The sequence below is a fragment of the Echeneis naucrates genome, chromosome 9, assembly GCF_900963305.1.
Source record: "Echeneis naucrates chromosome 9, fEcheNa1.1, whole genome shotgun sequence".
Lineage (NCBI taxonomy): Eukaryota > Metazoa > Chordata > Actinopteri > Carangiformes > Echeneidae > Echeneis > Echeneis naucrates.
In genome coordinates, this window is record NC_042519.1 from 21641899 (window position 1) to 21763794 (window position 121896).

Sequence of the window (121896 nt, forward strand, 5' to 3'; positions counted from 1 at the left end):
AGGTGAGCGATTTATCTGAAGGCGGACGTAAACATTATGAGGCTCTCCTACCTCCGGGGTATTGTTAAATATGTTTCCTGCCGACTTTTATCAGATTAAATTATCCTTCACTGTGTGTAAAATGATTGTGTTTTTCTTGTACTTCTCGAAAATCCAACATCAAACAATATCTAGCACGCAGCCAAAAAGCCAGCCTCTGGAACTGAAGCCCCGCTCGCGTCCCTCAGCAGGTACGTCTCATCTGAATGGGACTCGATGGCGCTCTGTGCCAGTCGGCGTCTGTTATTGTGGCAGTGCCGCTTTTAAAGACTTCTTTTTTCAAAAGAGACAGACTTTCTAAATAAACAACAGTTATTTTCAAAACATTTTGTGGAAAAATACAGCGGTGGCCATCATATCAGACCACCCGTCCAAATCTGAAGCAATTCAGCAAAACCGCCGTGTAACAAATGAATACTGATATGAATTGTGTTTTCCGCAGTGCGCTGTGTGTGAGGCGTTTACATGTAGTGCTAGACTTCAAAAATAAGAATCTGAACAAAAGCTTGTTATTTTGGCAGTTTTTTACAGTTAAAAGAAAAACGAAAATAATCGACTGGCTCGTTTGAGAAGCATTTATCAACATCTACTTTAAATTGTGTGTGCAGGTTTTCCTAAGATGCAGGATGTGACACGGCTCAGAGGTCACTCTCATAATGACGACGCTAACAAGCTGATATTGTTCCCCTTCTCACTTTGGTATCTAAGATTAGCATTTTAGCACCAATGCAAAACAAAGTAGATAAGAAAAGGATTACTTTTGGACGCATTTCTTCATGAATGTTGCAGGGAATCACTAATGTCAGTGAGTTTTCTCCCCTGTGGTTGCAGTGAACCGACAGAGGCAGAGGTCAGATGGCTACAAACATCATGATAATAACGAAATCGAAATCGTAAATAATTAAGAAGGAAGGTCGCCATCGAGCGTTGACTGATAATGATGCTTTGTGTTCTCTGTTTATATCCAACTTAGTGCAGATCCTGCATGTTGAGTATAAAAAGTAAACAAAGAAGAGACTTAAGTGTTGGATTTTGTGCTGCTTGGTTGATTTTAAAGCCAAAATTTAAATAAACGTGTGTGAAAAAAGGGAGTTATTAAAATCCGCTCCACAATCCAGCTCACCTCCTCGTTGGGTGCCTCAACCAAGGTGACTAGTAAGATTTGGATTTCATTCAAAAATGAAAACAAACATTTTTCCACATGTATTTGTGTTCCTATACGATAATGTGCAGTTGATCTCGGGATGGTGGAAGCTGAATCAAGATGGCGACAATATCAGAGTCCATCATATACTGTCGTTAGCTTGAACCGGTCAACCACCGGTGGCCTCGCCGGTTCGGCTGACACAACCGTGCACCACCTCAGTCCTTGATGACAGCAGCTGGTCTCACTTCCCAGGTAGAAGTACAGTTAAGTCATTTAATTACTGCATTCATTCACTGTGACGCATACGATCGGATAAAGTTAGTTAGGCGTTGTAGTGTCGTCACTGAATACATCAGCAGACTGCAGATGACTCTTACAATGACCAAAGAAAGGCAGGCAGCTCTCACAGTGAATGAATTACATTTGATTCTATGACCAACAGAGGCTCAGAACCCCCCTAAAGGATTTAAGCTGATTTCCTCAACCTTTTTTTTTTTCTCTTAGCTTCTTATTTCCAAGCAGCGTGTGCTTATTAGACAGTCTGAAAAGCTGAGTCCAGCGTGACTGAAGCATCAGCGTCTGTCTGAAGTAATATAACTGTCGAAACCTGGTCATTAGCTCGAGTAAAGGAAATGTATTCCTTCATTCTATGAGGATCAGCTGTGTTTCTGATGCTACAGTCCTCCTTTTTGTTTCTGTGGCATCATGTCCACACTGCCTGAGAACTGTAAGGCAGGTCGTCTCCTCGTCAGTGCGCCAATGTTCAATAACAGGAAACTAATCAGCTGCAGGAATCCAGTTCACCGTAGACTGACTCACGACAGAACAAGGGACCGATTCAAGGTTGTGTGATTTTCCTTTATCTTAGCAGGAAGCTTCGAGTAGAAGCCCAAATTCCTTCTTACACCAAACTGATCAGTCAGCTCGGAGACCAACAGCTGCTATCGACCCCACGTTGTCGGCTGGTTTTTGCTCCTTTTAAATGATTTTTATTGTTAAAAGTAAATAGAATAGAAGGAACATTTCAAATAACTCGATACTGCAATAAATAGATAAGGGATCGCACCTCCAGTTTAACATATGTGCACACACAATAACAAAGTGCTGCACTGGTGTTGAATCTGCTCAGACTCTAGTTTGAAATCGCTCCCTGGATGTAAACGGAAACATTCGCTCTTGTTTAGCTCACATCTGCATAAAATCAGCCTATCACTTATTTCCAGCTGCATTCAGGGCACTTTAAATCAAATCAGATTTATTTGCATAGCGCCAAATCATAACAAAGTTACATTAAGGCACTTTACATATAGAGCAGGTCTAGACCAAACTCTTTATGAAATTATTTTACTCCTCCGATTGGCACCGATGGACATAAATCACGAGGTGCAAAACTGTGAAGAATGAAAATAATTCTTTAAGAAGCCGTTAAGATCCGTGCAATGGTTTTGTGATTACTCCACTGTGTGTAGATGAAGTAAAAAAGCACACACACACACACACAATTTGACAATCATCACTTTAAAAATACTGTTATACACTGTGAAATATCTCACTGTGCACTATTCAATGGGACGTAGTGAATCTTATCTCCAGATTATAAATTAATTCAGGTAAACTGATTTTTTAATCCATTTATATTTGCACATGACCAATATGTTTGTAACACGGTTGCAGCGTTATTAAAACTTGAGGCAAATTCTGGAAGTGGGCCATTGACCTGTCTCTTCAGGTCGATAGCAGAGAGTCGGCAGGTAGGACTGCTGCAAAGCCCGGGAGAGTTCTGCTGTGCTCATGGTGTGTGTGTGTGTGTGTGTGTTTGTGTGTGTTGTTGTTGTACCTCGGGGCATGAAGGAGCTGTGACAACTGTTCTGTGCAGTGCCTGCCGGGTTCTCCGGGGTCACAGTGAAAAAAACAATCAATAACCCAACCATCATGTGTCACCGGCGAGATGCATGTGCACACATATATGAATGCCCCCCCCCCCCCCCCACACACACACACACACACACACACACACACTATATATATGATGTGATATCTTTCTCTCTGACTGCTCCCCCCTCTTTGTTTCTCCCTTACTCACACACAACACACTACGTCCTCCCCTCACACAGCAATCCTGTTCCTCACTCTTATTGCTGGCTTATTGACACCCCCCCCCCCCCCCCACACACACACACACACACTCCTGCCTGCTCTGTCACAGCAGTGTCTGTATACGATAGCACTTGTTGATAACATTCGTTTTCATTTGGAAATGATGTGCAAGTACTGATATCTCCTTAGCGATATATATTAAGAAAAAAACCCCCCATAAAATAACCTCAGCAAAAAGAGAACGAAGGTAGGGCAGGGAGTGTGTGTGTGTGTGTGTGTGTGTGTGTGTTTTAGATGCATCGAGGATACAGGTGGCGATGCCATAGATACGCAGGTGAAATACAATATTTGTGTCACCGCATCTTGCTCTGTTGTTTGCCTGTGTGCTGTTGGCTGAACCTTAAATCCTTTCTCCGGTCTATATACAGCTGGTACAGGAATATGTGGTATTATGGGGTGGATGGGCGGCTGAGGTGGGTCACTTTGGGGCGATAAAAGGAGAAACTAGGATCAAACCGCCCCGCCCCCCTTATTCCAAGCACCCCAAGCCGATGTGGAAGGCAGTGTTACCTCAAAAATATGAGAGGGATAGCAATCCACAAAAGACCTAAGCTTCTCATTCCTTCCATGACAGAGAGCACTGAGGGAGGTGGGCGGCAGAGAGAGGGGTTTTGTGAATACCTGATGAGTTCATCCGAGGAGGTTCAATCAGGCCTGGGAGAGAAGGATTGAGTGGCGGCGGCGGTGGTGGTGGAGGTGGGGGGCAATGCCGTTTCATCCTGAAAGGATTCCTTCCCCTTACCGCCTCCATTTCTCTCTCTGAATATCTCTTTTTCTCCATCCTTCCTTCACTCCTCCATCTTTACAACCTGGCATTGCTCTCACTCGCTCCTGCCCCACCTCTGAATTCCTCTGTCGCTCCGTCACTCCTCCACTTTACGCAGTCCCAAGAGGCCCACTTTAGCTAAACATGGATTTGAAGATCAGAGGCCAATCTGCTGTGAGGGGTAAAAACAGGGGGGGCTTCTGCTGTCCTTCAAATAGTCACAGTGGCTGAGGATGAATGCATCAACCGGTTATAAATTCAGCCCGTTTTTAAGGGATTACTGCTGATATGAGTCATTGACGGCTCTTAATTGAAAGCCAGCACGACATGAGCAACAGCAGCAAGCGAATTACCAGTTTTGTGCCGCCATAATTAGGTCAGGTGTTAAATGTACCCGCTTCTCAGAGACAAATAAAAAAGCAAACAGTCACTGAGGCGGCCATGACAGATTACATGCTATCGTATGAAACTGTAGCATGTTATTATCCTGTTTATTAATCCACGTGTGAGTGTGAGAGCGGTGATCTGTATGTGTTAGAGCGCTGAGTCATTAGGCGCCTGCGAAGGATGATAAAACTCTTGTCTTGCTTGTAATTCAGTGATATGAGTCATCTGAGTGAGTCCATGTTAACTAAAATAGCTGTTATCTGGCTAATTAAACTCTTATTCTTGTAGCTTCACAGGTAAACAGCAATTTTCTTTCCCTTTTGCTAATTTATCGTGCATTACCCGAACCCTCCGAGCCGGAGCTTATTTGCAGGTTGCCTGGGATTGAGCTCATGGAGAAACATTCGATTAATGTCAATTAAAGAAGCTATCTATGAGTTGTGCTGTCGCTACACAGAAAACATTAATATTACCAGTCTTGCCAAAAGATTCAACCATTGCTGTGTTTACAAAAGGTTATAATAAAAGCCTCGAAAAGTTCAGTGAAGAAGTAACGCCTGCAAGTTAGCCAGTTAAAATGCTAACTTTACTGGACTCAAAGGACTCGGAGAAATACAAGCAAAACCACAGACGGATTAGAATAACTTCCAACTTCCTTTTAAGTTTGTTTCATCTCATGGGATTTTATTAAGATACAAGATACTTAGAGGGAAAATGGCTGATCAGAGTGTGTTAAAGTGGTAAAAATAATGATGGATTTGCCTCTCGGTGCTTCTCAAATGTAAATTGTCAGTTCTTGTTCTTGCATCAGTCGTTGTGGTCACAGGACAGACATTTTTTGCTGTTTCCTGCCATTTAACAATCTAAAAGGTTAATTGAGCCACCAAAAAAATATAATGGACAGATTAATGACTCATGTAAATAATCATTACTCCACGGCCAAAGGTCATGGCAATGTGACCTTGACACTAGTCACATAAATATCAGACCACATCCGTAACACACAGTTGTCCTAAGCGTCCGACACGTGAGTCGGTTGTTTGCAGACCAAAAGCCAAAGACCACCAAAGCGGCGCTTCTGCTACTTCATTAAGGAGATCCGCTTTGACATTCTCAGTGATCCAAGATAACAAAAGGAGCACAAAGCCCTTTTGTTGCAGTTACGTAAGACTGCTCTACTGTAAAAGGTTTGCCGATGGTGAAGGAGCTGCAACCGCCGACGCCACTGTGTCGCGGCGAAGCACATGAGAGGCAACGTGATGCAAACGTTGGCTGATGTAGCTGCGCAGCGTGCATCACATACTGAAAGTTGACAGATCACCTGAGGCTCATTCATAGAAGAAAACGCTGTCTGAGTTGTTTTTTTGTTCTTTTTTTTGTCCAAGAGGATAAGCTGCAATAACTGAATTTAAAAACCAGTAATTTCATGTATCTGTATCGATTTTTAATTAAATAATTTTGGTAAAATGCAGATTGATTCAGAAATGCTTAGCATCAGGGAGGTACTGAATGGACGTTTATTTTACACTTTTGGACTTCACCCTACAAAACCACACTTTTCTGCTCCACCGGCGTTACACTTAAGGACACTTCAACATGAGGAGGAATGACCCACCAACCTTCAGATTAGCACTGAACCAAAGCCGCCGAACGCACAAAGTGCTGCATAATGTGTACAATGACGTCAGTGAGTAGCACAATGATAGTTAGAAAAAGGACGTGCCATGGGGAATAAATCTGTTAATCAAAGATGAGCACTGAAACGGTCCTCGGGGGAGGAGGTCCCATTCTGCAAAGGCCCCAATTCCCCTTCCATATTCACTGTCAGGCCTTGTGTGAACCCATAATGCACTGCAGCTCGCTTTCCTCCTACGCTCACCTCAAATCCACTGAGATAGCAGAAGCCTTTAGCTGGGCAGAAACCAAAGAGGTGTTGGCAAGTTGCAGATGAGGCATGTAGACGAGAACCCGCAAACAGGAGACGCGAGAGCGCGACACCGATAAAGGCGCTGAACCGTCGGAGTAGGTGTTAATTGGATACATCTGTGTGCCGCTTTCCATTTCCATTGCTGTTTTCTTGCTATTACTGCAGCAGGAGGATGTGATGGCTGCGCAGGCCACAGCGGGGCATTGATTATGCATCGTCTGATCCTGGGGGAGACGGGAGTCTGCAGCGAGAGGAGGCTGTGTTTAAGTAAATGCTTTAAAACAGCCCCGACCCATTTCTCGTGAACGCGTCGCTGCACGTTTGCACTTCTCCTCCAACCCTGAGGGATCAGCCTCAGGACAGAGAGGCAAATTTTGGAAAAGAGACATTATGGCTGTGTGTGTGAATTTTTATCAGATCTCCGTCCTTATGTGAGTCTTAGCAGCAACCTAAGATGACATAATACTAAGAGTCGTAACATCTTTCCCAAAGCAACCGTTACTCCCGTTTAGCAGCAGGACTTTCTTCTTGGATAGTTACTGCATTGTCTGCCGGGCTCTAAGCAAAAATAATCAAAGTCATGACAAATCGATACTCCTCCTCCTGGCATGCGGAGGAGGAGCGGGTTCATTTTGCTCTGTTAATCAGTTAGAGTTTGTGTGACAGACAAGGGAACAACCGAAGCCCCATCAGAGGTCCCAGTTGCCACACGTCATCCTTCAGGCTGTCGGAAATGGATGTGCTTCATTTCACCGCCTATAATATCTGCAGGGGTAACCAGCCGATTCCCCGGAGGGCATGTGGTGCTGTATTAAAACTGTCCATCGTCTTGCTGGTCATGTCTCCTGCCTTTTCAGATGACCTACCGGTGGGGGAGCTCTGAGAGCTGGGGGAGTCTGCGGCTCACGCCGAGGAGCTCCGATATGGCTCCCTTGCAGGGCGGCACCGGCTGTTTGAGTCGGTCGTCTGATAAATTTGCTGAAAACTGATGACGAGTCATGGGACTGAAGCATATGCGTGACAGAATGAGATGGAAGAGTTAGTTGCTTTTCTTAAGAGAATTGGTGATTTATTTTTTTTTCCCCCCCCCACCACTCTGAACGGCTTCTGGATTTTATTGAAGTTCATGTTTGAGCATTAATATTACACTGAAGTTGCTGCCTATCAGTGACAGCTGATTTGCTGCAAACAACTGTTCCGAGCAGCCGGGGTCTGCTGGGTAGAAAAAGTTAATCTGCATAGCTCCCAGATGCCCAGCCATTTTTTCTCAAAAGTTTAGTTTGCAGAAAAAAAAAACAAATCCAGTGGTTATGACAGCCATGAGCAGGTCACTCTGCATCACTAATACACGCTTAAAAAACGTCTCATATCCCTGAGTCATAACGCATTAACACGGGTGACGGCACATTATCAGTTTGCATGTTACACGGAAGCAAAATCCGCAAAGGAGGTTATGCAGAGAGGAATTAGAGGGGTGAAAGAGCGCGGTGCAAACGAACGAGGCAGCCTGCCCCCTTCTGCTACCATTTCCAACTTTTAACAGCAGGGGTGCAACCAAAACGTTTGCCCGCTCACCTCTGACGTTGAGGTCGCTCATGCAGAGATGGCAGAGAGGGGCCACGAAAACAGCAGGATTAAAATGTTGCTTTAACCGCTCAACAGTGAGTGTGTGTTTCCAAAAAATGCCTCTGCTTTTATTGTTTATATCCAATACGTTCTTGTGATCTTGAATTAAATCTCGTCTTTGATTTGTTTTTCCTCCTTTTATTTCCACATTGTCCTTTGTCGTTATGTGTTTTTTTTTTTTTTTTTTTACTGTTTCATCAATTTTTTTTTTTTTCTAAAAGAGTAATGGATAACATCTGATACTCATCTATAACTCTCACAGCTGCCCTAAAAATGTCATCGCAGCACCAGCACATCTCCCCGAGGGCCACTATCCTTCCCCACGCTGCACCAGCGAGAGCTTCGCCTATGCTTTGCCTCCTCTCTCATCTCTTCCTTGCATTCCCCGTCCTCTTTCAACTGCTGGGAGCTGAGGCCCTCTAACGCTCTTTCTCTTCCAAGCAAAAAAAAACAGGAAAAAGAAAGAGCAGCAGACATGATCAGACCGGTTTTTAAACAAAGGCTTCAAATGATGTAACTTAGTTTTTGACATGTCAGCTTTGTTGTTGATTGGGATGCCACAGCTCTTTGCATATGTGTGTGTGTGTGTGTGTGTGTGTGTGTGTGTGTGTGTGTGTGTGTGTGTGTGTGTGTGTGTGTGTGTGTGTGAGGAGGATAGAAGTTCTGGATTTCAGCAGCACTAAAGCAACTTTTGGGACAAGCACACAAAGGAGGCATCTGAAGCGATATACAAATGTTGTTACAGCCGACGAGGCCTGCTCTTTGCTGCCCCCTCCCCCCGTTCCCGCCTTTCAGAGTGACCCGATCTTATCAGTCAGGATCGCTGACCTCTTGTCTTCCCAGTTATTGTTTGCTCGCAGCCTCCCTGTTCTCTGCGCCACCGGCTTCGGCTCTGATCACTGACAACTGCAGCACATCACCCTCTGCAGTGGGAGAGGACACCTTGGAGGGGACCATTTCATTTCTCGCCGTGGCGTCAGGATTAATTAACTGGTGGGAGTTCACCCATCATCAGCTTCAGTCCTGTGACACATTTGTACCATTTGAATTCTTTTGAAGTGAACGCGGCACGTTCACTAAGCCTAACTATTGTTCCCAGAATAGGGTTTGTGATGGACATGCCCTAATGAGATACTGCCTCAGTTGTAAGGTTGTGTGGTTTGTTGTTGTTGTTTTTATTTATTTTTTTTTTCCTAAGCTGGTCTCCAGCGTGGACCCAGTAGGATTCCAATTTATCCGGCACAGCTTGATGTCATTGTTCGATCAGCTCTGTGAGGAAATCTCCAGGCCTGAGTGACTTTGTCCTTCATCACATTTTCCAGGGATAAAGTTGCGGCACACCCCGGGTTCCCGATACGCAGCGATTCTGTGAATAAACAAGGGCGGCGCTGTTAATTCCAGTCGCAGACCGTGGCTGGAATGCAGCACGTCGACGGATGGAGGAGAGGCGGCAGAGAGGGAAGAAGTGCAGCTGCAAAAATCACCTCTGTGGCCCTGATTTGTCTTCCAACCCATCTCTGCGGCTCCCTCAGGAGCAGCTTGTGCTGCAGTCTCTACCCCGGTGTTTGCTCTTGCTTTGTTCTCTTCCCCCTTATTCTCCGGCTCGTTCTTTGCCTTCCTTTAGCTCGTTTAGACTTTAACTCATCTCCTCCTCATTCTGCCTTTCCTCACCACACGTCTTAAGTTTCATCTCTGCCTCATTGTGCCTCGTATGATTCACGCCGTGTTGAAAATTTAAGCTTTTGGCTCGTACGTGCTGTTTGATCATGCATATTCCATCGCCTGCAGCGGTCTTTATTGCTTCTCTCTGATCGTTCCCAGTCAGGAAAGACTGCATGTTGTAAAAAAAAAAGAGTGAGAGCTGTTGTTTCAGACAAACAGACTTGCTCAATCATTCAAACGAAAGCTTTCCTAATTAAATTTTATGAAAGAGGCATGAGAAAGTACTGATTTTCAATTACTTCAAATATGAATCATTAGTCATCTAATTTGCTGATATTGGATTAGGCGGCGGCATAATGCTGTAATGAAAAATGAATACCTCCAGAGGTTTCCATTCGAAGGACACTCACATATAGCCGTGTGCTCTTTCTTTCATGGAATCTTGAAGGGAGCGTCTGCTGATCGAAAAGTGAAAAAGATAAACAGGAAGTTCAGCAGGTTTTTTATTTCTCTGTATGGTTTTTTGCTTATTTGAACGAGCGTGCACGTAGTTTGGGAGATTCATAAGGCTGGCTGTTGGTTCCACATTGATGGATCTCCTCCTCCCCTTCGGCCTGAGATGTATAAAGAGCAGATTAAAGTGATCAGTGTGACCCAGATAGATGGACAACAAGTGTCGCAGAGGTTGGCCTTGTATGGCCGCCGATGAAAAATGCAGACGTTATAAAGAGATAGATCAGGCTCGCAGGACTTCTGGCTCCCCGGAGGATTCACAGATAGCTGAGGAGAATCCTTTTGAGATTCTGGCAAATTACAGTTTCGGGTTGCCTCGAGGAATGCGCTGCTCCGAAAAATAAGAAACGCCTTTCTTAGCCCTCATCAAGGATCCATGGATCCATGATTCAGCGGTGATATAATGACTCTCACTGAAAAATGCTTTGACTATGATGCTAACCTGTCTTCGTAGATATTGTTCCAATGAGCTTCGGTGATGAATGGAGTTTAGTGCAAACTTTGCTTTAGCGGAAGTAGCACTGGCAGTCGGGTGTGTTGTGATGTCGCTTTAGTTTACTGTTATGTGAAGTTAACAGACAACCTTTTTGTTTTTCATAACCCAACTCACCAACAAATGAACTTTTTGCTGTCCTTTTTAATAAACCAGTCTGTGTGAGACAAGCCAAATTTCCATTTAGAAATATTTTTGGATCGTTGTTTGTTGTTGTTGTTTTTTTAACTATGATTCTCCATTCACTCTCATTCACTCTTAAGAAGGCACGGAAAACGAAAAAATTGTCCAAGATTTGAAGACCAACATTGCAAACAACTGCATACTCATCCATTTTGAAAGTTGAAGTCTGAGTGAAGCACAAAAGGATTTCTCTCTTTTGTTAGTCCACTCCAGGTTACTGTAGAAACATGATGGACTCAATGAAAGGACACACACTCTTTATTCACACGTGGAGGGCTCGGTCTAAGCAAGCAAATCTCAGTTTCAAGAGATTTTACACTGAGAGAGACACAATAATGAACACCATATTCCATTTTGTGCTGCGTGAGAAAGATTCATTTTTACGAGCCTTTATAATTCTACTCATTGTAGTGATATTCACTCTGCTGTATTTATTGAACAGCTGTGGTTACTAGTTGCATTGCTGATTAAATTAACACTTATAATTTTGATTTTTAATTGACCACATCATTACCCAGTTTTAAAGCTATTTCACAGCAGTCAATAATGTACTTTCACAAAACTGGCTTCCACTGCTGTAAATAAGGTTGGTGGTTAAAGTATGACTGAGTAGAAGTGGAGTTGTTGCATAGTTGTGATATCTAAAAGAAACAAAACAGACCTATTAGCTTAAAACTGTCATGCAGCACTTTTGCCTCCCCCTTCTGGAAATGAACACAATTACACAAACACAAACAAGCGTGTCCTTTTTTCATCTGAGGCAGTAAAACCTCTCTCTGCCGTTCCTCGTCTATGTCGCCACAGTTCGTGCAGACACCGATAATTGCTGGTTGACTTCAAACACACCGCTGGCAGTGTACCAGCGCAGGAACTGAACCGCAGATTTAAAACTTTGGAAGAGTTTTTACCAAGCACTTATCGACTCAATCAGTACTGTGTGTCCGTAATTGGCAAGGGCCTTAAAATATAGAGTTGAGTGGCAATAGCAGTTATTCCTGAGTTCAGCTTCAATGCGTTTTTATGATGAAACTTTTGTATTTTTGCTGAAATCCAGGTTGCATTTTGGCATGGCTATTATTTTCTGAATACTTGAAATCCTAACACCACTGCCCAGCACACCGTCAGATCCTAAAACCAAAACGGCCCCCACAGGAGAGATGACAGCTGATGGGGCGCTGTGCGTTGCACTCTGATCAAGTTAGACTGCAGACTGCAGGAGGCAGTTAATTTTCAGCAAAGCTGCAGGATCATCTGCCTCAGCTGCACATTTATTTGAATAAGCCAACAGCACCGAGCGGCACGCAACGCTCACCGGCAAACACCAGAGATGGAGGTGCGATAATGAAAGTAAAACAGTGGCGGATAATTTGTGTAAATTGAGCCTGATCCAAGCAGAGCCTCCTCTGACCGACGCTCCCTGCTCCCCCAAATCATCAAGACTAATGTAATGTACCAAACAGAGAGGAGCACAACCTGTTTCGAGGATTATTTTGGGTTTTTTGTTGTTGCTGTTTGTGCTTTTTCCTGTAAAATGGGTTAATATCTAACGCCAGTTCTCAGGAGAAAGTGCCAAGGTTTTAGCCGCAGCTCTTCTGGTGACAGAATAGATGCAAACAACAGCACAATGTTCCACTTCTGTCAGAAGCTGTTGGAGCGGAAACTAGTTATTTAAAGCTCCATTAAATGCGTTCTTTGATTATCAGTATTTTTTTTTTTTTTTTTAATTCAAAGTGAAGGCTTAAGGGTTTCATTATAAATTCACCATTGTTTCGAATGGGCGTGCGATGACTGGCACATTCTGCATATGCACACAGAACAGTGTCAGATATGGCTCATATCATACGGTTGCTTAATATTATAGCTTCTTTTGAATCATTTTGCGAATGGGGTTTGTTTGAATTCCTTTAAACAGTCACAATTCTCTTTGCACAGCTTTGTTAGGGATTCTGGGTCCATCATGCACATAGGGAGATAATAATCAGCGTGATAACCTGATTTTTAACCTTGTTAACATGACCAGAAAGTGTGTGTTTCTTTGTTTGTTTGTTTTGTTTTACATAACGTCATGATTGTGTATTTCCACTGTAGAACTGCAGTAAACCAGTCAAGCAGCCGTCAAACACTATTACACATCCAAGGATTCATGTGTCATAAGACTGAGGGAACAAATCAACTTATTGGGAAAATAAACCTGAGGCCTTGTCAGTACTGAAAACAAGAGCCAGCAATCATAAACAAATAAAAGATGCTAACTATGTTAACTGCTGTCATACATCTCCCAGACTGGGACTAACCAACAATTTCCATTTTTAGAGTTTTTATTTTGGCAAAACATGTTCAGCAAGTATTTTTTATTTTCTAATTTATCTTTACATAAGAGAACGGCCAAATAAACATCAAAGATGACAATTTTCTATTTTCAGCGTGTAGGTCTATAGTGAAGATGTTGTTTTCTTGTATGGCAGAGGGGATTCTAAAAACCATAGCAGACGGAGGGGAGCCTGGTGAGTCAGAATACATTCAGCATCATAAATGTCATATTCAAATAAACTAATCAGCAGATGGGTATATGGGTAATAATGGAAGCAATAATACACAAAAATGAGCAAGAAAAAGCTCTTTTTGTGTATTCGGACTCTTTAGAACATTATGATTCATTAATAATGTGAAAATAACATCTAATTATGTGATAACCAGAAGTCCATTCTTTTATTACAACGTGATCTGAGATTCGACTGGCTATTTGAAACAAACCTGAGCAGTTGTCTCCTTTATGTGTTTTTGTAAATTTCATGTTTGAAATGATGAGCCGTGGGTTGGGTTGTTTGGCTTCCTCGATTCTGGTGATAAACGTGGCACAAATCAGCAGTGCCTGCAGTATCTTCTCATTTCTATCCCTCTGACGCTCAAACAGCTTGATGTGACACACGTTTGCACAAACTGCAGTTGCGGAAAACATTTCTGGCACGTTGGAGAAACGATGATACCGAATATCAGCTCATATTTTAAAGTAAGTGGCTTTATTGTCTTTATTGTGTTAAAGCAATTCTGCCACAAGTTCAGACCGGCAAACAACAAAGTTGCTCTAATAATTTGGTTCGGTGGGCTTCCTGCTTACTGTAACACTTGTTGGTTTTTTTGCTCCTTCAGGGTAAGAAAAAAAAAAAGAAGTGATGTTGCCCGTCTGACAGCAATTATCAGATACAGTGGTGATGCATCTGGAAGGTGTACTGAGACAGCACCCAAGGCTGTCAGAGCTGGAGAGTTCCATTCTGATTTAATCTTCTGCGTTTTATCTGTAATAACCTTTTCTTGTTAGATTTTGGAATATTTCGTCTTTCCAAAATGGGGGCGACGGTGTGAGAGTGCGTGTGGTAAAGGAAATCACAGGGGAATGTGAAGGATCCAGTCTGATAATGGGTTGAGGATGAGACCTGGACTCCCCAGAGAGGCTGTCACAACGGCCATTTTATAGTCAAAGCCGCACGCACACACGTTCGCCCTCACTCACTGCTAATATATTGGGAGCTGGAAGGAAGTCATTAAACGGACAATCAGTGTGTCTTAATTACTCAGCGTTGCAGAGAGATATTTGTTCTTGTTCTTGCGGGGCCAAGGGACAATTCTTAAATGTTCAGCTCGTTTCCATTGTGGCCGCCATGTTAAAGACTTGCTCCTCCACTTCCATTCAGTCCAGGAAAGGAAAAAAAAAGAAAACTTAATGAAAAGGCCCAGTTATCCAAAAGCCTGCAGCTTGCTAGTCAAAATACAATCAACAATAGACTCCAACTTTAAATTGTGTCAGGAACCGCTTTAATCACCTCTCACATAATTGCCAACAAGCCCGGCACTATAAACAAGTCGAAGCACTTCTCTGGGCCGGGTTGGAAATCGGCTTGCTGCAACTGCAAGTAAATACTTTTGTTTCACACGATGAAGCTGCTGCGACTTTCACGGCGAACTCCGTATTCTGGGAGAGGAGGAAGAAATAAGTCTCTTTGACTTCACTTGCAATTCAATGATCCAGTTTAACTGAATGCAGCCTGAGGGTGAGCTGCATAATTAGCAGACACGTCTCAAATATTGGGAGGTCTGAAACGTTCCCCGTGTCTCTTTTTTCCCTCACTCACAGCTGCTGACGAGCGAAGCTTCTCTTTACATCGAAACTAAAAAAAAAGGCAAATGTTTAGCCGGCATGAGCAGACATGTCTGCTTAGAGACCGTCTCGGTGTCTGCATCCACACGGTGCTTGTGTCCTGATTAGCAGTGGCAGTTTCTTTGCGCGCCTGAGAAGACAGCTTTGAGGGCTTGTTTAGAATAAATGCTCCTCTCCAGGAGCAGAGGTTAAAAACCCATTCAGATAGACAAATATTCTCCGAGCGAATGCGATCTCAGAAGAAGAGCTTTAGAGCGCCACTTCTCCTCCAGCTCCGAGGACGTGGCAGCCAAGGGTGACCTCACCGACGCCTGGAATAACATCATAAGAGCCAATCAGGCAAATCAGAAGTGTATCATATTAGCATGGCGTATTCATGCACGTATCATTTGTGGTGTGAAGCTAATTATAGGAAAGCAGATATTTTAAGCAACATAAATGCATGGCAGCCTTGAAGCTCTCAGTTCAGCCTCCTGGCTCTGGCTTCGCTGCCTGTTGTGCTCTGAGTGGCGTTGGGCCTCGTCTCGTTGGGCTCTATCTGTCTGCTTGTTTCCTCTGTTTTTAGCTGCTTGAGATTACCATGAGCAAAGAGGCCTGCCCCTGTCTGTTCGCGGCCAAAATCCCGGCACCTCAGCATCTTGGCTCCTCTGGAGATGAATACATGAATGTCCAAAAACCCCGCTCCCAAAATAAAAAGCAGGGAGTCAGCTCTGCTTTCCTGCACATTAGGCAAGGTCAAGGTGTAGTCTCAGGAGACGAGGGGAGTCAGGTGGAAGGATGAATCCCAGAACCTCACGAAACTCAGCAATAAGGATAGAGCTCATATTGACAACAACAACAACAACAAAAAAAGCTGATAAACACCCATCAAGAAGTGGCTGAATTATTTATCACCTCTGCTCTATTGTCAGTTTGTTCCTGCTATTTGGTTTCTGCTGTAAATGAAATCTGTTTGAGCCGTAGATGTAATTCAGACGAATGGCCCGCAATATAAGAAGAGAGGGGGGATTAGGCCTGTCTTTTGTTTGATTGGGACTTTGTGCAACATTACCAAAGCCCCTCAGCAAATGGAATCATCTCCCAATGAGCAATTGGCAAACAGCATAGGCTTTACAAGATTTAATTATGCCTAATTGTGTCTGTTTCAGTGTGGACCCATCAATCAGCCTGAGCTGTGTTCAGTCTCTTATGCATATTTAAACAAATGGAATCTTGATTCTTTGATAATGACAAGAGCATGGGAGGAGAAAGAAAAAGAATTTGTGCTTATATAAGACGCTGCAGCCTCTGTGCTACGTATCAAGGCGGTGCCGGCTTTTTTATGGCGAACACACTGTTGATGGTGTGTTTGATCACTCGCTGCCATCGCTGGAATTGTGCATGATGCAACCGGCAAGAAAGCACATGACGTTCTGGCCTGGAGGCTTAAAGAGCGGCGCACCACCAACAACAAAACGTCGCGGCGTCTGACCTCCACACTGTTACTGGCAAACCTGTCTCTCCGTGCACCTCTGTGCCATCTGCAGCTGCCTGTGAATGACAATGCCCCCCCCCAGGCTGAGCCCTGACCACGGGGTTGTTGCCCCCTCCTTTCACGCCTTCAAGTGTTCCTCGAAAGGGCTTCAGCTGCTTTCATTCAATTCACTTCGCTGGAGAAGCTCTATTGGCATGAATGTCAGGTGGACGATATTGCTAACTAACCCTCCTAACTAACCCTCCCCTGCGTTTACAGCAGGAACACATATGCACGTATGTGACCCTTCAGTGATACTAAATCCTGCAGGATTCTCCACTAATATTTCCATCTCCCCTAGAAATGCACAAAACTTGAAAAAAGATTAAAAAAAAAAACTGGTAATGGAAACTCTTTTTCTGCATTTAAACCTCTACCGACATGACGTCAGGGGTCACATGACCAGTTCACTGCAAATCCGTGCTCCGGAACCAACGAGTCTCACAGGGGAAGATTTTAGAAGAAGTAGAGATGTCGTGAAACTAACCTTTAAGAGAATTACACTTCATTCGCCAAACACGGCTTCAATGGAAACACCAGCAAGCGTCTGCATTTTTAACCAAATTCTACTTGTTGCACTGACTCGATATGCTAATGAGTGAGGGAGTTATGAGCAAGGCGCTTACTTCCTTGTATGCATGAGAAGTATTGGGATTTTGATGTTATCCTCTTCTCATCGGTTTAAATGTTAGATATTTCTTCCTAACTTTTGTTTTCAGTCAGCGCTGAATTTCTCAGTGGGACGGTACGACGGTTTCTTATGGTTTGTTTTTGCCCCCTGCGAGCACGTCTCACTTTATTACACCCTCCATAAACCAACAAACAATTAGAGACATGCAGGCGGCTCAGCTCCCCATCAACCCCGTGTAATTGTACCCAACAAAGTGTTTTTGAAGACGAAATGAATTGTGGGTTTGTTTGTTTCTTTTATTTTTGCTTTTATTTCGGGGCCTCGAAGTGAAATGTGCCTTCCCGCAGCATTGGGGGAGCCTCGATCTCCTGAATATTAAAAATCATCTCATGTCAGCCTGTATCACGGCTGTGGTGGCGGCATACGAAATGTTCCGCTTCTACTACAACGGCTCCGGACCTCGGAGCAGCTCGCTCATTCTGATGACGGCGCCGAAGCATCCTGTCACATTTCAGGTTAGAAAAAGAGGCGGCTGAGTATTTTCTGAGACAACCTATGCAGCCACTTGTTTCATGTTTCATATGTTGGGGGGGGGGGGGTCGGGTGGTCTGCTGCAGAAACTGATGGCCATTGTGATATTTCAAAAGGTTACACTGCATCTTGCTCAGCGATTGTTTTCCACAGATTTATATTTGTTTAAAGGGGGGGTTGTGGTTGTCAGTGATAACAAATGCACTGACAAATCACTGGGCAGCGTGCCATTTGGAATTCATTTAGCAAGACAAGGAAGAGATAAAGGCGCCACCCCGACTGTCTGCGAGCGACACTCCTTAAATCAGGGAGCTGCGTGGATGAATTACACTGCTGTGGAAGTCTCTCTTCTGAAGGACAAAAGCAGTCTGTCTGTTTACAAGCAGCTGGCCTGCAGCATAGGTCAGCGCTCGCTCCTCCTCTCGCTGTCCTTTCGGGAATGTTATACACGGCCGAGCTAGAAAGACATGATACCAATTCCGCGTGTCACCGCCGTTTGTCCGTCTTCTCGCTTATTACAGATCAGATCAGGAAGTCCAGTCAAGACACAGCTGGAGCTACATTTCTTTTACGTTACATGACATTTTACATTATTTGCTTTTACATTTCAGTGCAGCATTTATATGAAACAAATGCGTCGTGTCAGCGTTTTAAACTCTCTATGGCTCTATCCTAAATCCGTTTGAGGAATCCTATTAAAGGATGAGACATATTCAAATGTATTTATTTGCAGTTGTGAGCCTGTTTTTTTCTGAAGAAATAACACAGAGAGAGATAAAAGACAAAAGATTGCTCTTTTTTCCATTTATATATAAAGGAGAAAATAAATGGCTCTTTTTGACACTCGGCTCAATGTTTTGTTTTTTCAGAAATCACGTTGTAACTTTGATCTTCCAGTGAACAGCAAACGTGTTTCATAACATGAATAATACAAGCTATTGTGTGCAACTCACGTCAGGTTCATTGCACACAGATACAGCTCGGCCTTGTCTGCCCACTGGGCAATTTTGAGCGTGATCGGGAAAACCCTCGCGTAGCTGCAGAAAAACATCCTCTTTGCCAGCTTTGTCCGAGCCAAATGATCTGTAATGAATGAAGTGATTTCAATCAGGGCTGTTGAATCATGAGTAAAAATTGTGTTTGACGCTCTGGTTGAAATTGACCGGACAAGATTTGATTAAAGTTATCTCGACCTGCAGGACTTGGCGGCAATCCGTCAAAATGTGACAGAGTTTTCAACCTGAGTGGCTCCGAGTCCCCGAGAGTCCGGTTGAGTTTCAGACAGTAGCTCACTTCGATGACACACCTCTCAGGGGAAACGATCGTATGTGAATCGTCTTGGTTTTCTCTTGATTGCTGCTGATTGTTGTTTTGTTGATTGGTCAAGTGTTTTCCCAAGTCTAAATTTGAAGCACTGACTCAGAGGTCTTTCTGAACAGTTTATCGAGATCCCGCAGTGTTATAGACAAAAAAAAAAAAAAAAAAAAATTAAAACTGTAACGTAAACATCAGACCATCTGCACCAGATTGACGCAGAACATATTAATGCCATTTTTGGTGCAAATAAATAAACTAATCAGCATTTAAATCAATAAACACAGTGAGTAAATAAAAGCTACGCTCACTACATCAGTTTGCTGTGTTGTAGGACTTTTCTGCTCTTTTACATTATTGCCGCCGTACATCATACTTTGTGGTGAGAATAAAAAGCTCATATTACAGCCAACATATCACATGACAGGAGGATGTTTGTCTTGCCCTATTCAGTCCCGCAGCAAGTGAAATGTAGTCAGACGTATTTACTACTGTAACGCTGAGGAGTGGAACTCCAGATGAAATATGTAGATTGTCATTCTCGGTGGTATTCAGTTCCATAGGCAGACGATCTGAGAAGCAGTGAACGAGCTAACACAGACGTGACTGATCCATATTTCTCTCCACTGTGTGTCTATATTATGTATGCGGAGTCCAATATTTAACCATGCCAAGAAAAAAAGCTGAAACGTGCTGAGATATGCAAAAACTGCTGTGCAGCTTGTAATATTTTCAGAATGATTTATTTAAACAGAGGAGAGACACGATGGGGCAGAAACTTCGCTTTTCTTTTATGCAAAAGAAGCGTATGGCAGCGTAGGGGAGCTTTTTTTTTCGAATCTTTCATCATTTCCCCACCACTTCTGTCGTCAGTGGACTGAGCACGCTGTAATGTATTATTCAAAGTCACCTTAGCTTTAGAGAAGCTGATTCAGTTTGACAGAGTTGTGCTATCGGTAATGCCGTTTTGTCAATACATCTCTAAAGTCGACGACAACCGATTCTGATTTTGTCTGAAGTTTTTTTTTGTTTTTTTTTTGTTTTTTGGGTGCTGCTGATAATTGCTGGCACGTTTCCACACGTGAAGTGTTCAGTTTGCTCAGAAGCAGCCTCGTTATTTATGTCAGATGAGGAAAAAAAATCTTTAATTTTATCCAATAAAAGGATCGATTGAGGTCAGGGTGTACTTGACATAGACAGCCAACTTGAGAAAATATTATTTGGCAGTAAGCTCTTAAAAGATAAGACTGGCATTATTATGCACTTTTTATTCACGCCTCACAAAATGCGTGAAAAGCCCAATGAGGTCTCTCAATGCCTTTTGACTTGTCTATTTTGTCTGCGCCCCAAATCCTGAGTTCTGCTACAGAAGGGCATCAAATATGTAGTTCAATTTTTGGAGGAAGGAAAGTAATTTCCTAAAATAACTGGTCGGTGGAGTTTTCACCACTTTCTACAGAGCAGGTGGTATTTGTGGGGGGGGGGGTCATCACCTGTGAATTAACACACATGACTCTCAGCGCCTGAATGAAATCTATGTGTTTTTGGTCTCAGCGTTTGCTCTCACAGTCAATACCTATGAGTGAGAAATTTGTTCTGGGCTTTGTTATTTGTAATTTCTAAGTGTCCTTGTCACCAGTTTTATCCTTCATCGACTGAAGAAATCATGTGCTCTCCCAGACAAACAAAAGCAAAGCCTATTAAAAAAAGGGGAACTAGAAATTTAGAAAATATGATGTGACACATACATGAGCTATGGGAACGTTTTCTATTCACGGCAGCAGCAAAGTCCCCGTGTGAATATGAATATCATTAGAATTAGGTCAGTTTATATCAACAGCTCTTTGAAGGTCACTCTGAGTATAGGACAGGGAGAGTGCCCGCCTTTATTTCCTCAAATGACTGGCAGACACAGGACAATGCTTCATTGCGCTCAGAAGACTTTACTCGGGGCCCAAGCATGTGGCCTTGATTTAGGTGAATGATCGCGTCCCATTTATATTCAAGTAATCAGCCTTCCCTCACAGAGACACATGCACACACACAGACTGTCTCCACATTTTCTCACACGTTCCTCTGCTCGCTCAGCCAGCAGTGCTCATTACGCAGCCGAGACGAGCGAGAGAAAGGGAAGCCGAGTCGGAGAGGGACCACAGACACGGGGAGAGAGCTGCCCCCCCCACCACGCTGTTCGCCGCGTCACGTCAGCAGTCGAGGGGGGGGGGTCAGTGATCCTGGCTCTGCTCTGCCAAGGAGGACTGACCTCAGGACCACCACCACCACCTTCCCACTAAATCCCCATGAAGGGTGGACTGGGAGGAATAATGAAGAAGAAGTATGGAAGATATCGGGAGGCGTCGTCAGCTTTATGGAAATTTTGAACAAATTTGTATGAATCTGTTTTGTTTTGTTTTGTTTTTTTTCTTTTGTTAGATTAACGCTGGACTCCTGGTGATTTTTAACACCTTTGGCAGGAAACCAAACAAGCATCAGCAGCTAACAATGTCGGCGGGCTGCAGGGTGTCTGCAGTTATGGTCCCAAAAAAACTGAAAACAGTCAACATGTTGTCCAACAGGTGCGTTAGCTTTTGTACACAGGCCTGCGTTTGAGCGACTTTTGGACATCAAGTGCACACAAATACAACAAAATGAATGCTGACTGTTTATTAGCATCACTATTGCATCCATGATGCAGCATTAGCATCGTGCTCTCTTTTTTCAGATATGCAATGTGGAAAGAGGCTGTTAAAGGAGTTTAGTGTGTGACTGAAAGGTCATGTGTTTGTTTTGCTCAAGTTGAATGAGTGTAAACTGGAGCGCTCGTGGCAGCGTGTCTGTTAGAGTAGGAAACGCGTAGCGTCTTTGTTATGACTGTTTTGGTAAGTGACAGTATTTTAAGATCATGTCCGCTCATTTCCCTTTTTCTGAGAAAGTTTTACGTCACTTCATGTAGTTTTTGTTGTGAGGGTTGTTGCTTGATTTATTCCAGATTTTTTTTACAGTATTAAATGTTAACTTTAGATTAGGTAACTTTAAAAGAAGATGGAATTGTCCTTAGGAACAAACTTGAGTTTGTTACTGAAGCGCTGGAACGTTGGTCCTCGCTCCGTCACCATCAGTTTATCTGTTTATCTATTTCTCATGTAGAATAACGTTTCTAATTCCATTCTACAAGTCCAATATCGTCTCAGCATTGAAACCAAAACAGCATCCAAACGATGCAGCAGCTGTGTTACTGTGGCCATTTAATAATCATTGGAGCCAGGTGAGAAAATATTCTTGTTTTTCGCCGCTGCACACAAACACGTAACAAAAAACAAAGGAGAGCTCAGATTACAGCACGCTTCGATGCATCACAACGGTGCAATTGTTGTTAGTGTTAGTGCTACAGTCACGTGCTTCACGTACGCCTGATGTAGTTTTAGTTTCTGAGCAGGCGGCATTGTAACAAGAGGAAGGAGAGCAGGCAGGAGAGTCGGTGCTGCAGAATCAATTAAAAGTCGCTCACTACACATTGGTAGAATTTGATAGCAGTAGGAACAGGACCCATTTTATTTTCTGTGTGTGTGTCTCCTCCTCTGACAAAGCTCGCTTCACTTCCTGCAGCTGTCTGTCACGATGCGCACTTCACTCACATACAGGGAGCTGTCAGAGTGAAGGATTGTACTAACAGCTTCATTGACGATTGCTTTGTTTACCGTGCTGATAACAGACGTTATTTTGTGTGTGTGAATACAGCCGGGGATCATCAAGAAAATGTATTATGCAACATAAAATGAGACATTGAGATGATGATTCTTCTGCTCGTAGCTACGCTGATATAACTTACATCATGTCAGATAGGATGATGGCTGCAATGTGTGAGACAAACCATCTCCATCAATTATACAGGTACGTGGGGGGGGGGTGGTTGGGATGGGTTGACAGAAGAAGAGCTTCAAGTCGCCTCGGGGTCTTAACTAACCATCAATCTGCTTGTCCGCACTGACAAAGCAACACAAACACAACGGCCCATACCTGAAAAGAGAAACAGCGGCGTTAATAATAAATGACTGGCATCCTAAATGAACAATGACTCAATGCGACGAATTGCTTTTTCCTGCAGAAAGTGCGACTCCGGCTCTGGTAAAACCGACATGATGTGAGAAAAGGAAGGAGAAGAAGAGGAGCATGTTGTTGCTTGAGCTGGCTTTACCCAATACGGAGACGGTGAGGTCGTGTGTTGTTGCTAAAGTAGATTAAAATCAGCAGATAGTGGTTTCAATGAGCGGACATGATTGCGTTACCTGAGTCGTTGATTTTGATTGTCGTTGCTTCGGGTGGTCGTCATCAGTCAGCAAGTATAGCAAATGAAAGTTAACGCGTGGATCGATCACATGTTGCACATCCAACGGTCCGCTTCACCCTAACCCATCATGCTGGGAGGCGACGCACCAAAAAAATGTACAGAAGAGACGTATATGTTTCGGCCCCTGCAGCCTTCCAGCTGCGACCCCCCGCAGAGGACAGATGGGAGAAAATGACACCTCCTGTCAACACTGCAGCTCATGTCACAGCGTCAGCAAAGGATGTCAATAACACAATACCACAGTCTGAGGGCACACTGATGAGCCGAGCAGAAATTGAGAAAATATCCTTTTTCTTTTCTCACTTCTAACAACCTGCAGCTCTGTTACTTTGCACAACCTGACAACAAAGCCTTCCCTAACACTAACCACCGACACACACGCATTCAGGAGCCTTCTTAAATGGAAATAAGACTCATTTTGGGAATTCACGTGTGTGTTATTCTTTCGGCCCTGGAAAGTTCATGTGGGGTTTTGGAAAAACTTTCCTCCAAAGCTTCACAACCAGAGTGCTGAAACTCTAATCTGCATCGTCACATCGATGTACAGCCAGAAGCTGCTCCATTAACTATGATAACAGGGAGGAATGAACTCTTTTCTCTTGTTTCTGTCTGCGGCAGACAGCACTCACTGTTCGCTAATACGGGCTGAACTCTCCTCGAGCAAAAAGATGACATATTTCAAACCTCCATGCAGCGGTTCTCCTCTTTGTATTTCCAACACCTCCAAGGCTTTAACGCTTTCACAACAGAATTTTGTTATTTTTAAGCACGAGGCTTAGATTTCTGAGGAGGGAAAAGAAAACTAAATAAAAATAAAAATTCGAGGTCATGCTTGGTCTTTTTGAGGGTTTTTTTGTTTTTTGTTTTTTGTTTTTTTAAATGAGCGTGATTCAAAGGAAACTTTCCTACCCAGTGAGCTTCACCAGCAGCTTCCACAAGAAAATCTCATCTTTACTGAAATTTTCTGTCCCAACGACTCCTTGGAGAGAATGACTCAGCAGTGCTGCAGCCTTTTCCTCAAATCTCTCCCCATATCTCTGGGCGAACATCAGTCCTACGGCAGTCGGCATTAGTCAAAATCAGCTATTCATTTACCAGGGAGAATTTTCCATTTTAATATTAATTGCATCGGGAGCCAAAATCCTTCTGTCTTCAAACAGAGCGACCAGTTTAAACATGCTTTTTGTGTCTGGTTTCATTCTTTCCTCTCTCTAGCTCTGCCTCTTTTTCCATCCTTCAGCTTTATCTCCTCATTCCCCTAAATCTTTCTCTCATGGCTTATTTTCGCTGTTTCCTCCTGCTCAAACCAGCTATTTCTTTCACCCCCCCACCCCCCCCCGCAGACTCCTTGTCTCTCTTTCTTCCCTTATCTTCCTCTGTGTCGACCACGATTCCTTTACCTCTGCCTCTCCAGTCTCCCTCTTGTAGTTTTAAACAAAAATCCTTGCTCCCATCTTATCTCCAGCCTCCATGTAGTGACGCCAACCATGACTGAAAAACAGCGAGGACTTGCATGTCCTTGGCTGGTTGCCACCTTCTCTCCCTTTCTCCCTCCCCGATGGCGTCGACAGGGTCATGTATCTGCCTGCCAGTGAACAGAGAGGGAGGCTGGGTGACGGGCGAAAGGGTCCACTTTACTTTGCCTTGAGTTGGCAGATTAGTGCCTTGGACACCTTATCTCTGCAGGAGGTGGTACACACGGCCATCACTACGGACGTGTCTGCACGCAGCGCGGGACGATTTAGAAAGAGACAAGTCGCTTTTTAAGTGAACCAAGGACGGATTACCAAAAAGGAAAAAAATAAATATTTTAAGTTTTGAATTCTTTAAAATGGTATTAAAACTTTATATGAAAAATGCTCAGAGCAACTCAGTACTACCGCAAAAAAAGGTTTAAATCCAAAAGTAAGAGAATAGCCACGGCTCTGCGGTGCGTTGAGATAAATACTAATGGAAGTGAGCGTACTAATATTTAGTCAAATACAGCTGAAATGTTTGATCATAAAACCAAAGGATTTGACACAAATCTTTGACCTAATGATGAAAAGCCAATGGGAATTCATGCCCATCATGGCAAACCAAGAGAAAGAAATCAGGAGCTCCTCAACCTCCAAAGGATTCGTCTTCAGAGAAAAGCACAAAATGTCACAGAGAAATATTTCGACCCGTCTTTGGATTATTACATTAATACACAACTGGCAGGCTGGTGGAAGCAATTTGTCCCACGTTCCCACGTTTTACATTTTCATTGAAAGCTATATTTGTGATTTGACATCTCTTTGCTCCAATCGGTCAGTCAACGCAGAAATAAGATGAATGTTATTATCCTGTATAACTATAATGAAGGAAAGCTGCCACGTGCCTGTTCAGCGGTGGAATGGCTGTTTAACGTTCTGCGGTTAATAACGTTAAAAGAACAATAAAAACGGTTGCCTGAGAGTTAAAAAAGTTAAAATTATAAGGCCCAGTTTCTGAATATCATTCGGATGCATTTCTGTGGTCGAGCATTTTACTTTTTTTTTTTTTTTTTTTTTTTTTTTTTATAACACCTCTAATTCATGCATCATTCAGACCTCAAACGCGAATCTCCCTTTCTACGCTGCAGGACCTTTAAATGCCCTCACAAATTTAGACTACAGAACTAGATGTGGTGCACTTGAATGAGTCTCAGAGCAGAAACTCATTAGGATTGACATACTTCTTATTTCAGGATTTTCCTCCAAATCAGCCGGTTAGACGTAACTGTAAGCTTTTAAGAAATTCACCTTAAAAATAAGATTAAACCCTGAGGACTAAAAGCTAACACAAAGCCTCTTAGCTCTGACGACAGCTCCTAAGGTAGGAAACTTGTTAATAGCAGGGTGGAGGATTCTTACGGAGCTTTACATTTTTAAAGCAAATTTCCTTCAGCAGAGAAGAAATGAGAAGTGCCATTTTACCGAGTCACTAACAGTCTTATCTTGTCGTCGTTATTTCAGCCCCAGAATCACCCGATCCGTGCAAAATGCAAGCCAGCAAACCCATATTAACAGATACATGTTGTGTGTTTTCATCGTTGCTAGTGTGCTTTTTATTTAACAACCCCATATGTAGTCCTTTCACCACGGGCGAGAGCCATGTTCACTACATGCCTGATTTATATTTAATCGCTCTAAATATTTGATAAAGATGGATTTTCATTTGTGAGACAGTCACAAAACCACAATTCAATATAGTCTAAATTGAGTTATAATGGAGCCCTGTGAGCAATCGTGAATGACTGAAGGAGACATGCTGTGATTTCTTGATCAACCAACAACAGAGACTGAAAGAGAACAAAATACCTCCTCACTTGGATAAAGGTTTTTGTCTCTGCCTCACTCAGAGGCTCTGTTAGATCTTCCTAAATCGCTCCTGTGCTGAGACACCTTTCCAGACAATGTTTCAAGCCCACTGCAGGTATATCTGTAGTGTTTGTGGGAACATATTCATAATAGGTAGAAACATTTCTCATGTTGTGTGTCATGAATCAACATGCGTGCCCTGAAGATGCAGGGTTAGCTGTGATGATCGATAAATGTGTTTACCATGGAGTGACTCATGAATTTAACATGGATATAAAGTCTCTTTCCAAAGTCAATATGTCGTCATGAATAATTCTTTGCATGAGAAATCTCCCTCACAAACCAAAAAATGGAGAGAGAAAACTGAATCATTATCACAGTGGACTCCGGGAACATTCTGGATTATATACTGACAGATATGGTTTTCGAGAATCACGCCTGTCGGTTATTGGTGAAATAATGCAGTCTGCAGACGCTGCCTATCAGTGCTGAGACGCAAGGCAAACAAATGTGTCTGACTCTGCAGCACTGGGTGCTGCAACACACGGCCAGTACCTTTTCCTGTGTGTTTGTATCCGAACATAATTATGACACCCACGCAGTGACATTATTGCAACCCAGCTTTCTATTCTACCCAAACATTGTGTGTCACACCATAATAAATAATAAACAAAACTGGGAGAAAAAAGAGGAGAAAGAGAGAGAGACACTGAAAAGCCAAACCATATTTGCACTGGAAATGATGAATAATTGAATCTGGGAGGCATACACACAAATGCAGACACAGACGTGCTCGCATGTACACACGTGCTCCGCAGACACACAGATGGGGAAAGTGGTCCGCTGGGTCTCCAGTGCCATCTAGAGTTGGTTTGCATAAATGTGCATTAAACAAAATGCTAATATTAGGATTGGGATTTTAGAAGTTTTTGGATTTACGGTGGCTCAAAACGACAGAAAAATTGGATTGCGGGTTTGAACGCTTTTACAAAGTTTGTGTTTTTTTGCTGGCCGCTGTTCAAAGTCAGGCTATTGCCATTAAGCAACGAGCGCTCACATGAAAGCTGAGTGCGGTTACCAGCCGCCTCTGTGCCTCCAAAGCAATGAGGCTGCAGCTTTTCGTGACCCTGAAAAGAAAAAGGCAGATGGAGAAAACGAAATGGTTAAATAGGTCTTCTGCAGCAGATGTGATAAAAGGGAGTGCTCAAGCTCAACAGCGCCGACAGGTAAAGGCTGAGGGGCCACCATGTTGTGGCCCCTCAGCCTGGCAGCCGTGTGTCCTCCCATATTGCTCGCAGCAATAATGAGTAGATCTGTCATTCTTCCGGCTGGCCGCTCCTCACAAAGGACAAAGCCATGCATGAAGGTTTATCAGCTTGTCAACCAGCAGTGTGATTATCCCTCCGTGCATTGGTGGTGCTCCATGGATCAACCTTTTCTGCATTTGGAGGATTTTAACAGCCTCCACTACAGCATCAGCTGACACTGAATGTGCTGGGGTTCTCTGCACTGTCACTGCTGAAGCTGTTTTCCTTCTCCAGTATTTATTTGTCTAATCAAAAAGGATATTGCCTGGCAGTTATATACTCAATTTTCTTGCATGTACTACTTTAATGCTGCACATTTTCCAATATTACTTCTGAGGAATTTCCAAAATATTCACTGCCCAGAAGTGCAATATAATGTTGAGACTTCATTCTTAAATGTATCTGCATATGTGCTAAATTTGAGGTTCTCCATTTTAAGGGGAAACATGCTTTTAAATCCTCTGTATTTACTCATTGGTTTCAGTTTGAATACAAACACGTTAGCGTAGCAGATTTAACTACCCGACAGTTGAGAAATGTGCATCGTCTTTACCTTAACCATGTGAAACATGAACATGCTGTTTGCTTTTGAAATTCTTCTGCAGTGACAGCGACTCAGCACGTAAACTGGGCTAACATTAGCATCAGCTAACGCCTTAATGACGCCACATCTTTTCCTCTGCTGAAGGTAGCATGCTGACCAGCTTCCCCCAGCCCCCAGTAGGAGCATCTTAAAACCTCCACCTGTAGGCTCGTCTCATTTTGAAGCCTCAAGTTGGGACGTTGCCATCGTGGTAAAGCTAGACTAAAGCATATTTGGAGCAGGAGGTGGAGCTGACAAGTCGCTGCTGTCAATCAATGGGAAGCCACGCCCCAATCCCCGCCCTGCTTCATGGTCTATTTTTTGCTAAACAGAAACTCAGTTTAAAAAAAATGCACATGCCGTCGGACTGAAGAAAACTCAATACTGAGACCATAAACTTGTTGGAGAAGCATTCACTAAAGGTAAAGTGAGTCAAGTAAAATCGAGGTAATAAATCAAGCGAGAAGCAGGGCCAGTTTCACATGGACTGCTACTGCACTCGCAGTTTCCTCCAGTTATTAGTCACTGGAAATAATGTAGGTTGAAGGCACTTCTGCATTGGCCCCTCATCGAACACCGACTTTTTTTATACGGCGTATGATCGTATGTGCAATAATGACTGAAACTTGCAAAGCTCCCCACCGCCTTCTCCTGCAGGGAAACACTTAAAAAAACAAACCTTTAAATGACTCTTGACTGAATAAAATATATCCCTGAATGCAGTTTTTTTTTTTTTTTTTGTTTCTTCGTGCAGTGGGGTCATTTACATTATGGTACATACAGTTCTGCTCACACAGTTTGAACTATTTCAAAAAAAGGTGCACATATGGAGCACACGCAGGCGTCTGAGTCTCAGCACCTTTGAAAAGCACCCATCCTATCTGACAGCCCCCCCCCCCCCCCCCCCCCCCCCCCCCCAAAGGGCCCTGGCACAGGAACACACAACATAAGCAGCTGTTGTTCTTTCCACCACTATAGATGATAATGTCGTGTATCCCATCGGCAGCACTTCAGATGCCACCGGCACAACCTGTGCTCTCGACGTGGCACCACTCCAGCAACTTTCCAAGCTCTTGCTACATAGTGCCTCTGCCTGCAATCCCAGGCAGGGTCATTTTTTTCCCCCTCGCAGGAGAGCGACTGCTCCGGGGAACAGTAGAAGAAGGTACAGCAGGGTGATTTAAGTCCGTCACTGATGCTGTGCTCTGGACGTCCTCTTCTATCTCTCCATGCTTTTTCTTGCACATTAGACGTGAAACTGTGAGGGAAGAGCCAATACTGAGAGGCAAAGTGGTGGGAAAGGAAACTTTTAATTGGCTACACGGAGCACAGCTGTGTTCCGTTGCCCCCCCACCACCATCCTCCCGAATTCCATTTATAAGAAGTCCAGCAGCACTGGAATAGGTAACACTCAGCAAATACTGGTGGCCGGATTTATAGTAGAACGGTCACCTTCCAGAGTCATCCATTCAATTTCCTGTATCAGCTGTTAAAGGGGGGGGGCGGACCAGTTATTCAAATTAAAAGCTATCATATTAATGAAAATGACAGCAGCTCTCTGAATGTTTGAAAGAGGCTGCGTCTGACCCAGAAATATCTGCACAGGCAGCAATTCAGTGTTACACTAACTTTGATATGTTTTATTCATTCTCCATGTCTCCAGAGAAAGGAGGGGGGGTGGCAGTGTTGGGAACCAGACCATGTTTCCAATCAGCGTCAGTGTTGACTCATTTCACTAATCATTATTCAAATGAGACTGATGTGCTTCCTCACCCCCCTGCCTGGTTTGACTGTAAACTGGAGCTGACAGTCTCTGAGAGGGATTGCAGTGTCGTACCTAACAATGGGCTCATGAATGCCGAAGTAGTATTTTTTTTCTCTGCCTGCACTGATTCTATTCACTGTCATAAAAGAAAAGAAATCCACTTGTAACGGGACCTTTTAGATCATTTGCATGCGGGTTCGGCCCAGTAATGGAGTGAAATATGACACAGCAATTTAATTACTGTCTCACCTCACAGCATTAATATTGATTCAGGCTTTCTCTCCCATCAGATTCCCTTCCACTATCCTCTTCCACTCCTTCCTTTGTTTCCTCCTTCCTCATCCCTTCGCTCTCCTGTGACAGACACACACACAGATGTTGCTTCCTCCTATTTTTTTTCTCCCTCTCACTCCATCCACCTCTCATCTTACTTCGCCAGCATCCCAGTTTGTCTGTTCCTTATTATGCAGGCATCGAGTGATGCTCGTCATGTTGTCAGGGCAAAGAGCACGAGGTTCAGCTGTGGGTGCCCCCTCTGCAGCCGTGTGATGATAGCGGCGCTCTGTATGCATGCCTGCACTCACAGCTTTAACAGCCCCTGAAATTACTCACAATTTCCATAGCAATAGGCTTTATAGTAGGAACACAGATCCCCGAGGGGACAGCAGCCACGCCTGTACGGCGCAGGACAGTGCAGAGGAGAGGTGGGAGGGGTAATTTCCTCCTCGGCATCTCCCATGTGGACTTCTATAAACTCTTTGGCCCCATCATTTCTTGCGTGTGTGAAGGGTCGGCCTCGAGGTAAAGCTCAGCTCTCAGTGGGACGGATACCGGCCCAGAGGTGCGGCCCTGACTCTGAATTTGTTAGCTGTGTTGTGGATGTCTGCCCGTGGCAGGAGAAAGAAGTCCAAATGTCTGGTTAAGTCAAACATAAAGGAGGCTTTAATGAATAAAACACATTGAGCTATAGATGCCCCTTTTAAGCATTTAAATGGAGAAGATCAGAGAGCGATGCTCACCCCCCCCCACAAAGCTTTTCTAAGTCAAAAGGAAAAAAACATGAGCATCCATAAAAGCCCAGGCCATTTTGTAAACAAGCGATCTTCCTCACAAGGACTAAGTGTTTCTCATGTTTTCACAGAGCTCTTAACAGGCTGAATGCCTAACAGGGGCGTCTAAACAAGACATGGAGAATTGAATCCTTGTTGGAGGGTTCATCCATGAAAAAGCGAAGCATCAACAGCCTCCTAACAGCTCTCGTTGTCTCACTCGTTGCGAATGGATCCAAAATTTTTCACAGGTCGCACTGAAGACGTGAACTTTTTAATGAGTCCAGCTCAAAATACAGCAGGACTTCAGACATTTAAGAAAATGGACCAGTCAAAGCGTTTTGTGTGTCGTACCTGCCTCGCATGCACACGCACACACACACACACACACACACACACAACAGCGTATGCGGGCTATTAGGGCGCCTGCCTTTTAGAAGCCTGCACTTTCAACCCACTCGCTCTCTTTCTCGCAGGGTCAGGCAGACATCCATTTCCTAATGGCTCACTCATGTGAATCATCGCAGTGCAGCTTAAAGAAATGGTGACAAAGCTTCCCAGGATGACGCATCATTAACACCATGTAGCAGGGGCCAAAGGGAAGGCGGAGGCCTGACCCGCCGGTGGAATAATCCACCAAACAGTGAAGCTCAGGTCGGGTGTTCAGGCAGCCACACCGGCTATAAACACCAACACCAAAGGGCAGGCAGGCTGATGGAACTAAAGCTTGTGGGAATGTGAAAGTGTCAGGAATGTCAGAAGTGGAGAGAAAAGGGTGGAAGGGAAGCAGATGTTTCGTGGCTGTGATTAATCATCTCAATATGCAGAGCTCTGCAATGACTATGCGACAACTGCAGACTCCGGTTTTTGTCTTCGTGACAGCATCCAAGGTCTCACGTTGAAAAACGACTGCAGCTGATTTTTTAATTAGTCTCCTCAGATCTGCAATTAATGTACAAGGAAACAGAGATCAGAACTTTTAGGAGGCCAATCTGATCGAACCCAGCGGTCCTTTCAATCGCAGACACTACCCGTTACAAAAATGCGTGATGTTCAGATTTTCCGATGGACAGAAAAGATTTCTAGCTCACAACAAAACAGACCAACTCATTAGAGACCCCAACTATCCCTTTAAGGGGGCAATAAGTATGGTTTTACTGCCCCATAGCACAAAACGACCATAATATATCTACAGAGGGTTGATAGGGTTATGCTTTAAAAACTCATTTTCTACCTCGCACTCTGTTTGAGAGCAAAAAGTTGAAACTCCCAAAAGTCTACTAGGCCAGCGTTTTAAGACACAAACATCCTAAGGTTTATTTTTCTCAAGGCGAAACTGTCAATGACAAAGAATGATTTATATTAGACATTGACACACTCTTTTTTTTTTTTTTTTTTTTTTTGGAGATATGTTAAAGCGTCACGTGATGTTTCTGTGGGATGTCACTTAGTTGTTTCTCTCTTTTCCAGCTGACTGCACCTGGAGGCAGATATCGGTCGACGATGTGGTTCCTATTACTCGTCTCCAGCGGGGCATTTCAGTCTTCGAGCAGGGAGCTGCACCTTTAAGTTCTTAAGCATCTTTTGGGGACAGATGACATTCACATTTCCTCCGTCGGATTCGACCCTTTGGATAAAACCCCCGTGGCATCAAGTCGAACTGGACCTTGGTTGTCATGGTCACAATAATAATAAGCATGTTGACTGTTGCACACCACCCTTCATCACTATGGTTACTGTGATGAACCAGTCGAGGTTGGTTCAGTGTTTCTGCCCAAAAACTACTCAGAAAAGTACCTCCTCCATTTGCTTCTGCTTCTGTCACACGGGAATCAAACGTTGCTGTCCTGTGTCATATTCTTGTTGTTCGTCGATCAGTCGGTCTGACCAAACCTCCTCCTGGAGTGGACTTAGTCTCTCTAAGCCATGAGCGGCACCTTTAAGTTCTTCAGCTCCTTTTGGTCTCAGATGAAGTCCATGTTAAGAACACAGAACACAAATGGAGGCGTTGACATTTTTTTTAACGCTCTGATTAACTGGACTTTGGTTGCCATGGTCACAATGATAAGCAGGCGGTCCGGACTGTACCTACTTACCTTCATCACCATGGTTACTAAATAATGTTGAGGTTTCAGGTTTCATGTTTGAAGCAAAATTACCAGCCACGATTTCTGCTGTCATGGTCTCAAAATTTTAACTTTTACTGCCCATTTAACACCACATCCACTCCAACCTCCTCCTCCTCATGCGGACTTTCCTGCTGAACAGCTCCATTACCACACCTTTCCATTAACTGCTAAAGCCGCTAGATGTCCCAAAGCCACAAAACGTAACTGCGGTTCAGAATAATCTGCCACAGAGACGACCTGTGGGCTCGTTTTCACGCCAGTACGTTCACTTAGTGACACAAATAGTGACTCAAGCTTTCTACTAGAGATCTCAAACCCCCACATGTTCAGCTGGCCATTCGTTGGTCAGACCATTAGAAACATTTTGTGCTTATGCATTTGCTCTTTGCTGCCACAGAGTGTTAAACCTAAATAAAGCCAGAAATGCAAGAAATACTAGGTTTTCCTGAACAGCCTTGAAAAACTTCTTTCCGTATATCTGAAAATTCAAAGGGATTAAATTAATAAGGATGTATTTCATCATTGAAATTTTAATAGAGCGTAGGTGGGAGCCTGCATGTCTTTGCTCATACTCCCAGAAGAACTGAAAGACCAGACATTTTGTCAAACGTTTTGTCTGTAAACTTGGGCCCCATTAACATTGATGAATACTTAATGTTTCTATTCAAATATATTGTCGAACCTGTTGCAATGCAGCTTTACACATGTGTGTTGAGCAGAGTTGTTCTGGCTCTGGATATTTTTAGGAGTATATTATGCTGCAAACTGGACCGCTCTCAGCTGGCATGAAAAAGTTACCTGGTCATTCCACATACAGCTCAGCAGCAGTTCCTGGGACTTCTTTACTATACAGAGGAGGATCCCACGCTGTTAGAATGCATAAAGACAGAATGGCCGCTCGGACAGCTCATCCCCAACCTTACAGACAGTAGATGTCAGTCATAGTCTCTGCATAAAGCGAGCTGCCAGCAAGTATTAAATAGATGATGAAATGTCACCCTGTTGACTTTGTGGCTTGTTTTGCAGTTGGGTAACATATTGCAAGTATCATTCACCCTCAAAGTTTCACAAGCATCCCTGTGTCCCTTTTTGATATTTGAGGAAAAGTTTTGCTACAGTTCAAGTTGTCAGAACTTTAGTTTATTCGAATCCCGGTTAGGTACCGTTAAGTTGGCGGCTGGTCTTCCCGAGGTCAAGTCAGGTAGTTAAATTTTGTAGGTCTAGCAGGTTTTCACACCTGGACAAACCAGCCCTCTATCTCCATCCCTTAAAATACACGTGGGCACCAGGCAGAAAATATACTTTGGCTAGCAAGTCAGAAAGCTTGTCTGGGACATAATGAAGCAGGCGACATCCTTAAGCCTCCAAGTTACCAGTGCAGAGCATTTCTCTCTATCTGAGCAGCATGTTGTCCCACGCAGGCTAATGTCAACTCAGCTGTTACATCTGCCCGGGCTCTCCAAATCTCCTTCTTAATTCCTCCAGCAGGCAGCTGGAGTCAGCTGAGGGGGACATGCCAAAGATAAAGAAGCAGGTGGCAGCCTTGCAGCCATTCCGAACCCTTTTAATATTTTCCGCAGTCACCGGACGAAAGTAAAAGCCTTTTTCTGCAGCCACTTTTGGAACGCCGTTTCCTGCCCAGACCAGCGATGTATCACAGGTCCCTATCAGTGATTTTAATGTTTATTGCATATTTATGCTGAAATATGTGAGGGATATTCCTGCGTCTGCCCTGCCAGGGGACCCACCAGTGTGAGTGGAGCGTTTAAGAGAGAGTGCTGTGACAATAGGGCAATGACTGTAATGGTATACTAATCCAATTATAGCTACTCCATTACATTAAATGACAAAATTTCACTTTAATATGGCGTACCCGTGGGAGGGGTTACGGTATGGCTGGGTTTCCATGGCTACAGTCAGAAACTCGGTTAAATGAAATCTAAAGTGAAATACAACACCCACGCACACTACAGTACGGCGTCGTCGGGCAGGGAAAACAGTTGGAGCCCCACCAGTCAAAGCCACGGTACGAGTTTATCTTCGTTGACGGACACGTCGAAGATGGCATTTTGTCTGCAGTAAATGATAAAAGAAATGAGCCCACATTTTATTAAGATGTTCTGGTGCAGCGAGGACTGTAGGAGGGGAGAGAGAGGAGACGTTTTGGAGAACATTTCCAATGACCTGCACTGTCAGAGATACTGTAAAGATCTCACTTAGGACACAGTAGAATCATGCTGAGAGAAAAAAGTCAAATAAAGCAGGCCTCATTATTATTATTACTATTATTATTTATTTCATTTATTTTTCTTACTTTAAAGACCATCTCTCCTCAGTCTTTGCAACCCAACCACATTGCTCTTTGAGACCAATTAAATTAGATGGTTTGCAAACATTGAGCTTAATACATTATTAATTTTGAGAAGTACCCTAAAGAGGGTTTTTATTTATATGTTGTTATGTTTATTTATGGAGGGAACGGGGGACTTGGCGGAGTTGTGACCATTTAGAACACCAATTAAAAATAGTAATGATGGTAATTTCTCATCTTGACATACGGCAGAATTGAAATAATAGCACTAGTGATTCTCAAATTAAGATTACAGTGCTAACCCCCTAACAGATTCGATTGCGTGGAAGATCAAAGTCATTAATTTCCATTTAACCCGGTGTGGTGTGGTGAGGAAATCCATACCAAAGACTGTATCTAGGAAAGGGGTTGCTTTGCGAGCTGTCAAATGAAAAAGAATAAGATAAGATAGGAGAGTGTTGTTTACCTCTCAGGCAATTCCCTCGAGAGGCCTTGAAGTAAACATCAAGTTTGTCCAAAAAAAAAACAAACAAAACAAAACAAACCAAGAGGGGTGTGGGCTGGAAGGACACCTGCTGAATGAGCTTTTTCAACAACTTTCTCAATGAACGTCAAACATCACAATGAACTTTGTTTGCTCGAGATGTGACAGAAGTCGACGCTTTGCTTAACTAGCACAACTTGGAGCCGATTGTCAGACGCAGCCAGCCAGCCGGTGACAAGCAATCCCATAACTAGTCTGAAATCACAGTGTGCACACGACAAACAGCCACACCCACGCTGACAAGATGGGGTTTACCCTCAAACAATGATTCACATATTTCATCGAATTTATGAGCATGTCATTTATCTGTATTAAATATATATATATATATATATATGGATAATTACTGTAAAGTTTAAGGGCCACAGAATTACAGGATACAAGCATCATCAATCTGTCACCGTCTCTGAACTCCTGCTCTCCTGGCAGAGATTCAGGCAGTGAATTAATCAAAGGAACTGTTATTGCCAAATTACTGACACGGGTTCAAAGATAAATGTCTCCTGGCTGACGCCAGCTGACAGGCCCGAGAGTGATTAATTTCACTCCACTCTGGTGATTGGCAAGAGACTTGAAACTGAGGATGGGGCATAAGCATCATCATTATCATCATCTTGCCACGTGTCATTGCATAACTTTTCCAGAATCAGGACTAAAGCGCAGATTCTTATTGCTCTGCGTTCTGAGGAAGTGGTGAGGTTTCCCTGGATGTTTTTAGCTGAAGAGGTGCTGAGCGAAGCCCAACGTTCGGCAGTGCAGCACTTTCTCAAAGGCCTCAATTTGAGCCGCTGACAGGATTGAGTTATGTGGTCACTGTCCTGTCAAATGCAATAAGGAAGGCAAGGCAGAGAGAAGCCGCAGAGATCCAATACCTGCTGCGGGGAATAATGCAGCTGTGGTCTGCAACCCCCTCCCAAGAAATAGATTCACCCCGCTACGATCATATGGTTGACCCCCCCTGCAAAAAATGAAAAAATAAAATAAATAAAAATGCATGTTTGCAACGCCCAACCAATAGAAGATTATCACCTTTTTGCCAGTCCCATGGAGAGAGACAAGATCAATCAAATCCATTATCTGGATTTTGTGTTTACCACGCTCTAAAGTTGCGGCGGGGGGCTGCGTTGTCATAGAAACAGCTGCAGTAGAAAAAGGTTAGCTTGTTGTTGAACTTGGTAGGATGCATGGAGTAATGACAGTCATCATTATGTGAGATATCTGCAGCACAAAGAGGGGGGGGGGGGGGATGTTGCTACCTTTTGTTTGCTTGAAAAGCAAGACCTTACTTTCATGAATATGTTCGGATGCCTGCAAATTCTTCTGCCCCGCCCTCCCTCGAATGAGAATGCAGGAGAATATGCGGCCACAGGTTCAGGGATTTGGCTGAATTCCTGCATTGTAATGAAGCTCAGGGATAAGATTTAGTTTTCAGAGCTCACAATCGGTTTGTACCTGTACCTGCGATGCAATCTGATCTGGCCCACCCGCAGTAAAGCTGCGGCCCGGTGCGACGTCGCCTCACTTTGGGATTGAACATTAGCATTCACACCAACAGGTGAGCTGCTTACAGCGTGGCGTGTTTATCCAGGTGACGTTGGACATTATGTGTTTGATGTAAAATCATTGAAGTTACACATGATAAATAAAACAACACAGTCACACTGCGGTTCCTTTAGCTCCTCGCAGCTTATTGTATGTTTTACAGCCTCCACTCTCAGTACTCTCAGTACTGTTTATTATTTTTTGCTCTTGTCATCATTGCCCCAAAGTGAGCAAATATTTTCTGCAAAAACAAAAAAATGACTAAATGCTAACCGAACTAGTGTTAGCTACTGTTTTACTGCTAAAGATCCACACGTGACCGAACACGGGATGTTTTCCAGGTCCTTTGGAGACGGGGCTCCAGAGAGATGCAGATGAATTACAGGTATGTGCTCATCTGCTCTTTTACTGTGTTGTGTGCTTGTCCCTTCACAGCGAGTCTAGATACGAGCCGTGGAAATTATTTTCCTCTGTTTTTATCAGTCTCATAATAATCGATTTTTTTGACTTGTACTTCTTTAGAATTGCTGCTGTTTTGATTCTTCTGCTGTGTATTTTTATTTTTGTTTTTTCATTCATTCTTTTGTGTTTTTGTGTGTATGTGTGTTAAATTATGGTCGCCATTATGGTACCTTTTTAAGTTACTTTGTTCCCTTGTTTGGGTCTCCTGAGCGGAGAACTACATTGTGGAGCTGATTTGCTTATTTGTTTTTATTTGGGATTGTTTTTTTAGATGGATTGTTCCCTCCTTTTGTGTGTTTCATGCTCTGGCCTGTCTTAATTGTGCTTTCGTCTGTTGAACTGGTGTGGTGGGTGGAAGGCGGCGGTCCTCGGTGGTGGCGCCCTTCACACCCTCCATTGTGTGGCCTGCCGTGTCACGGGTGATTAGTTTGTGTACCTTCCCTTTTTCTTAGCTTGGTTTGATTTCCCGCTGCCCTGATTTCATCCTCTGGCTTGACAATGACCTTTTAGTTGATAAACCAATTTCTTGCTTGATATCAGATATTTTAACTTTGTTTATCTTAACAAACTTTGCTAATAAACATTACATTGTCTTATAGCCCAGCTCCTGCCGGTGGTAAGAAACTCAGCTTTATGAGGTAAAGTCTTTTCTGTGGTCAGAAAAATGCTGCCTTGAGGTGGAAACAGTTGAGATAAACCATTTCAATATGCAAATCAAAGTGCAATACGTATTTAATAGGATAGCAGAGAGAAATAGAATGTGAGTTTTATAACTAACTACAAAACATTACAACATAACACAATACAGGGGCACCATGATGGAGATGCCCTCTGTCTTCTCTCTGCTGGTGTTCACGGTTAGTACGCCTCATAACTGAGACAAAGAGGATGCACCAAGAAGAGGGAAGTACTTGAGCTAGCTGTCAGAGATTTGTGAAAGTTTTGGCCCTAAGCTGTCTGACAGCGATGTCGGAGTGAAATCCAGAGCTCGATTAGGAACGGGAACACAATGCTGTGCAAAGTATTCAGACGAGATGCGACAGAAAGCAGGCCAGATCTGAACCGTGGACAATGTGATTTCTGTGAGATAGGCAGCGGGGAGGATCTGCAGCATAGCAGAGGAGATAAGGTGATGAGAGCGATCCCACCAAAGGCGACTGGTTCGCATTCAACTCGGCTGATCTGCGTTTCCACGGGCATACACCTTGTTTTATCCCCTTGGTTCTTCGCCTTCAAAGGCTTTCCAAACTCAAGAACCACAAAGGAGCCTTTCCAGGCAATATCTCCTGGTGTGTCAATGGGACAGCCAGGTGCCAAAAAAAGACTAAATCCTTCTTAATGTGCAGATCAATGTGCAGCCTGCTGCTTTACAGATGTGTAATTAAGACAGCGCCCCTTTTTTTTTACTTTAGAATTATACTCTTCAGAGCTGAGCAAATGTAAACATTTTGAGATAATTGATATGTGTTTTACTAGATTATAACTCTTTGTAGCTGTCAATTTGCTTTCCATAAGCCTGCTATTTCCCTCTGGTTTATGGTTGTATACAACCTCTCCGTTTGAAATGAGCCAGCTCTGGAATAAAAAAATTAGTTTCACCTCCTTTCATTTATCAACTTCAGTTGAGAAAGTTGGAGTTGGTGTCGTGACCCAATTATTAGGAGAGTGTGCTTCAGAATACGTTTCCATCTGTAAGCAGTTTGGGCCGTTGCAGGAAAAATAATCAAATCCCTGTTTTACACAAAAGAAAAAAACAACCTTATATGCACCAGTGGCACACCAGCCATATCTAACTGGTCTGAATTATGAGTCAGAATCAGAAATACTAAGAGAATTATGAAAAAGCCTGAAATGTACAGTAATATCCTGATGTTGGCTACAACACACAACAGCAAAAGTCCTTGATTGGTGCAGTGTAGCAAATCAAATCCAATATCATTTGGAGGAATACATGCGACAAGAGGTTCTAGGGAAGGCATTCGATAAGGGGATTACTTGATGGCTGCTTTTTTTGGCGGGCCAAAAGAACTCAGGGGGATTTGAAGGTACGACATGGTTCTTGATTCTGGTCTTCACAAACACGTGTGGCTGCGTGCGAACAAACACACAAACATGCCACATCTAAATGCACAGGCCGTTTGCCTCATATTGCTGAGGAGAGCAGAGATTCCCCCAGAAATCGCTCAGCAGGGGCCCATATCAGAAGCTTAGAGGAGCTGCTCATCTACCACGGTGAGGCTCACACTTCTGGGAATTCTCTGCACAGACATGCGGTGGAGAGGAGAGGGGTTTATAGTCGAAGCGTTTCGATTTCACCTGATTCAAGGAGGGAAAAAAAGAAAGCGATCTGTGCTTGATATATCACATCCATAGTCTTAATGAACTGATTCCATTTAAGGGGAAAATGATGTTTGTATGACATTAGTAGTCATAACGGATGTGCCGGGTGTTGTGTTGTGCTGTCGTCATCACCTGTGTGAGCAACACACCACAATTGGGTTTTTATTTAAATGATCCCATCCATGCAGGAGATCATCTACAGGGAAAGCACCGTGTGACCAAGTTGTTTAAAACTCAAAATAGGAATATAGATGGAGTCAGGCTGAAGAATTGTACTGACAAAAAAGCAGGGGGACAGAAAAGGCAAGAGTCAAAGATTGAGAAAGCCCATTTATGGAGAAATGGGCTTCAAAGAAAGCTACAGTTGGGGAGCTGAACGGGGAGGCAATGACACGGCTCCGTAAAAAGATGAGGCAAACAACGTAAAAACGCGGATTGAGGGTGAGAAGAAAGCCTAATAGTGGTAGATAATAGTGGCATTACTACCTGGTGAGACAGGAGCACACACAGCATGCTGGAGGAGTCTGACACTCAGAGCGGCGAGGATCATAACGGCTGTTGGAAGTGAGTCATCTTCGGGCATTAACTTTCGTCAATCACACCTCTCGCTGGCCAGCGACTGTATCCGTAGCTGTGAAGGTCTCAGTGGCATTCTGCGGTCGTTTGCACGTCCTTGTTATGAACTACAGAGTCCATAACGAGACATTTTTTTTCCAATTAGGGTTTCAGTCAAAAACTCCACCAGCTTTTCACTTAATGTGATTATGAGAACATTATGATTAAGACGGCGGTCATAGGAACACATTAATCTTATTATCAAGTTTATTTTCAGGCCATGTGGAGATGATTAATGCTGCAATTATGACATGCGTTATTAGTCACATTGTTGGGGGCTTATTTAAACACCTTAATCCAGGTAAAATTGTTCTACAGTCATTTTTCAGGTTACCACAGCGGCCCAGAATATCCCTGGAATAATTTCATTTTTCACGCTGCACATGGAGATCTTTAATCCACTCAAATTTGTCATTCGGGTTGCAGGGAAACAACTTCAATAATACAAAGAGAGGATTTCAGAGTTTGACAAGAAGATTGAAACAACTCTCATCTCTGTCCTTATGTGAAGCTACAGACAGATGAGGTCTTCGTGCGAGGCTGAACTAGCAAGCTGCTGGCTGTAGCTTCACATTAAGTAGACACATAAGAGAGTGGTTATCGATTCGCTCATCTCAAATCGCAACGAGAAACTGAATAAGCTTTTTTTTTTCTCTCTCGCTCTCTCCCTTCATACCAAACTACTGAAGTCACTAACATAACCAAGAGGTCATGGAGCCCTGCACAGGATAAGTGAATGAACCCAGGGCAACAGCAGGTTCAGGTAAACAGCTCAACAGCAGCGGTAAATTGTGTGGTGTGTGTCTGCCGCTGACCTAACTCATCCCTGAAGCTGCATGGTGGTCGCATGTACCCAGTTCATTTTCCCAAGCTTTCCCATCCAAGTCAATTTCACAGCCGGGCTGCAGTAAGTAATGTGTCTTCTTCTTCTTCTTCTTTTTTTTCCCTCCTTTTTGTGTTTTTCAAACTCAATTTCAAAGAGTTGTGGGAGACAGCTGCCGCTTCAGTGTTGGTCGATCACATTTTCTCATTAATTTAAAGGCCCCGTAGATGCCTTCCGATTACAACATGAATAATAAATAGGTCTGTTAGTGCCCCTTCTGGTGGGAGTGGTCCAGTTTAATTCAGTGTCTATCCATGAGTATTAAGGAAACTGCTTCTCAGCGGCAAAAAGAAAAAAGAAAAGGCTGCGACACATGGCATTGTTGGTCCAGACTTAATAAACAACCTGTCAGGATGTGTTATGGAGGGATGTGCCTGTGGACTGAGCTGCACCGAGAAGCAGCATCAGTGCAGAAGCCCACTACAGAGCAGAGAGCTGTTTAACTAGATTGTGATGCCGGTGTGTCTCAAATCACATTTTTCATATATGTGATCCGTGGTTGTGTTTCCACTATGAGATTGAGTGACCCACACACACACACACACACACACACACACACACACACACACACACCTCCCCACATTCAGTGCGATTGCAACAATATCACTTTCTCAGATCAAAATCTTTTATGTGATTTGAGCTCCAATTTGCAAAGCAATTACAGATCATGACAGTTTCTCTCAACAGTGTTGAGAGAAAAAAAAAAAAAAAAAAAAAGCACGCCACCAAAATTAAATGAGGAGGAAGGTGGATGAATTTACATTCTGATGCACTGTCACTGTGGTGCAGGCATGAATGTTCGGGGTCAACATGCATCAATTTGTGAGAAAGACATTAAGCAGATCGGAGCTCTTGAGCTCTTTGAGCTGCCGTCGTTAGGCGGGTTTCTTTCTAGTTATCGTAGCATTAATGCTACATACGAAACCACCATTAACAATTCAATAGGCTGTCCACCTCAATAAAGCACTTCCTCCTGCTCTCACATCCAGTTTGTACAACATGTACTTTTCCTCTGCAGGATCCTTGTCGAGGTTTAATGTCTCCACCTAAAGGTAACCCGAGGAACTGACCCACAGCCTTCTGTTTGTGAGTAGGCCTGACATGACAAAACGCTGAACCGATAGGCAGGATAATCATATAAACACTCCGAGCAGCATTTTAATCAGAACCAATTAAAGATCTCTGTCATCTTCAATGATACATTAGGCACAAGCAGATATGATTAGGCTTATGAAATTAGTGAAAATTCAGGGGAGATACTGTATGCATCCCATTACATCCCCATATCTGAACAGCTTTAATCGATAATATCAGATTAAGTACAAGTGCAATCACCATTAATTCAGTTATGTTTGTTTTATTATTTAACTTGAACAATAACTTACATTACTGCAGATAAATATATATTAATTTGTGCACATCTGTACAAAAGTGGCTAGAAATATAAAATAAGGTGACACAAAATAAGGGAAAAAACTACATCAATTGAGAGAGTTTTTCCTTCACTTTCTCTTCGATGTTTGCCTGGTATTTCATTTGGGCAAGCAGTGCTTTGGCAGTTTGAAGCTCCCCTGATAGGAAAAAAAATAAGTGCAAAAAGAAGTTCAATCAAGGACTCACTCAGCAACTTAAAGGCAAGCCTCAGCATAGATTAGCAAACACACAAAGGAATGCGTGGGAGCAAAGGAAAATATTTCAGTGCAACATCTGAATACAATACCTTTACGGAGGGCAGCGTCTGTTTGCTCTGTCAAGTCTGCCAATTTCCCTGCAAGTGAAGGAGGAGATGTTAACATGACACTGCACATGTGGTGTTTTTCATTCTTAGAAATGCAGACGCGCGCACACGCCTGTCTCAGAGTTACTGCTCGATTTGATGCGAAAAATAACATCAGGCAACTCAAAGGGAAATATTGGGTCAACGCAGTTTGGCGTCCGGATCATGCAGCACTTGGGTTTCGAGAAACGATACAGAACGGATCATGCAAACGTTGATGTTGTCATATTTTCATTATTTTTAGATGTTTAACCTTTGGTCACTGTGCATTGAAGGCAGGGAACTATGCCCGTTCTCTAAGCATAACGATTACTTACATAATTAAGATTTTCATAAGCTCAACCCTCTCATGCCATTTATAGTCGGGATTAGTCATCCAGTGTATTTTATTCTGTAATTACTTTTCCATGTATGCTGTATTTTTTTATTGTTAGTGGCAGAGTCTGTATTTCCTGACCTGCATATGCATTCCCACAAAAGATGGGTTGTTTTTTTTTATTTTTTTTTATTTATTTATTTATTTTTTTTTTTCATGGACGCACTGTAAACATTTTCACCATTTCTTCTTCTTTTGACAAAGTAGCTGCACTATGACACTCCACTTGCTGTTACCGTGGTAACCACAGGTATCGCCAAACTGACCAGAAATGAAACCTTTGCATCTTGACTAAAGCATGTCTCAGCATGCTCGGGGAGCAGTTCAGCCGAATGCAGAAGTATGCTTGTGTCGATGATAATGTTTAATTTTCCATCAAAAAAAAAAAAAAAAAAAAAAAGTGGTTTTGTCTGAAATAGCTGATGTGTCAGCACCAAGTACTGAGAAAATAGACTTGTTCTTGTCCACTTGTGCAAAATTAGGCTCAATAAATTGGCTAAATCTTTCAAATGGACTTTCACTAAATTAACTAAACAGGCATATTTGTTTACCTTTCGTGTCTTGGGCGATCTTATTGGCTTCTTCGAGGGTCTGTGCTTCATCAAGAGCTTCATTGATCTCCATCAGCTCCATTAGAAACTCAGCGTCGGCCCCAGAGTCGGTGCCCTCCTCTATACCCATCCCCTCCAGCTCCAGCTGAAATATAAGGTGGCAGTTTATCAAACTCTGCTGCTCTGCTGAATGTCAGATGGTAAAGATGCTGCTCTCGAACGATCAGACAGACAGAGGTGGAAGTTATGAAAATAAACTGTTCATTAGAGGCAGAGGCTGAGAGTTCACACTCACCATGTAAAGGCCGCGACTCAAAGGCTTACGCAGAGTCTTGTATGCTTTGTTCACGAGAGCTGACTGGCTTTCTGAATATTCCTGTTCTTTCTGCAAAAGAAAGCTCTGTTGAGTTCTGCTTCTAATTGTGACAACCTCAGTCTGCATCTATTCCTTAATAAGATGAAAGAAAATCTGCACTATTGTGATTTCTAACAAACATGTTTTGCATGTAAAACAACATTTATTCACATTATCCAGAATAGGACATCCAAAAAGGGGTATTTTTTACACCTTGCCATTAGAGTCTATACTGCTGTCATTTTTATAAATACCAAGTTCTCCGTGCTGCTATCAATTAGGTGCATGACATAAAGCAACACCTTTAAATTTGAGCAGTTTCGGGACCCTTCAAGGGATTCAAGTGGAGGATTGACACCACAGATGTGTAGAAACAAGAATGGAAGGAAAATATCTTGGAAATGGTTGGCAGATCTGAGTACATTTTGCAGCTATCAGGTCTGTCAGCTCTCGAGAAAATCAATAGTCTGAAGCTCTGGCCCATGGGCCCATCGTGTGGAGCTGTTTTTGTAATAACAACCAGTGCAGTAGGTGGCTGCCTTGTAGCCTTGTATAAGTAATGAGTTTTCTATATATGATGAAGACCCCCGAGGCTAGAGGATGTCTAATTAAGAAAAAATGGCCAGAGGAGCTGATAAATAAAACACAGTCAGTGTAATATTGGACAGGTTGTGTGCGAGGAAACCATTTAGGCAACCTGCCTTTTCTCACACTCTGCTGGATATGAGTTTTGCTTTTGTATTGTTTCTTGACAACACTCTGCGTTGTGCTTTTCCGCCCGAGTGTACAGAATGAATTACATGTGAATCATCAGATCTGTTCTCCGCCTCGTAACCATAATCCGTATTTCTTCTAAACTGCAGAGCAGGTAAAAAAAAAAAAAGGATTAATGAGAAGGGGGCAACTGCCTGATGTGAAACTTTTGTCCTATTTATTACAAATAATAAATGTAATCAGTTCAGATACATTGGTCTTATTTGTGAGCTGTATTTCTTTCTGTGACATTTTTAAGGCTGATCTTGTCAAGAGTTTTATGTTGAATGTAGTCCCAACTTTTCTCATCAGTGCATTGGGCTGAATGTAATTTACCAAGGAGATCAGAGGCGTCTGCATATAAAAATAGATTAATCAAAACTGAAAGCAAATTTATTTTCTCAATCACCAAGAATTTGCTGCGGCATTTTATTAATGATACTCTATGTTTCTTAAAGCAGCAGAGAATATAAGTGGAATGCAAAAAGACCATATCCTTCATTTCCCCAAATGCCACTTGCTAGCACCTCTAATTTTAGCCATAATTTGGTAGGAAACCACGTCTTTAAATTCTTCTGGCTTTTTGCAGCCTTATGGTCTGAGCTGAATTCACCCTGATGGCACGACAGCACATTCTCACATCAGCCTTCACCATCTAGAACTGACCTTTATGTCCAAAATTTGACAGATGTCCATTTAAAATGATAGGTGAGTTCACTTTGAACGGCGATATCTTTGATTTCTTTCTTCTTCTTTTTCTAACATAATGGTAAGAGGTAAGAGCAGTGCACAGATATCCACCATGTATTTGATGAAAGCTGATCCAATTATTCACTTAATCAGTTCATTGGGCAAACTAAATTTAGTCATTTCAGGTATCTTAGGGCGAATAAGCTAAAGCAAGCTGCTAATGTGACAAGGATTTGAACTGTTTTTGTTTTTCATGGCAGGAAATTTACTATCAGGGTTTTGGGTTGTTGGCCATATGAAACAGGCAATTTGAGCAAGTTGCCTTTGGGCACTGGGAAATTATGAAAGTCATTTTTCTGGCCTTTTTTGTTTTCATTTTATAAACAAAATGATGAATAATTAACTAATTGATCAAGAAAATAAATGGCAGATGAATAAATAATGAAAGTGGTCATTCAGTGCTGCCCTATACTTAACTTCGCTGGATGGTTTGGGGTTTGTGGCTCTTTCAGGCTTACTTTTATTCCCCTGCCCAAATATGTTTTCAATTCGACCCTTGGATTTCCATCTTGACTGCCCAGTTTCTTTTGAGACATATGAGCCATAATTTCTCCCTGCGCGACAGATAGATTGTAGCAAAAGTTATTAAATATATAGACAGATGGAGGGTGGAAAAGGTCTCCATATGTCAAACTTTCATTTTCTCTTGCTCTGCCTTAAGATTTTAAAGTTGCAGTATTGAGTCATCTTTTTCACAGCAGACAGGAGTCAGCTGTAATAAATGGCATTAATAAGGGCTTAAGGGGGAACTTGAACGAGCCATCTTTAATGTCAACAAAGCATTTGATTCTTCGCTTGATTGCTTAATGTGGGTAATTTTATTTTTGCAGGGGCAACGTGTTGTCAAAACTACTTAGTTTTGAATGATTTTCTTGGCCAAGTCATACTGAATCACAGTAGCAAAACAAAAATGTACAGTCGACTTGCCAAAACAGGGAAAAAGGGCCTGACCCTGTTTCCTGGCGTTCTGCTGCTAATTGACAGGAAAACGCCCTCCAACTAACAGACCTCCACCCTCAAATGATCCCCCATCCACCTCCTACCTCAGATTTCTGGCTGAAGTTGTCAGGATGCAGAGACCTCTGGAGCTGCAAGTATCTTGTCTGCAGCTTTTGTGTGTCCAGTGTGAATGTGTAGTCACTGCAAACAGGCAACACACACGGTGACATGAGATGCTCTGCTGTTTGTGCACAGATGATGATGATGATGATGATGATGATGCAACAGCTGTCTCACCAGTCCATGATGTGGAAGTAGGATGCCCCTTCTTCGGGGGGCTGGACCACTTTGCAGGACCTGCAGAAGAATGCAGGAGTTTGGCCCAGAGGCAGGTTGCAGTTCCAGCAGTTCCAGCAGCCCTGCTGGACCCGGCTGGTGCAGAAAGTCCTGAGTCCTGGTCCAGTGCACCAGGTCAACCCCCTCTCCTCCCCCGGTGCTTTGGCCGTAACCTTGCGGTGCCATGCGTCCCGGTTGGGGAGGCTGTGAGCCGGACGCGAGCCGGCTTTAGGGGCGCACACGGGCCGGTTCGGGTGCAGCGCGGCCCGGGCGGAGAGCGCGATCCGCAGCCGGTTCAGCGACAACATCCCTGCCTTTAAAACACACCGAGGGGGGGGCGGTCAGTCCAAAAACACGGGAGGGATCCTGCTGTCAAAACATCCACATCTGTCCTCACCAAACTCGGGTGAAGGAGAAGAAGAAGAAGAAGAAGAAGAAGAGGAAGCAGAAGAAGAAGAAGAGGAGGAGGAGGGGTGCGTTAAAAAGCTGCACCCTGCCACCCGTCGGCTGGGCGGTGCAAGCGGACTCGGAGGAGACAAACAACAGCTAGCAAGCCGAGCTGCTAGCTACAGAAAAACACAATTTGTTGGCCAGTAATTGGTGTGAAAACAGCGCCGGGTTTGAAACCCTGTGAGTTCAACACCTCGGCGGCCTTTCACACACGCCGACGGTTTTACAGCCGTCGGATAAACTTCAGTTTTGAGCCGGAATGTAAACTTTCAGGTGACAGAAGGAGCCGGTGGTTAGCACGTACAGCTAGGCTAGCTAAACCAGCTAATAGCAGCTTAGCTTAGTTTGCTAATGTGTGTGTGTTTGCTTACTTAGCATCGAAATGTGTTGGTTTTTTTTTGTGGTAATTTCTTCTATATAACGTATCGTGGCACACCGATGTGGTTATCTAAATGTATGTGTAACATTTTATCACCTTTTTATACAAAAAAAAAAAAAACTGCACCCTGCTTTAATTTTCTCTTAGCTTGCTGAGCTAGTTAGCCGAATGACAAAGATGAGTGATGATGGATTAAAGGGTGTACCAAGTTTAATGTGAATTAATATTATGATGGTGATGCATCACATTTATAATTACTACGGCACACCTTATTTATTTCGGGGTTCTGTTGCTGGCATATAACTTAATACATGTACAGGTAACTTTTAACTTAAAGCAGCTGAAAACCTCATTAACTCTCTTTAAATGTCCCTTTTTTTTAGGTCTTCTATTGAAATCCCTAGACCATGAGACGGACAATGGTCCATGCAGAGCTTTGGACACACAGACAGTGGCTGGTCCACCTGGGACATCATCGGGCACTGGAGCACAGATAACACTTCCAAAACCGGTGAGTATTTCTGTGCGTGGATTTGCTGTACATCATCCACACAATCTCGTCGGCAGCGTTGGACTCGATGTGCAGTCTGTGATCAGAATGGCTGCAGTGTGTACTAAAGTTTCTTTGAACAGGCGCCAGGTCAAAGTATGCTTTTTTGGCCAGGCATCAAGACTAGGCGTCTGGACTCCATGCTTTTACAGTTTCCTAACAATGTACATGCTGTGATGAATGCCAGCTCTTCAGTCTTGTTGTGTATGTGATGGTCCGGGTGTTTCAGGGGTGCAAAAGGTGACTGTAGATTATTCCAGAGAGACACTGGTCGGAGACAGCAGCTCCAATAAGATAAACAGGATCTCCTCCTGAAGGTCGAGGGAGGTGCTTCTCAAGGCCCCCACAGACAATACTCTGGGTATTATTAACGGAAACGGCTAAGAATAGAGAGCAGGAGAGCAAGGTGGCTCCTCCGGCAACTCTGTTGTTTGGGTTAAACGAGCCAAAACGGAACATCATCTGTAGAAGAGTGACTTTCTTAGGCTTACACGCTGGGCGTGTCGCACTCTCCCAAGTCTAGAGGTGGATTTGGAGGGCTTTATCTGGCTGTGCTGTGGATCACACTTGACTGGATATGTATGGAGATATTGAAATTTACAGTTTGGATCTGTAAGTAGAACTTTTTTATTTATTTATTTTTTTTTTCCCCCAAATGGATTGGGAGCCTTTCTAGCTGCATGTGTATATTAAATATGTTGTTCATCTGTGCTTTATTTTGGGGGGTATTCCATAGTAATTTTGAAGTAATAACTCTCCTGTGTACCTTGGGTAGGTTTTCAGCTGCCTAGGTGTGTGGATTTACATTAGATTCAATTCTTTAGTGCTGTATTTGAAATTTTACTTCAGTTCACAGCGATATCATACATTTTCTCAAGCTTAAATTGTGTTAACCAATAAAATACGTTCACCGTTTCCCTTAAGGCCAATTCAGTTAACACCTGAGGACTTTAGGCACTCTAATATGTGAAGTTTAACTTTTGCCATGAAGTGCTCCCCGTTATGCATTTGGAACATTATTCACTCTGGCTGTTGAGTAATTTATTTGTTTGTTTGTTTGTTTGTTTGTTTGTTTTTAATGGATAGATGGTTGAGTGCAAACGGGCTAAATGTTTTATGTTTAAAATTGCAATCAGGTAAAAAAAGAAATGTTTTTTTTGTAGTCCAAACCCAAAGAACTTGTACCACTTTGGTTCTGTCATCACAAAGAAAGAAAGACAAGCTGTGACGAGGAAAAGGTCATGATTTTTGTAATTCTTTTCAGCAGGATAATCTCCATAATCAGCAGAATTGAAAGATCAACATTAGGTTGCAAAAGAGCGACATCACAATTGTATTACTTCAGTGTGTCAACATAAAGCAGCTGTAAAATTGTTTTGTGTTGTTTTTTTTTTTGAGTAGTAGATAGTTTAATTGACACCTGCAGACAATCTGCAGTCCCATTTAGCCTCTAAAATCAAAAGTGTAGTACTTTTGTGGATTATAGAATGAAACCTCACAACATCTGGAGCTTGTGTGAACCACAGACCTTTTTTCAGTCATTCAACATAACACAAATTCAGAATACCCCTCATCTTTAGCTCAAGGGAACCATCAGTGCAAAAATACTAACTTATTTACACGTTTTAGTTCTCAGTCCTGCAGCACTCTGTCCGCCCAAAGTATAAAGTCAGTGGTACATCTATGGAATCTCCTGGATTAGTATCAGCACTTACCTTGAAATTGTGCTATAGAAGTCCATTTATTATATTGACAGCCTTAATGAACTATTGGCTCAGATATGTCTGATTTATGCCACTGCCTAACTGTAATCATTGAAGTACCAGAATGCATCATAAAATTTTAAATGCTTATTATTCTATAATCATTTTAAATAGCTTTGTTGTTATAATTAACTGTAAAACATGAGAAGCGGAACTTTTTGAGTGCCTGTTTAAGTGATTTCCAGATGAAAATCGGGTGTATAGGTTTGTCATGATTAAGCCAGTCTTGTTCTGTTAATCTACCCATTTGTCATGTTTACAGTGTGCCTACATTGATTAGGTTAATGCCTCATTTCTAGTGTGATACTATTTTCTCGAGGTCAACCCATTAATTCCTCACGAGAGCCAGTGGGACTTAAATTAAAATACAGGCATTTTAATGTTACAAGTGGCCGGTTTGGCTTTTGGCCTCAACATTTGAAATGCTATGTCCAGCATGATCTCGCACCTGAGCAAAGAATTAATTGTGCCTGTTTAGCGGGGGGGGGGGGGGGGGTTAAATCTGAGCATTGTAGCCCCCACAGTGAAGTCACCCAGTTGTTTGTCACAGCAATTGGGAATCTCTATTTCATTACTCCTGACAGCCTTCAAACTCACTGGAATCATCTGATGTATGACCTTGTTATTTCGCACTGTAGTATTGATTTGTCAGTTTGGTATTGTGTTGTGGTTCTAGTAAAGGTTGTTTCAGTGTGGATGTGCAGGAGAATTTAGATTTCTACACTGATTGGTATAATATTCCACTCTAATTCAGTTATTTTTGGTAAACGCTCTTTTTTTTTTTTTTTTTTTTTTTTTTTTTTGCACTCCTCAGATAAACCATGATCCCCATCACCGAGCTGCGATACTTTGTGGACACACAGCCAGCATATCGCATCCTGAAACCATGGTGGGATGTGTTCACCGACTACATCTCCATTGTTATGCTCATGATTTCTGTGTTTGGAGGGACACTGCAGGTCACCCAGGACAAGATGATTTGCCTACCATGCAAGTGGGTGGTCAATGAGACCTGCAAGAAGAACTTCAATTCTACATTCTCCAAATCATTGTATTTGGAGCCCAAAGGGATCCAGTATGATCTGGATCGCCACCAGTACAACTATGTTGATGCAGTGTGCTATGAGAATAGATTGCACTGGTTTGCCAAGTATTTTCCCTACCTAGTGTTACTTCACACGCTTATTTTCCTAGCTTGCAGCAACTTTTGGTTTAAATTTCCACGGACTAGTTCCAAACTAGAGCACTTTGTATCAATCTTACTGAAATGCTTTGACTCCCCGTGGACAACAAGGGCGCTGTCAGAGACAGTGGTCGAAGAGAGCGACCCTAAACCAATGAAAATGAATGGCTCAATGGATCACAAGGAGTCCGTTATCAGCGAGGATGTGGAAGCAAGCGTACCTATGCTACAAAGGACAAAAACGCGCTTTGAGCAAGGCATTGTCGACAGAACAGAGACGGGAGTTTTGGACAAAAAGGAGGGCGAACAAGCAAAAGCCTTGTTTGAAAAAGTGAAGAAATTTCGTATTCACGTTGAAGAAGGAGACATTGTGTACAGACTGTACATCCGCCAGACTATTATCAAGGTCATTAAGTTTATTTTGATAATCTGCTACACAGGGTATTACGTGCACGATATTAAATTCAGTGTCGATTGTTCAGTAAATATAGAGAGCCTGACGGGTTACAGCGTCTACCGTTGCGCACATCCGTTGGCCACACTTTTTAAAATCTTAGCATGTTTTTACATTAGCTTAGTCGTGGTGTATGGTTTGATCTGCATGTACACGCTTTGCTGGATGCTTCGGCGCTCGTTAAAGAAATACTCCTTTGAGTCGATACGGGAAGAGAGCAGCTACAGTGACATACCCGATGTGAAGAATGACTTTGCATTCATGTTGCACATGATCGATCAGTATGACCCTCTGTACTCCAAACGCTTTGCCGTGTTCCTCTCAGAAGTCAGCGAGAACAAGCTGAGGCAGATGAACCTCAACAACGAGTGGACACTGGACAAGCTCAGGCAGAGGATAACTAAGAACTCTCAGGAGAAGTTGGAGTTGCACCTTTTTATGCTAAGTGGCATTCCAGACACAGTGTTCGACCTGATGGAGCTGGAGGTTCTCAAACTGGAGCTTATCTCAGACGTCACCATCCCGCCAATCATCGCCCAGCTGGTCAACCTGCGAGAGATGTGGCTGTATCACACACCAGCAAAAATCGAAGCTCCAGCTTTGGCTTTTTTGCGTGAGAACCTGAAGTCCCTGCACATCAAGTTCACTGACATCAAAGAGATCCCCTTGTGGATCTACAGTTTGAAGAATTTGAGTGAGCTTCATCTGACGGGGAACCTCAGTGCGGAGAACAACCGTTACATTGTCATCGATGGGCTCCGAGAGCTCAAGAGGCTCAAAGTTCTTCGTCTGAAGAGCAATCTTACCAAGCTACCTCAGGTGGTGACTGATGTGGGCTTGCACCTCCAGAAGCTTTCCATCAATAATGAAGGCACCAAGCTGATGGTGCTCAATAGCTTGAAGAAGATGGTGAACCTGACGGAACTGGAGCTCATTCGCTGTGATCTAGAGCGAATACCGCACTCAATATTCAGTTTGCACAATTTGCAGGAGATTGACCTGAAGGACAACAACCTGAAGACCATTGAAGAGATCATCAGCTTCCAGCACCTTCATCGGCTGGTCTGCCTTAAACTCTGGTACAACCAGATTGCCTACATTCCCATCCAGATTGGCACGCTTGTCAACCTGGAGAAGCTGTACCTGAACCGGAACAAGATTGAGAAGATTCCCAGCCAATTGTTTTATTGTCGTAAGCTGCGCTTCCTGGACCTGAGCCATAACAACCTGACCATTATCCCAGCAGAAATCGGATCCCTCCAAAATCTTCAGTACCTGGCAGTGACGGCCAACAGGGTGAGTAGTTCACTTTTAGTTTTGATCTGTATATTGTACTGTTTTTATTAGTTGTGGTTTGTCTGCCTATTAAAAATAACTAATTATGATCTCTTACCTTTTCTCTCCCTTCACAAAACCCTCCCCACTCTGAAATAAAGATCGAAAGTCTGCCTAATGAGCTGTTCCAGTGCAAGAAGCTCCGCACTTTAAACTTGGGGAACAATTGCCTGCAGTCTCTGCCGTCACGGTTTGGAGAGCTGACTGGGCTGACGCAGATAGAGCTGAGAGGAAATCGCCTGGAGTGTCTGCCCGTGGAGCTGAGCGAGTGCCGGCAGCTAAAGAGAACCGGCCTGGTGGTGGAGGAGGACCTCTTCAACACGCTGCCCACAGAGGTTAAAGAGCAGCTGTGGAAGGTTGACAAAGAACAAGCTTAAACAGGTCTGTCGCTGTGAGTAAAAGCAGTCGCTCACTAACTGGGCCCTGACACGGGAGGAAGGCTGACGCGGGCAGTGGACCTGCTACGGTGGACTGCCAGTAGTAAGGTTGGGTATCAAGGACCAGTGGCAGTTAGGCAGAACCAAAATGCTAATTCTAGTCGATTCTGGTCCGATGTTCTTGTCCATCCTATTTTTCAAAACCTTACAAACACATCCTGAAGTCTTTCCACTGTAACCCCATAATGATGCTTTTCAGCAATAATGAAGCAGTGCCGTTGTGATTGGCAGTGTGTGCTTACACATGAGGTAGAAAGGTCTCTAACACCTCTCCCTCCTAATTGCTTTGTGTACATTGATGGTCAAACTGCAACCATTTTTTGCTCCAATTGTTTTGAATTGCACTAAAGTCCCGACTGGAACAGATCATGTGATGGAAAAATCATGAATCGAGGAAGGCAGGAGGCTGAAAGTAAGCTTAATTTTTTTTTTTTTTTTTTTCCTCTGTATCTTAACAAAATCAAAGACAAAGCCGCATATGAGCAATGACATGCATGACAAGCAATGATCACAAAGCAAACTACACTTTGAGTTTGAGTTAGACTGTTCAGTGCGTCACAGCTTTTCTCTCTTTAGCTGATCTCCACAACAGATCGACACCATTTTAACTGTAGTTGTCGGTGTGTTTCTGCTACAGAGGGATGACACTGGCCTTAAAATGCCTTAATGTGAGCTGTGTGTAAACGTGCTGTGAAAATCAAGAGTGTGAGACACAAAATCATAGAGAAGTAATGAATCACGTCAGAGAACGTGTTTTCATAAAGAGGATACTCTGTTAGAAGTGTAAGCGCTGCAGATGAGGCAGAGTTGTTTTGCTGGCTACTGTCACCGATGTTGTCGGCACTGACAAGGGCAGTTTAATCACACTACCAGCAATCTAGTCACACACCAAACTCGAAAGGAAGAAGCCGACGGGCACAGTCGCCAACAACTAAGTATTAAATGGCAGCAGCAGGTGCAGCTACGGGTCTACCATGACGTGTGGAGGGGGAAAAAAAAATCACCACCAGACTGACTGTTTCTAAACAACCAAGAAACAAACAGTGAAACAAACAGCTCAAATACATGCATCTGGATCTGTTCACACACTTCAGGGAGAAGAAGAGAGTTTTAAATTTATATCAGCTGCTGTAACAATGTTAACAAAGGCTAATGTCACCTTGTTCAAGCTAACTGTGCTCACATTTAGTTGGCCTCTGTCGCCATTTTATCTGTCACACTGACTGCAGTGTGTACATGTGTATGCATGTTAGTACAGTAGATGTAGCAGCAGCCTCTGCTTTCAGTTTTTCTAACGACCTTGGTGTTGAGAATGGAGGAATTTCATTGGTATTGTCGCCGGCTACCAAACACCTGGCGTCATTACATCCCTACGGCCGGGCGTAAGGGTTGATGGCTTCATTCTGGAGAAAGATGAGTGTTGTGTTTGAGGAAGGGGAGTTTCTGTACTGAATGTTTCCCAGTGGCCCAGCAAAACATCAACTCGCCCACCCACACAGTTACATTACTGAAGCATGTTATCAGGAAGCGGATACCCAACCCTTAACTGTCAGTGTACTAAGCAGTGGGAATACAGAAAATCTATTTCATGGTCTTGCTGTATTCAGTTTTTGCACAAACACAAGAAAAAATATGGGAATAATATTGACAAAGTTTTGAATGAGGTGAATTGTCTGCTTCAAAAGAGTTCAAATGAGGAGTGAGGATGACAGTGATGTTGAAATACGTTTGATAATGTCTGAAGTTGTCATTGATGCTTATCTGAAACACTACATTGGTTAATTACCATTAATATGGTGGATGCAAAACGCCGGTCTGCGTGTATGCCCTTTAAGTGCTACTGTCTGAAAACAAGTCAATGACCAGAAAGCTCCTCAAGTCTTCTTTCTGGGCTCCTGGTCTTGGGTTCTTCTGTTGACTATAACATTGTAATATGATGTTTCCACTTTTTAGGGAAGACATTCTGTTATTTTAATATGACTGAACTTAAGCAATCAAATATTGTGCAATGTTAAGTGTAGATGTTGCTCACCTGTGCATGAGTTTACAGCCCCTGTTTGCTCCACCGTGCAAATGGAAATCATGAAGCTGAGTTGAATAATGATTTTAGTGACGTTATCAGAGTTTTTGTTGTGTATAACAAAAGAACAATGCAATAAGTTTCAAAATGGCAACTTGTGAAATTTAGAAAATGCTTTTGCTTCCTAAAGCTTAAACAATGAAGCCACATTTTAACAAATAATATTTAATTTAGTCCTTTCAGTGGCAAAACAGATTATGGGGTGTTTTTGAAAAGAGCTATGGATGTCAGATCAATTTGCCTTAACTATATTTTACTTCTTTTGTCATGTCCTGTTTCTGGTATTTTGTTGTAACCTCTGTTCAGCACAGAAGACTTTATTTTATTATTATTTTTTTTTTATGACTTTGGACTATATTTTGATGCAGAAAGCAAGTTTCACTAGACTCCGCAGACATTTTTCAGTCTCATAGCTTCACCTTGTGACGTTAGCTGTGCCAGCTTGAATTACACACAGGAGGATCTGAATTAGTGCAGCTTAAACTTGTAACTACTGTCACTGTGCACTGCTGACAGATTGTAAGAGTCAGGAAAGGAAATGAACAAAATGATTTAAACTATCAATTAAAACTTCTGCCAGTCTTTTTTTGTAAAAGAGATCTAGAAATCTAGCAGCTGTGTTTAAATATTAATTGCTAAAGTAACCAGCTCTTTGGGAATTAACATTTCCTTTTCTTTTACTGTGTGATGATTTTTTTTTATTTTATTTATTTTTTTTTTTTTCCTTCGTGTGTGTGTGTGTGTGTGTGTGTCTGTGTCCCGATCAGGGGAAAAAAAAACAAACATAATGCTAGAAATTAATTTGAGTTTTAAAGATTATAGAGTAACAACTAATCAGACTTAGAGAATTAGATCTATGAAAGTTTGGCTTAACATCTTAAGGCAGCCGGGTCCTGGTTTCACAGTTTTGTTTTGCTGTAATATTATATCACCATTTTGCATTTATTTTAATCAACATATTTGAGAGATGCTTTGAGAATTTTAATTCAGCAGTCAGGTCATCTATTTGTTAAGATTTAATTTATTTGGTCTGAAAGTGTGATCGCTTGTAGAGAATTTTCACACTTTTTTGCCTTAGAGACCTTTCTGCTCTTGTATTTTGACACAGTAAATTGCATGTTGCTAAAAATGGGGAATTCAAGATCAATGCACAGCTTGGACACCACACAACGCACACAACAGGGGTTCTTGTGTTTACTCAAGAATAAAATATCAGTTTATGTTTTAATAAACCTAACAGCACGGACACTTGGACCGTGGCAATATAAAGTACAAAACCTGGGATGAAAAGCATAGGAAGAGTTGTGTACATTCATTTTAACTATCCTATATTGTGCAATATTGCCTTTGTTTAAACTATGTAAAAGTTAGCGGTGATGTAGTTTTCTAATGTGCATGGGCGTTCTTTTTGTCATATACATTTTTACCAACATGGTGGTGAAAATATCGAGTTATGGGAGATTTTGATTTGGAGAATGCTTTTGCACTATAGCACCTTTCCCACAAGATACATTTAGGTAAATAATTCAAATAATGGTATACAGCTTAATGTATACAACGCATGTTTTGTATATATATATTTTTTTGTTTGTTTGTTTGTTTGGGTTTTTTTTTTTTTTTTTTTTTTTTTTTTGGGGATTTTGTTATGTTGTTGTTTTTTTTTTTTTTTGTTTGTTTGTTTGTTTTTTCTGGTATGGGAAAGATTCAATTGAAAGACTGCCAGTCATGAGATTTACATGATATTTGATGACTATTTTAAGTATTTTACACAGAAAATACTCTTCATCCTTTATTTAAGGTCCCAGCTGGAGTATTTTAAAGGATACCCAGAAGGCCTCAGCAATGCCCCGTTGATTAAGACAATCAGCTCGCGTAATTTAAGGCGACGTCACAAATGTCAAATGCCAGTTCTTTTGGTGAGCACTGCAAGTCAATGGTCAGTACACAAAAAAACATTGTATGGACTGCTGATGAAGTAAATATATTAGGTTTTGTTTTGCAGTCATTGCAAATCTGTTTCTTTGTTTCTTTTCTTTTTCGTTTGACCCATTTTATTTTAGTTTCATTTTGACAGCTATTAGTATTATGATAGTGCTACTAAATTTCTCAGGAAACCAGCTAGTACTCACTTCTTCTTTGAGTTAATTGCCTGTTTTTTATTACGCCTATTTTTATTTATTTAAACAGTTGTGATAACATTTTTATATGCATTTCTATACATTACTTTCTAGTTTGGTGTATTTAATATTGACTGCCGGTTTGAAGCAAAATGTGTTTTGTGATTTTTAAAGAAGCCACTTGGTTAAACTTTGAGTTTTTGTCAATCACCATGTATTAACTGAGCTGTGTTACATCAGAATTGTTGTTGTGATTAGTGCAGATGAAGTGTGTTTGAGCGTGTGTATGTAGGTTAATGGGACTTCTTCCCCTTCCCTTGATGTTCATCCATGTTCTTTGTCCTCTTAAAATTATCAACATGGGTACAAATTCACTGTCGGCGTCCCCCAACTCAAATCCAGCCATTATAGTTGATGTGCAAATTAGGTTTTGTGTTGTACTTTTTGTTAGTTTTATTTTCCTTTTACCAAAAGTTTCTCATTAAAACATCGATGCAACAGTATTGACATGAATGATGGGACAATGAGCGACTCTTCGGTTTGAATGTTGTACACCATCCAGTAGGGTGAAGTCAAATAAAGTTGGTTGGCCATTGTTTCTGCTCAGCTTCTGCTTGGATGTTGGCTGTAGTTCCAATGATGGATCAGAAGATTTTTTTTTAAGCGTGCTAATCAGCCCCAAGCAAATGTGTTCATATTCTATCAGGGAAGGCTTTTTAAATGTTGAAATTCTAAACATCTTTATTTTGAACATATAAACAACAAACAGAAGAAAAGCATTTGCAGCAAAACAAGTGTAAAGCCACTAAATTAGAAAAATAAACTATCATAAATATTATAAGCAATAATATCGAACAATTTACAAAACATACAACAAAGAACAAGCAAAGCTGCATTAAACAGTTCTGGGTTTACATGTCCAAAAAGGAGTGGGCTGAAGTAAAAACTGCTAAAATCTATATAAATTCACTATGTAGCTTCTTTACATATATACATTATATAATTTAATGAAACCGAATCTAATTCATAAATCAATCATCTAAGTCTATATTTCCCCTGAAGCATCCAGGTTTGCAATATTTGTGAAGAACTCTTTTCGTAGCAATGACAGCGAAAAATCAAAATCAAAATCAAAAATCACATTTCGTCTGTCGCTCCTGAAAATCTCTCTGCGGAACTAGGAACCTTTATCACGCCGGAAAACAGACCGTACACGGACGGATTTCTCTGACGAACCGACTCACGGACGCAAGATTTGAAATGGTAAAGTTTACAGAAGGTTGTTGTTAAAAATGTGATGAACTAAACAATCAAATGAATGACGGATTAATAACGTAATTATCATTAAACCCAGTTAAAACAGCTGTTAGCCAGTTAGCTTGTGTAGCGTCTTTGTATGTTCCTGTTTGGTTATTCCGGGCAGAATGCTAAGCTACATAGCTAGCATGACTGAATGACTCGGACTGGAGGCTTTGTGAAAAATTAAATATTTTAAGGTTGTCATTGCTTTTATTTTTCCCTTGTCTGTTTTAATTTTTCAGGCTGTTACCCTTCATACAGACGTGGGAGAAATAAAAATTGAATTGTTCTGTGAGCGCACACCGAAAGCATGTGAGGTTTGTCTCATGTTTATTTCAGATTTCAGCGTAAAAAACACGGCTGCTCTTCACATCACTAGTTAACTGTAAACTCATTCAGTCTGCACACAAATGCTGGCATTTAAATCCTACTTGTGATATATTTCATCAGTTCATACATGTGGGCTTCTTCTGTAACTGTAATTCAGTGATGTGCATTTGTTAAAATGGAAGACAAATAAAAATCCAGCTATGTTTTCTTTGATGAGCTCACATCTGTCATTATCTTTACAGAACTTTCTCGCTTTGTGTGCGAGTGGCTTCTACAATGGTTGCATCTTCCACAGAAATATTAAAGGCTTCATGGTTCAAACTGGAGATCCAACTGGTACGGACGGCTCTCGTTACCTGACCGACACCAGAAATGTCAGAGTTCACATCCTCGCTCTTTTGGATTTCATATGTGATATTTTACTCAATCCCGCAGGCACAGGCAAAGGAGGGACAAGTATTTGGGGTCGCAAATTCGAAGATGAGTTCAGTGAGCACTTGAAAGTGAGAACATACTCTGGATAGTTTTACCACAATGTGTTTTTATTCGTGACTCAAGAGTTCAGCATTGTGACTGTTGTGTTCTGTTAATTTCAGCACAATGTGAGAGGAGTGGTCTCCATGGCCAATAATGGCCCCAACACAAACGGCTCCCAGTTCTTCTTCACATATGCCAAACAGCCTCATCTGGACATGAAGTACACAGTGTTTGGAAAGTATGTAATCTGTAAAGCAGTTAATGAGGGTATATTTATACGAGATCAAAGCTGTGATGCAGTGAAAATAGACCAGTAATTTATTATTTACATGTTCTTTATTTAATACATGAAATATAGATGAAGGGAATCCGCAGTCTCTGCTCATCTCCCATTCATTTTAGTTTTAACTATCGTATCACTCTCTTCAACATGTAGGATCATTGATGGCCTGGAAACACTGGATGAACTGGAGAAACTGCCTGTCAATGAGAAGACGTTCCGACCGCTGACGGAAACCCGGATTAAGGACGTGACCATCCATGCTAATCCTTTTGCTTTGTAGCCAACTCTGTTTTGTTTTTTTATTTGCAAAATGTACAATACCTTGCCAAAGTTCGACTGAACCTGGGAAATGTTAATTTGTATAAACAAACAGTTTCCCAATAGGTGTGACATTTAATGTAAATGTCATAGTGTTATACATCTTAGTCACATCATGTCTCTGAGAACCTCAGTGCAAAAGCAATGGTTCCAATTTTTTTTTTACAGTTACTTATGTGACACCAACAGTTTTAAATAAATTGCTGTTTTTATCTCAGATAAAGTCAACAAAGAGCTGCAGATCGTTCACGGAAACATTTCTGGGTGTTTGTTTTTTCTCAATAGACAATGTAAATACATTTCCAAACTTTTGTTCTAAATAAAACTTTTTTTATTATTATTATTATTTTTAACTGAACTCATTCTCTGGAGCCTGATTCAGATCACCTGTAGGAGCACAGACAAACAAACAGAGCAGTGTCATTTTGTTTGAGGGCCTGGTTAAAATTTACACATCAACTCCAACGCCAGCAGCGGTCTCGTCAAATGACGTCATCAGCAGGGGACGAGACCAACCGGGTTCGTCCGAACTGCGCAGAAATGGCCTCAGAAGACGCGTTCAAAGTGAGTCTTCCCACGAAATTCCGCTTTTGTGCTCCCCCTTCGCAGGCAGTTTGAGCGGAGCCGTGTCTCTGTCCGTGTTTGCAGGCGTTCTCCCTGCGGGGGAAGGTGGCTCTGGTGACCGGGGCCAGCTCCGGCATCGGCGCAGGAACCAGCGTGCTGTTCGCCAAACTGGGAGCCCGTTTGGCTCTGAACGGCCGAGACCTGGACAACCTGAGCAAAGTGTCCAAAGAGTGCCGAGACTCCGGAGCCGCCGAGGTATCCTCATGCATCACCGTTACAGACTATTCACCCGACAAAATACTCAAAACACAGCGGACACACACAGACAGGCTGTCGATAGTAAAGAGGCCGCAATGCATTGTGGGATGAACACAAAACGTGTTAGTCTGCTTTGGAAGGACTGAATCAGAAATTAAATCTGAGCTGTAACAGCCTGAATGAAGATAAATCAGATACACTTTTTTTTTTTAAATATAGTTACAGCTGCTCCAGAATAGAAAGAGAAATATTACCACAACTTTGTGGACAGAATGTAAAAATAAAATAAACGATAACGTTTAAAGGAAAATATGTCAGTAAAGTGAGCTTGTGAGATTAAGTGGAAATATGAAACTGTACATTTCAGTATTAGATTATGTTTATTATTTATTATGATCAGAGGGTAGAGTCATAGAGATAAATATTGAGAAAATCCTTCTTGATGCCACAGTGTAATGGCTGTGTGTGTGCATCAACTGTGCAGCCTTTGCTTGTTCCTGGAGACCTGACTGATGAAGAGACGGTGAAGAGGACGGTGGAGAAGACCATCGCTCACTTCGGCCGGCTGGACATCCTCGTCAACAGCGCCGGCATCCTGGCCATGGGCAGCATCGAGACCACAGACCTCGCCCAGTATGACAAGGTCATGAACATCAACGTGAGGTAGGAAAGGCCTGACGTGGTATCGTCATGGAGACAAGAGTGCACAGCAGCAGGGATATATCAAATTTGTACGAACCTAATCGAATGCGACTGTTTTTGTGTGTGCATTTAATGCCTGTAGACTATTTTTCAATTGAACTGGGAGATTTTAGCACATGTGCAATTGGACCTTTGTGTTAAAACGGTCTCCGGTCACACACGCCATTCTCTGTAGAACCCATCAGCCATAAAATTATGTGAATAACACTGATTCTAACATCACTTGCTCTTGTTTCATATTTCAGATCTGTTTATCATCTGACTCAACTTTGTGTGCCGCACTTGATCAAGACCAAAGGCTGCATCGTCAACGTGTCCAGCGTCAATGGACAGAGATCAGTGAGTATTATGCAGCTGGCCAGCAGTTTCCAACTGCAGCACTTCGAAGTGTCTCTGAGAACTAACGTTCTTCTCTCTGTAGTTCCCTGGAGTTCTGGCCTATTGCATGTCCAAGTCTGCCATCGACCAGTTCACGTGCTGTGTGGCACTTGGTGAGTTGAGGCATTTTAGGCATGTTCACCATTGTAAGTTCACAAGAGCGCAGAAAAAAACATGACAGATTTTTTAAATTATTATTATTATTATTGTTATTTCAGAGCTGGCAGCAAAGCAAGTCAGAGTGAACTCAGTCTGGTATTGAACGTCTTATTTTTGCTTTTTAGTTCAGATGGCATTTGTAATGTAGATTTACCTGGAATCAGCTTTGTCTGAAGAAGTGCTTGTCTCCTCAGCCCGGGTGTGATCATCACAGAAGTCCACAAGAGAGGAGGGCTGGATGAGGAGCAGTACGCTCAGGTAAGGCAGGTCATCCAACCTAATTGGACTAACTGGGCTTTGCCCTCATTGGTTCTTCTTCAGGCTGTAAGCAAATAAAACTAAAGAACTTGTAGAGCTAAAAATGTTTACGTGTGCTTTTTCATTACAAGTTTCTTGCCAAGTGTAAGACGACCCACGCCCTCGGCCGACCAGGTGTGGTGGAGGAAGTGGCCCACAGCATCGCCTTCCTGGCGTCTGACGCCGCCAGCTTCATCACTGGAGTCAACCTGCCCATTGATGGAGGACGTCACGCCATGTGCCCGAGATGAGAGCAGCTGTTTTATCACACCCCAGTCTGTCAATATAGAGCTTTCAAAGTCTCCATCTGGCTGTGTGCTGTTTTTTTTTTACCCATTGTGGCTCCAGGTGAGTCGCCTCATTTTTCCACAGAAATTAAACTCAGGAGAGAAGTTCCAGGGACACAAAGAACACATAACTTCAAGGACACAATTTTTCTCCCATGTTTACAGTGGTAGTAGCTGTCAGGACTTGACAGCTTCCAGGTGTGAAATGTAGAGAAGGAAGCTGAAATGCACTCCCACAAGCAGGCAGTTTAAATGCATTTTATTATCTGGGTTTGCTATGAAGTTTACTTTGATGAATAAGAAGAAAGAAAGCTGCTTATCAACAAAAGGTTTTAGACATTTATTGAATTAGCTGTTTAGTCATTAGACTTCATTCACACAGCACAAAATGTCTGCACAGACCAAACACTGCAAGCTTGTGTGCTGTGGTAGTTTAATGTTGTCTATTGTGAGAAATCCTCTGAGTTTGTAGATTGGCAGGACCAACCTTCACTGCTGCACATTTTAGTGACAAATGCATGAACAGTAATTAAAAATGCTGGTGACGTCCTAAAAGACAGCGGATTGTGAGACATGACAATGTTATATAAAAAAAAAACAAAAAAAAAACAACCAAATTCAGACTGAAAAATATTTAAAGCTCCAAATGAGGCCTGGATTGAACTGTAAAGCTTGTGAGAATTTAAATATTTAAATAGAATCCACCGTAGATAAGAGTTGCATAATTATACATTTTGAAAAATAAAAAAATCTTAACTTATAGTGTCAGACTCGTACAAAGAATATTGAAAATGTTAAAATGCTACCTTGAAAAATAGAATTTAATGAATTTGGCCTGCATGTTAACAATCTTCCCTTTTTTTTGTGAAGCACTGACGAGGGTTTTATCATTCGAGTGTCGACTGTTGCAGCACCAGCTGTCACCTCCGCGTCACGCCGGGTCACACCGGGGCGAACGACTCCAGGTGCAGTACGAGGTAGCATCTGGACACACTTTTCTCTGCTAACGCTACGCACAGTGGAAAGTACCACACAGCAGTTGGTTGTGTGAAGATATCTGTAGAAATGTGGGCTCCCTCAGCACCGGGCAAGTTAGTAGAGGCTCAAAGAAATCTTGACCTGGCGGCAGCGTGCTTGTGTGTCTGAGGCACGCCGTTTACCTGAATGAGTGATGTGATGTTGGTGCTGTACATGCCTACAGGCTGTGGAACAATAACTATTGCACTTTATATTAAAATATACAGTACATATACATGTATAAATAATACTCCAACATTAAAATAGGAATTGTTGCACTTGTGGGTGTAAATGTTCCATATTTCTGTACAGATCTCCGGAAAGACTTTTCACGTTCTTGCAAAAATCAGGTGTCAGACCGTGAAGAAAATATGGTACAACATGGTCTGAGAGATGACAGAAGAGACGTTACTTCCAAAACGGGCGTTCAGATCTTGTATCGCACAAACAAGTCTCTGAAGAAGGAGCTTATTATTTTCCATAGGCTGATTAGTGCCGGAAGTCTTATCTCTGCATTTCCAACGGGCCCTCTTTCTCTGGCGCCCCCTCCAGTTTCTGCAGTCCAAGCATATTTTGTAGAGAGAAAGAAGAGTTCTCGGCCCCTGCATGGGGCCTTATAAGAAGCACACGGGTCCAACCTCGAGGTGATAGTGTCCTCCGGGTTCCACCGTCGGTAAGTTGTACACGTCCACGATGGGGAGTAAGTTTGGGTCCTGGGTCTGGAAGATGAAGTGGGTCTGATGCCAGCGGCCATCTTTGAGCTGAAAGTGAAAGGTGTGTTACATGATGTGATGATATGAAAGACCAAAATAAAAACCACTTTATCTGCTGACCTCCCGCCTCAACAGAGGCCAATGGGATTTTATTTTATTAAAAATCTGGATTTTCTTTTTTTTTTTTTATCAACAAGAATCTGCTTTTGCACAAACAAATCTCCAATTATTCTTAATAATCCACAGACCTCGGGGGGAGCTGTTTTCAACCAAAGAACAACCATCAGTAATGTGGTCTGTGGATTCTCCAGGACTGGCACCTTGAATAAAAATCCACTCACCTCTGTTCTGTTAGCTTTGGGGCACCAGCTGTCTGCATGGCTGGCAGGCACAAAACATGTTCAATTTTGGACTAAACCAAAACTAGGAGGCAATTAGCTTAGCATAAATCCTGGCAGCAGCTGCTGCGGTTTTAAAAACAGTCGACCAGCAAAGTCATGGATTCAGCTTGATCAGCCAAGAAATGATTAATAACAAAACTTTTTTTTTAAAACTTGCTGTGCATCCATTATACTAACTATACTAAGATAACTGCCGCCTTTCTTTGACAACAATTTTGAATGTTGAACGTTGTGGACCAAAGGAGTGTGTTTATGCTGGTGGCAGGACATACCCAGCAGTCATCGGTGGGTATGAGCGGCTCCAGAAGGTCTCCCGCCTGAATCTTCTCGCCGCTCCAGGCCTTGAAGCCCACGGCCCGGTCCGAAGGCTGCAGGGAAGGTCCTGCTGCCCACACAGGCGTGTTCAGACAGTGAATGGTGATGTGCTGCACGGCCTCGGTGCTCAGGAGGTGGATGAAGTTCATCTGGATACGACCCACGCCCGTCTCCAGCTGCGAGACAACGGGTTTTTATGCCAAGTTACTTTGCGGGGATGTTTATTCATATCTAACTCCGACCTGGTTCCCTCTTCACAGCGCTGACGCTACATTGTTTTGACCATTTATTTTAGATGTAACCACAATATGACTGATACATTTGGGTGCATTTAGTTTAAAACCAGATTGTTCAGAAACATTCAAACTGGGCTGTGCAAGTTTTAATCTCAGAAATAAAACAACTTCAGTTCAATTTAGGAAGTGATAACGCTGCAGTTCTGATCAAAATTAGACCAAGTTCCATCTGGATCCAAGATTTTGCTCTTAAATACAATTGTGGGATTAATTTTTTTACAGTTAATTCAGGATTTGGGTCTGGCCATGATATATTGTTGAACTGAAGGGTTGAAATATAAAACCAAAAGAAAAGAATGAAATGATGAAGGGAAGTTTAAGCCTCTTGAGCTTTTCTTGCCAGCTGAATGTGCCTTTGATGGTGACTTGGCCAAGTCCAGCCAAGGCTAAATAGGACATCTTAAGATTCACTGCATGCTTTATCCATCCAAGTAGTGCTAGTGTTTACTGTATAGCGCCAGAAACTGAACAGCTGTGCTCATTTATTATCTTAACTTTAAGCCTCGCCACTTTGTGAGATAGCCTGTTCGAGACAACATGAGGAAAACATTCAGGATCCAGGCGCCCCAGACTGCACAGCATTGTCCAGTGAATTTATCTCTCTAAATGTTATGTGTTTAAATTCTATAGTGTGTTTGCTCCAGCCGAGGCGAGTGACTAAATAAAGACTCCTCACCTTGGATACTGTGATGGGTTTCAGGCACGTTTGTCCTCCAGCAGTGAAGTTGCACGTCACCTCAATGGTGTCGGCAGCACAGCCGAGGTTCGGGTCGATCCAGTAGGTGCCTGCGAAAGCAGAGGAGGACACGCCGCCCATCAATCAAAACAAGCAATTTTTTGTCCAGAAAAGATGGACGGGTATAAAAATGTCCTCACCGTCGTACAGCCTGTGCTCACAGTTGTAAAGGTCCCGGCAGATTCTGGCAGGATTGTAACGGGTTCCCGGAGGGTTCTTTAAACTCTGGATCAGAGTGCTGAGGTGCTGCAGCGTCTTGAAAATCTCTGTACCCTGGTCTAACATGGGCAGGTCCATGCTCTGATAACTCTGCTTTGGACATAAAAAATGGATTTACCAACTTGCTCTAAAAATTTCTCCAACACAAAAGACATTGTTTCCCTCCAGACTGACCTCTTGCTTCAATGCCGTGTGTGAATCAATGAGGACTTGAAAGGCAGCACCAAGAGCCTCATTTCTCTACCAAAGAAGACAGTGAGGGAATTAGGAAACCTCCAAAACTTCAGTTTGGACCAGTAAGTGAGTCATCTAGTAAAGTTTAGTTCAGATTGTAAAATATAGATCGGATTTTTTTTAAATCGAGAGTTGTGTCTTCACCCCCCCCAAAAAAAAATCCCCTTCCACTGTCAACATAGAGAGAACATACTCACAAGTGAGAGAGCAGAACTGGGCCGACCCTGAGGACCAAAGGGAAAAACAATATTATTTTCATTCTGTGCGTTGTTATTTTTACTACTATCTTTTTTGGTGGCAGATTATTCATGTATGTACCAAAACTATTATGAACACAGTGGAAAAGGAAATGAAGCATTTAAAGTGGAGTCGCTGGCTAACAGCTATTTGAATTAGATCACAGTGGAAAATGAGCAGGTCCGTAACTAGTTTGATTTTCCTCCGAAAAACACACTCGACGTGCTCACGAGTCCTTGCAGGGTGTCGACGTATGGATGAGTTGCTCATCTTGAAATTATTTTTGAGCAGACTGACACAGCCACAGTTGCGTGTTGCATTTGAAATTGAGCTGTGGGATATGAATTATGAAAAACACTCCCAGTTAATTACCGTGACAGGTCTCATTAGATCCACCAGCAGAGATGAACAATCACTGGTCTACATCCTGACAGTGTCTAATGAAACGATCTGACTTTGGTTCATAGTTTTACTTGTAACAGATTTGCAGAAGCACAAAAAGACAAACTCTGTGCTATTCATATATTCTCTTTTTCATTTGTGTTTTCATTTCCACTCTTATCAAGGCCCAGAGTCTGAAAACCGGGCCGTCTGAACTGTTACAAGACAGTAAATCAATTACAGTGCTGCCGCGGAAAGAAGCTGCACTTGATCTTGATCTAGTTCAGCTTCCGATGAGCAAAGGGCAACTATTCAGAAAGAAAGAGTCTCATGCTTGTTTGAAAATAAAACACTCAGTCATGTCTTTTCTTCTAATCTTATGCATCTAAATTTGTCTTTTTCAATCTGGGGAAAAAATTAGTAACTCACTGGTGGTCCTGGAGGTCCACGAGGACCAGGAGAACCCTGAAAAACAAACCACATAGCCACATTATGTTTCACATAATTTATAACTTGGACTTTGCAAAAGATGATCAAGAGATGACGTTGTTTCTTCTTGTACAAAGTAGTGATGAAACTAAAAGACATGAATAATTACTCACCCTTGGTCCTTGTAATCCCTGATTAAAATCAAAGAAAAAAGAAGTCAATATTAAAATCAGTCTGAGAACAGATAGCACTCCATCATGTGTTGCATAATGCCGTCTTTGTGTAACCAATTCCAAACTTTATTGATCTACCCGCTTGCTCCTTTGCAAACCTACACTCAAATCTTACACAAATCTCCTCTTTGTGCAGTAAATCCTATTTTCACACTGCAAACCTGTGCATGAGAGTCGGCGTTTTCAAAGCCAGCTCGTGAATTACACCCGCGTATGAGCACTCAACAAACCTCTTTAAAAAAAAAGCTTGAGATGGGCATGGAGCCGACATTTATCACCCTGACACGAATTCCACAGCAGCTAAGTGTTACTGTGAGTGTAACAACAAACTGTGGAGTACAATAGGAAATGAAAAGTGCTGAGGGCCAAGCAGGCCGAGTGCTGCGCTGTCTCCATACTAAGTATCCGACTCTGTGCTCACAGTATAGACCAAAAAGATTCATCATACAGCGTCACGCACCGTCTCCCCTCGACTTCCTTTGTCACCCTGGGGTCCCTGATGGAGAGAGAGGAGAGAGAGCATCACTCCATCACTGCCACAACGCCAAGGGAAGTCACATAAAGCTTGGCAGATTGGAAGATATATGAGGTACGTACAGGATGACCGCCGGGGCCAATGATGCCAACGGGGCCCAGAGCTCCCTCCGTACCCTGGGAAGCAGAGCCATGTTAGTCACCGAGAACACACATGATGGAGCATCTGATGAAGCAGCGCTTATTTTTCACGCCAAGTGTGCAAGTTGTGAGAGATGAGCGCCCTGACATCAGCTGAAAAACTGCAACGAGTTTATCAAAGTACTATCAATCTTTATCTTACCATCAAACCACGAGGCCCTCTTGGCCCCTGGATCCCTGCTGGGCCGACGTCTCCTGGAGGTCCCTGGAAACACACAATCAATAGTCTTTCATGAGTTTACAAGGTGAGTTGGAGTGCAAACCAGCAATAAACAACCAAATGACCTCTTTGACCTCTGCCGGGAACAATGAGGATGTGATTCAGTGGCTAATTTCTCTGCTGATGCCGAAGAGCAAACACGGATGTTAAATGCTCCAGAAGCTAATCAATAAGTGATGTCCTAAACTGTATTTTCTCTGATGGTCACTAGGTGGTGGAAAGAAAATTCACTGACTCCCAGTCCATTACCAGAGAAACGTCATTTACCGTCAAGGTGTGTATGCTGAATCTTTAAGTCATCCTCAATGCTCAGCTAACACTAATTTTAAGAAAGAGAAATAAAACACTTTGAAGGATTTGGGTTGGGGTTATTTATTTATCTCTGCTGTGTTTTAAAGTGTTGTCCCAGTGGACAGAGGCAGAAATAAACTCATCAGAAGCTGGAATCTAGTGAATTTTAGCTGTTTGGCTTCATATTTCTTGAACAGTTATCAAATGTATTCTGCTTCTAATCAGATTTCTGTTCACTTGTAGAATTCAATAATTGTTTTAGCATATAAGAGCTCCTGTCAACGTGTTCATTCATTGGCTGACGCTGTGAGAAGACGGGCTGACAGTCTGGACGAGTGGTCAGTCTGTCGCAGCGCTGACATTCAGATGATCAGTCACACGCACCTACAGGCATCTTCGAGTTGCCAATTAACGTGACCTGCAAGTCTGCGGACTGCAGGAGGGAGCTGCGAGCCTGAGGAGAACCCTAACCCCACACAGCTCTGCACTGAAAGGCCGGCTGGCAGGTTCAGACTGAGGATGTCTGTGCTGCTGTGCTGCTCGTAGCTAGTCTGACTTGGCTAATTAAAAATGCATTACATCCCCAAAAAACAGGCATGTTTGGGTCAGTATTTGTTTTATTGCCGTCCGGTTGCACTTGTACAAAGAGAGAGAGCATTAAACCCAAAAACGAGCTTTGAAATGCCCAGTCAGAGACGTTTGGGTGGAGCTGTCGATGATGTTATATACACTACAGAAACAAAATGAGCGAGCCCAGTATGGCTTCACATGCTTAAACATCTGCTCATGGAACACGGACTACCGCTTTAAATCACAGCCCGACACGGCAGTCAAAATAAAGAGAGCAGCTGTGTTTTTGCTACATACATGTTGTTTATGTAGTAAGATGTTTGACTGATGTAGTAATTCTGAGGGAAGTGGGAAAGTTTTGTGACAAACAAGTGTAAACTGCTTAATCTCTCCTCTTATTTCGGATAAGGCCAATACTGTTGCCATTAAAATCAGCACAGCTATGCCCTAAAACAGGATGCTAAAACTGTTTTTCTGCTTTTTTTGCAGCCTTTATTTCTGCAGTATTAACTCATTTCACCGCCACACTTTGCTTCAGAGTTAGAGAAGTATTATAAAGTCCACTGAACACCAACACAAGGCTCATCTGCTTCACGCTCCTGTTGGACTCCCACTGTGGGAAAATATCCAACGTCTCTCTCGGGGTTTCAAATTAAAGAGTCAGACTCTGTTTCTTCAGCTGGCAGTAATCTATAGTGCAGACTTATGGTGGAGCAGATGTTATCCTGGGGCATGTTATCGTAATACCCAACAGCTTTCATACCAGTTATTACTGAAGCTAATATTACGTTGTGCACCTCGAGACACTTTGGGGTATTTAAACTTCACAAAACTGACTTTTTGAATCATTTTGTCTTTTAGGGTTAAGAACTGCGAGGTGAAGATTATTTCAGTCGTGAGTGGAGCTGTGTGAGTGCGTACCTTCGGCCCAAACAGACCAAACACCCCTGGAAATCCTTGTTCACCAGAATCTCCCTGACAAACAAAGAGATGGGAAAGTGTGTTAATATTTCACAGAAAGGAACCGAAATAAGTTATTCCGGCAAGTCGGCGCTCACTGGTTGGCCTTTTGGTCCCTGGTCCCCTTGTTTTCCTGGCAGTCCCATCCTGCCGACAGAGCCTCTTCTCCCTGGTGCTCCGGCGTGGCCTGGCAGACCCCTTTCGCCCTGGAGAGCACATGTAAACAAACAAATACATGAGCATCCTCCTCACATCGCTCTGAAGAACCCCTGCAGCAGACACAGCAGTAGAAGCCATCTGCGCAGCAACAGGCTCATCATCGTTTACCGCTTTCCCACCATGGACGCTGCGTACTGCATTTAGTGGAGCCGCTCACTAATTAAGAGCCACTGCCAGGAATATGGATATGAGCGGAGCTGGGCTGGAGCTTTGCCCCCTACATCAGTCGGGTGCCCCTTAATATAGAATTTGAAAGTTTCATTATCACAGGATGCAGAAGAACCAAAGTACACTTTTCCTCAAAACAAACTGCAGGTTCAATACATGTTTGCGTGTTAATTTAACCGTACGCGGTCGAATCAGAGCCCACCGCTCAAACCAGAGGCAGTGAGGTCAAATCCAAATTCCCAAAAGCACAGGTCCCATAAACGAATGCCGTCTGTGTTTCCACAGACACGCGTATGCAAATTTAATGTAAAATTGGCAAGGCGGTGGAAATCAGTGTGCCAGCTCATTAATATTTTGCAGCAGTCATTTCCTGAAATTATTGCACTGAATATGAGGTCTTTGTGCAGATTTTGGCCTTTGAGATCACAAAATGGTCGAAATATAAAGGCAGCATAACGGTGCCGAGGGAATCAGCTCCGACATATTAAGCGTAGCCGGCAGTTTCCATGTTATGCTGGCAGTAAATTTGCTGGCATTGTACGCTTATGCCATAATTTAGCATAGATTGTTTGTGCATTACATCAAAACTTTCTTTAAGTGGTGCAGATTGTCTCCCCACTGTCCTCACCCTCGCTCCAAACGGGCCTTGACTTCCAGGAAGCCCCGTCACACCAGGTTTACCCTGTTTTCCAGGTTTACCAACCAAGCCCAGCTCTCCATCTGCTCCTTGTTCCCCCTGATACAAATAAAATAAAATAAAATAAAAATAAAAATGATCAGTGCTGATTTATGAGGTAAGTTTATCTGAAACATTGCACTCTCCTTACTTTGACTCCTTTCCTTCCATCTTCACCAGACGGTCCATCTGTTCCAGGTGGCCCCTCGAGGCCCTCCCTGCCCACGATGCCCCGTGGACCAGCAGGACCCTCTGGACCCTTAAACACAATCAGAGAGCTTCATCTCAAAGCTTGAAATGATTTAAAATGGTTTAGGCCAAGACTAAGTGTTTATTTAGATGGGCCGATATCAGAGGCTTGTCAATCAGCGCTACGCAGGAAAGAGATGCGTCGAACTCACTGGTGGTCCTTTGGTCCCAGATGCGCCTGCTGCCCCCGGTTTTCCTTTCCGACCCTGGAGCATAAAGTACTCATGTTGCCCAGTTTCGACACGGTTATGTAACAGTAACAGTCCGGTTTTCTCACACAACAAAGTCCTGCCACTGTTTGTTATGTCCTTACTTGTTCACCTTTGGATCCTTTCAGCCCCGGCCGTCCCGTCGGCCCAGGATGTCCCTAAAATGATCATCACTGTTTGATTTGAATTATACAGATTGTGTTTGCAAAGTCTGACATTGTGTCTGCATATCAGAGTGGAGAAATAAATGGGATGCTTACAGGAAGCCCTGGGGAACCGGCTTCACCTCTCTTTCCATCAAAACCCATTTGACCCTGGAAAATAGGATTTTCTGCAGTTGAGTGTTTTAGAATATAACCCTGATTGACACAATACCTGAAGACAAAAGCAGACAACATGTCAGTTTGTTTTTGATTATTTTACTTACGATGTGTCCGGGGTCACCTGGCTCTCCTCTGTCTCCTCTGTCTCCAGGACGGCCCTGGATTCACACGGAGGTTCATTTATACGGCGTCCAGAACAGACAAAAATAAAAAGAAACAAACTGGTACATGTAAGAAACTCACTCTGTCACCTTGAGGACCAGGAGGACCTTCTGCCTTGCTGTCGTCCCCTTGTTCACCCTAAGCAGAAGCAAAAAAAAAAAAAAAAGCAGCCGCAATCAATGGCATTTCCCTAAAACTCGAGGGACTGCGCAGAATCAATGCAGATCTTGTTTGAAATAATATAACGATGGAAACACATCGCCTGCTCTGTACACATGAATGGCAAATCATTACATTCACTATTACCCATAATGATCCCATTTCACATAAATAGTCCCAACGGCTGCTCCGGGGTCTTTATGGAATTTGTTAACCAATAACCACGGGCGTATATGATTATAATAGTCATGTGTTGTGCATGTGACAAATTAAATAAATAAAAGAGGAGCTCAGCAGGCATGGAAAAGTCGGAGGGATAATTGGTTATGCCCAGGGCTCGAGCGAAAGAGGCCAGTTATGTGTTACATAACGGATACAGATAACTACTCATCAGCTGCATGCTTCGGCGCCAGTGTTACCTGGCTCTCTCAATTGACAATCATAAATTTTGCAATGACCTGTGTGATAGGCTAATATTGATTTTAATTATAGAGCGAGCGGAGCCATTATTTGGAGGATATTGGCAAAGAGAAAATAACAAATATCCACATCCAGATGGCTCCTACCCAGAGACAAAAAAAAAAAAAAATGAAAAAATGCAAATGAGCATCTCACTAAACTCTGCTGCTGTGTACTCCATTGTGTGCTGCTCTTGTCAAATAAAAACAAATTATGGGGCTAATATGCCCAAAACTATGGCCAGAAGGGTCCAGGTGCTCGGTAAATTATATACGTTTGACGGCGCTGAGATAATTGGATGTGTCCTGGTTTATATCGTCGATCACACTGAGGGAGAAGAAGAAGAACGAGACGGACGGAAGAAACACAAATTAGGTATAAACTGAAGTAACTAAAGGCGCAATGCATCAAACAACCTGAACAAGCAAATCACTCTGAGGACGTACCTTTTCACCTTTTGGCCCAGGAGGTCCCTGCGGGCCCTGTGGTCCCATGTGACCCTGCAACAAGACAAAGAGTTTGTGAGTCTGTCTTACTTCTGGGCTGTCACCCCGCAGCATTCACTGTGACCAATTATATTCAAGATAAAAGAGGATGACGCCGTTAAGTGTCCTCCATCAACACTTCATCTTCTGCTGCTGTGAAGAATGCCTTAAACCTGCAGTAATCAATTTGTTAGCGCCGTCTGATCCTGAATCTACCGTGTGAAGTGTTGATGTTTTAACTTCCTTCGTGTTGTCAAACTTAAACCAGTTGTATTATTTATTCATCAGTCCCATATTTTATCTGGCAAACACGGAGTGTATTCTTCATTGTTATTGCTGTAACCATCAGAGGACCCGGAGGGGGGGGAGGGGTGGGCAGACCTGGCCAGCTAAAGAAACACAAACCAAATGACTGGATTTTACAGTCGTTTGCTTTTTATCTTTAATTTCTCGGTCCATTTAAGGCCAACTGACGATTAGAAACAATAGTCCTACTTTCTGCCTTTTAATGGTCAGGGGACATATTTTAGGGAAATGAAGACATTTACTATGTAAAAAAAAGAAAAATCTACACGAGAGGAAGGAAAAATTCTTTCATCTGCATTTCATAAAAACATGACATTATAACCTAAAAAGTTTATTGACACATCCAAGTGCCAGAGAGGAGGATTCCCCCCCGACGGGCCAGCGATCATTCAACGTCAAGTACACATTAATCAAGAGCAGTTTCCACTGTGTCCCCCAATGTCCAGTGTGACCTTTGTGTGAACTCTGAGACACTTTTCTACAAAGTGTTCAAAAAAAAACATCCAGAAAGATTCACAAAACAAAAAATGGACGTAAACTGCAGCGCTGAAAAGTGAAGCCCATCCTGCAGGACCTTGAACCTGCACGCCATCTGATGACCACAAGTGGGGCGACTCCCCTGGCTGTGAAAGGAAGTCAGATCGTATTGAATTCTATGGGAAAATGTCCCTACTTTTCACTTCGTGTATTAGCTCAGTACACATTTTCCCATTGAATTCATGGTCTTGGGTTTCTACTTCCAGGTTTTTCAAAACAACATGATGTTCAATTATGGTCTAATTTAGAGCATAAAACAAGATACACATGCAGGCGTGACCTCTTCTGCTGCACCAACATGGCAGCCAGCGAACTGCCAACCAAAAGTTCAAAAGTTCAGAAAGCTAATGGACGACATCACAACTATACTGAGTTCCATCAGTGCTTACCTCGTAGCCGGATATGCCTGCACTTCCTTGTTGGCCCGTCCTCCCAGGAGCACCCTGGGGAAATGTGGATATTAAGCTCACATCCACCGACAACCAATTAAATCCTTCAATAAAGAACCTACTACTGGCCCGATGGTTCCTCTTGTGCCCTTCTGTCCGACAAAGCCCATCTCTCCCCGCTCACCGACTGGCCCCGTCTCTCCCAGGTGACCCAGGTGACCTTTGCTCCCCTGGAGGGAATCCATCAATGAGCAGGTATGTACAAACATCCCTGAACTGCTGTGCTGTTTGTTTGACAATTCAAACATTTAATAGTGAAAGTCTACTTGACAAGCACCTCCACCTGACCTCACTGTTTACTACTACAGCACAGAAGTATTCAGCTCTTTGTGAGAGGGAACAAACTGACAGGAACGCGAGAGCGAAAGCTGCATTTTAGCCCAGAGCAAGGGAGCTGACAAACCTTTTCTCCAGGTTTTCCTCTTTCACCAATTTTGCCAGGTTTACCCTCTTGACCCTTACGAAGAAAATTCAACAAGGCTGTGAGGTGACAAAAACATCCACCATTTCATGGGAATTCAATCAAATTCGGAGTTGGCTGCCAAGACACTCACCCTCACACCCAGCAGTCCGGGAGGCCCAGGAGGTCCTTCGTGTCCCTTCAGACCAATTTCACCCCTGTCTCCTTTAGCGCCCTCTGGACCAGCATCCCCCTTTTCACCCTGAGAGTATTACAAGTGAAAAAACACATGCTCACGATGAGTCTTATTGACATAATCACAGGAAACCATCGCCAGGATTTTGGCCTGCTCGAATACCTGAATAAAATATTCGGAGAGAAAAACCATCCTCGCAGGACAAGCATGAAAAATAAATAAATGAAATATCTGACTGTAGTTACAGGTTTTCATATGATATTCCCCATCATCAGCTGACAAAGCGTCAGCAGAAAAGCTGCAGAACCTCGCAGCACAGTCCCCTCAGACCCGATCCGACGAACACACAATCCTGGGTTAAGATCAGAGTGGGAGTCGTGGTTTTACAGAGCGTGGCAGGTTATAAATAAAATCCTTCATTTCATCCAGTATTCACAGGCCACCAATGACACGAGGCCAGGACAGGAGAGCTGTGAGCTCTACCTCTGGCTCGACATCAGAGTCCTACCGCAGCGGCGGTTTCTGCAGTGACAGCTCGGGCATGTAAACACAGAGTTCCAGTTAGTGTCACCAGAATGACACAAAGGCACAGCTAATTTACTGGTGACACACACCGGGCTATAATTTGGAGATATTTCGAGGCTGGAAAGAAGAAGAATGTCACGGTGATTTGACATGTTTTCCAAAAGTGCCCTGTGCTCTCACAGCATCACCAAAAGAAGCTGAGGGTTCTTCAGCTTCTTTGGATTCTGCTGGCTGTCACATTCTTTCATTTTGAAGGAAAGCCACGACGTCCACCTGCTTAATCTTCTTGGTCTGAAATGTGAAGTGAAGTGTGTAAATGCCACGAAAGGCCGGACCGCGAACCGAACTCCGAAAAAGACCGCAGCAGCCAACAGTGGCCTCGTCAGCACAGGTTGAAATATCACGACACCTTTAATAGTTCAATAAATCAGAGCTGCGTTTGGACGTTTTCCACTCCCAGAAGTCCTCATGTCAGCCAACAAACACACACAAAAGATATCTGAACGTTAATGTTTCTAATAGCACCGCCTGCTTTATGAGCAAATCATCTGCCTCCATCACACAAAATAACTTCGTTGGGTTATTTTAGATTATTTTATTTTATATTATGTGCATTAATGTATATTTATGTAAAGAATAAGAAAACAGCATAAACAGTACATACAGTAACAACCTGCTTGTTTTACTAAATCTAAACAGTTTAAAAATGAATCAGGTGATAACAAATCACTGAGTCCAAAAAGTGTCATGTTAGCATAAAAAACATGCTTTTATGACAATCGGTTGAATTTATTGCTCAAATTTCAGCAGTTCGCACGGCAATGAAGCACCAATTCCAACATTTAACAGTGAAAGCTGCAAATCCATCTCGAGCTCACTGTTTTCCACCAAGGAGCCGATTTCTGTCCAACAGCTGCTCAAAGTCGTTTAGTCCCCCAACTAACAGAAAACGTCCTGTAGAGCTGAACGGAGGCTTCGGTCGACTCTTCTGTCTGCTCACATCTTTCCACCTTCTCTAAGCCAAAATCTGTCAGACCTCTGCTGAGTCAACAGTCATTCTCAGCTTTTTTTCTTTCTCCATTACAACACTTGGCAGACAGCTGAGCTCTTAAAATAGCCACTCTATCTGTTTTCACTGAGTGTCGACACAATGCAGCTCCGACTGCTCGAAGGGCAAAATCTTACAAACAGTGCTCATCTTGCTCTAATTACAGCGAGCTGCTGCAGTAAACGGGGAAGTTCGGAGGGTTCACAGACAAGCAGCTTCAGGATAGAAGAAAAAAATGCTCAAATTAGCAATAAATGTGTCAATATTTTTCCCATCTACTATGGGCTTTTACAATTAGAAACACAGTTTTTGAAGTGATGCATATCTCAAATTTTCACCTCCACTTGTTCTTTTTTTTTTTTTGGGGTACTTGCCTTGGCTCCATCAGGCCCACTTGGTCCAGCCTCCCCATCGATGCCTGGCTCGCCCTGATAATTCAATCATAAAAATGGCTGCAGCATGTTCCAGTGTCACAAACTCACTAATCACATGAAGCAAAAACAGATGTGTATCAAGCACATAGATTTTATAGACTTATTTGTAAAACAAATTAACCACCCGATTTATCCCGCGTTACGAGTGATTTGTCCACGTCTGAGTATTACTGAGTTTCGAAAAATTGTTGGGTACTCACTCTCTGGCCAATCAAACCCTGCTCCCCAGTGTCGCCCGGTACACCGATGGCACCCTGCCAGAGGAGAAAACATGATGTGTTGTGATGTTTTGGATTTCTTTGGATTTATTTTCCTCCATGGTGGTTGATAGCTTCACATTTCCACAATTTCAGCTGATGAGAAATTTCTTTGTTTGTTTGTTTGTTTAACAGGAACTCTAACCACAGATATCCACAGCTCAGTGCCGAACAAATGATTTTTCTTTTTTTTCTTGGCACAATTGCCCTCCTTGTCGTACAGACTGATGAGCTCAGCAAAGGACATATTCTGACTGACGCCAATTTAAGCGAACTAGATCTAACAGAGAAGCTTGTTTTTGTGCTTAGACACACAGAGGTCTTAGATCTTCAAAAGAAATGGCAGCAAAAACCAAGTTTTAGTTTGCTGAAATGAAAACATGTTTTAAAAGACAATCAATTCTTCACAGAATATTGTGATGTGTATATCGTTTCCCTTCTTTTTCCAGCACTGGCGCACAAATGTGGTTCCATGCAGCAGGAGGTGGTGACAGTGACCATTTAGTGTGGAAATCTAGTGATTTCCTGCCAGTTTCCGTGCTGCAAAAACATAAACAGGAATATTTCAGCAGCTTTTCATCATCATCATTTTCACCTGCCCTCCGGTTTCACCAGGCAGTCCTCTCTCTCCAGCCTTCCCTGGTGGGCCCTGTCACAAACAGCGACAGGATTTGGTATTCAGCTCCAACATAAATGTCAGCAGGAGTTCTTACACCAGCTGCATGATCAAACTCACCGTTGGTCCCATCTCCCCCAGAGGCCCAATCGTTCCCGGGGGCCCTGCTGGTCCCTGCGGTGCCAAAGCAGAGGCATCAATAAAAAGGTTAAGAGCGCTTTCTAATCTTGGACAAACAACCCTGAAAGTGACAGTAAAGGAGGAAAAATGTGAAAACAAAATGACAACCTGGCAAAAAAAGAAAAGAGTGTGGATTTGTGGAGATAAGTTAATCTGTAGAGCTCAGAGGCTCCAAAACACAGAGCCAAAGCTTCTGTAAGTGATGGAAACACATTCAGGCTACAATACAGCTGCCTCTCCAGGAAGGAGACGGTGTAAATCACATTGTCTCAGACTCACTCCCTCTCTGCTTGTGTCTGTGAGACTTGGACAGAATAACAGAAAGAGGATTAGGCTCTTCAGGGATTTTCGACCAGGCTGAGGGTTCCTGGGATTCGCTGAGTAAAAAGGTACAGGAGTAGAAATTCTAAGTTTTTGTGCAAGGGCGAGGAACGAGGGTGCACGGAGGATGCTGCAGATCATTACTGATAATGAGACGCTGCGGTTTCTGCCCTCTTGGAGATTCTGCAGCTTCCAAAAAAAATTTACATATCTGAACCAGAACAGGAAAGAAAACATTATCATACAGTAGCTGTTTGATAATGAGGTTTATATTCAGCTGTGGAACCAAAATAGGATCCACTCACGGAGGCACATAAACAACTCACAGGCTCCCCTGCAATTCCTTTGGCTCCGGGAGGTCCCGAGGGTCCCTGAACACCCTGAAAATAAAACAGCTGTTTACAACAAACACACACACACATGCTGAAATGCCACAGCACCCGCTGGAGAGGCAGCGAGCCACATGGGTACCTCTTATCTACTACTGTTCCCCCAAAATGTCTCCACCAAAAAACAAGACTGACCTAAAACGGACCTCTGTTAGCCCCAATCACTTACTGGAAATCCCTTCGGCCCAGCTTCGGCTCGTTCGCCAAGCTTTCCCTGCAGCAGAACAACAAAAGAAAACAAACTGAATAAAAAATAAAAAGTTAAGGACAGTTTTTAATGGTGCCGTTTGTTCTGACGCACGTGTTCAGCTCCGCATAGAGAGGAGAAGCAAATCCTCATATTTCATGAGCGAGAGCCGGAGAATGGTTGGACCTTTAGTTTGATAAATGAATTTCTGATCAACAAAATGATATTAGACTGCTTCGCACTAAATGAATATCCACTGAAGGTCAGGTGTTCAGTAAAGCTCTGACAGTCCAAAGTAAAGAAACGCGATGAGAACTGTCGGTGAAGCAGTGCTATTGTCACAATCTTCACATTTTAGTAGACGTGGTGGGTTTTAATAGTTGTGTATTTTATATTCGACTGTGTGCTCGGCAAGCGCGGTTTGATTAAAACTGCACGCATTTCCCTCTAACCTCTGCCTTAATGAGAAATCTCGGGGGAAATTTGTTTTCATTAGGACGAAAGCATCAACATCGCTCTCCTTTTATCCGAGGTTCTTATTGGGTGACCTTGAGAAGGAGCGAGACCAAATGTACTCTCACCAGAATTGTTGTTAATACAGTTAATAATGTCATTACAGTTAGGAGAGGAAAGTGAAGAAGCCTGATTTTCCCCTACCATCTCTCCAGGGAGGCCCGGCTTTCCTGGTGGGCCATCGGGGCCCTGCGAAGAAAACATCCAACTCAGTTAAGTAAGCTTTTAAAAAAGAAAAAATCCCCCAGAGTTAAAAATGTTCCCGACCGCCAAGCCATTCCAGCACCATCAATATTTTAGAAGTCTTTGATTTAAGGTTCTGTTGTTAGATTTGTAGATAGAGTGTCCTCTGAAGGTTCTTCAGATAAAAATAGTTAATAATTACAGTCTGCTGAACAAAGCAGCTTTTTTTTCCCGTCCATTAAAGAAGGCTGGAGTCATCCTGTTTATTCTGGATTTCCATGGAGTAGATCTGACGTGTGCAATTAGGACAGCTTAGAGCCAGAGACAGTTTGGTAAATGAATATAATCAACAATGATCAATCAAAGGTCAGCGGTCAATTTGGACTTTTGGACCACGTGCTTACCTTTACTCCTGTTGACCCCTTCTCCCCCACGGGGCCATCAGGACCTCTGGGCCCCTACGCAAAGGAATAAAAGTTGTCACTGATTAGCTGAGCTATGGAAAACTTGGCCTTTAACAGACCCGAGGCGCGTGTTATTTAAAGCATTAAGTCAATGAATCTGGCCAGGCGATCTCCATTTCTGTCATTTGCATTTATTAGAGCCGGGGAGGCAGTTCTCTTGGTTTTATGGTGTGCTACGTTTTAGCCCCCGCTGGAGAGACACAATCAAAGATTTGGGGTTCTTTAAAAATACTTCACATCTGAGAATTAGCCCAATCCACGCTGTGCAGACTTTGTCCCCATCTTTCCACATCGTCTGCACGCTGGTGCTATTGTAAAGAAGCTTTGGGAAAAGGTCACAAATTCTGGGGCTCTTAAATTGAGCCAAACTATTAACTAACAGGAAATTTTAAGGCGCTGACGACGTCTTTTGCAGAGCAACAGCTGAGTACAGATACTGCCTGTGAGAGGCTTTGACATTTTAATATCTGTTATTGGTAATAACAGCGAAACCTGCTGACACTGAGATTTAGTCGTGTTTAGTTCAGAGGAAAGGTTGTAGCAAAACTGTGAAATGTGGATTAAACATCACAATCAATTTAATAAGCTCTCTAAAAAAAAAAAAAAAAAGTCCAATGAAGTCATTGAAATGATTCAATAATAAAAATTCATGGCCTTTTAACCCGATGTTTGAAAAATCATCTGTGCAATAGTGATAAATCCTGTTTCGTCTGATGATAAGTAGCATTTGCACCGAAGGGGATAAAGTTGAAATTCAAAGTTTCTTAAAACAAGAAACACATGATACAATTGGAGCGATGCCTCGGTCTTATTTCAAGTTATCATCATGTGAATGATTCCAGCTGAAGCTGGGTGTAATCCTCTCAGTCCATTGGATTTATTGATTGATTGCCATTTATTTTGGACAGCAAAACAGAATAAAGATAAATATGTTTGAAAGGGCAGACATTTACTATCCATCCTGCCATCTGTGATGATAAAATCATGGTGACGGATTGCTTAACTGTCACGGAGATAACCGTAAAGCTTGCTGAAATTTAGAGGAGTGAGATTGAAAAAGGACTCCTAAAACATCATGAAACCACAACGTGGTCAAGTGTGACTAAAACTGTGGAAGTTCAATTTTAAAAACAAGAAGGTAAGGAAGGAGAGAGAATTTTTTCTCCCACACATGGACCACATTTAAATGAGTGAAATCAGTGCCTCATTTTTCTTTCTTTCTCTCTTTTTTTAAATAAAACTTCGGCCACAGGAAAAGCTTATTACTATTTTTTCCTGATTCCTCTTAATTGGGAATTACTTTGGAAGCTGCAATAAAGAGAACGGTGTGTAATCATAGTGGTTTCAATTCTATTTTCCAAAGCCTTGATGTAATTTCCAGTTATTATAGTTATTAAATATTACATTTGTGACTGCCTGTGATATCAGAGGAGCCGTGTAAAAACCGTTCCGGGGAATGAAATGCTTTAATTATACCACTTACTCAGGTTAGATCAATTATTCATTCAGTCCAGTCATGCTGCTGCGCAACTGAGGGCTATTTTCACAAAACAGAACACTCAATTATGGAAAAGCCGGCGAACACTGGAATTGTCCTGAGCTCATAGTGAACACGGGGACGAACACGCCTTTCCGTGTTCAGAAACTCCGGGGTATTTCATGGTATGAGGCGAGATGTTGGGACAGGCTGCTTAACATAACAGAATTAATGTGCTTCACTAAAGCATGTTGTCTGTGTACTTTTTGTTTTTTGTTGCGCTGCTGTTCAGTCAGATTTAAATATCTGTGGATTTTTACGCTTGTTCCAAATAAAATGTTGCTGCTCCTGCTGGGGGGTGTGAAATACACGCGCTCTTGACTAATTGTTTTCTTTCCCCACAGAGACAGCCAACGAGAAAAAAATGAAACAAGACTCAACACAGTCCGCTGCTGTTCTACCGGCTCTGTGGGGAAAAGGGAACGCCAGGCTAGCGCTCAGCTGGTACGGTTACTTCACTCCCCACCTCAGATGAGCGTACACGTAAAAGGAGTTTAGATGAAGCTGATGGCAGCGCCTTTAATTCTTAAGATATTTCATAAATGTAAAGTTTTTAGGGATCACGCATGTCTGTAAGAACGCTTTTCTCTATTTGATTGCTGTTGAGATGTTGGACCTCAAAAACCTTTGAGCCTTGAATGTGATCCTAAGAAAGAATTCCCAAGTTTGTAGTTTTAGTCTGAAGAAGAAGAGGTTATCCAAAGACAGCGTGTGTGTGCAGATTAAAAGAGGAACTCCTTCCCACACAGGCTGAAGCTACAAGCACACATATTCAGCTTTTTTAAACCTGAATCTGGTTGAACAATGACGGTTCAGACACAAAGCTGAGTCTTGTCATTTGGTTCCATTACCTGAAAAGTGTATTCCATTTTCAAGGCCTCTTCCACGACCCAAGTGGATTTAATTATATTTAATGAGGACGCATAAGAGTTAATGTGCTCGACATGTATTCAACCTCTTTATGCTGAACTATTCAGAATCTGTGCTGGAAATGAAGGTAATGGAGCCATCGTCCCTTTGCCTTGATCCCGCTTCGTGACTGTACTGACATTTAGAGTAACAAATTCAGTCATAAAAACAAGCTCAAGATGACTAAGCAGTAAAACCTTTACGGTTCTACAGTCTCCTCTTTCAATCTGTTCATAGACATTCACAAAATCACTTCCTTTCCGTCACAGCACCAGCTCTGATTTAGTCTATTTTGTGACAATTCCTTTCCTTTGCATTGGAAATCTTGAATTTGTCTCCATTTATTTTTTAATTACCTAAAAATGATGGAAGTGTTTGTTAACAAAGAGTTGTGTATTATTGAATGGTTGCAGAAAGATTTCACTGACTTACCCTTATGCCTTTGGGTCCTCTGATTCCAAAGCATCCCCGTGAACCAGGAGGCCCCTGAATGTGCAGAGAAATACGTCAAACTATGGAAACTTAGATACAAACTCTCTGTCCTGTCTTCACTTGCCATGTCAAGTTGAACGCAGGGACGTAGAGACTGTTAACTGAGAGCAGACTAAAATAGTTCCTAAGTTGTGATCAGAAATGAAATACGTTTCCAATTGTTAGGCCACGACAGAGAGCTGGGAGCTGCGAGATGATTTAAATTCAGGGATCATAGTGTAGATTCAGAAAAATGCTTTCCAGCCATCAACATCTGCCCCTGACACTTCTGATGTGGTCAGCGGTGCAACAGATTTGTGACTTTCAACCAGAACGTGCAGCCAAACTTGATATTATTCCTATTAAATCTACAGAAAGGGGATGCCTTTCCAAAAATCTGTTTCTGATCACGTTCCCGATCTCAGAGTGAGGAGAAATTGAATCGGACAATAAGATAATCGTTATTAGAGCTGCTCCAAAGAATGAGCAGAACTGATCGGATAAACACGAAAGCATTGAACAACCTGAACACGCGTGTATAAGTTGGTGTGCTGAAACGTTACAGTTTTACAGTGTTCTTATCTGTAAAATAAGAAAAATTCCAATGTTTGTTTTTTGCCTTTCCATGCTGGGGGAGCTAATGTCCTGTTACAGCGAGCAGAGATATGATTACTGAGGGCACGACTTTAAATGAAGAAGCTTACTGGGATCCCTTGCAGTCCAGGCGCCCCCGTCTCTCCAGGTATTCCGGTGTGACCCTGATGGGCACGACAGAAATCATGAAATCAGAAATCATGAATCATCTCCTAGACCTCGAACAGAATTGGATGGATTTGTACTATTAGACAATGATTGTTTGGTCACTTCAGTCAGTCTCTCCAAACATATAGAGCCCCATCCCTTACGTATGTAGAAGTGAATGGCCCATGTTAGAGAGACGGGGTCCAGACTTACTCCTTACCATCGGCCCCGGTTCACCTGGCGGCCCAGGGGCGCCCGTTTTCCCTCGGTCCCCCTGAGGAAAAACAACAACAAAACAATCAAATATAATCTAAATTAATACTTGCTTTCGTTTAATAATGATCCAAAAAGCAACAGATGTGTATTTCAGAAGCAGGAATCTTTTGCTTAATAGATGACAAATGATCAATATCCAATTTGCCACATTGGGCTCATTGTTTCAGCACTAATCGCATCCTGGACCAAAAGAGAGCGCTCTGAAAATGATTAAAATGGATGCTGGTCAACATCAAATGTGATGCTACCTAAGTGTGACAAATGGAGACTACACCAACCTTTTCTCCAGCGATGCCCGTCTCTCCAAACGGCCCAACAAAACCAGGGAGCCCCTGAAGAGGAGGAAACATCCTGTCAGAACCGTTTCTTACTTCTCTTTGTTCTACTAAAGCTAGATTTTTCATAATAGGCTGCTCAGCTTTGGGGCTTCAACAAAACAGACACACAGCGAGCATCAAACAGAAATCAGGAGAAAAGCCTTTACCCTCTCGCCAAGTTTTCCGACCTCGCCAGTTATCCCGGTCTCGCCCTACAGCAAAGCAGCCAATTAGCATATCACAAACTAATTCATGCCTTTCGTTTTAAGTTCAAATCAGTCGAAATGTGCTCAGAGGCCCGTTCCCCTGTGGTTACGGAGAATTAACATCTAATTTACTGATATTCAGATGATATATGATCATAAAAGAGGACCAGGCAGAGAGAGAGAGTGTTCACTTAAGGTTGGCAGCGGTTTTGGCGCCGGATCTGGCACCGTTAGGTCTGACCTTGGGTCCATCTGGGCCTGTCAATCCAGGGAATCCCTGCCTCCCAGGCCTGCCCTGAACAGAAAGCAAAAATGACACATAGTAGTGTACCGCAGCTCCACTCCACACAACAGCAGCAACAACGTGTGTAAAAGTTACAGAAGACCGACAACTGATGCTGAAACAACAACAACAGCAACGTCTCTTTAAGAAACTTAAGGATGAATGAAAACAAAGAGACGTTTTATGGCATCAACGGCTCCTGATAACACACAGAGCCCGAATAAACTTTTACTGTAAAAGAGTTAGAGGTCATTTCTCCGTCCATCACGCTGACAAACTGCTTTCTATTCAGTTTGAAACTGAAGGATAGCTGTTTGTGTGTGTTATTTTGAAAACAGAGGAGAGCAGAGCAGGTAATACGAGTATTCAGAACAATAGAGAGCTTATGTTTACTTATGTTTAGTGCACTGCGGTTTGCTGTGTATTGTGCAGCCAACGTGATTACAGTGTTGTGGTGTTTTTTCCTAACTGGTCTTGAGTTGCAGGGCTCGTCCAATCAGCACTCACCTCGAGTCCAGCGGGTCCGGCTGGCCCGACTGGTCCCTCGTCACCCTGACAAGAAAAATCGCAGCAAAAGGTCAGGGGGAGGAAAAATGTCTTTATACTTCACTTGATTTTCGAAATATCAATACCTGATGTCCAGGTGTTCCTCTTGGACCTGGCAGACCTCTCGTCCCTTGCTTTCCCTGTGAAAAACAAGATGGACAGTGAACTGTCTCTGGATTTCTGAAGTTTCTTGACTTCAGATGTTTTTGGACTTACTTTGGGTCCTGCAGGGCCGTTTTGTCCTGGTGGGCCAATATCGCCTGGAAAGCCCTGTGAAAGTAAATAGAGATGAATAAATCATTTTTATTTATTTATTTTTATTTAATTAAAAAAAAACAACAACAACTTAGATGTAATCAGCCCTACCTCTGGGCCAAGAGGGCCAGGTAAACCATCAGGGCCCTTTTCACCAGGTTTACCCTGAGAAATGTCACAAGTTATGTTACTGTTGTTGCACAAAGGGATCTGCATCGAAACCAAACTGACAACACCGCAGCACAAATTCATCACAACCATCTACCGTAAACCTGGAAATGCCAAAAGAGCTCCTGCATCCTTCTTAATGTTTACCCATAAAGTCGGGGCGCGGCATGATGGAGACATCATGCGGCGGATCGAGCCGGCAACACAGCAGGTTTTCAGGATCAGAGAGCGCTCAACATATTAAGGATTAGTCTTAATGCTCAGGGAGCATTTGCACTGTGTCCTGCCTTTTGAGGGGTTGGGTTAGTAGGGGTTAGTAAGTTCTTGGACCAGATTTCTCCACAACTTGCTTTTGTTTGCTTTTGGAGGACTTCTATCAAAGAGCATCAGTAACTTACTGTGCCCGTCGCAGTACAGCGCTGTACTTTCACATCAAAATGCTCCAGAAGCTACTCTGTGCTTCAACCGGCTTTATCAATCATTTATTGATCAGAGTAATTTATATACACTTTACGAGCGTCATAAAAAAATAAGGGGGATCAATATATGAACACACAGAGTAACTGTGCTGGGAGCTGCATCCCGGAGCGCCTCTTCTCTAAAAGCAGCGTTAGTTGTGCTTTTGAAATTTTATTTTTTTTCCCCCTCCGCCGGTGCTCAGGGTTTGAAAGAAAGATAGAAAAATACCTGCGGTCCAGGTTTTCCACGAGGACCCGGCACCCCAGATGAGCCACGCATGCCCTGTCACATGAAAGGCAGCACATATTTTAAACAAAGCAAGGCAAAAAAGTTGGTAAAGCTGATTAGATACAGAAACAAAGCAACTATTTTCTCACGAAAGGACACACAAATGGTAAATCCACTGCACATAAGAGCCGAGCATACACCAACGTACACCAACGTACAGATACCTTGTCCCCTTTGAATCCACACTGCCCCGGCTCTCCTGGCAGGCCAAAATCCCCCTAAGAAAAAATAACCAGAGAAAAAAAAAAACAAAGAAAAAATAACCAGGGGAAGCATGAGACTCTGCGTTATCTGTCCGCTCGCAGCAAAATGCTTCTCTCCTTTGCTTTCATGGATTTAGAGCGTTATTGGGCTGAGAAAGACATGTGCAGATCACCTTATCACCTTTCAGTCCTGCTTCCCCGGGGTTGCCCGGCACTCCCTTGGAAGCACAAAGAAAAAACAAAAAACTTTAACGTCCTTTTTTTGGATTTTACATCGTTAGTATGTTTGTTTGAAAAAGATGTAACTGCATCGTGGAGGAGTTCACCAAGTTTAAAAACTGACCCCAAAACATTGTGAATTTTAAGAATCAAGCTCAATATCTAAACTGGGAACGTCTACTTATCCACATTTTTTACCTTGAGTCCTGGTGGTCCCGCCGTGCCCATGAGGCCAAAAGAGCCCATGTCTCCCTGCCACCAACAACACACACACAAAAATCGGCTTACTGGATCCAATACGTGCTGAGCTTTTAGCTGCACAAAGAACTAATACAACAAAATTCATTTACATTAACGTTAGACAAAAATGTGGCAATCAGATAGGAGAATGATTATAAGAGAATGTTTACATGTGCTGACATTCAATGCCAGCTCTCAGCACTTCACGGTTTTTCATACTCATACCGTTAAAGTATAGTGCGTTGAAACCCAAAACCAGCCTTCACAGTCAACAAGGATTATTTTAATCAGTCCAAATTAAAATATTTGGAAGGAGAAACCTCCCGCTTCTTTCCAGAAGGATGAAAACAAGACAAAGAGAAATGTGAGAGGCAGGATGCTAAATATAAACTGAGAATCAGGACAGATTAAACACTCACAATGAGACCAGGGACTCCGCATGGACCAGGATCTCCCAGTTCACCCTGTTGGGGGTGCAAAAGGAGGAGATGCATGAGAGACGCAGCATGAACAGACAGACGTGTAAAGCTGCAGCAGAAAGAGGAAGAGTGCATTTTTGTTTGTTTACGAGCTTGTTCCTGCATCGATAGCGTTAATGTGCTCCTCCACTCAGTTTAGCATATCGAGCGAGCACTTGGCACTTGACACAAAGAGGCTTGTTGTCCAACTGAGCTACCCCACCGACACGCCACATGCCATGTCTACATCCTCTCCAAGCTACGCATCCACCAACGGAGAGATGGATGACACACAGCTCAGTGTGGCCTTCCTGTGGCCTCCTCCTCCTCCTTTCGCCGTGAATGAAAGCACACGAATGCGGCCAAATGGAAGAGCCCCACTCTTCCCTCTGAGGGGAGAGGAAATGAAGCCTGGAGGAGGCTCTCAGGGGTCAGCCAGCCACCCTGTCAATCACCGGCAGCAGCTCAGGTCAAAGTCAAGAAAGTGACGTGAGCGGAACTGCTGATGAATCTGGTTAATGGGAGTGGATGGCGATGGGGGGGACGAGTCAGTGCTGCTGATTTTCATCACTGTCCAGTTTGTGCAGCAACAAAATAACAGTTCAACACAAACTACAGCTCAGTCCCTCTGAGCTTTTTTTTGTTTGTTTGTTTTTACTGCATTTTTATACGAAAGGTGGCATCTGGTGAAAGCTGTTGGGTGTGATGTTGCTCGCTGTGTGTATCTATAATTGTTTGACTTACTGGGTTCCCATCAGGCCCGGGGGGTCCCCTCTCTCCAAAGTCACCAGGAAACCCCTGAACGCACAAACAAACAAACAAACACACAGACAAACAGGACGGTCATGTAATCAAACGGGGAAAATGAATGTCTTTCATGTCCATTTGCTCAAACTGTTATTTTTGATGTTGGATTTTATTCATATATCACATAGTGAGGGGATCAATGACGTGTGTTCCAAATCAGAAATTGGCAAAGTAAAGCCAGGCAAATCCCATCAATTGTGATCCCAGTGCTTCACTCCTGGGAGACCAGCAGGAAATTCCTTAGCTGAGTGTTTTCCGAGCGGCCGAGCATCTCTGCGTGTGTGTGCTGGCAGGGCGTACTCAGCAGCCCGCTAACCAAACCCCCAGGACTTGCCTAAATGGCTGAATAAAGCTGCTTGGCCCAGGAACTGCTGACTGCGTCTTTTTTTGCTTAGTGCTCGTAATTCCATTATAGAGGCAGAACAAGAGGCGTGATGCAGCCGTGAGGCCACACGCTCAACATGTGCTTGTCAGCGCGCCAAGGTCAACATGGAGCAACATCACGGCTCAGCACTCGCCTGCATGGATGAGCGCTATGGTAAGAAAAATGACAAATGGCAGATTGAGCTGAGTCTATTCTGCTTTTTTGTGTCTGCAGATGGAAAAGATCAAAGTAAAAAAATAAAAAAATAAAAAATCTCCGGAGAGCTAAAGAGACAACGGAGATCTGTAACGGCTTCTTTCTAACATCAGGCAAATGTGAATAAAATTGGTGCAACATGAGGCTCACGGGAAATGTGGAAAAGTTTGCCTCGCCACAGAAATGTCAATAAGTGACTCAGTTTGATCCAAAACACATGCAAGTTTTTGTCCTCGTATCGACAATAAGTGTGAGCAACCTTGGTGGGATCCCTCGTGCACAATAAGACAATCAGCAGATAAACACACAGAGGAAACTACTGGATGCTGTAAAATCCAAAGAGCAAGTATGAGCTTTTTAGTGGCTCAAACTTTTGAGCCTTTAAAAAAACGTGAGTCATAATGTTAGATCCAAACATGCAGAGTCTTTCTGTAGTTTGCTTCTGCTTTACTGCTGAGTCAACACGGAGAAAAACGCTTTACGCAAAGTAGCTGGCCTAATTTCCCACCACAGAGGGAAAAAAAACAAAAGACAAAAAACGCTTTCTCATGATTCAGTTATTATAAGCATACTTGTGGACTTCAGTGTCAGTCAGTAAAACAGAAGATGTACACCAGAATAAGTCTGGGAAAGTCAGATTGGCAGTTGTGGTTATGAGCAGCAGTAATGTTTCCATGTAAGACAGGAAGGACGGGAAATTTACTTCCAGGCGCCAATGACAACAGACTTCCTCGGTCTGTGGGTAGATAGTCCAGGTAGCCAAACCCATAATGACGCAGCATATTATGATACCAGTCTGACGCAAAACGAGCCCAGAGGTAAGGACAATGTAGAACATTAGATGTTTCCTAATCAACTTCAGGAAGAGAAAATTACTCACACGAGATTTACAGATGGGCAGTCAACGACTTTAACAGGAGGCCAGTAATTTCTGATTTCAAAGAGGGAACTGACTGCGAATGTAAATATGATACATCCACATTTGTATTTCCATTAAGTTTGGTCACACTATAGAAGCTTCTCTCATTACAACAGATTTACGACTAAGGTCAGTCGAAGCTTCGCGGTGAACGAGAGTCCCTGCCAGAGTAATGGCCCCTCAACACACTTTAAAAACAGCTCTGTGATAGCGTAAAGAGTCCGTAGATCAAGACTAAACATCCTCACTTTCACAAGGCTGCATTAAAAATGTTATCTGAGAAGTATGTTGAGAGAAAACTTTACCGGCCTACCCATCTTGCCCTTCTTCCCATGAACACCAGGAATTCCCTGCAAACAGGAAAAAAAAAAAAAAAAAAAGAGAGATAGAAAGAGGAAAATACATCATTGTTCCATAACAATATTTGTTTCACTCAAACATGCAGACTGATCAGCAGTGTTGTAATGCCTCTTGGCTCACTGACTAAAAAGCAGAAATACAGATTTGATCCCCTGTCCTGGAGGGTTACAGGGTTACAGTGAACCCCCGGTTTGGTTTCACTAAATTTAAATCCTGCATTTTATAACTTTATAACTTTTTTAAGACTGTAAAAGATTGGTACACAGCTTGCCAATTCGGTACAAAGCAGCTTGCATTACTTTGAACTTATGAAAGTGATTTGGTAATGTGTGCCTGGAGTCCCTCCAGAATGAAATCTATCTCTATTTCATGATTTGGGCTCATGGGAAGTCATATAATGCATCCCGGTGGGAACTCAGTCTCAAAGCTATGAGTACTCACTCTCTCACCATCAGGACCAGGAAGGCCAAAATGCCCAGGGATGCCAATGTGTCCCTGGAGAGATGAATAAAAGATGGAGAGGAGGACCAGATAAGGCCGAGAAAGATGGAGAAGCAAAAGAAGGCGAACAAGGTCGCACACTGAGGCTGAGCGGAGATGATGGATGTGAACAGCTGAACTGTTAGACGGCAACAATAACACCAAAAACACATCTAAAAATATCTACAAAGAGTTGAGGCGCGAACGCTTTGATCTGCAGGTTTTTAGTTTCCTGAAGCGGGGAGCGAGCGGTCTGGAAGAGCCAAGCCTTGAGGCAAGTGTATATGCCCATGGACTGCATGGTGCTGGCTTCCACGATGTAGTCCAAGGGCACATACCCTCACATCAGGGATCTCTGAAGATCTGCTCTCTCTGCTACACCTGCTCAGGGGAGGAAGGAAGAGGAGGAAAGTGGCAGTGGGAGAAATTACAACGACGCTGCGCACTGTAAGAGGCTCTGGATTGCGTTACGATCGCACAACGGCAGTTAATTGCTCCTGCAGCGGTTTGAACCTGGACTAACAGATCTGTTTATGACCTTGGCCGTTTTATGGAGTCACACTGGTGAGATAATTCGGCGAGCATCTTCAGAGTTCGGTCGAGCAGTTCAACACATTTGCTGTAGAGAGGAGAAACCTGCCTCGTATTTACTCACCCTGCCTCCCTTTGGCCCCATTTTTCCTATAGGCCCCGGAAAACCCTGCACGGAATAGAAGAAAGAACAGAATTCAAACTGTGGCACAACTTCAGTCCAGCCAAATTAGGCTTTCTCAAATCTTCATGATGAGCAGGTTTTTTTGCATCCCTTTTTAAAACTCTACTCAGCATCATGAATGTTGCGGCGGTAATATTTCAACAGCATTCAGCTTCAGTTTCTCAGAGAGCAGGGAAGGAAATATCCCGCCTTCGACCGTAAAGATAAACTCCCAGCTCAGGAGAGCACCCTGATGATTCACGGCGTGTAGATGGTAGGGGCTGCCAAAGCCTATTCCATCTCACACCGCCAAGTGTGTGAGGGGGTCAGAGTTCACTGAGGCACCGAGGCCGCTTCCTGAACTCTGGATCATCGTGAACATTCGGCAAACGCAAGTGAGTGAAGCAGACAGCCAAGTGGTTGTTTTTTTTTTCCTAAAAGTCCAATGCTGTTCCTCCAGGTGAGGCGAACACAGACACCAACAGTGTGAAGCAGGGAGCACCCAGAGGAGCGGTGGCGTTCGGCACACTTTTATTACCCTTTCTTTCTTCGGGGTAGTGCTTCCTATGGAAACCTTTTGACATTTTATTTCCTCGGTGGACCAGCGGCAGCCACGGCTGAAACTCCACCACAGGTGCTTCGAGAGTTTAGAGCTGCTGTTTCTCTTCCTGTGGCCCTTTTTTACCTTTCATTTAGCTGCTAGAAACTTTTTATTTGGATTTCCCCATATTGGGTTTTGTTTTGTTTGTTTTTTGGAGCCTGGTGCTGCGATGCCGATGGCTGAGATTTATTTATTTATTTATTTTATTTTATTTTATTTTTTTTTTGCTTCAACCAGCATCCAATATCTTTAAATGTGATTATTTTCCAGCTCCAGAAAACACACAAGGATTCAATTTTTCCCCTATAATTCCCATTTCATTCATCAATGTGACAGTAAGCTAACAATACTAGGTCAAATTTGATTTATTAAAAAGGTCAAAATTGCACCAATATTTTTCAAAAAAGCTAAACTCAAAATGGATTATATCTTAGCCTCCAGTCATTGTTTTATATGTGTGTGTGTTTGTGTGTGTGTGCGTGTGTGTGTGTGTGTGTGTGGCCCTGTTCAAACAGCACTGCAACACTAGATTTACTGCACCTGCCTGCCAGGATATCCTTTGGCCCCGGGGCTTCCATCATCACCCCGCTCACCCTGTGGAGTTAAAAAGGACAGGAGATGAGTGAGTGAGTGAGAAAGGAAGGGAGTGAAGACTGAAGGATGGAGGGAAGGAGGCAACGCTTTTCAGGAATTCACCGTTTGTGTTGCAGCCTCACCGGTCGCTGTAGTACGGGGGCTAAGGCAGACGGGAGGGGGGTGAAAATGAAAGCCAGCACTGTACTATGAAGTACCAAACAACAAGCTGTTGGTCCTGTGAAGAATTTAAATCTTCTCAATAGAGACCTTTTTGTTTAGTCAGGTCTGTGTTGCCAGTAAGCGCTATTATGGTGCGGTTCAAGCCGCATGCTGTTCAGACTACGGCCAGTACAGTTTCATCTTAATATGTTTATCCTCATCAACGCACACAAGAACTCATGAGTCATTTCTTCCTTTGAGTCAAGACCAAACCAAATGCATCCCATCCAGAGGAGTGTTTCAGTCTACATGTAGGGGAAAAATAAGATTATCTTATGAAGGCATGCAAGAAACTACAGGCTCTCCATACAACGTATTTATGGCTAACCACATTCAAAGACTCACTGGCAATCGCTAGTTTCCAAAGAACGCAGACAATTCATGTGTAGGGAGAGAGCAAAAGTCAAAGTGCATTTTTAAAAATGTTACGAGGATTCTTGTAAAGGGCCACAAACTGCAGCATCTGTATGAGTTTTAAATGAAATAGCAGCAAAAGGTATTTAGACGTTATTATATATGTGTGTGCTTTATTAGGTAGACTGGTGTAATGGAATGCAGTCAAACATAATGGCATCCATCATTATGGCTCATAATGTTCTGGTTTTATGACAGAAGTGTGCAAATTTAATCCAAAATTTATGATTGAAGCTACAGTGGACTCGTCTGATCAGTCCGCAGACAGACAGTATTTCAAGCGCCTCTTACTGTGATAGCTTTTCATCAGGTTCTATATCCCTGACACAATAATGCACACAGAGGACACATTACACATCCCTGGTGAGGCGAGAACATTTCAAATATCTGTCATAATCCCAGTTATTCCAGCGATCAGCAGCTGGTGGCGGTAGGACACTAAAAAATGTAGCAGGCGAAGAAGACTGCTAGCCAACGAAAACTTGGCTGTTTTGGTGTAATTCAAAAAGCTAAATTGACTGAAAACCCACAATTTGCCATTGTGTGTCATGTTAGATCGTGTGTGTGTGTGTGTAAATCTCAATATTACAACAAATGAATGACTCAAGAGTTTTCTGAGGCGACGCAGTAAAATCTTTCTGACACAAGATGACCAAATCGACTGCAGAAAGAAAATGTTCCAACAGGTCTGCCACTTAAATCATTCCCAAATAAATGAGTGTGTTATATCCGGAGAACACGTTTCTTTCTCAGAGATAGTAGAACAGGGATTGAACTGGAGGGAAACGAGGAGGAGGAGGAGCAGTGACATAAGGGTGTCCAAACTATTTAGCCCACTTGTAACTCTGCCAGAAATCCCTCGTTTTTCCCGCCAAGATTCCCAAACGACTGAAGTGTAATGTCTCTGCTCTCTAGCTGTAATCCCCCCCCCCCCCCCCCCCACCCGTCACCCCCTTTCTGTACGTCCCATGTCTCTGTGTTAATGTTTCCTCTCTGCCATTCCCTCCCTTTCTCCTCTTTTGTAACTATAAATGGAAAGGCGTGCTGGCGTCTAATAGGAGCCGCCTCTGCAGACACTTAGCTCTTCTATTCAATGAGTAAACACACACTGACGTGCAATCCTAACACACGGCAGCCATCAGACACACAAACAGCATGCTGCGGATTTAGACAGCATGATAGGGCTTCAAAGCGCCGAGGGAGGGGCCGCGTCAAAAGAACCGAAGAAATCACATTTCAGCTGTTTTCAGACGTCGCTCTCGCTGTTCAGAAAATCATCTTTGGTTTGCGTCCTGTTGTTGTTCTTAATCCCTTCAAAGAAAAAAAAAAAACAAAACAAAACATCACACTGATTTTTTTTTTAAGAGCAATGATGCATCCCATCTCAACCTACTCTAAGCTTTTTCTACCCATTGACCTCGAATCACCAACATTACAGTGACATCGCAGCTTGGCAGTACAGAAGTGAAGACAGAGAGAGAGAGACAGAAATATCAGATATCCAAATTTATGCAGGAGAGAAAATGCATCATAGACATGAATTTAGAGGAATAAATTACTCACAGGTTCACCTGGGAGACCCGAGGGACCAGGGTGACCTTTTTGTCCCTGTTGACAGACAAACAATAGAGTTTAGACAGTTTAGAGTTTTGCACAACAAATTTAACTCCTACGGCATTTTATCACATTTAAATTCTGCTCACAAACCCTCCAGAGAGGTTTGGACAGAAAACATTAAGAGTCAAACTTAATCTAATTATTTTTTTGTTTATCACCTTGTGCTCCAGAACATCTCAGTTAACACCACGGGGACTGAAATCATGTGGAAGATTTTCCAAGTTGATTTAGTGAAGACCTTACTGTGTTTCCATATAAAAACAAAGTTTAATAAAACAACTTAATTTCACCCAAAAGGCTCCTTTAAACCGTGAAACAAAAGCGGTACTGAGAAGAAAGCTAATGGCTGTTTAGGCTGTAACATGCATGATGCAGTTTTAATACATTGCTGTGTCTGTTTCATCACCGCCAGCACGACACTGATAAAACTATTCTGTGTAATCTGCCTTTAATTAAGCAAGTAAACCAATTAGCGAGGTAACAATTAACACCCGTGAGGGTAATTAATAGCCACCTTCATACTGCATGCCAGCCGGCTGCACAACGTAGTCATCCTCTCCCAATCAAAAGCCTACAGGAGATGGAGTCGTGTCACGTTATCGCTGAGGGAAGAACACGTTTATCCCTTCAAGTGTGAAGTCATTAGCCACCAGCTGCGTCGGCCTCTCAGCGGCAGGACAAGTGAACCGCAGGGGAGGAGAGTGCAAACAAACATTTCATCTATCCTGCCACCAGACTGTCTAGATGAGGATTAAAATCCCTTTCTGTCCTGTGAGATATTTAGTTTTACTGATTAAAAGCACGGCTCAACTTTAATAGCTGCTTCCCCGATTTTTATGGAGGCCTGCGGGTCGGTCACGAGAAAGGAGAACGCACGCAGACTTAAAAAGCCCATTTTATCATGACTAGGCTGATTTCAATATTGAGACCAGTTTATTGACATTAGATTAAATTCATGTGAAAAATAAAGCAGGAATAATATTGGTTTTCATACTTGGCAGGAAGCTTAACAGGGGAAACATCATTCAGAATCCAGAGTGATTCTGCCACATGCTGGATTAAACGTCTTCAGTCTGTGCCCCGGCCTCTTATATCCACGTTTTCCCACGTAAACATCTATTTATCCTCTTTCTAACGGAGACTGTGATGATAAAATTAATAACACTCTCTAATCTGTTTTAACAATGAAGCATCAATCAGGAGTAAATTGTTTTTATTTTTTTTTTAACAAAAAGACTGAGAACACAGCTAGCTTAGCTCTGACCAAAATGCTTCACCTACACGTGACGATTTTTGCAAATGAATACTTGGTTTGGTTAAAAAATAAAGAGACTTTGATGACCAGAGTTAAGCGTCTCCTTTCTTTACCTTTATATTTACTGTACATCCATCAGAACTCCAACAGCAAAGCAAATGTGTTTTGCTTTTGTGAATGTGTCTTGATGCTCTTTAAAATGAAAACCCTGTGTTTTTCCTCCCAATAGCTCCATTAACTTTAAAGTAAGTACAGTTAATTACTGTGTAAAAACACCACACACACACACATCTATATCTGCTTCAATGAACATTTCATTTAAACTTTGTGGCACAGACGGTCTGCGTCGTGGACGTGATGTCCTCCAAATGAGAATATTCAATCACAGCCGTGTACTTTTCTGTGAATTATTCAACACACGTTTTCCAATAATGGAGCCTGTCGTGGCTGTTGTCTTTGGAAAGTTAGAGCGCCTGATTACAATTTGAAATTAGGTTTTGTGCCTATGAAAACCATTTGGCTGCACAACACGAGGTACTGTGATATTGAGGGACCCGCCGGTGGGTCAGAGAGGGCCGAGGCAAAGTGAGACTGACATGCTGGCATGTTAACATCCCAACAGCTAATATCAGTCCAGTCGATCATCGTAACCACGGAGAAGGAGATTGATAACACTGTCGGAGCAGCTCTAGTGCATAAATCACAATCAACAGAGACTCAAGTCTGTGACATCACCATGATGTGAGACCTGATCTTTACAGATGAGGAACATTCCTGGCTGCCCTGCAAACGCTCAGAGCTCCAATAAAAATCCTCTACAAAGAAAAAAAAGACATAAACCCTTTGAAAGGGCAACTTTTTTAAGACGAAAATCTTCACATCACGTCTCCTCCAGCTGTTATACCATAATATCTGATTATGAAGGAACAGAAAGACATGCTGTTGCAACACACTATCGGGTAACGTAACTACAGCGGCTCTTGTTTCACTCTCATTTCATCCAGACGAAGAACAAACACCGCACCCCACCATGAGCCTTAAAATCTATCTGTCTGTCTGACATTTATCTGCAGAAAGGTGAAATACCTGAAGGGATTTTAAAGAGAAGATGAGTGTCCTGCAGGGGCCTTGCAGCAAAGCTGGTAGAGCTGAGTACAGTAAGATGAGCGAGAAGAGGTCTCTCCCTAAAGCACTAACCATACGAGGGGTCAAAACAACTTTCACAGTCACTGTAAATCCACACAAATGGCAAAGGATTGCAATCTCCTCTCTATGAGTAGCAAACTGTTTCAATCAGTGTAACTCACACCACATCACCCCTGCAGGCAGCAGCAGCACTCCTGTCTCCCCTACAGAATCAGTAACAGACTCTTCTTGGCTTCTTTCTTTCCAGAGACCTCCATTTTTATGACAACACAAAAACTGATTCCCACCTGGCCTGCCTAATTCTTCGCTCTTGGACAAATGAAACTCAGCAAATAAAGGTATGAAAATGTTATTATGCACAGCTGAGGACCAGGAGGGGGAAAAAAAACTTGAGGGCCCCACAACTAATAAAACGTTGAGCGTTATTCCAGTGTGCCATGATCAGACTTGGCTGTGTAAAAGCCGCCCTGGTCCAGAGCTGCTTCTAACGCTCTGCGGCGGTTTCATCACGACAAGCGAATACATGGATCGCCTCTTACTTCGCCGTGCAGGCGGACTCCCAGGCAACCTTCCCATTACATCTTTACACATTTCCCACTGTGAGGAAAGGTTTCTCTGGCAGCAGGCCAGAGACAGAGCAAAAAAAAAAACCAAAAATAAAAATAAATAAAGGTCCATAAAGCTGGAGCAGGTCACAGCTTTATTGGCTGTTTGAACAAGAGCAGAGAAGAGAACAAACGCTGAGCTCCGTTCTGCGGCAGATGATGGAATTTCGGTGTAATTTGAATAGAAAAGTGCGCTGTAAGGAGTTCTGGCTTCAAGTCTACAGAGTATGAGCAGGGAAAAAAAAAAAAAAAAAAAAAGAGTTAAGCACAGCTGCAAGCAATGAGGTGTCTGGTGGCTTTCAGCAGAGCCAAGCTGGCTGCCTTGATTTTATTAGCTGGATACAAACTGCATTTTAATGCTTTGTATGGATGTCAGCAGTTACTCGTGCGGATGTGAGCACCTTTAAAGGTTAACACAGGACTGAGTGGGGAGACATGGAGGGGGGGTGGCGGAGTCCTGCCTGAGCTCACCTCCAACACGAGGAAGAAGTAAATCAGCAGGGGAAGGATTGGCTCTGTTCTCACGAGTCCAGGTTCCATGACTCACGAAAGAGCGAGAAGAGCTCTTCCTTCTTTTAAAGCTGGAGTCCTCCGCACTACTACACTGAGTGGAGGGGCCTTGAACTCACCAGATGGTTTTTCACAGTCAGCGCAGTCTGGTTGCATAACACATTGTTGGAAATCCGGCCAAAGCGTTATTGGACTCCCACAATTATATCCCGAATGAGGACAGGGCGGTGTGTGTGTGTGTGTGTGTGTGTGTGTGTGTGTGTGTCTCAGTGAGACACAAAGTTGCTTACAAAGGATTTCTCATGTTATTGGTGCGACAGTTGTTTTCTTAATTAGCTTTCTCTCTCCCTGACCTCTCAGCGACCATCACTGCGCTGACAACGGTTTCATCTCTGTCCCTCTGACAGCGAGCCACAGCTTTTCCAGAAAGAAATACTGTTGCAACACAACTCAACAGCGGCTTTTGTTTTCACTCTCACCGCACCCCACGATGAGATTTACAATCTATCTGAACAGCATTTCAATTCAATTCCACATAACGAGAGCAATCTGCGGAAATCATAAACTAATTGTAAGTTTTGACCTCCTTCAGCGTTGAGAGGTAACAGATAGCAAAGAGTTGTTGTAGAGGAATTAGCGAGGCCTGCTGCTCATTCCATTGCTACAAAGAGCACACAAAAATCTACTGTACATGTGATGTTGATTTCAGCAGTGACATTACACACGCTGTGTAACTTTCTTTTCCTCTTCCTTTATGTCTAGAGCTCCACTGTTGCCTTGAAAACTACCCAAATGATTCTTATTCCTGTCCCCGTGAAGCACGGCATGAATTAATGGGCCATAAGTTATTCATCACTGACACTTGGTCTTCAGGCTGCCCTCCCATCCTTGATAGCAGCAGGCAAAGGTTTCTATTTCATCATCCCGTCTCAGTCATAAGTTTTACATTTCCCAGAGACCTTTGCAAAGGGGAAACGCCGACTGGAAAGACACGGAGGGGAAAAAGAGAAAGCAAAGCAAAGCATCATGGGGCCGCAGATAATGCGGATAACACGGATGAGTGTTTTAGCTGCCTTAGATTCAATCCCACCTCCATCCTGCTGCCGTTAAGACACACGGGAGAAGAACATATCTATCGATCCTCTGCTCGAAACAGCCCAGAGACAAATGCTCCATCTACTCCTGTTTAATAATGTTTGCTGTTCCCAGTAAACAGCTGTTTTAAGAAATCCGTGATTTAACGTTTTTTTTTTTTTTTCTCCTTTTAAAGATTTATGCCTCCAGTTAGAACTGACAACTTTTGATGGGATTTTCTGACAGTTAAATTAAAAACATGTCTGATCAACAACTTCATTCTTCAATGGTAGTGATACTGTTTTATAACTTGGATAAGGAAATGAGTCATATTTTTCTTCATTTAGAAACAAAACAACTCATTCAAAATCGGTGTGTTAAAACAAACAATATGCAAAAAAAGTAATTACTGTGTTGCTTGCACACTGCTGCATAGTTGGAAATCCAACATGCTCTGGTCCACTTGAGATGTGTAATTACTCTGAGCAGGCTCTGGGAAAAGGCCAAGGATAAAATGCACAAGGCCACGGAGAAAACACGCTGCTGCTAATCATCACTCTGTCAGGAGTGACCTGGCACAGCGTGGTGTACAAAGTCACATCGTGCAGACAAACAACCCTGAGCAGGACCTGATCGCACAACCAATCCACATATTAAAATTGTCCTACTTTTCTGTTTTGTTGTTGTTTGTTTGTTTTAGGAGAACTGCTCTGCAAAGAATGAATGACATAACATGGATTTACAACATGAACTGGTTCCAGTAAACTCCTGCTTTCCTCAGCTTCCTCATCATTTTGGAGGCGATGACGCAACCAGCTATTCAAACCTTTTGGTATTTCATCCCACATGGGAACCGGAGCACAGGTGTGCTCCTTAACGCCTGCGTTCTGTTAGGCTGCTTTACAGACATCCATGTTTGGCTGGAGCACAGATTTCTGTTCTCAGAGGCCGATCAGATTGAGAGCGTACGTTTGACTCACTGATCCTCCACATACATAACATCTGATTTCTGTCTGAAAACATTCTGAGGATGGAAAAAAGAACAGATGCACACATAGAATTGAAACTTTCACACATGAATTTATTATTATTGTTTTTTTTTTACCTTTCGCCCATCTTGGCCAGGCCGTCCAGGGGGCCCCATGACACCAGCTTCTCCCTGAAATGACAAATTAGGTCACATTCAATGCGCCGGCATGTCTAAATGAATGTGTCTGAAAATAATTGAGTGGCTTTCGAGACAGAGAGGTACTTTTTGTCCTTTTGGAGCTTGACCAGGGGACAGTCCGGGATCTCCTTTTTGCCCCTGGAACATAAAAACAGAGATTTTTTTTCTTTTTCATGAGTTATCTACTCGTCTGCAGCGGCCATCACAGCGTAGTTTCTGTGGCACTTCCACTTCTCACGGCGCAGAAGAGCTCGTCGTTTGCATTTCGACTATCTGAGAGCAAAGACCTGATCCCACTTATCGGTGAGTGTAGCTGTTTATTTACACAAACCTGGAGTGCTTTTATGCCCTCCAGTTGCTCGGTTTCGATCAATCCAGAGAGAAGTCATGTGGAGCAAACGTCTACATTCTTCTCCCTTTTCGGGCAGTGGGAAGCTCTGCCGGTGCGATCCAACTTGCCATCTCATGTCTGATTGTACTGGTGAAAGATCTGCCCCAGTAATCTGTGCAATTATGTCAGAGGTCCGTGGGGGAACCAATCATTTCCTGAGACAGCGCTTATCGTGTGAGGAAACAAGTGTATGGGAAAACGAAACTGGGGCGCTGTGTTGGTTGGACCGCCATCATCAGCTCATTACAAATAAAGACGCTCTTCTCCAAACTGAAGTTTGGGTGTGGAAATAAATCCTCGCATTGTGTCTCACCTCTTCTTTTGGGCAAAAGTGAACAACAAACTTGGAGTATCACGTTACTGATGAAGGTGAAATGACGGTATAATGGACTCTTTCTAATCTGCGTGTTCGTGTCAGCTACAACTTGGCATTGAAGAGTCTGTGGGAATTTTCTCCAGACTGATTTCTTACTCTGAAGTTCTGCTGCAGCCAAAAGTCTTTTCACCTCAAGCAGACCATCTGAAGGGTTCAAGCTCAACATGAAGACTTTGATAAGCTCGCGTACTTTCCACTGATTTTATGGGTCATCTATGCCGTCATCCGTTTCACCTTTAGACGGGTTACTTACAGTAGGAGGTGACTGAACGTCAGCTTGTCTCAATTTCTCCACATTAAATCCACACAAGGTGACAAATCAGCTAACAGGCAGTATGTTTTCATCATTCTTACAACAAAGGAACGTGCCAGACCAGAAAGTCTGCCGTTTGAGGTGTCTGTTGAAATGAGTCGAACTAAGTCAGGCCAGGTTTGGCGAGTGTTGAGCTGACACATACGTAGGATATATGAGATATGGTTTTCTCCCTGGTGAAAGTAGGCCAAAGCATGGCTTTAATTATGTTAAATTACTGAACTCTGTGGAAAACACTGAAATTCAATGCATTTGAATGGATTAGGGACCGGCTTGAAATAGGAGCAATTTTCCATTTTACTCCAGCGAAGTAGAACTTCGTGATATCAGACTGACATTTTATGGAGCTAAGCAACCTTCACTGTTGTGAGTTCAAACCAGCTGGAACACAGACTGATGTCAAGCACTTGCAAATTAGTGACTCAGAAAGATTTGAAACCGGTGTTCTCTGCTGAACAGAAACAAATGGCTTTAATGTTTTTGTAAGTTCCACCAAGAAGATCTGACCCCCGACATGCAAAGTTAAGTCACAAACAAACTCAATGGCAAAGTCGAGCCAGGAGAAATATTTGCTCTTCATATTTATATCATTAGCTACAGCGTGCTAATTTTTTTCTTAACGGTGCTCATACTGGAGTGTTTTGAATTTTGGGCACAGCGCAGAGAGAACAAACGCTGAGCACTTCATTAGGACTTTATTAGCAAATGTCCTCCTTCACCAAGTCACGAGTTGGAAGTTGGTAAAGTGCAGATAAAGGGATGTAAACACACATAAGGCTGGTAGCAGTATTCAGTCAGGCTGAGGCATGAAAGTGGATCAAGAAATCTTTCTTCTTAACACCACCAGCAACCTGGACTGCTGGCACGAGGCGCCCTCGGTTTAAGGATTTATACTGTTGCTGCCAGTTTCTGACCCGACCATCTGCTGCCTCGACAGAAATCTGCATTCATCAGTCCAGGCTACATGTCTGCAGCCTTCCCGGCGTTGGTGAGCAGCATTGGATTTCTCTTCCTGGCTGACAGGAGAGGAACCAAACATCGTCTCCTGCTGTTGCGGCCCTTCCTGCTCATGGTTTGGCACGCTGTTAGTGCTGATGCTTTGCCTTCCACCACAGTCATAAAGAGAGGTTATGTGAGGTACCGCAGCCTGTCAGATCTGATGTGTGCCTGGCTTCTCCTCTGACCTCTCTCATCAAAGCGTCTGCGTCCACAGAGCTGCTGCTCGCTGGATGTTTTTCTCGCTGCTGAGTAGAAACTTAAGACGCCATTGTGCATGAAACTCTCAGTTTCGTTTGGCCGCAGTCGAAGTCGCCAATATCACATCTTTTCTCCATTCTGATGTTTTGACATGGACGTCAACTGAAGCTCCTGATCTGTGTCTGCAGGGATCTTATGCAATGCACGGCTACCAACTGATTGGCTGTGTGGATAATTACATGAACAAGCCTGTCTACAGACATTTCTAATAAAGTGCCTTATGAGTGTATCAGCCTTTGGCTACATGGGAACACTTTTTAGTAGCGCAAATTTGTTTTTTTGTTTTTTTTGGCCTCTCCATTAAGTTTATTGGCATAAATTCAAACATTTTGAATATTACCAGCCTCCTTTGATGACTTGGATGAAGTAGTTGTTGTCCTTTTCCAACTGATTGATAGCTGCTTTCAGCCAGTTGGAAAAAGATACGAGCTTGGATTGATGCTTTCATTTTGTTTGTGGGACCTGGGATCTAACTCTCATGGACTCAGTGGATGTGGTGCAGAATACAAGTGTATTTTCCTTTCCCTAAAATAGAAAAATGCTATTTGAGCTAAATTTATTTCATCCATTGATCTGTACCTTCACTCCGGGAGGTCCGGGACGACCGGGGTTTCCGTGTGGGCCAGGGGGACCCTGAAAACAGAGACACACATGAATCAGGAGGAGCCTGAGTGAAGGTCATCATCAGGGTCACTGAGAAAGCCTCCTTTGCAGCAGCAGTGAGGAGGGGTCGGTGCTACATGTGAGGTATTTACAGCTGTATGCACATATTGTTCCCTTTCCACTGCCTGTGTTATGGGACAGGTCAGCAACGCCCCGAGGTCCCACCGTGTTTGTGTTTAGGTGCTCTGTGAGACGTACTGTGTCTCCTGCCTGCCCTGTCTGCCCGCCTGCCTCTTCAAGTTATAACATATGGATGTGATTTTCCTCATCCCAACACTTTTCCACTGGTTTCTGGGGTCCCACAGAGTGAAGGCCACTCATACATCACACCATATTCCACAATCGCTTTGTGCCACAAATTGGGTATCTCTGTTTATATAACATGCTCAGATGTGATTCATGGAGCTATCTGTGCCAGATGTTTTATCAAAATGGGCTCATCTCCTCCACACCAGGCCAAGTGCAGGAGCAGAGAAAGGGGGAGACTAAAATCTTTTTTTTTTGGTTGAAGGGACGATAAATTCAAGCAAGCTGCAAAGAGGAGTTGTTTGGAAAAATAAAGCCACAACTTCCTGAGGCATCCAACTGAAGAGTCCTCCGTTTAACTGTGTGTGGAGTGAGGTTGTAATGCTGAGCATGGAAAAATCTTCCCTGACAGAAGAAGGAGAAAAGAAAAAAAAAAAAAACAACATGAAACACGAAACATGTTCAGATGGCTCAAACAGGAAGCTACTGTGTCTTCGTCCCGTTCTTTCGAGCTGTTCAGACTTTCCATGGGTTGCAAAGAGAGACCTTTTTCCCCCCAAGCTGGAGGTGAAAGTGAAGGATCTGATTACTCAGAGTCAAACAGACAGAGGAGGCCAAGAGGTGTAAGTGTACGGTTGGGTGATCCAGCCGGTTTCTGTCTCAGTTATTTATCTGTGCTCCATTATCAGACTGCAGAGACGACTCAAACGGCCCAGGCCTCCTTTTCCCTCCCCTCACGGACGCTCGGGCTGTTGGACATATGGAGACACTTAACAGAAGCTCATCTACAGATTTCCTCCTCCTCCTCTTTTCAGAGCATTCCCTCTTTCACTCTCTTAATATTAAAACGTATGGAAATCATTATTCCCAGATTGCAAAGGGAGGAAGAGGCAGAATATTACCAATTGCATTCTCCTAAGGTGAGGAGGCGCAGTGCTGACGACAAGGTGAGTGGGTGTTGTCCCCCTTGAACCTTGGATTCTGGGGAGAATGAGTCACTTTGTCTATCTATCTTTGTGTGGGAGAGAGGAGGAATAAACACCCTCTTTGATGAATTATTGAAAACAGCTTAAGACAAGAAGCCATTTTTAACAAGTAAACACTAACAAACACAACGAGGACTCATGTACAACCGAAGTCGGCACACACGCGTTCTCACACCTGAGGCCACCTGTGTGCCAGAGTCGTGACCAGGTTTACGATGTGCGCCAAAGACTTTTACAGGAGTGACACGCGTGGAGCGCGACAGTTTTTATAGACCATTAACCCAGAACAGGCCGGCTAACGCCTTCTGTGGACTGCAGTGAGTCGTCAGCCTGTTTATTATTCAATATAACTTTTAAGAAAACTGTGAAAGATACAACAGTACAACAGCAGATACAAATGAAATGCTCTTGTTTGAAGAGCTGCAACTAGCAAATGTGCATGCCAAAAAAATGACTTAAACATTTAACTCATTTTGATAAATTGGACAATCTGTTCAGTGTGGAAAATAATCTTGTGTGATTCCTCTGCCTCTTCCAGTCTGTCTCTCTAAATGTGCTGCTGATTATCTTAAGCACAGGCAATAGTGGAAAGCGTCTGTGTGATCAGTAACGACAGGGGAAAACCCAATCAAAGCTCTGAAAAACGGCTCATCTGCCCTGACACGTGTAATTCATTTTGGAATAATCAAAATTTAACAACACACATAAATCGGCTCGGCTTTCTGCACCAATCAGCCAAGGGCCAAAGCAGAGGCGGGTCTCCAAACCTTCGCTATGTCGTGTCATAGAGTGTCAACCACTTCATAAGCAATTATGCAAATGCAATTTCTCAGACATCGCGCACTGGCTGTACACTGGCAGGTCCCTTCCTCTGCACAAAGCCCTCTTTAATCCACTCTTGAGCCTCCCCTTCAGGGCCACGTGAACCCTGGCGCTCCATCAGAGCTTACGGTTGCTCGGAGGAACGTGGACGCTCTCACGTGTTGGAGACGCTGCTCATCGGTAGCAGCGGTGAGACTGTCTGCTCGGTCAGACATGGCACTTAACTGTCAGAGAAGTAAAGCCCTGATGCTGCTGTGTCATTCCAACTGCTGTAAAGATCTTGCAGCAAGCACAAGTGCCAAGTTTTTCCCCACAAAGACCGCACATTTTCTGCAACGGCCCGCTTCACACATGGAGACTTTTTCTGTATCGGAAGTGAAAGGAGGATGTGGAATGAGACGAGGACCTTCAAAATGTTATTCACAGCTACTCATGCAGCCCTGACAAGAAAAGGTTCATCATATATGCCCTCATTTTCTTCGGGGCTTATGACTTCACAGAGGAAATTCACACACAGACAGAAAGGATTTGATACTCTTCAGAGTGTGTGTCTGTCGCCGGTGAACCTTCCAGTCAACCTCTGCTCTTTGTTGTCCATGTGTGCAGCTGTGAGGTAATTCTGCCTAATTACACAATCTCTCCGGGAAAATCGTGATGGTCCAAGTTTTTACAATCAGTAAAAACCTGAACTGCATCCTCGGATCTCGTTTCTTTTTTCTCTTCACTCTGAGTCAGCATGGCCCTGCAGTTGGGTCTCAAGAGCCTGATGATGAATGAACTCTATAGAGGTTGCTGCAGTACTGGATCGAGCTGCTGAGCTCCAGACGGGGTCTTAAAGGCCTTTAATAAGATCGGGACAAAGCCTTCTTTCTTCCTTGTTTAAAGAGATTGAGTTCCCACAGCCCACCCCTCTGAGGCCCGACCACAGGGTGCAGTCTCACGGGCTGCAGCAGGTAGCCCTTTTTCTCACACACACACACACACACACACACACACACACACACACTCATCTGTAGCACAAGTGCTATGCAGGAGCAGTTCAGCTGGAGGTCTAACAAGAGTAAAAGTGAAACTGCTATCTATCCACTTTTCCCCCCACCTGAAACTGTAGAATATTTATTTCAGTTTAGGACTCACTGTGAGGGCAAGTTCAGCTTCTGCCTCATCCTTTTTTCATATAAAAAGAAGGGAAGTCAGAAGGGCAGCAAACTACACACAAAACCAAGTAGGGCCTTAAAAAAATCTATCAAAACAGCACAACTATCACTTGGGACAAATTATTTTCCAATGTTTTCCTCCTTCTTCCTGAAAGCATGAGCTTAAAATAACATCTGCATTCACTCCCTTTGGCTCCATCAAGGGGGGGGGGGGGTCACAGTTGTAGGCTGACACTGCGGTACAAAATGAAAGACATGGCACCAGAGGACGAAGCCTAGTACACTAAAAGCATTTACCAATGTTAGCGTAGGAAGCATGCCCAATTTAAGAGCTGGTGCTCGTTATGAATGAGACAGAAAGCACTTAGTCTTGAACATACATACATATTTGTCTCACTACTTATCTTTTTTTCCATGTCCATCTGATACCAACTGTATGTGTTCAATTAATTTTAAATTGGCAACCCACAGACTCGGGGCTTATGGCTGTTTGCTCTCAAGCTTTACAAATGGACTTTGGCAGGAGAGAAGCACAGCTTGGTCTACGCTGTAGCCAAAGCAAACTAATGTCTAGCTGAATAATTCTCTGTAGACCAAACATGTCAGCGCTTGATCAAAATGCTCAAAGATGTCTTCTAATGGCGTTATCACACTATAACGCAGGGTCAGGTGTGACGAAGACGCCATTAAGATAGTGAAAGAAGTATGGCTTTGAATTCAATATATAATGGAAAACTAGGAAGTCTAGGAAGGTAAATTGAAAAGTTGTCACTGGGTGGGAGACACTCACCCGTGGGCCCCTCTTTCCTGGCTTTCCTGGCAACCCTGGAGGTCCTTGAAGACCCTAAAAAGGAAAAACATGAATGATGAGTGAAGGCCTGTAAAGACAAAGCAGAAAATAAAAGCTGCTGTCAATTCAAGGAAGTCTTGAACAGTCTTGAACAGAAGAGGAAAAGAATCTGATAAAAGTGACCGAAGTTAGGCATTAAATCAGTTAACACACAGAGCTTGAAGTTGGGTTAGCGGGACGGAGCAAAGCTCTTACTTAGAAGGATGCTGGCAGGCGTGAAGATGCCTTGTTAGAGGCCAGAGCGGCCAATATCATTTCAGTGGAAAAACACTACAGCACACTGACTGTAAGTCTGACTCATTGTACTGGCAGGGAGGTCGGCGCTGATTCCAGCCACGGCCAATCACATTAATTACAGGCACCGGCTAGCTTTAAAACAATTTCATACATGGATTAGCAAAGCTCGGAAAGGTCGAAGCTGAGGAGGGGTCAATCTGGGGGAAGGTGAGTTGACTTGAGATGACTTTCCCGTGACTCCGGAGTTTAAAAAGGAAATGATAAAGCAAAATGGGCCCATAAACAGTTCAAGGCATTCCAAGCTGAAATTGGACTACTGTAATATTGTCAGATGTATGGAGTACTTTTGTCCTGGGCGGGATCGATATTGTGCTCTTTCAGCAAGCCGGCACTTTGAAGAGCTGGATGGTTTTCAACAACCTCAAGACTCTTTAAGCTGCAACCATCAGGCTGTCCACACATGATGAGCAGTTTGAGCTGAAGTTTATAGTTCTGGAGGAGGCACCACTGCAGCCCAGTATCCCACACATCTTTACACACTATAAATAATCACTATTCATGGCTTTAATAAAATATCAGATGATGCCTGGAAGCTTTGAATTAGACGCAACCTTGTTTTCAAAGCTGACTGCTATTTTATCTGTCAATAATTTTATTTGTTTGTTCCCATCAGAAAGTTGTAGATCTTAGTAGCTGATTGCTGAGGTAGAAAAACACTGGTGGTGGAAAACTTCTGTAGTTTCAGATGTCAAAAGCTCAAAAGAGTGCATAAATAAAAAGTTATCTAATTTTTCACATAGAACACCAACTTAAGCATGTTAGTATAATTGCAGACCGCTGAAATAATACTCTTTTATTCAAACTAAAAACCTCTTGGACTTGACTCTTTGGTCGTTGTTCTTTCAAAATGATTTTGCACAAACAGTTTTTAACACCATTTCCAGGCCTGACCTTTCTTTGAAGCAGCTCTGCACTTCCAATTCTCTCTCTATTATGTATTAATGCAAATTCAACACTTCTCATAAGTGTTTCAAATGAAAAATCCTCAAAACTTTCACTGGATCAAAACAGAGCTTTTATTGCTTTGCTGGCAGGAAGCGAGCTGTCTCATTTACACTTGCTGCTGTTCCATTTCCTGGCTTTTTTCTTTGTTGACCAACTTGGCTCGTTCCATGGAGTCTGACTGGGGCTTTTAATTCAGGCGTTGTTTTATTGTGTACGGTTGCATCTCCCAGTGCGTCCGCGTGAGAAAATGACAAAAACTTGTCACCAGGACAGGAGAGAAAAGAAATTCTGCCCTGGATTTGTTTGTGCATCCTGTTCACACCCACACAAGGATCCATCCTATCCATCCTTATATCAACACAACTGCTTTGGCACCGAAAAGCGCCATCAGCAGCTCGCCATGACTGAAAGAAAGGAACGAAACACATTGAATTTTATATTGTTAGCATTATTAATTCTTCACCGTTACACAGCGAGCTCATCAGCACAGATTATCAGATCTGATTTATCGTGTTAAAGAAATGTAATAGACTCTTTCATATTTACCTGCAAGGGCAATTGAAACATTTGCTGTCTGTGTCCCGCGAACATCAACCTTAAGTACAGGGTGATAAAAACTCGACAACATGTTTCAACTTATAATGAAATGGCTCACAAGACGAAAAGGTGATACCCTGCACCTGATTCAGTGATCTCATCTCTGACCAATCAAGATAAATGGCGGAAGCAACTTTCCTTAGAACTTGATTGATTAGCATCGCTTAATTCTCTGTCTCATATAAAACGCTCCGAGCGGCTTCAGAAGAGGAAAGCCTTTTGTCACACATGAGCTGGAGAAGTCCTTGGCACAATGGAAAAAGTGGCTGAACATTTTGTTTTCAACAGAGGGGAAGTCTACAGTCAACACTGGTTGTTAAATGCAAAAATAAAAACACACTTCTGATCTCAGTTCAGTCTCCTGCTGTTAAATGTTTTGGTATCAATATGTTTTAATCACGCAGCCTTGTTGCATTTGCATTAGAAGTCATAATCATTGTATTTTAAAATGAACACTGCTGTAGCTGCAAATATATTCAGTTAATAATGATTTTACTTTGAACTGTAATGTCTGTAAAGACAATTTTTGTTATCATCTCAACTTTTAAAGTGTCCATCCTCCAAGCAGGCTCTCTCTCAGAGGAATCTAACACCTCGCTGCCAGCCTCTGCACTCAGACAAAAACTAACTGGCATGAACGTGACTATTTCTAGCACTGCTGCTAAAAAGGAAATCGCACAGTAATCAGTACCAATTTGGCGTGGATAGAAAATATCTAACGGCGAGTCAGAGAACAAACTGTGGACGGATCCATTGAGAAATCCCAGACAAGCTCAAGCTACTGCACTCATCACTTCTGCTCTTCAAATCAGCAAACGTGTCATAGAGACGCAATTCTTTGGTGACTGCTGGATTTGCAAAACCAAGCAGCCACGAGACGCATCTGCATCCACGTCAGCAGTCGTCTCCAACATCAAAGAAAGGCCATCCAGCACGGAAACAACAAGCTGCCAAACTTGTTACAAACAAAGTTGTAACAGGAAACTAGCCCAAAGTTTAAAAAAATAAATAAATGAAAAAAAAGGCGGTCAAGATTTAAAGACATGCATCTGTTAGACAATACGCAATGCAGTCAACAAATAACGAGACAAACTAATGTTCATGCAGAAAGATGCACTCCCTGAAAAACAGGTTTGTGTTGCATTTGTTGAGAGCTCGCACACTCACCGGCGGTCCTGGTTCTCCCTTTAGTCCAGGTGGTCCAGCCAGCAGTGAGAAGTGGGTCGGTTCCAGGTCAAATGTTTGGAAGCCATCTGTTGCAGCTGGAGTGACCGGGATAAGGGAGGTGGGCCTGACATCCTGCACACCGGTCACTTTTGGCTCAGCTTTCTTTGGAGCTACTGTGCTCAGCTGCTTTTCATGGGAAAGGTAGGCGTTTGAAGGAGACCCCTGTGTGGAAGCAGCTGTGGTTTGGAGGTTTGGCCTCACCTCTGATGGTCTGGTGGAAGCAGGTAAATCCATAGTATTCCCAACCGGCTTCAGGGCATGAGCATCTCCGAGCTTTCTGCTTTTTCCGACGAACAAAGTCGGGCTCGGCGATGTCGCGCCGATCCTAAGAGACGTCGGAGCCGTTTGACTCTGAAAGTTTAACAGACTTTCTAAGCCTGGATAAACGGGTGGAGAAACAGACACAGCACCAGGTTTTGGATTGCTCGCAGCCTGATGCACGGATGTTTTGTTTAGCATCAGCAATCGGTCAGTTGGAACAAGAATAGTAGTCCTGATGTTTTCCTCAATCAGAGTAGCCAGAGTAGGCCTCTGCCCCCTTTTGGGAAGCTCCGTCAACGCCAGCAGAGTTTGATGAGTGACAGTAATATTTGGATCTGTAGGAAAAAGAGGTAGCAAAGGTGGAAACACAGGCCGATACGTGTCGGCTTCTCTGCAATGCTTCTTAATGTAATCACAATAGTTATGAGCTGCCTTAGCAGAGGGATAAATGTCAAACTGACAGATGGCACCTTCAAACGGCACCGAGTTGTGGTTCATTTTGCCCAGCAGGAAAGAGCCCTCCGGATCCAGGGCCACAGCTTTTTTAGAACGCACATCAGTATGTACGCGCTTCTCTCCACAAGAAGTGTGTAAGAACACCTGATGGCCTCGCACAACCAAGGCCAGACTGTGCCACCGGCCATCGTGGACGTTGTAGTTGAAACTGGTGGAGCTCCTCTGGCCCACGTGTACCACGACCTTCCCCGGAACGAACTGCAATGCGAGCTGCACTTTCCTTTTCTTAGACAGGACAGAGAAAAGAAAAGCGCTGTTGATGCGATGCACCGTAAAACTGAGGATCAGGGAGAGCTTGGTGGAGCTGTAGTTAGCAGGGATGACAGTGCGCAGAGGCGCCTGGACGCGCGCCCTCGGGGTAAGGATGATTCCAGACTTAAAGGGGATGATGCCATTAGGGATGGATCGGGCGCCCGAAGAGGATGACCCGCCCGCCCTTCGCCCAGAGAGCCCGAGCTGCTGCAGAACGTCCACATCTTAAGGAAAACAAAAAACAGTGAAGTCAGTGACTCATAGCTTGGAAACGCATATAACACAACAGAACATGTGCGTGACTTTCTCCTTTCCAAATCCTCCAAAACCAATAACATTAATATATCTTTGGTGAAAACACAGACCACAAACACGCAGAGAGGAAAAACTATTACAATATATTTAACATTTCAAATTTGGGTTGATAGCCTCAAACGTTCCACTTATGAGACACCACATTAATTTTTGTCACCTATTAACAACTTCCCATTAAAGCAGACTAATCTGCATCAAAGTACAAACATATGTGCTGCAGTAGAAGTGACAATTTAACATCGCTGTGATGCCAAGCAGAGGAGTGCGCGAGTTTAAAGTTAGACTAATGAAAATGATGCAGCAAAGGGGATTTAAAAGGATGCATAAAATGTTCAGCAAGACTGCCACAAATTATGTAATCATTACATCAGTCTTAATTAGAACAATCTCAGGAAACGGAGGCTGAGCAGTTCCCCGAAGAAGGCAGGAGGTTGGGGGGGGGGTATTAGTGGAGAAACAGAGAAGTCTCATTTCACTTTACGTGGTGATGTCTGCTGTTTGAAGACGATCGCTCTGACAGGAGCCCGAGCTCGTGAATCACGCTGCTGTGTTTTCTGCAGGTTTTAATTGCTACTTGCTCCTCGTGGGAGGAAAATGTGGGTCATTTTCACACATTACAGCGTTCTGTACACTCTACACGACTCTGAATTGGATCCACACCTTTGTTGGGTTTAATTAAATCTACAATTCACTGTGGCAAGAAGCTGACTTTATTTCTGGAGAAGTCTTCGCTCCAGAAACAGACACAGACTGTTCCGTGGCTGGTGGCCACTCATTACCCCTCGCAGCGAGAAAGGATGTTATCATTATCTGGGTTGTGTTACTGATTTGACATCATTCTGTGTTTTACAAGAAGTAAAGTGAAGAAGAAGAAAAGGGGTGGGCTGTTTTTTAACCTTTCAAGCACCTCAAGTCCAAAAACTCATTGGCTCCCAAACCTCACCAGATGCTCCCACCCAAAGAACCACTTTAACAATAGTTTGGGTTTTGGGGTTGTTTTTTTTTTCCCTTTATCTTGATATCATTTTCAGAAGTGTAACATTCAGCCTATTTAGAAAGTAAAAAACAATTTTGGTTCCAACATCAAAACAGATTGGACACGTTCCCATTCTCATACTATTGTCTATTGTTAGGCACCAGTGCAAGTCATCAGTAATGTCAAACAAAGCCTTTTTGTTTAGTTTAGTAAGGTCGGAAAATAAAGATTTGATCATCTCCAGCCAATCAGCATCCCCCATATAGGGTGCATTATTCCTCTCAGTACATGCAATGTAGCAACTAGAAGCTTATACACAATCTCTTTTTCCAGACTAATGTAAAGCAAATGTGGGGACTACTAAAATGAACAGCTAAATAACGAATTACAGCTCAGCAGAGTGGACACAAGTACAGACAGTGTGTATGTATGTATGTATACATACATTACACAGGTCAGCTTGACACCAGAGAAAGAAAAATACAAAACTGCAACTGAATCCCGAGCTAATCCTTCATTTACTACTGAAAGAGAACTGATTTGAAATGTTCGAGGACAGAAAAATCATTCTTCTGCTTATTATCTGACCATGTAACCACCCCGGAGGGCATTAGTTTGGCTTCCAGTTCCGCTGTTCTTGGAATCTTGGAGTCATTTTTGATCAGGACATTTCCTTTGTCCCTCAGTTAAAACAAGATTAGAAACATCCTGTCTCAAGACGATGCAGAAAAACTAGTCCACGTATTTGTTACCTCGAGACAAGACTACTATGATTCATCACTATCAGGATGTTCCAACAAATCCCTGAAAAGCCTTCAGTTGATTCAGAACTCTGCTGCATGAATATTAACAGAACTAAACACAACTAGAAAAAGAGACTGCATTTCTCCTGTTAGCTTCTCTTCACTGGCTCCCAGTAAAATTCAGAGTAGGATTCAAAATCCTTCTCCTAACGTGCACGGCTCTTAATGACCGAGCTCCATCATATCTCAGAGAGCTCACAGTTCCTTACTGTCCCAGGAGGTCACTTCGCTCTCTGGATGGAGGTTTACTTTTGGTTCCTAGAGTCTCTAAGAGTAAATCTAGAGGCAGATCTTTGAGCTATCAGGCTCCTCTTCTATGGAACCAACTCCCAGTATTGGCTGACTTGATGTGATTGTGATTTATGATATGCCTTCACTGCTTTTGCTGTGTACCTAAATCTGAGCGGGTATGAAGCTCCCCGAGGGGGTTTGTGACCTCCCGATGAGCTGGGGGAGCAAAAAGAAAACTGAAAACTGAGCATAAAACATCCTGAAGACAAAGCACTGGTAGAGAACAGGTGCAGCCAACAACATGACTTTTCTCAGACTCCTCGTGGAAACAAATGCATTTACACTCTAAGCATGCTGTCAGTGCTCACTAGAGATTCCCTGCAGCTGCTTTGAGCTAGCGGAGGAAGAAAACAGGGATAAATAAAAACTTCTAATTTGTTTATTCAGGAAAAGTGTTTTTCCACATTTAAAAGCAACATGATAAATCACAACGTGTGTTTCTTCAAAGTTGACCCTGATACATCAACACCTGCTGAAGTTTAAATCAGTCAAAAACTCCTCCCCTCTCTACATTCAAATCTTCACCATGAAGTAAAGTCCCAGAGGTTACGTCATTAACTTTTTCTCCCTGAATTATTTACTATGGTGATCCTTATTCAGACGGGTTTCTTTCTGCCTACATGACCTCCTGGAGTTGTTGGGTCGACCGGTGACCCCCAGGGCTGCAGGAATAATTCCCGCCACTGACAGGTGAGCCATCATCTGGAAGACGGCCGGTATTACATCCACGGTGACATATTGCGCCCCGCCCCTGAAATCTGCTCCAGGGATGCTGCAGTGACTGACCTCGATCGGGCTCTGAGCCTGCTGAGACATTGTGTTGGCTGCTGATCTGTGTGCAGCTATGGCAACTAAGTGAAAATGTGGTGGACCTTTGAATGAGGGGATACACTGTGCAGATTCTTGATTGGGTGTTTGACACACTGGAGTACAGCCAGCACCGTGCAAACACTTATTAGACTGTGGTTACAGCCATTTTTCCATGTGCAAGGTTTCCTTATGAGAAGAGAAAACAATATAGACTTTGTCCTACAAGTGATCCAAACGCAGCCTGCAGGCTTTTACTTGAGAGCAGCAGGACTGTTTTTCCGCTGCAGCCAAATGTACAGTCTCATTAGGATCTTATAGTTTGCAAATTAACACATGCTTAAAAATAAAATAATACGTTGGAGCGTTCGTCACAGGAGGAAAACATCAACAGATGTAGATCCAAACCACCAAAAACAGTCAGTTATTGAATGCAGTTTTTTAAGAGGGCACTTAAAAAAAAAAAAAAAAAAATCAAACATGTTGTGTAAGAGACAGCTGACGGCAGCGGCAGACATCAGAGCTCAGCTGGGCGTGAGTCAACAGATGAAAGAGTTAAGTCGAAGCGAGGAGGGCTGATGGGCGATCTAACCTTTACTAAGACGTCTGACAAGTGAGGAGGTTCACTGAGGCTTAAGAGACTGAGCTTCCCCAGATCAAAAAACAGTTTCCTAATTTCATCAGCGTTGCGTCCAATTAAATTAACAGAAAAATTTATAAGATGTTTCAGAGAATCTGAATTCTTCCACTGATAAAATGGGTGGCAGCGGAGGCCAGAAATTAAACTCTAAATCCACCATCCTAAAACAGAAAGCTCCGCCATTAAAAATAATGAGCTACATTTTGGTTCAGCCCAAAACAAGCAGCCCGTCTCCTGCAAAAACCTTCCAGGGACAAGCAAACTTATTGATTTAGAGTCAAATCTGCCCAAGCTGAGGGAAGTGTAGAAGCCAGTGAAAGATAATCCCTGAGTAACTTGGACAAACATCTGAACAACAAGGTAACGCACTTATTTACACACTCACTCTGTCCAGCGATATTCAGCCGCAGAATATTATTCTCATATTATCAACCTGACACCTGAAAGTGTCAAAGTGACCTCACATGCATCCATTTCAACGTAACGTGACGCCACCGATTCAACACAGTCGCTACAGTCCCAAGAAACAATAAGCACACATACTCACCTTGTGCTTGTGCGAGTCTCAGAGAACAGGTGCAAGAAAGTATAGTCCAAAGAATGAGAACTCTCCTAAAGACAAAGAAAACAGGTTGAGATCATTTTGGTGCAGATAACGATTTAAAGATTTATTAGTCTTTTAAATACGGTTTGTTAAATTCCTATCAAAAGGCAGACAGAGTATTATTTCTCTTTTTTATTTGTCTGACCAGAAGCAGCAAAATGACTCATTCATTTATTAAAACCTCAGCTTATGTGATTTATCAACACATGCTTTCAGCTCTGACTCATAACAAGGAAAGCATCAAAAGTCTTGGTGCTAATTCTTCCAGTCTCTGATCTCCGATCTTCCACCTGCTACAGTGACCAGACCTGCTGAAGAAGATCTGATTTGTTTCAACAAAAAAAAAAGATTTTGTCTTTTCTCCCTGCCTCAGCAGATAAGCCTCTTCTCAACTAGACCGCCCCTGAAGGCACCACGTCGCACTGCATCGCTCTGCAATCAAGTTAAGAGCGCACACAGTTGTGTTTATTTTTAACATATGAACTCCTTCAGCTCCGAGCTGCAAGTTTCAAAGGGACTTCATCCATTTCAAAATGTGTGAAATATTCTCAGTCATGTAGTCGTTTCAACTGTAATTAGATCACCCCCCTTTCTCACATGACAACAGTGACATTTAGCAGATTTTCCACCAGATTTCTCAGTGACATTTAAATCACAGGACAAGTGATGAGAGGAGTGTTGACCGCGCACATGCAGAGCTAATAAACCTCCAAAAAAAAAAAAAAAAAAAGGTTTAGTTTGGTTTATCACAGCTGATAATCACAGCTAATGCTGCAGTGCTGGCAGTCATTTCACCATATGCACTCCATAAAAACCGGATGCTTGTCGAGCATGGGGATGGAGGAAGTGGTGCAGGCGCAGGAACAAGTGCCATAATGAATGCAGTCAGAGGAAATCTTTTACATTTGTGGCTTTCCGCAGAAAAACCATCGGTCAACCACTGGCACACTGACTGCCAGCTGAAGCTCTTAAAACGTTTTTCCTCCGCTGCTCTTTATGTCACACTATACTGACATTAGCAAGAGAAACATAAGGGAGTGGAGGGGGGGGCAGAAAGGGGGTGTGCAGTTTGTTACGAAGCCTGTCATTTGTCCAGCAGGGTTATATGATGCAACAGCTTTTACTTCTCTATCCCCCTCCCATTATTGGGACGGCCGGCCAACCAGCTGAGTGAGATGCAGAGCAGGGAGGAGAGAAACAGGAGGAGGAGGAGGAAGAGGAGGAAAAGACTTTCTCCTCCTCTCATACATCTCCCTCAAATCAGTCCCAGATCTTCTGGCAGCTCACACAGAAACAAGCTGCAAAAGACAAAAAAAAAAAAATATCCCCCACAACAGTCCATCAAACTAACAAACCGAGCTCACCTGCTGCACATTAAACTCCACTTCAGTGACTTATCGTTTCAAGCATTAACTCTGAGGTGCATCCGTACGGCTCTGCAATATTTATGGGGAATGTTATCAGCTAAAACTAACAAAATCTGGCAACTAAAGGCGGAATATCTCCGCCAAACAGCCGCGTCGCGTTCATACTGACGCAGGTGATGATAATAAGTATGAATGACTTCCTGGTCGAGCAGATAACAAACACACAGGAGGGAAAAGAGTTTGTTTTTGTTTTTTTTTTTAGTTTGAAATTAAAAAAATATATATTTATATATATCGACTCACCCCCCGACTCCAGAGCTTTTCAGGTTGGAGTGCGGGCCATTGTCCGGCTCCATCTCGGTTACTTCATTCTTCTTCGGGAGTTTTTACTACAGTCCAGAAGTCCAGACGAGCCGGATCAACTTTTTCCATTCCAGGTATTTTCTGAAGGAGTGAACGTGCCGGGAAACAAACAAACAAACAAACAAACAAACAAGACAACAACTGGAAGGGCTAACCGTCTGTCATGGTCCCATCTCCTTTTTAAAGGAGAAATTCAAAATGAAAAATGTAAAAATAAAACAAAATCCCTGTCGTCTCCAGAAGAAGAGGAAAAGACGCTCCACCTGTGCGCTTCCTGTTTATGTTGTTGTTGTTGTTGTTGTTGTTGTTGTGTTGTACATCTCCCTTTCTCGGGTTTTCCAAAAGTAAAGTGAAGTCCAGCGGTCTCCGGCAGATGCGGGACAAGAAGACGAGCCCCGCGCGCGCGCGCGTGAGTGAGTGAGTGCACGCGTGTGCGTGCGTGCTGTGTGTGTGCCGACTTCCCCCAGAATGAAAGTTTATTGTGGAGCGGACGGGGGAATGTAGAGACCCGGGGAGGGGGAACACCTCCCTCTGTCGCCCTCAGCTGACACCGTCCGTCCGTCCGTCGGTGCGCTGCCTCCGGCTGAAGGTGTGTCTGTTTGTGGGTCTTCCTCAGTTGTGTTGTGCTTTTTTCTTTTTGTGGGTCGGTCGGTGGCAGAGACGCTGCGATGTTTTATAATAAGTGATTGAATCAGCATCTATCTGCCGCTCAAAGGCTGCTCGGTGCAATTTGAGCTTTTGCAGGGCCTCACATAAGTTTTTAGAGGCACTGGGGGCCATGTGAGTTTACCCCCCCCCCCCCCCCCCCCCTTCCTTTGGCCAACCCAACAAACACCAACATGAAACCTTCAGCAGACTTCTTTAAATGGCATTTTTTTAAATACCAGCATTAAAAGAAAAGTTGGCTTAAAGTCTTAATTCATTTTTTTTTTTTTAATCCAATGAATCTTGATGTTGATCGGATTATGAAGGATCCGCAGAGAAGGTCGGATACGAAGGAGACCGGTAATGTCATCGACCTTCAGGTGTCAGTCTGAACTGAGACGCAGCTATGGCGGTGACTCTAAACGGAACAGAGCCGTTGTGACGGTCATCAGCACTTTTTCCTCATCTCTGTTGTGACAAAAAGCTCTGTGTGTGTTCACGAGGTTAGAAACTGGATATATATCAGCATTTTAAAAAGCCAAATATGAGACAACGCAGTTTTGCGGGATCTTTGAAGCTGACAATGATATTTGATATCAGTCTTTTTTAATACGTGCAGTTGTCTTTGAAACAACCCTGTTAGATGTTAGTTACTCAGAAATTGTGATGGAGATTTGTGCTACGGATGAAAATTAGCCTTTTGCTCGAACTTTCAAGAAAACATGGATATTTGTTTGCCAACAGCGAACGAGGAAAGCGTAGCTGCTGACGAAGACCCCGGGAGACGTCCACAACAAGCATGTAAGTGGATGTTGAGGTTTTTTGTTTTTGTTTTTTTTTTTCAAACGACATGTAAGTTTGTAATTTGCCGTAGACGGGTCTTCGTCTACAGGTGTTCATCTGGTCGGTCGACGATCTAGAATCAACTGTTGGATGAATCAGACCGGCGCAGATTTCAGGTCAAATGAGTTTTTGTTGATGAAGTTACATCGAGGCACTCTTCATAAAGAGCGACTCTAGACATGACATAGAGGTGCAACAGTTCCCACCATGAACAAGCATACACAACCCTGAAATTTCTGCAGCCAACACAAATGAGCAACC

General features: G+C 43.1%; 5 protein-coding genes across 8 annotated transcripts; 3 read left to right on the plus strand and 2 right to left on the minus strand.

Annotated features, from left to right (window-relative positions):
• Nucleotides 1–43357: 43357 nt before the first annotated feature.
• Nucleotides 43358–48489, minus strand: hscb (HscB mitochondrial iron-sulfur cluster cochaperone). 2 transcript variants are annotated; one of them, XM_029510258.1, is made up of 6 exons: nucleotides 48045–48489; nucleotides 47852–47948; nucleotides 45246–45326; nucleotides 44951–45095; nucleotides 43967–44014; nucleotides 43358–43817 (listed from the first exon to the last, which is right to left on the minus strand). In XM_029510258.1, exons 1-6 carry the CDS (start codon nucleotides 48389–48391, stop codon nucleotides 43723–43725), a joined length of 813 nt encoding a protein of 270 aa, XP_029366118.1. In that variant the 5' UTR covers nucleotides 48392–48489; the 3' UTR covers nucleotides 43358–43722. The 2 variants fall into 2 exon arrangements, with proteins under 2 accessions (XP_029366118.1, XP_029366117.1); XM_029510257.1 differs by having other exon boundaries at nucleotides 43359–43817; nucleotides 45246–45335.
• lrrc8ab (leucine rich repeat containing 8 VRAC subunit Ab) lies at nucleotides 48476–57431 on the plus strand. Of its 2 annotated transcripts, none has more exons than XM_029510254.1 (4): nucleotides 48476–48806; nucleotides 49296–49423; nucleotides 52040–54158; nucleotides 54299–57431. In XM_029510254.1, exons 3-4 carry the CDS (start codon nucleotides 52047–52049, stop codon nucleotides 54572–54574), a joined length of 2388 nt encoding a protein of 795 aa, XP_029366114.1. In that variant the 5' UTR covers nucleotides 48476–48806; nucleotides 49296–49423; nucleotides 52040–52046; the 3' UTR covers nucleotides 54575–57431. The 2 variants fall into 2 exon arrangements, with proteins under 2 accessions (XP_029366114.1, XP_029366113.1); XM_029510253.1 differs by having other exon boundaries at nucleotides 48476–48713.
• A 2625-nt stretch (nucleotides 57432–60056) lies between these two features.
• Nucleotides 60057–61871, plus strand: ppil3 (peptidylprolyl isomerase (cyclophilin)-like 3). Its single transcript, XM_029510611.1, has 6 exons — nucleotides 60057–60094; nucleotides 60373–60447; nucleotides 60703–60796; nucleotides 60896–60963; nucleotides 61057–61175; nucleotides 61374–61871. Exons 1-6 carry the CDS (start codon nucleotides 60092–60094, stop codon nucleotides 61498–61500), a joined length of 486 nt encoding a protein of 161 aa, XP_029366471.1. The 5' UTR covers nucleotides 60057–60091; the 3' UTR covers nucleotides 61501–61871.
• A 123-nt stretch (nucleotides 61872–61994) lies between these two features.
• On the plus strand, nucleotides 61995–64194 carry LOC115048828 (3-oxoacyl-[acyl-carrier-protein] reductase FabG). The gene is made up of 8 exons (XM_029510610.1): nucleotides 61995–62102; nucleotides 62187–62357; nucleotides 62845–63023; nucleotides 63308–63401; nucleotides 63484–63553; nucleotides 63659–63695; nucleotides 63794–63857; nucleotides 63989–64194. The coding sequence occupies exons 1-8, from the start codon at nucleotides 62025–62027 to the stop codon at nucleotides 64145–64147; spliced, it is 852 nt and encodes a 283-aa protein (XP_029366470.1). The 5' UTR covers nucleotides 61995–62024; the 3' UTR covers nucleotides 64148–64194.
• A 237-nt stretch (nucleotides 64195–64431) lies between these two features.
• Nucleotides 64432–120592, minus strand: col27a1b (collagen, type XXVII, alpha 1b). Of its 2 annotated transcripts, none has more exons than XM_029511040.1 (61): nucleotides 120088–120592; nucleotides 118361–118425; nucleotides 112893–114205; nucleotides 109827–109880; nucleotides 105742–105795; nucleotides 102910–102963; nucleotides 102763–102816; nucleotides 97014–97058; nucleotides 94782–94835; nucleotides 93602–93646; nucleotides 92908–92961; nucleotides 92412–92456; nucleotides 90545–90598; nucleotides 89762–89806; nucleotides 89301–89354; nucleotides 89057–89101; nucleotides 88845–88898; nucleotides 88621–88674; nucleotides 87877–87930; nucleotides 87727–87780; nucleotides 87597–87650; nucleotides 87472–87516; nucleotides 86923–86976; nucleotides 86643–86687; nucleotides 86437–86490; nucleotides 86103–86156; nucleotides 85846–85899; nucleotides 85103–85156; nucleotides 82165–82218; nucleotides 81722–81766; nucleotides 81047–81091; nucleotides 80815–80868; nucleotides 80108–80161; nucleotides 79967–80020; nucleotides 79315–79368; nucleotides 79055–79108; nucleotides 77066–77173; nucleotides 76915–76968; nucleotides 76574–76681; nucleotides 76452–76505; nucleotides 75181–75234; nucleotides 74198–74254; nucleotides 74059–74112; nucleotides 73892–73945; nucleotides 73736–73789; nucleotides 73575–73628; nucleotides 73325–73432; nucleotides 73126–73233; nucleotides 72209–72316; nucleotides 72072–72125; nucleotides 70212–70274; nucleotides 69992–70045; nucleotides 69855–69890; nucleotides 69335–69352; nucleotides 69162–69197; nucleotides 68312–68338; nucleotides 68055–68120; nucleotides 67802–67970; nucleotides 67602–67711; nucleotides 66587–66805; nucleotides 64432–65961 (listed from the first exon to the last, which is right to left on the minus strand). In XM_029511040.1, the coding sequence occupies exons 1-61, from the start codon at nucleotides 120138–120140 to the stop codon at nucleotides 65815–65817; spliced, it is 5106 nt and encodes a 1701-aa protein (XP_029366900.1). In that variant the 5' UTR covers nucleotides 120141–120592; the 3' UTR covers nucleotides 64432–65814. The 2 variants fall into 2 exon arrangements, with proteins under 2 accessions (XP_029366900.1, XP_029366898.1); XM_029511038.1 differs by having other exon boundaries at nucleotides 67802–67973.
• Between the last annotated feature and the right edge of the window lie 1304 nt (nucleotides 120593–121896).

What these genes read in the sequence shown, in the direction of transcription:
- LOC115048828 (XM_029510610.1), top strand. Translation starts at nt 62,025, where the DNA reads ATGACGTCATCAGCAGGGGACGAGACCAACCGGGTTCGTCCGAACTGC. An exon ending in CCTCAGAAGACGCGTTCAAA is followed by an intron (nt 62,103 to 62,186) that starts GTGAGTCTTCCC and finishes CCGTGTTTGCAG; the next exon opens with GCGTTCTCCCTGCGGGGGAA. An exon ending in GTCATGAACATCAACGTGAG is followed by an intron (nt 63,024 to 63,307) that starts GTAGGAAAGGCC and finishes TTCATATTTCAG; the next exon opens with ATCTGTTTATCATCTGACTC.
- lrrc8ab (XM_029510254.1), top strand. Translation starts at nt 52,047, where the DNA reads ATGATCCCCATCACCGAGCTGCGATACTTTGTGGACACACAGCCAGCA. An exon ending in TGGCAGTGACGGCCAACAGG is followed by an intron (nt 54,159 to 54,298) that starts GTGAGTAGTTCA and finishes TCTGAAATAAAG; the next exon opens with ATCGAAAGTCTGCCTAATGA.
- col27a1b (XM_029511038.1), bottom strand. Translation starts at nt 120,140, where the DNA reads ATGGAGCCGGACAATGGCCCGCACTCCAACCTGAAAAGCTCTGGAGTC. An exon ending in CAGGTGAACCGGGGCCGATG is followed by an intron (nt 85,900 to 86,102) that starts GTAAGGAGTAAG and finishes CGTGCCCATCAG; the next exon opens with GGTCACACCGGAATACCTGG. An exon ending in AGGGACCAAAAGGCCAACCA is followed by an intron (nt 72,126 to 72,208) that starts GTGAGCGCCGAC and finishes TTTGTTTGTCAG; the next exon opens with GGAGATTCTGGTGAACAAGG.
- hscb (XM_029510257.1), bottom strand. Translation starts at nt 48,391, where the DNA reads ATGTTGTCGCTGAACCGGCTGCGGATCGCGCTCTCCGCCCGGGCCGCG. An exon ending in TACTTCCACATCATGGACTG is followed by an intron (nt 47,949 to 48,044) that starts GTGAGACAGCTG and finishes GCCTGTTTGCAG; the next exon opens with TGACTACACATTCACACTGG. An exon ending in TGAGTCGCGGCCTTTACATG is followed by an intron (nt 45,096 to 45,245) that starts GTGAGTGTGAAC and finishes CTTATATTTCAG; the next exon opens with CTGGAGCTGGAGGGGATGGG.
- ppil3 (XM_029510611.1), top strand. An exon ending in GCACACCGAAAGCATGTGAG is followed by an intron (nt 60,448 to 60,702) that starts GTTTGTCTCATG and finishes TTATCTTTACAG; the next exon opens with AACTTTCTCGCTTTGTGTGC. An exon ending in AAGTACACAGTGTTTGGAAA is followed by an intron (nt 61,176 to 61,373) that starts GTATGTAATCTG and finishes TTCAACATGTAG; the next exon opens with GATCATTGATGGCCTGGAAA.